The following is a 144,179-nucleotide window of genomic DNA, read 5'->3' as shown; positions in this document are numbered from 1 at the left end:
CCTTGCAAAAGCAGGAGCACTGGATGCCAGTGGGGACACCCTCTGAGTTCAATAATCTTAACTAGACTCACTAAATTGAACTCTGGAAAATAGATTGTGGAAATGTCGATCTTCTGTGGAGCAAAGATTGATTGAGATTCTTGTGCTGTCTCTGATCTTGGGCATCTCTTGACTTTGGTTCATGGATCTGAATTGTTCCTTAGCAGTATCATGGTGTTTTCAGAAGAGGGCCATTGCCTTGGGAATCTACTTGCTCTGATAATTACTAACACCCAGATAGGATCATAAGGTGTGGTTCTGCTCTGAAAAGTGACAGTAAAAATTGGCACTGCAGGGTACCACTTCATTGTCATTGAATTGTTTTATATTGAAACAATGATTTACATTAAAATTATATTTTCTTTAACTTCCAGTTTAGCAAACACAACCTAGGCTTAAAAATCAAACTGGATTCTTTCTTTTTCATGCATCAACATTAACAGTAATTTTTATAGGCTAAACTATTCCCTCATTTACAACAGGGAATCCTTGTTGTTCTCAAATAAGAGTGTCATTGCAAATTCTATGGAACATTATTGAATGTAAATCATATATACAACTTCATGTCCAGGGATTATAAACATGACTATTGAAAAAAACTGGAAAAGTATGAAAGGCCTTATCATACACTGAGGTAGTACTCTATGGTGATTACAGTGATCTAGCTAACTTGGGAAATATTCTTCCAAATCTATGACAAAGTCCATATATTTAGAAATACAGGGCCTAAATTACCCTGCTTTAGTGAAGGTATAATAAGGATACATTTCTATTATTTTGCTTGATTTTTAGAGAAGTTTGAATGTGTTGACTATAAATTATATAATTAGTACAGGTTGAAACTCTCTAAACCGGGACACTCTGGTCTGGCAACATCTAAGGTCCAGCATGGATGTTGCAGGACCAGAATCCCAGCAGAGAGCCAGCAGCAAGAAGCCCTCTGGGGCTAGCAGGACAATGGGTTGCCTGCAGAGAGATTCCAGCAGGGCCGCCCAGCGTACAGCAGCGGGGCTGTCTGTCAGGGCCTGAAGCCATGGTGCGCGGCTGTTTGGCAGGGCTGGGCCCCTGGCATGTGGCTGCCCAGCAGGGTTGGCAAGGCAGCGGGGACAGCAGCAGATGGGGAGCCAGCCAGAAGGCTGGCCAGTACTGAAGGGGGCCAGGGATAGGGGGAGCCAGAAATGTCCTTCCCTGGTCCAGCAAATTCCCTCATCCAGGACTGGTCAAGTCCCGAGGATGCCAGATCAGGGAGTTCCAACCTGTCCACTCTATGGCAAAATATGGCCTCTGTAGCAGATCGTTTATAGATAGTTGTATTTCCAGTAAATGTTCTCCTCTTTCCCCCACTTGTTTCCCTCTGTCTTCCCTTTAGGACAAAAGTATAAACTAAAAAAAGGAAAAATATCTTTAATGAATCAGGGCAATTTTCTGAGCCCAGTGCTATTCTTATCAAGGGCAGCCTCCTGAAGCAGTCCTTTTATCACATCCTGCCCTACCTGATAGAGAAAGGTGACACTGTCAATAATCACAAATGATGTGCAGTGCTGACATGACGGTCTACAAAGACCCAAAATGAGGCCAAGTAGTACATTCTTATCCAAACATCAGCTACCATGTTGTCAATGCTGGAATAGCAACCAGAACACTTAGGCTAATTTTCTTTTTCAAGGGCCAAAGCAAAATAAAGGACTATTTTTAATGAAGATGAGCCAAAACTGGAGTCATTTATCTAGAAATGAACCTTAATCTGAGCTCTTGAAGCATTTGGGGAAATGTTCATTTGGACCTGAACTTTTGTGGCTCAGGTATTTCTCTGCTTTTGCCAAACTCGCCCTCAGGGTTATTGTACTTTACAGAAGATCAGATTTTGATCTGAACTTTGTGGACTAGATTCCAGCCCCCTTGCCCCACGACAAGGTCCTCTGTGTCACTCTGGTGGTGTAAAAGGGGAGAGAATATGGCCATATTTGGTCACCTTCATAAAGCCAGCATATCCAGCTGCTGTGACCACTGCCTCTCACACCATGCTGTGGGCATGTCGGGAACAGAGAACAGTGCACTCCTCCTATTCTTGTCTGGCTGGTAGCTCTTTGGGAAACATGATCAGCTGGTAAAATACTGCAGTAACTTGCACAGAGGAGCTGCATCTGAAGCTAACAATGTCCCTCCCCCCACTTTGGATCTTGATGAAGCAGCAGTTCAGGGTGTTCTGGTTTTATCCGACCACCTCCTCTTCCCCACAGACTTTGGTTTGTTCAGGAGAAATTGAAATGGGATGAGAAGAGTCACTGTTGCTGGGTTTGTAAATCTATAACTTGGACCAAAGAAGTTTTGCATAAACTAAAACCCAGTTTTTTTCAGGCCATCACCAATGCTCAGCAATGGAAAGTTATAAATACTTCATAAAAATCAAACAAACACATGTCTATCTGGCATGTTGCAAGTCAATAGATACATTACATACTATTCCTAACTTATTTATCTAATATTATACAGATTTCTGATACAGATCATTTTCCTTTAAAATGACTGTTTTGTTTTCAGGAATGTTATACACAACAGATTTTGGAACTCTCTCTCTCTCAGACACACACACACACTTTATCCCTTCAGCCATACTTCAGTATCTTTTGTATGTCTGTGAATGATTTTTCCACCCGACCTGAACATGGTACAGAAGTGCTTATGCCTTCTGTGTTTGTCAGAAGCAGGCCATTAACACGAAACCATGAAATCTTTAGCTAGAGAGCTTTAGATGTAAAATCTGGTGAGTGGTGTTGTTTTTCCAAATACAGGAAATATTTGTGTCTGGCATATGGATTTTTTTCTTATATAACCCTTATTTTCCCCTTTGTGTCAGACGTCACTTGTTCATAAATAAAGCTGCTATTTTATTCTCTGAGGAATTTCATAAAATGTTCAATAATAGGTAAAACATGAGGAATAATTGTGAGAGGAAAATGTATTGTCCTATGGAAACAGTGAGTCTTGTAAGACATTGATTTTAAACATCTAAAGTACTAACTTAATGCTGAGGTTAGGACACTGTTATGGAATAAATTCGCAGCTCTTATTATAACAAATGACTAAGAATTAGCCAAACATGCAAGCAAAAAATGCAGAACAAAATCCTTGCAATTACATTTACTCTTAGTACAATAAGAAGACAGGTCAACTACTAGTTTCATAAGTATGAGGTAACGTTTCTTCCACTGGAAAATCCCCTATTATGATTTATGTGGGCTATGTAATGTTGTCCAGGATTTGGATGTTTTTCTCCTACTGGCTTGTGTCTGTGATGAATTCATTCTGTTCAAAAGGCAGCATCTCACCCCACTTTTAATACAGGGTTCAGTCCTGTAATGTGTTGCCTGCCCTAATAAATGCTCATTTTGTATTTTCCAGCAGCTTTGGACACACTGGCAATGAGGGTCTGTTGACTCATCTGTAAACTGTAGCATGAGCAAATTGATGTTTGCTTGAGTGGCTCCATTTTAATCATTCTAGAAGAACTCAAATGAAAGCTAGGATAGGATTGTCAATTTTGATTGGATACATTCCTAGAGGTTTCATCACATGACACAATCTTTAATTCCTGGACAATCTTGGAGGGTTGGCAACATCTATCTGTTCCATCTTTCCAAGAGTTCTCTTCTGCAAGGTGCCACAGGGGTATACACTCATGCCTTCTATTCAGTGTGTACATTATGTAGGGAGTCATTGTGCGGGCCAACTTGAGAAGTATTCAGTATCCCAATAACATTAATCTCTGCATCTCGCTCATGTTAGCATTGCTGGAGGAATGAGACAAATATCCCAATAGTAAGAGGTTGGCAGGGTTTATCTGAAATGCCCTGTTCTGTTACTAGGTGTTGATCCTGCTGGAAAGGGTGAAGTTGGTCTTATTGAGTGATTGAGGAAGATGGTCAGTTATCTCAGCTGGACATAGGAGAGGGGGTTGGCGTCGTAAGGACTCAGGATCTAACATGTAGACTGAGCTGTCTTGAAGTTAGGACTTTGAGGGTAGCCAAACCTGGATAGAAGGCTTGGGGTGAATGTCATGTTATTGCTAATTTCTTTGTTAATAAAACCAAACCTTCTGCATATGATGTTTTAGAGTAGTTTGAGGAAAAGCACCTGTTTAAACCACTTTCTATAATAGCACGTGGATCTTGTAGGTTGACGAGCTGGCTATGTCTCAATCTTGGCAAGAGAGGAATAACACTCTTGGACTGGAGGAACCAGCCAAAAGAGTTAGCAGAACATAAATGGGTGCCACGGTGACTGAAGAAGTGCAACCATCTCCTGTAACTTTGGTGTGTGATTACATCCTGGGTTGTCCCTTTGAGGCTAACTCTAGGCTGTGGTGGTGTGTTTTCTCTGGAACTATGCCAGAAACTGAATCTAGGATAGAATACCAGTCTGATAATTAAATGGAGTTGGGAGCCTATCAAGTCAGCCTTCCAGAATCCATGTTCCCTAACAATAGGTTTCCAGCTGGCATTTGAGGTCATAGAGTGAACCTGTTGTGGAATTGAAAACACACAGGCAACGTCTATACTACAAGCCTCTTCCGCAAGAGGAAATGCAAATGGAGCACTCATTTGCATATGCCATGCTCTCATTTGTATTTCCTCTTGGGATCCCTTTTGAGCAAGAGGTTTTTGCACAAAAAAGAGCTGTGTGATGGCTCCTTTTTGTGCAAAAACCCCCTTTTGCACAAGAGTCGTTCTTCCTCAAAAAATGATCCTTGAATCCTCTAGTTTCCAGAGAGGAGCAGCATATGCTATGGGAAGACTTAACTGAGGGGCTTATAGCTAAGAGGTTGCTTTTGAGAAGAGTGTTTTCCTCTTGCTCATGCCACATATATAAAGATCCAAAGGGTCTGAGGTCTGGTTACTTGAGAGTGCACCTCTCCGTCTGGCCCACATTGCTGCTGGTGTGATCAGAGGTGGCACCCACGCTGGCACTTCCTCTTTGGGAATGGAAGGTGGCTGCTGCCAGAGAAGTCTTCAGGAGTAATCCTTGCTTCTGCAACTCGCACATGGGCCTCCTTAGTTCACATCCCATCTTTTCCTCCCAGGCTTTTGGATGGGGGATGGCTAATAGTCGGTGGGATCAACGTTTATTTCATCATCTTCATAGTTTCTGGTGCACATCAGAAGGCGCAGTCCCTGTCCCAAATTGCTCACAGGTGAAGACGACCTCCCACATGCAAACCCTGTCCCTATACTAAATCAAACAACCCACCCCCAACACACACCAAGCCCAGGTGGATGAGTGTAGAGAGGCACATAACACAAAAGCAAAGTGACTAGGATGATGGGCACATTCTCCTGGCCTCATTTCCCTTCTTTTTCATTTATGTAAATTAGGGAGTTATTGTGGGTAAGGAAATGGGAAAGAAGGCAACTGACATTGAGAGAGGGAGGAAAAGAAGACAGGGAAGTGAAATATGGGGCCGAGTTGGGAGGACAGGCTGGAGAGAAGCAGTGAGGAGAAGGTGAACAAGGCTAGCAGTGGAGAGGCAATTTCCAATTTTTCTTGAAAAACCAAAAAACGGAAAATGTTTTGTTTTTTCATTAGTTTTCTAAAACATTCTCTTTTTTTGGCGGGTGGGGTTCCTACAAAAAGTGAAAATAGTCAGCTGGAAAGAACCCATTTTTTTGGAACAACTCTAGCTATTGCAAGGAGTAATGGAATGAAAGGACCCTGAAGGACTCCTCCCTCTTTTACTGAGATATGCCTTGCTTTGCTACATTTGGCAGGGCAGCCAAATCAACAGGGAGCCTTTTTCAAGACAGGCAGCATTTGGCTTAACTAGCAAGCAAAGACATTGATACCAGCATTAGGACTATAAGCACTGTGGCCACGGGAAGGTCAGAGAAGCAGTTTTAAGTCCCAAGAATCAGACTCAGAATAACTTTAAATCATTTTTATGGTGTGGGAGGAGAAGAAGATGGAGATTTTTCACTAGAGGTTTTGTGTCCCTCTCTAATCTACAAATAGCTTTTCTTTTGCCCAAGCAAAATACCCCTGTGCTATACTCCATTGCAGCAGTTGTGTTACTTTGTCCTAGTGATGGTCTGTTGAAAAAGAAATCAATAGAATGTCAGAACATACAGTACCTCTGTGCAGACATCCTTGGCATATTAGACAACAGGACGCATTGTTGCCAGGAACATTTTTTAAATTTAATTATTTTATTTATAAAATGCAATTATTCTACAGGCTTCAAGGACTCGTAAAAATGCACAGCTCATTGATAGTAATGAAATAGACTCTGCCCCCAGGATAGCCCCACGTCCTCACTGCGTGCACTGCAGCAAAGTTCCACTGCAAAACCCCAAGTGAATAGGAGCCTGAGCCAAAGCCCATTAAAGTCAGAGAATGTCTCAATTGATTTCACTGGGCTTTGGATAAAACCCTAGATAAGACTCTCGCAGGTGGAGATTGTGGGTGTATCCTAAGGCCTGGTGGAAAGGGCAGCACATAGGTGGACTGCTCTGGGAGCACATCAGGTACCAGAGTAGGACTCAGCCTTTAAGCAGGTACCAGGTCACTTATGCCCGGGCCAGGTCAGCTGCAGAGACCATCATGTAGGGGGAGGTTTAAAAGCTTGGCCTACTCCCTGTCCACCTATGCAGGAGAGGTGGCCAGATCGTGATTGCTCTCCCACCCATACCCTGACCTGCAAAATGGGTAGCCCACACAGGGGAGTAAGGAGGTGCCATATAGCCACATTTGGGTTGAGGAACAGGCCAGGACATCAATATATCCATAGCTAGGGATAATTTGTGGCTCTTGCACACACCCCTATAGTAAGTGAGATAAATGAGCACAGAATCTTCTTCCACACACACACCCCCCCCCCCACACCTTGGCCCATATCCTGCCAGGCAGGACTTGCACAGTATACTTCCTTAATGCTCTCTGAGCACAACAAAGGAGCAACTAGTGCAGCCATTGGCACTATATGGACGCAGTATGGCTTGTCCAACTGCGTCTGCATCCCACCCTGCTTCGTGCATTTTAGCAGCAAGCAGTAAGAAGTGTGCAAGCAAGTGCACCCTGGAGCTCTGTAAGTGAGCTGTGCTAAGCACTAAGGATTAATGTGCATCCCTGGCTGTTATTCCCAGCCTCCCATCTTCATGGCGCTCTGCTTGCGTTGCAGTTGTACCAAGTTCAGATAACCTCTGCTCATCGAGCACAGCTGCAGTCCTCAGGGCCAGAGAGGCCTCTGGGCACAGTTTGGCCCCTAACTTGCACTTTACCCTGATTGATATTTCACTTGATTGTGGTATTTGCAGATTGCCATTTAGGGTATGTCTACACTACAAAGTTAGTTCGAACTAACGGACGTTAGTTCGAACTAACTTTGATAGGCGCTACACTAGTGCTCCATTAGTTCGAATTAATTCGAACTAACGGAGCACTTAGTTCGAACTAGGAAAACCTCATTTTACGAGGATTAAGCCTAGTTCAAACTAGCTAGTTTGAATTAAGGGGTGTGTAGCCCCTTAATTCGAACTAGTGGGAGGCTAGCCCTCCCCAGCTTTCCCTGGTGGCTACTCTGGCCAACACCAGGGAAACTCTTCTGCCCCCCTCCCGGCCCCGGACCCCTTAAAGGGGCACGGGCTGGCTACGGTGCCCGTGCCAGGTGCAAGACTGCCAGCACCCAGCCAGCAGACCCTGCACCTGGCACGGATCGAGCCACCCACCCGATGCCCCCCAGCCCTCCCCCTCTTCCCAGGACCAGCCTGGCGGCTCCCGGGAGTTTGCCCGGGACTGCAAGAGGCAGGCACCCGCCTCGGCTAGTGCAGACATCGTGGACCTCGTCTACAATCTCTGCACTAGGCACAGGAAAGTGGCCGTCTAGGGCAGGAGAGCTGCCAGCCTGGCCACCCAGGAGCAGGTGTGCAAGAGAATCAAGGGGGTCCAGTGAGACCCCCGACCCTGAACCCTGAGCTTACAATGGCCGTCCTGGGTCAGACCAAAGGTCCATCTAGCCCAGTAGCCTGTCTGCCAACAGCGGCCAACGCTAGGGACCCTGGAGGGGATGGACCGAAGACAATGACCAAGCCATTTGTCTCGTGCCATCCCTCTCCAGCCTTCCACAAACCTTGGGCAGGGACACCACTCCTACCCCCTGGCTAATACCACTCCATGGACCCAGCCTCCATGACTTGATCTCACTTCCCTTTAAACTCTGTTCTAGTTCTAGCCTTCACAGCCTCCTGCAGCAAGGAGTTCCACAGGTTGACTCTTTGCTTTGTGAAGAACAACTTTCTGTTACTACTTTGAAGCCTGCTACCCATTCCTTTCCTTTGGTGTCCTCTAGTCCTTCTTTATGGGAACTAATGAAGAACTTTTCTGTATGCACCCTCTCCACCCAACTCCTGCTTTTAGAGACCTCTATCCTGTCCCCCCTCCGTATCCTCTTTTCTAAGCTGAAAAGTCCCAGTCTCTTTAGCCTCTCTTCATATGGGACCTGTTCCCAACCCCTGATCATTTTAGTTGCCCTCCCTTCTCCCAGCCTCTCTCTTCCCCTCTCCCACCTCCTTTTCCCAGTCTCCCCCAGTTTTGTTCGATAAAGACAGATTCCATTTTGGAAGACACGTTATCTTTATTTTGTACATCAAGAAGAGGGGCTAGGGAAGGGTAAGTGGAAGGAGGTGAGGGAGGAATGGGGCACGAGCCCCCGATGGGGAGGACTGGGCTGGCTCTGCGGGCTTCTAGGGGTGGAAGCTCTCCTGCAGCCTCCCAATTGCCCCCTCTCCCCAGATGGCAGCCTACGGCAAGTGCAGCCGGGCTGATGTCCGAGTGGTGTGATGTGCCCAGTGTGGGTAGTCCGGGCACTCCAAGCCAGGACTGCTTTGCAAGCGGGGAACCCCTGAGAACTGTCTGTCCAGGGTGTGGGTCAGGACCCTTTTAGCGCAGCCCTCGGCTAGCCTGAGAAAGCATCTCCATGCTCTAAGCTCTTCTCTGATGCCCTGCCGGCACTGCTTCCGGCCATCCTTAAGCCCGGTTCAGGGTCCACTTAATGTGGACATGCTAGTTCGAATTAGCAAAACGCTAATTCGAACTAGTTTTTTAGTCTGGATCCATTAGTTCGAATTAGCTTAGTTCGAATTAACTAATTCGAACTAAGTTAGTTCGAATTAACGTTGTAGTGTAGACATACCCCATCTTTATTAACAGTGGTAATTGCTATATCACATACCCATACTCAAAACTATGGAACATTTCTCCTGGGAACCAAGTGTGCCTCAGCCATACCATAAGAGGGATTTTCTTCCTTTTCTGTGTGAAACAGGAGGCTTTGGTCCCTGCCAAATGATATTTTTATTAATGCTTTTACTTTATCTGTATCCTAAGAGACAGCTCATAGGCTTGGTGATTTTTTTTTAGCTGGGCCTCAGTGGGAAGCTCTGGATCCTTTGTGAAATACATATCCGGGGAAACTGTGTTTTGTGCACCAATGATGCCTGCCACTTTCAGTGACATGGTCCTTGTGGTAAAACGAAGGCCATTGCACTGACTTCATGGGAGACTGTAGGAGAACCGAGAGTCAAGTGTGTAATGGGTTCTTTGAATCATTCTAGCCCCACCTCTTTTTGTTTAAAAAAATAAATTAGGCAGTACAAATACTTTGCAGATCACAAAATCTACTGGCAAAATTATTGTGTTCTTCATTTGGTACAAAAGGGAAAACAAACGCTGGCAAGAGTTGCGGTTGTGGATGTTTATGTCAAATCCAATAAAAGGAAAAACATGAGCACCAGTCAGCATCTGAACTGATATGAATATCAAAAACCACTTTTATTAAAGGCGGCTGACAGAATCTAGAATATTTCTCAGTCATTCCTTTCAAACATGGGAAACAAGTTCAGCTTATGGTGCAGAGGACTGGTTTATGTGGTTTATAACCTTGCTCTCTGATTTCTCTCTATCTCAGGATTGTAACATATATAAAAATAGAGCAAAGGAGAATGAACAAGAGTTATTTTAAAAGAAAAGGAGGAGGAGATGGGGGGGGGGTAGAATTCCAAAATAGAAAGGAGACGGGAAAGGGGAGGAGAAAAGAGAAAGGAGAATAAGGAAAGGGAAGGGGAGAAAAAAGAAGAGCAAATGGAAAGGAAAGGAAAGGAAAGGAAAGGAAAGGAAAGGAAAGGAAAGGAAACACAGAAAGGGGGAGGAAAGAAAACAGGAAGACACAATAGAACGGGAACTAGGAAAAGTCGGAAGGGAAGCAGTAAAGAGGTCAGAAGAAGGAGGTGAAGAGACACAATGGATCGTCACTTGAGGAAGGACCTCTTGCATGCAGTCCAGGGTTTCCCACTGTGAAAGCCATTACAACTGGTGCAGTGTGTGTGTCACATTAAATGACTGCCATCCTTCAGGCGTGATCCACTGCCACCATCAGTTTCTCCTATTTCAAGAGACGTTTCAGTTCATTCTGATATAAAATTACACTCTGGGAAATGAGGGAAACAAAGAGCTTTTAAATCTGGAGCCAGCCCCAGTAGAAGACTGAAAGCAGAATCATATTCTATCCCACCCAGAAGCCAAAGGAGAGAAAATACTGGGAGCCTGATACAAAGCTGAAAGACTCCCATATCTTCAGTGAACTTTAGCTCACATACTAGTAGTGAAGGACATCAGGTCCAACAAAATAATTTCACTGCTGACCTCCTCTAGCAGAAAACAACCTATGGGGGCAGACATTATGCAGCTCTTAAATTTATCAAATGTGTCTCACTGACATTAGGATTTTTAGTAGACACAACTACATAGATTACCACCTACGGCAGGGGATGCTAGTGAATATAAAGTAGTTTTGTTTTTAAAGAGCAAATGATGGAGTGAAAATCTACATAATTTCCCAGTATGCCAGCTGCTTCCAGCCTGCTTTAATTTCTGCAACTTCAGCAATGCCACCTGAAAAAAAAAAAAAGAGTGGAATATTCTTTGTTTGTTTTTTGGAGCAGAGGATAGCGCTGCTTCATATATTTTGACCCATTTTGAGGTTTGACTGCAGCCCCCAGGGAAGTTGTGAAGGGTTTACAGTATCATATATAGGTAGGCAAAAGGATCTTTTGTAAATAACAAAAAAAAAAAGTGGAATTTGCTCATGTGTGTGATACCTTTTTCTCCGAACTGCACTGGAAAAAGCTTCTTTCAAAAGTTTTGCCTTGAATGCTCAAGTCTAGACTTCTCAGTGGAATTACTGTTTTGATTTAGAATTCTACAGGCCGAATCCTGCCCTGTATTTAATGGATTCAGTAGATGCCTTCATACTAGTAAAAATGCAAGATTCACACATATATGATGTATGAAATATGTAACAGTGTCTATAGTGAGGCATGATGCTTTTGTGTGTCTTGCATTAAACTTGGATTAATTGTTCATTCCATGGATTGCCTCACCCAGACATAATCCATGTACTTAGGGGCAAAAAGAACACACAGCTCCTTCCCCATCCCATTGTACAAAAGGGATGCAGTAATGATAAATACATCTACTGCCTGCCAGAACAGCATGGCCATGAATCTGTCAGCTAAAGGACATGGCTGGCTCACCAGCTGGCACTACCAGGACACGTCTTCAGTAAACAGAAGATCTATACTGCCACGATCAATCTTCCAGAGTTTGATTTAGCAAATCTAGTTAAGACTCACTAAATCAAAGTCAGAGGGCACCCCTGCTGGTGGCCAGTATGCCCGCTTGTGTGAGTAGCAAGGGAAGCTGGCAGGAACATTTGCTCCTATTGGCCTTCCACTCTGGGGATGGTGGGGAAACTCAAATCAAGGTATGTCGACTCCAGCTATGTAATGAACGTGGCTGGAGTTATGTATCTTGTTTCGACGTTCCCTTTTAGTGTAGGCCTGGCCTTAGTTTGAAACACAAAATCACAGAATACTAGGACTGGAAGGGTCCTCAAGAGGTCATCGAGTTCAGTCCCCTGCCCTCATGGCAGGACCAAATACTGTCTAGACCATCCCTGATAGACATTTATCTAACCTACTCTTAAATATCTCCACAGATGGAGATTCCACAACCTCCCTGGGCAATTTATTCCACTGTTTGACTACCCTGACAGTTAAGAACTTTTTCCTAATGTCCAACCTAAACTGCCCTTGCTGCAGTTTAAGCCCATTGCTTCTTGTTCTATCCTCAGAGGCCAAGATGAACAAGTTTTCTCCCTCTTCCTTATGACACGCTTTTAGATACCTGAAAACTGTTATCATGTCCCCCCTCAGTCTTCTTTTTTCTAAACTAAACAAACCCAATTCTTTCAGCCTTCCTTCATAGGTCATGTTCTCTAGACCTTTAATCATTCTTGTTGCTCTTTTCTGGACCCTCTCTAATTTCTCCACATCTTTCTTGAAATGCGGTGCCCAGACCTGAAAACAATACTCCAACTGAGGCCTAACCAGCACAGAGTAGAACGGAAGAATGACTTCTCATGTCTTGCTCACAACACACCTGTTAATGCATCCCAGAATCATGTTTGCTTTTTTTGCCACAGCGTCACACTGCTGACTCATATTCAGCTTGTGGTCCACTATAACCCCTAGATCCCTTTCTGCCGTACTCCTTCCTAGACAGTCGCTTCCCATTCTGTATGTGTGAAACTGATTGTTCCTTCCTAAGTGGAGCACTTTACATTTGTCATCCTGTTTACCTCAGATCATTTCTCCAATTTGTCCAGATCATTTTGAATTATGACCCTATCCTCCAGAGCAGTTGCAACCCCTCCCAGCTTGGTATCATCTGCAAACTTAATAAGCATGCTTTCTATGCCAATATCTAAATCGTTGATGTAGATATTGAACAGAGCCGGTCCCAAAACAGACCCCTGCAGAACCCCACTTGTTATACCTTTCCAGCAGGACTGTGAACCATTAATAGCTACTCTCTGAGTACGGTTATCCAGCCAGTTATGCACCCACCTTATAGTAGCCCCATCTAAGTTGTATTTGCCTAGTTTATTGATAAGAATATCATGCGAGACCATATCAAACGCCTTACTAAAGTCTAGGTATACCACATCCACTGCTTCTCCCTTATCCACAAGACTTGTTATCCTATTGAAGAAAGCTATCAGATTGGTTTGACGTGATTTGTTCTTTACAAATCCATGCTGCCTGTTCCCTATCATCTTGCCACCTTCCAAGTGTTTACAGATGATTTCCTTAATTACTTGCTCCATTATCTTCCCTGGCACAGAAGTTTGACTGGTCTGTAGTTTCCTGGGTTGTTCTTATTTCCCTTTTTATAAATGGGCACTATATTTGCCCTTTTCCAGTCTTCTGGAATCTCTCCTGTCTCCCATGATTTTCCAAAGATGATAGCTAGAGGCTCAGATACCTCCTCTATCAGCTCCTTGAATATTCTAGGATGCATTTCATCAGGCCCTGGTGACTTGCAGGCATCTAACTTTTCTAGGTGATTTTTAACTTGTTCTTTTTTTATTTTATCTTCTAAACCTACCTCCTTCCCACTAGCATTTACTATGTTAGGCATTCCTTCAGACTTCTTGGTGAAGACCGAAACAAAGACGTCATTAAGCATCTCTGCCAATTCCGAGTTACATTAGTCAATGTTGAACACAGCTCCTTCATAGAGCATCAGCATGTTATTTCAGGCACACTTTGAGCAATTCTGCCCTGCACTAGGAATATGGTTTTTATGCTTGGCCAAATGTTCATTCCTTTTCCTCAAACCCAGGATCACATCTGTAAGGGCAGGATTTCATCTTCTGTTGAGAGGTGAGGATGGTTAAAAAATTCTCATCTAAATATTTTTTGGATGGTGCATTGTGGAAAATGTAACCCAACAAGGAAGCCCACTCTCTAAGGCTGTGTCCAGACTCAGGGGTTTTTTCGAAAAAAGTAGCCTTTTTTCGAAAAAACCTCACCTGCGTCTAGACTGCAGCCGCGTTCTTTCGAAATTCAACTGAAAGAACGCGGCTTTTCTTTCGATGGCGGTAAACCTCATTTCACGAGGAAGAACGCCTTCTTTCGAAAGTTCCTCTTTCGAAAGAAGGTGTTCTTCAATGTAAATAGGGCTTCTTCGAAAGAGAGCATCCAGACTCACTGGGTGCTTTCTTTCGAAAAAGCAAGCCGCTTTTTCGAAAGTTCAACGTGCAGTCTAGATGCTCTCTTTCGAAAGAGGCTTGCAGTCTAGACATAGCCTAAGAGAAAATAGCATCATGAGGCTCTAAATTACAGCTCCGAGGAAATATTACAGCAGCTCAGGTGAACACAGAGGGGGCATCTACATGCAGCATTTTTCCGGAAAAATGGCTGTTTTTCTGGAAAAACAATACTTGTCAATAGAAAAACAATACTTGTCAATAGAAAAACAATACAGAAAGTCAAAAGAAGAGAAGGTTTTTTTTCCCAATGGTGATAAACCTCATGCTACGAAGAAAAAGCCTTTTACTGAAAAAGCTTTTTTGGAAAAAGGTGTGTGTAGATGCAGAAGAGGGAGTTCTTTCAAAAGAAGAGACCTCCAGGAAATAACACAGGTGCCCTGGTGGCCACTCCATCCAGACTAATCACAACTTAAATGCAAGTTAGCATCCAATCAATATGGACGCTATCTTTCAAAAAAGCATATTGCTCTTTCATTGTACTTTTGCTATGTGGACGCTCTCTTTCTAAATAAGCTTTTCCGGAAGCTTGCAGTCTAGATGGAGCCAGATTGTCAGACTCACACCCTGGCCCCCTAAATATGGTGTTTAGATTTGGTTTGACAAACTGATATATTTTGATTTGGCTTGACAAGAAACAAAATCTTTCAGTTTGATTTTTTCAAATTGAAAATTTCAGTTTTGTGGAATGAGATTTTCTCGTGAAGTCTTGTTGATTTATAGAAGGCAGATAGTTACAGATGTATCATGAATTGGATATGCTTCTGCTAGACTCGCTGGTTTTGATAGGTGGGGCAGTTCTTCCATTCCTAATTCGTAGTGCCAGTCTCCTCTTTTTAAAGATAAAATGAATGGCTGTTGGGAGAAATACTGAAAAGTCTGTGGCAAAAATAGTTTGCGAATTCCATGCTGTAAAAGGAAGGTTATTAAACTGTTTATGGATTGTAAGGCTGGTTCAATATGGTGTGAACAGAAAGAATAAATAACCCATTAAATTTCTGTGGCACAAAGAATATGTAAGATGAACCTACTGAGACATGAGATTTTGCTTAAAACTGCTCTCAGTGTAAGTATTGACAATTAATTTATCAGTGCAGTCTTTAGCACCTGGTAATAACAAACCAATGTACTGTCCACAACTGATCAAGCATATTTTAAAATGATGAATAATGCAAATCCGTGGTTCTTGTTGGAAAATATGGAGGACCCCGTAAGTTATGTAACTCTGGCCCATATACTTAACATAATCGCTCTCCAATGAATGTTCTGACTCTTGAATCCAGGCTGAATTGACTTGGTTCCAGAGTCAATACAAATGTGTTCCTCACTGCCCTAGTGAGCAGCTCCCCTTTAAGAGCTGGGAAGGAAAGGCAGTTGTCTGCTGTGTTACCAGTCTTCATCACAGAGACCCCGGAGATCACTTCAAAACATGAATGTCCTGCAGTACATCGTCATAAATTGAGGGGATTCCCATTTGGGACCTGCCTCAGGACATTTTATTTGTTGATTCATGGCTACGTGACTCACTTTGCTCTTTTTTAAAACATTCCATTCATCAGTACACAGCCACATAAAATATAGACTCACATTTTTGTGAGAGTCCTAGAGGCTTGTAGGCCATTGACATGTGCCAAAATTTGCTTGGGTCAGAGCCAAGTGTTCCGTTTACATATACAATGAATGATAGAATGCAGTTTGTAAATTATAGTAAAATACTCATAAGCAGTAAAATGTCAATTTATACCTCATGGAATAATCTTAGATTTATTTTTCAATTATTGGGTAATCTCCTCTGCCTTTAAGATGTTGTCAGGTGAGGGCAAAGTCTGGTGCCAAAAGTTTGAATTCCATACAATACATAAGGCTTGCTTCATCTTAAAGTCATGGATAATTGTGTTTTGTGTAATGTCTATGGGTATGTCTACACTACCACCCTAGTTCGAACTAGGGTGGTTAATGTAGGCAACCGAAGTTGCAAATGAAGCCTGGGATTTGAATTTCCCGGACTTTATTTGCATCTTGCGCCGCCATTTTTAAATGTCCGCTAGTTCGGACTCCGTGCCTGCGGCTACACGCGGCACGGACTAGGTAGTTCGGATTAGGCTTCCTATTCCGAACTACCGTTACTCCTTGTGGAACGAGGTGTACCGGTAGTTCGGAATAGGAAGTGTAATCCGAACTACCTAGTCCGTGCCGCGTGTAGCCGCGGGCACGGAGTCCGAACTAGCGGACATTTAAAAATGGCGGTGCCCGGCAAGATGCAAATGAAGCCCAGGAAATTCAAATCCCGGGCTTCATTTGCAACTTCGGTTGCCTGCATTAACCACCCTAGTTCAAACTAGGGCGGTAGTATAGACATACCCTATTAGACTATGTCTACACAGCAAGCCCGTTATTTCTAAATAAATATTTGAAATAACGGGCTTCTTACTCCAACTCCTATAACCCCCATTATATGAGGAGTAAGGAAAGTCAGAGGAAGAGTGCTCTATTTCAAAATAAGTGCTGTGTAGACAGCGCCAATAGCCGAAATAAGCTATTTCAAATTCAGCTATGCAATTAGTGTTGCTCAAGTTGCATAGCTTATTTCGAGGTTAGCCCTGCTGTGTAGACATGCCCTTTATGTGTGGTTGCACTCTGAGGTTTTGCTCCATTCTGATATGGCCTGCATTTCAGGCTTCTTGGAAGTAGCACGCAAAATGTCCTGGCTTTGGGGGACTTCATTATCTTCAGCCTCAGTGTGAGTAATTACAGCTTGGTTAGGGAGTTCAGTTCAGTGATGTAGAGACTTCTCTGCTATTAGCCAAATCTCCCACCTTGCAACCCTCCTTTGAGTCTGAGACACAGCAGCAGTCTGATGACAGAGAGGGGCTTCCTGAACTGCTGCTTCACTTCCTGGGAAGATGTCCTTGCCTTCTACAAGCCACAAACCTACTAAACTTCACTTTTCCAGGTTGCACCTGATGAAAGTCTACCCTCATGCACTTCACCTCAGCCTACTGGCAGGGTTTTCAAAGAGAAAACGGTGATATTTGCTCAGTCTTTGTACTAAAGACTATCCTGACACTACAGTTACAAGCACCTTATATATTAGAAATAAGAGGCAGCATTTCTCTATACTTAAAGGATAGTTGTGGTACCTTAGATACCACTGTATTGTATCATCCCATCCATTTTTAATCAGATTTCTTTATTAACTCCACTGGAGAGTTCTACTTAGGAAAGAATGGGACACTCATGCCCACTCTAGGCATGTGAGAGAAGAAGACATATCTCTCTGGAGATATTTAGGAACAGGTTAGATAGACATCTGTCAGGGATGGTGTAGATGGAGCTTGGTCCTGCCTTGAGGGCGGGGGGCTGGACTCGATGACCTCTCAAGGTCCCTTCCAGTCCTATGATTCTATGATTCTATGATAGTAATTATGTCAAATTTTGTCTGACAGAAATATTTTAATTCACTCAGAAACGAAACGATGGTTCTCCTTAGACTTGTATTTATCAGACTGTGACAGTGTATTCCCCCAGCTCCCCTACCCTGCACTGTTCAGATGGGGGTTAACCCAACCTGGAGTGCAGGGGAGGCCACACCCCCTTTAGCTTACTGGCCATGCTCCAGCTACTCTAGGAAAAAAGAGAGCTACTCAGCTCAGTTGGGTGCGCGGCCGGGGGAGAAGGAGCTCAGGACCAAGCTTGTGAGCAGTCGCAGCCACAGCCGCCACAGCCTCCGCAGTAGCCCCAGTCAGTAAGGCCATCCACGGGACACTAACATGACGACCAAACCCATGAGGTCCGCACAGTCCACAGGGAACAGTAGGAAGTGGCCCAGGGCAGAGGATTGTCCTCCAGGAGCTCAGAGCACTGCAGCTGGAGGCCCCGCTGAGCCGGTCGTGGAATCTTTCCCTGCCAACAGGGCCCTGGGCTGGGACCCGGTGGAGAGGGAGGGCCTGGGTCCCCCGACCATCCCCTCAACTGCACAGTAACACCACTCACAGGCCCTTGGGAGGCTTACCAGCTGACTAGGCCTGAGTGGCTGTATTTACCCTAGAAGGGGTGTACTAGACTTTAGAACTAGGCCAGAATGGCTGTATTTACCATAGTGGGGGTGAACTGGACGTTGGGCCTAGGCCTGTGAGGCCGTACTTGCCCTAACAGTAGAAGCTGTACTTTTGGAGGACTGGCAAGGGGTGTCCCGGGCACGAGGATGCCCCCTCATGACACAGACGTATAACCATATAATTCAGTATTTCATTTATTGTGTCTTGCAATGGAACTATTAGCATTGTAAGGGCTGTTGGGATAGTCCCTGTTTTAACTTTTTCACTACCATGTCATGATAATCCTATTGGTGTCCCTGCACACGTATAAACTATTTTCTGTTGGAGTAATGATTTCATATCAATTGTCTATTGGATCTCACCCTTACGCCACAGGTTATGTCAATAGAAAATTCCAGAAAATAATGTCACTGAGAAATGAAATTAATTTTCTGTGTCTTACTAAGTTTACCAAAGCAACAGCCAGGATTTGTGAGTTTAGTGAGCATGCAACAACCTTCTGTGAATGGAAAGTTTAATTTTTCTCTCAGGACTCTCGCTTTTTATTATTCAGTCTGCTCAAACTAGCGCAGGATCTCAAACCAACATGTTTCTGTGGTATTTCATGTGCAGGTCAGTTACTCTGTCATCATGCAGAATCCTGCCACTTGTCTGCTTCTGCTTACTGCGTGAAATGACAATTTATTACTTTTTTTTTATGAGGGCAAGAGTAACAAAGCAAGGCGTTGGGATTAAGATTAAAGGAATATTTTTGGAGAAAACTTTTATGCACTTGAATGTAATTGGCCAGCTTCCCTCATCAGGGTTGGTTGATTTATTTGTTTATTTATTCACATGACATAAAGACACCTCAATCTATATACCGATTCCAAGCCCAGTGTTCCCTTGGTGTGGAGTAACTCTTTGCTGGGAATAACTGTGCCTAATATGGGTCTTTGCCTCTTCCTCTTCGCTCTGGCTCATGGGCACATCACTGGGATAGATATTTGGGGTTCGGAAAAGTGGTATGACATAGTTCTGTTTGCAACATCAGTTCTCCACGAGTGCAAGGTCCATGAAGGAGTCTATGTCACTCTTACAATTTAGAGTTGCCTCACAACAGCTCTGAGCGGTGTGGGATCAGCCCCAGAATCAGTGAGCTGTCACCAGTTGCCTGATGCCCACCCCAACTTGCAGGCAAAGTGATACACTGGTGTAGGACAGAATCTGCCCCCAAAGGTTTTAAGGGATTTCCTGGGGAGAGATGAGTCTAAGTTCTGTTTGGGTGCATCTACACGACACTGTTTTTCTGGAATAACAGCCATTATTCCAGAAAAACAATACCAGTGTCCACACTACAATTGCGTTATTTTGACAAAGTGTCCTAATAATGGAGGGCTTTTTCAGTCAGCGGTAAACCTCATTCTACGAGGAATAAGCCCTTTTCTGAAAAAGCTTTTTTGGAAAAGGGTGCATGTGGATGCTCCTCTGCTGCTATGTCTAAATAGAGCCCCAGGAGGCACTGGGGAGGAATAATTTTAGAATGGCCCTAGTGAGGAGCTAAGTCAAGATAGTGTGTCCACAGTATGGGAGCCTGCCTCGGACTAATTTTGAGGCTTCCCTGTAGTATGGATGCCGTACTTCGAAATAAGCTTTTCCAGAAGATACCTTCCGGAAAAACAACAAGAAGTCCTGTGGCACCTTAGACTAACAGATTTATTGGAGCATAAGCTTTCATGGGCAAAGACTCTCTTCGTCAGATGCATGTCAAACTTATTCCAAAAGAAGCTTGCAGTGTAGTCGTACCCTTAATGTCCTGGCCCTTGAGACATGGTGGGAGTGAGAAAGAGCAGCTAACGTTTGAGTGACAATAGTGCTAAGAACACCATGACATAGACAGCTGAGTACTGTTGAGAAGTAAAGCTAGCGCTATAAATATCGAGGGGCTGGTGGCTGAGGAAGGGATGGGAGGAGGAGTGGGAGGAAAGAAAGTCGCAAGGAATAGAGAAGACTACAAAGAGAAGGTGGAGCTTTGACAAGAAAAGGAGTCAGTAATTCTAGAAGGTAAGGACATGAACATGATCTAGAAATATAGAGGAATCATTTCATACAATGCAAGAAAGAGAAAGGAACTGGCCTGGCAGCAGATAAGGCAGGTCAGACTGCTCAGAGAGAATAATAGAACTTAGTATAGAAAGTCCTGCTAAGTCATCAAGCAAAGTTCATCCCGTACCAGTGCAAGGTTATTTCCTACAGCACATTTTCCAGTGAGTGAAAGACAGAAAGCAAAGAGTACAAGGCAGAGAGAGATTCCTACGGGCAGAGTGACAAGAAAAGAAAGAGTGAAAAAACAGAGACCCATGCCCCGTAATGTCTCCTATTCAGTCAGCTGCCAGGGCTTCTTTCTCTGCTCTCATTTTCTCCTGCTCTCCTTCCAGCTTTTCCTGAACCTCTCTCTGAACTTTAGAGCTAAACAAAAAACGTGTGGTGAATAATTTACATGATGCATCTAGCCATGCTCCAGGGATGTCCATGAACAGATGGCAATTTATCCACATGTATTTTTTTTAATTGCCGCTGAAAATGTTTTCTTCCCAAAAGTTTTTTACTTTACAAGTTGGTCAAAAGAAGTTAACTGGGAACATTAAGTGCTAGTTATTTGATATCTGAGCTGTGTTGAGTTCTGATGAGTCACATACACACGTTGCACTGGTACTTTTCCTGTTCACTGACTAGATGAGAGTCAGTCCTGTAATCAGCACAAACAGCAGCTAGGGTAACAATCTTCATAAAATCTTTGTATCTTTGTCACATGCAACACTGGAATTCATTGTGCAAGAGAGGTAAATAGATCACCTGAAAGTGCCTTGTAATCCTTTTATTATTACTGACCGCCTCTACCCACTGTGGTCCTTTCGTTTAAAAGAAAGAATGCCTGGTTTTAACCTGTGCTGACTGCCTGCCAGTCTGATGGACCAGTGACCAGACCCTCACAGAATAAAGCCCAAATTATCAGGATATAGGTTGAAACCAATGAAAGTTTCCAGTTAATATAAGCAAACTGGTTTTCCTGTTACTGTTTTCCTTGTCATCTTATTCGCCAATGCAAATCTCAAACTCAGTTATCAAATCATGTCCTATTAGAGTTGGGTGGAAAACATGTCAGAATACCTGTGACGATATTGTCCTGTTTTCCTTATTGTAATTTCAAATTTTTTCAACCAGTTCTCTGTGTTCATATAAAGCAGGGGTCTCAAGCTCCTGGTCTTCAGGCCAGTCCCAGAGCATTCCACTTCCCCATGGCTCCTGCTACTTAGGGGAGTTGGGGGGCAACCACTACCATCATTTGACACCAGGCCCCCAGGTGATCTGCAAAGCCACATGCCCAGGGGGATGGGGTGTCATGCGGGGGAGGGTGGGGCAATAGCAGGACGGGACTGGAAATGGACAGGGTGTCCGCCTCACCCCACCCAGCCCACTGGGAGTCTCAGAATAGATTGCACAATTGCTCTGGCAGAGACTGGCCTGCGGGCCAGGAGTTTGAGATCCCTGATACAGTGGATAGTGTATGATTTGAAATGGTATCACAAGAAATGTTCTCCAAGTGCCAGGTAGATCACACAATTATGGATATCGTGGGAATCTGCACCTTTTTTCTGAAGTGTTTGGTATTGGCTGCTATGGAGATTGGAGTATGTGGGCCAATTGCCAGACATGGTACAACAATCCTTGCATTTGGATTTATAAGGCAGTTCTCTTGACTTTTGTTTTATAGGTTGCACCATATTTAACAAGATTTATTTGATGAAACACTTTCATTGTTGCAGCTTTATATTAGTATTAAGCATATTACAATATTCGTCATGAGCCAAAAGTTGAGTGGTGTAATTTTTTCTTTATATGGAAACTTTCTAAAAAAACAAAAAAACAAAAACCCCGACAGCCACTACTGTAAAGATCAAGTATGTCTCTCTGAGAGATCACTACTTTCCTTGTTCAGGAGCCAGGATTTAACAGTGCTGTAGGAAAAAAAATCTATATGACAAATCTTGTAGTACAAGTTTATGTGGTTAACCGAGAAACATGCTATGAGTCAGGCTTTTGGAAAGAGTTTAATAATTAAAGACAAATGCTGTGACATAATCATTTACACGCAGCAGAAAGATTTTTAGATTAAATCTAGCCTGACCCATTGCTCAGCAAATGCTATCTGGGATTCTTAGAGAGTCATTCATTTATTTACGTTCTAATTTGGCCCACATGTTTTATTAAAACCACAACCCTACATTTCTCATAGGAACTAGTTACCGTCCAATTCTGGTTAATGAGTTGGTTGAGTTCCGGAATGGGTCAGCTCCAATAGGTGTCGTTTGGAGATACCCATAAAACAGAGAACTTTTCAGCTCTGAAATGACTCTGTTGGAAAATTAGGGACTTTAAAAAAAGGGAGAAATTGTATTTGAAAGTGAATTTAGTTCTTGTGAAAAGCTCCTGACGGAAAGCACTGGTGCCTGAGCTCTTGTGCTTAATATAGCAGAAACCGTGCAAACTTCAGTTGCACTAGTAAAGGATGAAATTCACCCTGTGCCAGGCTCCATTGGATGCACTGGAAGGAAGGTGGTATAGGAGCCAGCTCTGCAGAATTTATGGCAGCTGGGGAATTCCCCACACCAGATGAAATCCAGCTGCTTTCCGGTCCCTGAGAGTTTAGGAAATGGTCTCTTATTCCATACTTCTACGAGCACAGAGGTTTACTGAGGGTGTACCCGGAGGAGCTGCTAGATGCTCCTACACTGCTGGACAAAACTCCTTCCCGACTAAGAGGGTGTTGCATTCATCTGTAATCTTCCATCTGAAGTGGATTGATCAGGGCTCCACTTACTCTCTCTCTTCTACTCTCAGAAAAAGCCCAAACCAAGTCCAAATTTGCTATCTATTCAGCAAAGTTTTTGCTGGGAATGATGTGAGAAGGGTAAAGATCCCCATCTGGAAGGGGCTAGGAGTTGAGGCTAGGCAGTAGCTGCTGAAGGGGGCAGTAATGCAATGAGGAGAGGAGAAGTTAACAGAATGTATTAGGACTGAGGGAAAGCAGAAGGAGCGAACCGCGGCCAAGAGTGGATTCCTTGCACACAGCTTGGTAATAATGCAGCAGGGCTAGGTTGCTTCTCTTTCCACCCGCTTTCATTTTGTCAGTAAAAAAGGAACCAGGTGGGGGAAAATAAATGAGCAAAATTACAGGCCTAATCACTGAATGGAAATTTTGATCTTCCTGTTTTCCAGGGAGAAACAGGAAAGTTTAAGAAAAAAAAATATTTGGGAAAATAGATTTCAGTCAGGAATTCCCATGCTTCAAATTGCTGGGCCAGCGTCTACTAAAGTAGCATATGTTATCTCCTTGGTGAAATAGCTCAACTGGTAGAATGCTGTAGGCAGCTTTTGGGAAGGGAAAGGGAGGGACACAGAGTGCAGCGGCAGTCAAAAAGGCAAATAGGATGCTAGGAATTATTAGGAAAGGTATAGAAAATAAGACCCAGAATATCTTACTGCCCCTGTATAAAACTATGGTACACCCACATCTTGAATACTGTGTACAGATGTGGTCTCCTCACCTCAAAAAAGATATTTTGGCCTTGGAAAGGGTTCAGAAAAGGGCAACTAAAATGATTAGGGGTTTGGAACGGGTCCCATATGAGGAGAGGTCAAAGCGACTGGGACTTTTCAGTTTAGAAAAGAGGAGACCGAGGGGGGATATGATAGAGGTCTATAAAATCATGAGTGGTGTGGAGAGAGCTGATAAAGAAAAGTTATTTATTAGTTCCCATAATAGAAGAACTAGAGGACACCAAATGAAATTAATGGGTAGCAGGTTTAAAACTAATAAAAGAAAGTTCTTCACACAGCGTGTAGTCAACCTGTGGAACTCCTTGCCAGAGGAGGCTGTGAAGGCTAGGACTATAATAGAGTTTAAAGAGAAGCTGGATAAATTCATGGAGGTTAGGTCCATAAAAGGCTATTAGCCAGGGGATAAAATGGTGTCCTTGGCCTCTGTTTGTCAGAGGCTGGAGAGGGATGGCAGGAGACAATCGCTTGATCATTGTCTTCGGTCCACCCTCTCTGGGGCACCTGGTGTTGGCCACTGTCGGTAGACAGGATACTGGGCTAGATGGACCTTTGGTTTGACCCAGTATGGCCGTTCTTATGTTCTTATGTTCTAAAAATGTTCCCTTTGAAAAAGATCACTTTGGGCCCCAAAAGATTTTATATGAAACATTTCAATCTGTACTGCTGGTGGGAAGCCTCACGCTGGGGCTAGGAATTTGAGGACACACAACTTCTTGTTCTAACTGCATCACTTTCGGATCACTGACCCAAGGTGCTATGGGTCTTGTATCACAGAAGATTTCAGTCAGGAATTCCCATGCTTCAAATTGCTGGGCCAGCCTCTACTAAAGTAACATATGTTATCTCCTTGGTGAAATAGCTCAACTGGTAGAATGCTGTAGGAAGCTTTTGGGAAGGGAAAGGGAGGGACTTTATTTTAAATAAATATTTACCCATAAGAGAAACAATTAAGTTCTGATTGACCTACAGGGTCCCCAATGAGGCCATAATCCTGCAAAGTGAAGTACATAGACTTCAATGGATCTCTGAATGAGCAGAGGGATGCATCTGCATGCATCTCTTGGGAGGACATGTCCCTGATGACTAGGATGTGAGGGAAAGGGGGGGTCAGAATATTACTGGGGATTCTAGAGTGTGTAGAACAGAGCAGGTTTTCCCCAGAATATATGAAGATGGAAATAACATGGGGGAAAAAAAAGAATAAATATACCTGAAGGTGATGGGATTTTCAGGGGCCTAAGAAAACCTAGCACTCAGCCCTACTGAAAGTCAATTGGAATTGAGGTCTGCATGCACACAGGTATTTAGGAGCCTAATGCCCATTGGATATAATGGGAGTTAGACGTTTAATTACACTTGTGAATATGGGCCTGGGTACCTAATTTCCTTGGTCACTTTTAAAAATCCCAGCCATTTTAGAAAGGGATAAATCAGTAATCCTATTTGGGTCAAAACAAGAATGCGGCTCCTTGCAAGATCTGCCTGCATAAGGCACTTGCAGAACCAGAACCCATCCGTGCAATTCTTGCTGAAGCCTACGGAAGCTTTGCCTGCAAAGGATCATATGCTCAAGGCCAAACTATTTAAATCTATTAACAATGATTAAAATATAAACATCTTCCAGCCTTTGTTTCTCACTTTGTCATGTGTCTGCCGAACAAATAGTGCTGCTTTCTTGGTATGCATTTATTTATTTATTTGCTTAGGAGAGCTAAAGTAGGATTCTAAGTTGTATTTGCCATTAGTCACTGCTTGGCACAGGTTTTTCAAACAACTTCATTCTATCTATGGCAGCTTGGACCTTTCCCTAAGCCTCACAAAACCAAGATTTATAAGCTAATGAATGCTAACTGACACAATGAAGATGATACCCTGGGCTCTGACTTTATGGTGGTAGATAGCTAACACTCGTGAGTTTACTCTCAAACTGACTGTATAAGACTGGTTATCTGCTGAGATACTTTATCCTTTTATGAGGGTGAATCCAAAGTGCATTAAGTAATGCATAATAAAATTAGCTTGAGGAAAAAAAAGTTAAGCACAGTAAAATAAGCTCAAATGACTTCACTGTTTAGTAATGACTCCTACCAAATAACTGCATTGTAGTTTTATCTTTCCAACCAAGATTGTGTTAATGCTCTAAAATTAAATCGCTTGTGAAAGTTATCTGGAATTTCTCAACAAGTTTTAAAGGGGTTTATTTTTTCATCAGAGGTCATGCCTCAAGAATTTGTAGGAATTCCGCCTGGAAAGTAATAATCAGTGGAAACTGGCAGTCAAAGCTAATTTATATTACTCTTCCAGATAAAAATTCCTTCCGTCTTAGACCTGCATTTCAAAAAAGATTATTATCACTCTTGAGAGAATACATCAGTGAAAAAAAGAGAAAGAATGACTTAAGAGGAGTCTCTCCTGCATCTGTAGCTTTGGGTTTATGGTGGGTTTTGTGTTTTATAATTCTAAAGGAAGGATGAAGGCATAATGAGAAGGGGGGAAGGAGAGGTGGGTATGAGGAGGAACCAAAGGAAACTTTAAAAATTCAGCTAGCACAGAATTTTCCAGGGATTTTAGAGGTAAGTGGAGCAGGATGACGCATTTCCTAAATACAGTAGTTATAGCCCTTTCTCCTGTTTCTAGTCAATTCACAGCATGCCCATCACTGGGGTATCAGTCTTCCTGTCAGGATTTATTTTAATAGGCTGATGGTTGCAAACAAAAAATGCAGGCAGAACTTTCTCAAGTTCAGTTCGTATTTAAACAAATTTCCTCATCTGCCTCCTCAGGGCCAGCTGGAGCTAAGTAATAAGCCACTGTAGGCAGGTTTCCCCTGAAAACTGGGGCTGACGCTGGAATGGCTGAGTTGAAGCTGCATTTGGGCAGTGGCCCCCCAGCCCTAGCTGCTATTGTGTGGGGGATTGGACAGAAGACAGGATGCTTTTTACAAAGGAAGACACTACATAAGCTCTGCGGGGTAGAAGAGTACGCTGGCTATGCCCTTGAAAAATCAACACTGTATATTGGGGTCATCAATTATTTTTCATCAAGGTCCAAATTTCTTGGTGAAGATATAGTCAAAGGTCACGACTACACACCATAATAACAATAAGTAAATCAAAAGATGTGGTCTAGTCTGATAGTTGGGATTTGGCCCATGGTCTGTCTACCTACTGACTACTCCTGCCCTAGGTGGTTGTCAGAGAGGTTGATACCTAATGCCATCCCTGCTGGAGTAAAATCTTTCATGCAAATCCCCTGTGGTAGACTGACAAAAGTGAGGCAAGCGAGATTTGGCCTTGGTGATATAGCCCTTTAGGATGGGTCCTCGGACTCTATGTGTGGATGTGGTGGAGAGCTGAGCTAGGTAGGCAAAAACAGTGCTTTGGTTCATGTCATCAACATCATAACTGCAATCAATAGCCCAAAGTACTCACTTGCAGAAAACCATATTACAACAACCACACGCAAAGCCAGAGTAAAGTTTGTTTATTAATTGGATCTCAGTTTGAAATGCTGCCAAACAATAGGAACGTTATACACACATTACAAAAAAGCATGTTTTGCTGTCTTGTATAGTTATGCTAGATGAAATAGTCTCACTTTCAAGCACAAAGCAGAGCATTTGTAAATACGGGAAACTCTTTATTTGCTAGGAATTCAATAACTTTCACTGTAATGCTTGAAAAGTTTTGGTTTTTTTTTAACTTAAATCAGTCCATGTTATACATACACACACACACACGTGTGTGTGTGCATGCATTTGTTTTCCATCAGATTCCAAATCGTATTTTTGGTGCAAATCCCGTGAGCTTTCAGAGAGTAGGTAATTCTTTAGGAGTGGAAACCGAAGACAGATTTGCTTCCAATGGTGAGCTCATTCCTAGGTCACCAGGAAAGCAGAAAGAGAAATGGACTCCAAAGTAAACAACAGTTTGACTTTGAAAGCATTTTTCTCTTATGGTGCCCAACTTTGCATGCAGGAATTCCTGCATATTCACCTCAACCATTCTATGGGCTGTTTTACTTTCCCAGGTCATTAGTGGGCATTTTTAGTGAGTGCTTTTTGACAACATACTGACTTCACAGGACTTTCCATAGAGGAAGGTTCAAGAAATACATAAGACAAAAGGGTCATAGCTTTAGCTACTCTGGAGGAAAAACAAGAATTATGAATGATGTGTAGTAAGAAATTTATTAACTTAGTGGGCCAGACTCTCATTATTGCCAGAGAGTTTAATTTTGTTGTAACATATGATTTTGCAGCAAATAATTAACTAATGGATAAACTATGCACAGAATTCCCTTCTTCGGATATTTGAATTTCTTCTTTCTTCTTTCTTTTTTTCTTGCTTGTGTCATTGGTTAGTGTATGAAAGTGATAAATGAAAGCTATTCGCAGGTGCTTTGGTTTTACTCTGTTTTATTAGTTGTTCAGAATGTGTTTTTCCTCCCCATTTTTTTGAACTTCTACGGTATGTGTGTATCTGACTTACTGTATACTTCTTTTGTAGACATAATATAGAGTATTTTAAAAAAGGGGGTACATGTACTCAATGCATTATCCTGTATCCGACATCGGCCAGCAACCTATACATATCAGTCATTAGCTGCCAAAACAGTTCTTTATATCTTCTTAGTACTGATGTGACTGCCTATACACTGGAGTGGATGTAGCTCCTTAGGGTACATCTACATAGCAGTGCTTAATTCTAAATAAGCTACGCAAATTGAGCTACATCAATTGTGTAGCTTATTTTGAAATAGCTTATTTCAAAATTGGGAGCGTATACACAGCACTTATTTTGAAATAGAGCACTCTTCCTCCGCCTTCCCTTATTCCTCGTACAATGAAGGTTACAGGAGTCAGACTAAGAAGTTCTCCAGCTTGGCAGTATTTTGACACTATTTTGAAATAACTGTCTGCTGTGTAGATGTGGACTAAATTATTTCAAAATAGCGCTAGTTATTTCAAAATAGTGTTGCAGTGTAGATGTACCCTTAGTGGAAACCTTTCTGTGGAGGATGAACTGACTCAGGGTATGTGTACACTACAGCATTATTTCAAAATATCTAATTTCAATAATAATTCAATAATAATTATTTTGAAATAGCTTATTATGAAATAATGCGTCTACACACAAAATGCATTTTGAAATAGTGTTTTGCTATTTCGAAATAGCGCACCTACACTGAGTGGACGATGAATCACACTTATGGCCGGCCGGAACCAGGTCCGGCAGGGCATCAGGTCAGGAGTTACTTTGTGTGGCTGCTTCCTGAGGCTATCTGAGGCCTGTGCTTAAAGGGATCCCCCCTGAACAGCCGGTTCTCAGCTTTCCCTCCTTGCTTGCCTATCTCGATGAGGGACACCAAAGGATTTTGTCTCTGCGTGCTCTGATTGCCCTCACTCGGGACACCACAGCACTCTGCAACATAGAGCCAGAGCTGCCTCTAGGCGCTCTGGTGCTTCTCTTGGATGCGTTGCTGTGAGCCTGGCTGCACTTTCTGCAGACTGCCATCCGGGAGGTCCATCGGGGGGGCTATCAGTATCCAGGAAGCTCTGTGGGAGAGCTTCCACCCTGAGGAGCACTAAGAGCCTCCCTGGTCTCTCACTGGGGGCTTTTGCCTCATTCCTCCCTCATGTCCTTCCACTTACCCCTCCCTAACCCCACTTCCTGATGTAAAATAAAATACATGTATTTTCATGAACACAAATGCTCTTTATTTAACAAAAACTTGGGGGGGGGATGAAACTCTGGTGAGACTGGGGAAAGGAGGCGGGAGAGGGAAAGAGAGAGGGTGAGAGAGGGAAGGGAGAAGCCTGGGGGGAGGGAACTGGAAGGGGGAAGCAAGGGGAAAAAGAGGGAGGGGAAGCTCAGGACTCAGGGTTGGGGTCTCACCGGACCAACTTTATTTTCATGTAGACATGCTCCTGGGTTCACATGTGGCCTTTGGTGGTCAGGCTGGCAGCTATCCTGCCATAGACGGCCTCGTTCCTCCATCTAGTGCGGAGATCATGGATGTTGGGGGCATCCCTCCCAAACCTGAATAAGGTCCATGATCTCCACCCTGGACCAGGAAGGCACCTGCCTTCTCTGGGCCCTGGCAGGTTCCTGGGAGCTGGCAGACTGCTCCTGGGGAACGGTTGAGGGCTGGCTGACAGTGGCTTGCTGGCTCATGTTTTGGGGCCACTGGGTCAGTGGCTGTGACTGCTGGTTCTGGGCCATCAGGCTTGGAGCTGGTACAGGCACTGTGGCTAGAGTCAACCCCTTTAAGGGCTCCGGGGATGGGGGGAGGGAGAGAAGTATTCTTGATTGAGGCCAAAATGGCCACCAGGGCAACCTGGGAAGGCAGGAGGCCCCCTATTTTAAAATAAGTGTCTACACAGCAATTTCAAAATTGGCATTATTCCTCGTGGAATGAGGTTTACCAATTTTGAAAAAAGCACTCTGCTATTTTGATTTAATTTCAAAATAATGGAATGGCTGTGTAGACGCTAGGATAGTTATTTCAAAATAACGGCTGTTATTTCAAAATATCTTTGCTGTGTAGACATACCCTCAGTTTGTATGCTGCACCTTATCATGACAGACTTGATTAGCGACTCTTGTGGTCCTTTTATGTATTTTATTATTTGGACTTTCACAAACCTCCAAAAAAAGAGTACCCATCCAATAAACCACGTGCACTTGATAGCTTTTAAAAATACACTGTTGAATCAACAGATCCTTCCATTTCTTTTAATCAAATTAGATTACAAAATCCAGCAGCAACGTGAATGTAGCAAGAAATAATTAGTATTCCCGTAGACCCTCCTCCTGATTTTATGCCATTGCAACTGGGCCCTACTCAACACCCATTTGCTTATACACAAGGAGCAAAAGCAGACTTTACAACTCTCAAAAGGTGAGCAAACTCAAGCTATTAAAAATCTGGAGAGGGAGAAAGTTCTAAACATCCACAGGTACTAGATTTATTGAGCCAAAAAGCCATAGGAGCTAAGCTTCTCTCAGCTGGAAGTTTGCATATCTGGCAACATTAGGTATTATAATGGAAGCAGAGGCATTAAAGAGAGAAGTCTGTAAAATCATCCATTCTGCATTCTTAAAAATGCAGATTTTTTAACGTAATTGTTTGGCTTGAGATTTGTCTGTCAGATGGTTCCTTAATTTAAGGTATCCAAAATATGGTGGCTCATCTTTTCATCCATTCACTGGGAGCAGAAACATATCATTTTGATCCTTGGAATTCTTCTTTGACCTCGTGCCCATTTCTGGAACCACATACTATCGTCATCTTCAAAATTCTCATTGGGGCGTGCCCTTTTCCCATTTTTGTTACTTTATGCTACCTTGTTCTTCTTCATCCCTTCCTCCCATTCTGTGAAGGGCATCTTTCTATCCCCTTTTGCTGTCTTTCTCCAATTGTCCATCAATGTTCATTGCCATTCTTCTCTCCCATGATCCCACCCTCCTCCTCAATGTCATTATTTGGAACAAATTTACTGTGTTAAATTAATACCATGACTTTCTTCAAATCATACACTGAGATACATTGCTTCTTTTGGCCTGTAACTATTATATGGGACTAATGTGAGATGGCTCCTGAAAAGAGGGCAGTGTTAGAACCCATTGATCAATAATTCCTATTGTTGGAATTTCTAGAGCTGCTTGAAAAATTTTGCTTCTAAACTGTTTTCCAACAAAGAGTTGGAGATGGGAAGCTGTGCAACATGGAGTCCCTGGCAAAGGTGCACTATAGGAAATTCAGTTCCGCTGGAGATCCTGGCCCATAGAGGAGAATGGGGGAAAGGAAAAGCAAACTACAACTCCCATGAGGTGGTACAGCTCCAGTTTTCTGCTGAGCTGCTTTCGTTGAAAACTCAAACATTTGCATGGAAAATTTTGAGACAAACAAAAATGTTTTTATTTTCATTGAGAATTTTTGTAGGGGTGGAAGGAAGAGGGGAAAAATCAACCCAGCTCCACTAGTTTCCCTCTGGTTAATCCTCATGCTTGTGCCAACTTATCCCTTTCATTCTACTCCACTACTGTCAGGCACTGGCCTGTTCCTGGACTGCCACCAACAGCAATGGAAAAGGAATCAGGCTGTCTGTGAAAATTCTGCCCTTCTGATATATGCCACCTATATATGTTACACTAGTTCTTGTTTGAATAGTGGCCCTGAGGTTGCTCCACATCAGCATGGGGGCATGCCTGTGCACTCTTGATCACAGATTTTTATCAGTATTGTCTGTGAGTCTATGTTTACTCTGTAGATAGCCCTGTGTTCTGGTAAAACAAGTATGGGAGGGAATGAATCCAACACCACTCTAGTTCCTTTTTAACTGCCTGCAGCTTGAGAGTGTACTGCGATATCTGTTAGCTAGCCATGTGGCTCGTGACCTCTCTTGTTTCATTTTGTTTCTTTTCTTTTGGAATGTTCTTCTATTTTGTCTGTAAGTATAGATTGTGCATGGAATGGTGTCCCCACAATCACCCTTTTTGTTTGCCTGATCTGAGCCTTTGGATTTTTTCCCTAGTCTCAGTCTATGACCTTGACAATGGGTTATGACCAAGACTATGGGCTTCAAATTCAGCCTCCACTGCCTGGGAGAGGGACTTACATCACCTCCATGCCAGATCTGCTTGGCATTGAAAAGTTGATATAAGCAATTGAGGGAGGATAAACAAAAACTCCTGCTGATGGAGTGCTGCAGTCTGATTCACTGCCCTGTACCTTGGATCCACCTGCTCAGAGTGCCCTAGCATCTGTCCCCACTGAGATGATAAAAATCATCCAGTTTTTCAAAGAAAAAAAAGACCCCGTTCTACCAAACAGGATAAGAGAAGAAGAAAAATGGACAGCACCAAAAGCCGAAATAATCTCTTTCGACTTAAGCAAGGCAATTAACGTAGCTCAAGTTGTGTAGTTTATTTTGGCTTTAGCCATGCTGTATAGACGTGCCCTAAGAGAAGCAACCTAGAGTAGCACTAGTATCAGCATTGGCCTCAGTGAGTTTTGAAACACAAGAACTCCAGAGCCTAGCTGAACTAATCATTGATACTTCTTCTGTAGCCAGCCAAAAGGGGCGCACTGATCACACTTCAATATCTCCTCCAGTACCACCTGACATACTGTCTCCTGAGGGCTCCTGACGGCCCCTGTCCAGAGTCCCTGGAATCAGCCAAGTCCATAAAGGACTTCTGAATCCTGGAAGAGCCTGAATCACCACTAGTGAGGGATACTGAGAGAGACTCTGCCAGTACCAACTTACCTCCTGGACTCCACTTACCCTCCGATCCTACCATCTCCAATAGCAATTTCTCCTCCAGCAGCAGTATGGGCACCAGCCCCACACAAACTCTTTGAACTTACCAAGAGACATTTCTAGCTGATATCAAAATGTCCTCTGGTACCATTTCACCAGCCAACCAAGTATTGACCTCTGGGTCCGACTGTCACAGGACCATTTGGTGCCCTAGGCACTATCTCAACCATCAGTACAGGTGCCACTTGTCCCTCTGGCATGACATGTCATCCAATTCTGAGATGCCTATAGAAGATTCCTACAACTTCCAAGTTCAGCCTCTCCTCCTTGAGGAACAGCCAAGTAGGAAACTCCCAGCAGGAGATACACCTGCCTACCCTAGCAAGTTAAACTATGGGTCCCAGCCCCCTTTATTTATGCCCCACCACTGTGGCTTATTGAAACTCGTGGACACATTATGGAGTTCAGTTCTACGGGGTCCACCAGAGCTGAATACATCTACTGAATACTGTATACATATTTATCTTAGGCATCTGCAGGACAGCCACCTGCTCTACAGTGCACATATTTTCCCAGGTGATGTGCTTTCAGTGGCATTGTTCTATTATCTGTACTGAACTCCCCTTCTCAGCAACTCCATGCATAATTGAGGTACCACTCCTGACATGGAGCACCCACAGGAACACTACTCGAAGGGGAGGTGATTTACCTTGTACAGTAACTAGAATTCTTTGAGATGCATCTCCCTTTCGTTGTACCACTACCTGTCCTTCTTTCCTCTCTGCCTCTGAGTCCCTTCCTGGACTTCCTTCCTTGACAAGGAACTGGAGTAGCAACAGGTTCACCTCTCCTATGCCCCATTTGACTTACTAGAATTTGAGACAATATAGGACACATATGAGGACACTGGGGATGAAAATTTCCAATCTAGAGGCACCTATCAGGACTGAGGCCTCGTCCCTCTGTGTGTTATGTACTGTACAAAGAGGGCACTGTTCCTGGAGAGTTTATAATGTAGTTAAATATATCAATATTGCACTGATGGACAAAGAGAACTTGGGCCTAGGAATCTGGGCATATAGTCTGCCTCGCAAACCAGACTGATAAACAGCAAATGACTAAATGCACATGAACATGTTAACAGAAACTGACAACAGAAAGAGTGAGACCTCAATGGACACATTTTTTGGATGACTGACTGCACTGTTTTGACGTTCCTTTCCATTGCATTCACCAGTTACTTTAAAAATATCCCGCAGCAAAGAGGGATTAGGAGTTAGGCTTTCAGAGGCAATAAATTCCAGTCCCCAATCCAATCCTGCTCCTGCCTATGGTAATTCATTCACATACTTACATACGTGCCAAATCCTACACTCTGCCTCTGTAACTGTCTGGAGACAGCATGTGCAAGTCTCAGATTTCCACATCAAGAATTCATTTTGATAATTCACTAACTCCATTCTTGTTAAACCTTGACCTACCAATAAGAGGATTCCTCTTGGTCACTGCCCTTAGGAAGCGCAACTTCAGAAGAGAGAGAGCAGGGTAAGCCAAAGAAAATAAAAGGCCAAATGTTGCCAACAGAAGATTGCGCTTAAAAAAATAATGGTTTAATATTGTGATCAGTCTCAGCCTTTACATTTTGAGATGTTCCACGGGCTGCATACTGTACAATATGCAATACTGAATACTGAAAATTCCATTTCTCATTTAAATAGAATATTTAAGAAGAATCCATCACCAGGAAGACTTTGGAATTAAAAGCTTTCTCAGCAGCATGAAAAAAGGGATGTGGATTTTTAAAAAGCCTTTGAGGCAACTGCAGCGTCAGCACATGCATTTCCAGTAGTAGGAACATTTCGGCAGCAGAAAGGGTGGGGTCTGCCAAAGGCATTTGGGTGAAGTCTCCATTATGGAAGCTGACATGGTGGCAGGCCTCATGATTTTCTGGTGAGATGGAAAAATTATTATTTCTTCAATGAATTTAGTGTTGCTGATGGGAGCCAAATTTATTTCCTGATCTATACACAGATGCCTCTAATTGCAGCAACAGGTGGTCAGAGTAAAATGAATTTAAGTATCAAAAGATGCCAATGGGCACCTAGTGAAATTTTCAGAAGCTCCTAGGTGTTGAATACTAAGGAGTTAGGTTTCTACCTGCTTTTCAAAATCCCACTGGGTGCCTATTTTGTATGTTTTTCTTTAAATCTTTTAAAATCTGACCTTGAGAAACCTAAAAGTGGACCTGCTCAGAAATTTTTTCCATCAAATGCCTAAAAACTTTATTTTCTGGGACAAAAGTTTAAATTTTCTACAGAAACCAGTTTTGATAGAAGAATTTTGCCCAGCCCTACCCTAAAAATCCCTTTGACTTTCACTGACTGAAGGCACATCTATACTGCAAGCTGGAAGGTGTAAATTCCAGCTTGAAACCTAGTCATATTAGCTTTGATTGAGCAACCAGGCTAAATACAGAATATAGCAATATGACTTTATACCACATATTATTGGAAAAATGTGACTGGTCCTATGGAATTTTGGTATAATAAACTGTTGACGCTCTTAAATGGAAGTTTCCACTCCAAGTACATACATATGAGTCATGCCAAAAGAGGATAAGTATTTAGAAATCTGGTCATCATTTTTAGCATCCGTAGAGAAAGAGGACTTCCCAGTTAGCAAGCCACAAAGTTTAGCCAGATTCTTTGACAATTATCGATCATTCCTAAGTAATAATGTATACAGGCAGTCCCCGGGTTACGTACAAGATAGGGACTGTAGGTTTGTTCTTAAGTTGAATCTGTATGTAAGTCAGAACTGGCGTCAGCCACTGCTGAAACTGATCAGTTTCAACCGCGGCTGAATCTGGATGCCAGTTCTGACTTACATACAGATTCAGCTTAAGAAACCCAGGCGTCCCCAAGTCAGCTGCTGCTGAAACTGATCAGCGGCTGATTCCAGGAAGCCTGGGGCAGAGCAACTCTGCCTCGGGCTTCCTGTAGTCAGCCGCTGGTCAGTTTCAGCAGCGGCTGACTTGGAGATGCCTGGGGCAAAGCAGCTGGGGTGCTGCTGGGTTGCTCCAGTAGTGCGGCTCCTCGGCGCTACTGGAGCAACCCAGCAGCACCCCAGCTGCTCTGCCCCAGGCGTCCTGATTCAGCCGCTGCTGAAACTGACCAGGAGTGGCTGAATCAGGACGCCTGGGGCAGAGCAGCTGGGGTGCTGCCGGGTTGGTCCCGAGCGGCGCTGCGGGACCAACCCGGCAGCCCCCAGATGCTCTACCACAGGGGTAGGCAAGAAAATCCTGGTCTGCTGGGCGGGGCACTAGCTGCACCCCCCCCCAGTAGACCAGGGAGACGGGGGTGGCGGGACCGCCCAAGTTCTCCACGGCTTTGCTCCGTCTCCCTGGTCTGCTGACCTGGGAGACGCGGAGCAAAGCCGCAGAGCACGCGGGCAGCGGGACAGTCCAGGTGCGCCGCGGCTGTCCCACTGCTGGCATGCTCTGAGGCTTTGCTCCCCATCATGGGCTTTGCTCCCCATGGACTGTCCCGCTGCGGGCATGCTCCGTGGCTTTGCTCCCCGTCTCCCTGGTCTGCTAGTCGGGAGGTGGGGAGCAAAGCCGCGGAGCACGCCCGCAGGGGGACAGCTCAAGCGCGCCCGGGCTGTCCCGCTGCGGACGTGCTCCAAGGCTTTGCTCCCCGTCTCCCTGCAGACCAGGGAGACGGGGAGCAGCTTTTCTTGCCCCGGAGGACGGGGACGGCGGACCGCGGCGCATCTGGGCGTCCCGCCGCTCCCGTCCTCCAGGGCGAGAAAAGTCCCATTCGTAACTGCGGATCCGACATAAGTCGGATCCGCGTAACTTGGGGACTGCCTGTACTCTAGTTTAAAAAATAATGTAGCTGCTGAAATTTGGGAATCTAGCATCTTTAAGGATCTAGACCTAAGTCAGTTTGGAAAATGGGACTTAGATGCTAACATTTTTACCAGAGATCAGTTAATAAAACATAGTTACTCAGTTCAGAGACCCAATAGACTTTTACATCTGTGAAAGTCCTCATACTGTATCGTTTCAACATGAATTATTTATTAATTAGAGGAAGTGACAAGAAAAAATGAGAGAACACAAAAGTAACATCTCTGTGACAGAGAATACAGTGTGCTTGTTCCCTCTATAACAAGCTGTTGTAATTCTGATTCTCAAATGGCTTTTTGTGTCTCCCAACAGAGATTAAATGATGTGGTATACAGGAAAAGTCAGTAGCAACTACATTACTAAATACATCACAGGACTTCCAACACTCTCTGTACCCTAGCAATTAGGCTTGGACCATGGAAGGTGGGGGTTTGAGTCTACCTTGCTCTGTAAAGCTATATCTAGCCCCCGTCTTAACAGCAAGCCCGTTATTTTGGGCTTGCTATTCCTATGTCCCTGTAAACCTCATTCCACAAGGAGTAGGGAAAGTTTTGGAATAGCTCTTTATTTCAAAATAAGATTGAAACAAGATACGCAATTTGCATAGAACTCTGGTCTTGCTGCTCTCTGGTCTGTTGAAGCTCTCCCACTTGAGTTAAATGTCTTTGGACCAGGCTCCCAGCTACCATTACTCTCTAATCTGGTTGTTTAAGCAAGGCAGCAGGAGATTGGAGGCATTTCACAGTTTGATTTTTGTAAGTAATAGGGATGTATTTATTGAGAACTGGCCTCAAGAGAACTGATGTCTGCATTGGTCACTGCCAGCTGGAAATTTTTGGTCACATAGCCTGCCTCAGCGTTAAAGTCCATGCACACTCAGCCCTGAAGATTGGAAGTAAGGTCAGGACAAAACATTGCCCAGTAGGGTTGCCAGATGGTTTAACCAAAAATACCAAACACCACTCCCCCCCCCCAAAAAAAAACCACCAGGGAAAAAATTCTGTTGAGGGGGGGAAAGGGAGGGAAGACCAAAGTAAAAAATAAAATAAAATAAAATAAAATCAAATAAAATCAAATAAAAAAGCATGGTCCCTTTAAGTGTGAGAGTGGAGCGGTTGAGCACTAAGACCCAGGGAAGGCATTGCTTCCCCTTGCTTCAGGTTTTTTTGCTGGTGGCCATCTTGTTTTCTTGATCGAGCCCCCCAGGTAAGCAGGGGGCCTGGGGCCAGAGGCTGGTTCCAGTTGCTGAGTGTGTCTTAGGGTTGCCAGGTGTCTGGTGTTTTTGCCTCCTGGCAGGGGAAAAAAACAGAAAATACCGGACGTTTCAGGTAACCAGTGTTTTCTGAATTTTTTTACTGGATCAGTACCGGACTGTCCAGGTCAGTACCGGACTCCTGGCAACCCTATTGCCCAGCAACGGACAGGTGGCAGCCTCATGGTCAGCCATGATTAATTTGGATGTACCAGATCAGTAATAACTTTGTGGAGCTTTTAAACTCCTGAAATAAAGCCACACAGTGTGGCCATGGACAGTCAATGCTATGGACCCACATTGCCAAGCATATTGCTGTTGTTATAAACTAGCCCTTGGGTACAATGACAGATTTGTAGAGCTTTCAAGTGAGCCTGAGGTGTTTTAAGGCTTTCCATGCATACTTTAGACAATGATTTGCCTTATTTATGTAAGCTGAAAATCTCCCCTTAAGTAGATGTTGTGATGCCAGTTGCCAGCTCATGCCAAGGTCTCTGTGTCTCAGCAGGACACTGACAGACACATCACTGGAATCTGCCTGGCTCATTTATGGGTTAATACAGTATTGCTAGAGCAACTTGTGTTCCCGGTATTGTAAGCAGCGGGAGGCTGGGCATCCCCAAACAGCTTAGTATGGCCCCTATCCCAGGCCAGTGCACTTCCAGGAGTTGTGGTTGGACGCATTGTCTGCCTGGCACTCTGGGGGATGGAGCCCTGTGGCTGTGGGTGCAGTGGCGGCACTGCCTAGGAGTTGTGGGTGCTGAAGCTGCAACACACCAGGGCTGGGGCCTTTCCTCCCTACCCCCAGCCCAGCAGTGCTAGAGTCATGGGCTGCAGTGAGCATGCTCTGGGCTCCTCTGGGTGTGAGGGAGATAGAAGAGGAGAGCATAAGGGGAGCGGTGGGGACACATCTCCCTTGGTGGTTGGGTCATTGGCTGCCCATGCAAGGTACTGAAGAAACTGTACAGCAGTGAAGGATCAATGTAGAGGAATTCTGAAAAGAGAATTATTTGCTAGACATTTACAAACAGAGCTTGTCATCTTTATACTGCCTCAGTGATACAAAGAATTGTATCTGGATCACTGAATTAAGACGTTGCTATCTTCTTAAAGGCTATAGGTCTTAGACTCCTAGATTATTGGGCTCAAAGGGACCATATAGTGATCATCTAGTCTGATCTCTTAGTTAACCTGAACAAATTTTGCCTCTGCTCCCAAAAAGCTGATGGGTCATTTCCCCTCAATATTTGGTTGGTGCTCTGGCCTTGAAATGAATCATATACTATTTGCTATGGAATCAACGGCTTACAAATTAACTGGAACATTTTCAGGGAAGATTATTTGTTACAGGACGTGTGTTAGAATTAACCAATGTGCTCTCACTAGACTAAATAAGTATCTTCGTGTGTTGTAATAAATGACTTGTTAACATGGGCTTTCGATAACTGTGAAAGAAATAAGAGCAGCTTGTTCAAAACAGTGATTTTTCTGTCTGGTTTCTTGACACATAGGAATCTAGGTTTTACAAAACTCTGGAGTCAGCCTATGGATCAGCCTTGAAGAGGCACTGAGAGAAATTGATACAGAAAGCAATGCTCCTTCTGCCCAATGATTATTATTAAATCATTCTATGAGTCCTGGTCTGCTATACTTTCTTGCTCTTCCTGCAAGTACCCTCAAAGTTGAGTTACAAAAGGGTGGGAAATATGTGCTTGTGCCCTGTTAGTGTACTGATTTCTAATCTATAAAGGAGAAATGAAAGGTTTTCTTTAAATCTCCCTTCCCCTTTACCCCATTTGATAATTGCATTAGAAATTTGGGACTTTTCTACACTGGAAAACTCCTCAATAGTTAGAAAACAAATGTAATTAGTTTTAGACCGGGGAAAAGCTTTTGAGTCTGGACATCTAAAATGAATTTATTTTCAACAGCTAATAAATATTTTTGATAAAGGAGCTTTTGTAAAGATTCAACATTTTTACCTTTTCAACTGCGGTGTTAAATACCTGCAGTAAACTCTCCTGCTACTTCCATGGGTCTCTCGAGAATGCCAGGGAAGTGTAGACTTTGCTTTCTTTACAATTTTGCAGATTCTTAAAAAGAAAATGTCACACACCACAACAGTCTCCTTCATGTCTACATTATAAAGAAGGAACAAAGGACACATTCCCAATTTAAAAAAATGTTTAGTAGGTTACCTTTAAAATGTACCATTTCCTATAGGGGGACACAGCCTACCTGGCCCTTCCACAGGTCTAATGCATAAAGGGCAAATCCAGAAACTAACAAGATGCACATTCAATCACATCAGTTCTACCATCCCATTCGCCCATCTTTTGACTTTACAAGATCTGTTTAGATGGCAACATCTTAAACATCATCTCTCTATGCTAACACTATGCTAATGAATAAAATAAAGAATATTACTATTATTATTATTTATTATTTATTATTTATTATTTATTATTATTATTATTATTATTATTATGAAGAAGAAGAAGAAGAAGAAGAAGAAGAAGAAGAGGGAAGAACAAGTTGTTTTTGTTTCATTTATGGGTGAACTTCACTTCTGACTCCTTCTAGTCTCTGAGTACATCCCACTGGGTCTGTCATGCTTTGGACTGTCAACTCTTTCATGATGGATTCATGTGATTCTTCCTGACTCTCATACCAAGGGCTGGGATCCTGTTCCCCCTGTTTCACTTAGAATCACCACAGCAGGTCTGACTTATGTTTGCACCCTGCATTTTGTCCTGCATCCCAGGCAATGACAGTGGTAATCAAACAATCCCCTGAAAGTATTATTTGATTAGAACAAAAGTACATCGGAGTAAAATATATTTTAAAATCAATAAAGCAGACTATTGCTATAACTGTATCAACTTTTCCATAAGACTTACCATTCTCTGGGTTCAGAAAGGCCCAGCTATTTTACACTCCCTCACAGAATCTCTCTTTTCTGTCACTACGTGTCTCTGCAGACAGCTTCTGATACATTTGTCCCCTTCAGAATGACTTTTAAACATTTACATTCTTTAGCCTTCTTTTAGACGCTGGCCTCTAGCCTGGCGAAACAAGGTTTGAAACTCAATGGAGACAAGATCCTCATAGCTAACTGCCTGACCCATCTTCTTGAAGTGATTTTATCTGGAAAGCTATTGTGCAGCTTCTCTGCTCATTCTCCACACTGGAGTCAATCATTCTGTCATATAATAAACATTTCACTACTCCAATGTAGTTATACAATCTCACTTCTCAGTATTCTTACACAGCAACTCCTATAGAATTCATAAATTTATTATAGTACAGCTCCATTTCTAGCAGAGAACCTTCTTAGGATTATTGGTGTGAGAAGAAAATATGTTTAGTATGTAAAATGGGCTCCTGCAACTTAAAAATCTATTAGTATGGCACGTCATTGACAGGTGCGAGAGCTTAGGTCCATTGGCGCTTTCAGCACATAGTTCATTAGAGTATCAGCGGCTGTAGAATTTGAAAGATCACTTGCTCAGCTATAGCTGTAGAAGCTAGATAGCTGTAGGGAGTCTGTGTGAATTCAAGTTGTAGTTCTGGTAGAAGCTGAGATAATTAGACTGACCTCCAATTGTGGTAGCTGAAAGCAAGATTAAACACCTGAAACAATTTTTGTAATACTTATTTAATCCCCTTCCTCACACACCCACATTCTGGGTTCTTTTTTTCCAGTGGGGCTAACTTAGATCATGATCTATGATGACTTTTCCCTAGACATTAATATATTCTTAACTAAATACATCACAATGTAAATCATAGCTATGATGATTCAGACAGACGACAGTCTGAATCATGTGCTTATAAGGGATGAATTCTGCTCTAGTGATCTTATTTAAAAAGGGTTATTATAAAGCACAAGTGTGCTTTCATTTAAAAATATTCATAATGGGGCCATAGTATAATATATTTATTACAACAGTGCCTGAGTCAATCAGCAAGGGACCCCATTGTGCTAGGCACTGTACAAGCAAAGTAGTAGATGGTACCAGCTCCACAGAGCTTACAATTTAAACAGAAAGGTCAGCCACAGAGTATGAGGAGGACCCTGGAGAAAGCCCAAGAAAGCTGCTTCTGGGAACAGTGCAGAGGTTCCTGACCTGAGGTTTCTACAGGCGCAGACTGCATATATACTCTTTGTTATGACCCGTGTTCAAAGGAACAGAAGTTGTGTACATTTAAACATAAATTACAGTAAGAAAATAGCTAATTCTGCATCACTGATTTTTGTTCCAAATGGGGCACTCACCTGCAAAGCCCCAAATTCTGCTTTTGCTCAGCAAAAGAGAAACAATATATTGATTTTCTTTTGAAAAATCAACTTGATTAGGCTACTTCTGGTCAGGAATTTTCTGTTAGGTCATTGTTGCAACCACCTTTTCAAGGTTTGAATTTCAGCAAGTAGATGCTATGAAGGTAGGACCCCCAGTATTACAGGGCTTCCCAATCAGCAGGGCTCAACAATCTATTGAATCTACTCGCCCGTGGTGAGTAGATTTCAGCCCGGTGCCCCGTTTACCGGTGGCGCGCACATGCACAATGTGGCTCTTGCGCATGCGCAGTGCGGGGCTGGCGAGTGGCTTTCACCATGGTTCATCAAGCCCTGCCAATCAGTATGAATTTTTTGCAGAAATGTGAAATTTCCCACAGGACAAAAATTTCAGTTCTCAATCAGCTGTTATGAGGACAGAAAAATGATTCCTTGCAATGTTAAAGGAAAAACTATGTAGCACTTTAAAGACTAACAAGATGGTTTAATAGGTGATGAGCTTTTGTGGGCCAGACCTACTTCCTCAGATTGTATTCTGGAAGAAAATTGGCATGACCATATATACCAAAGGAACAAAATTAAAAAAGTGAACACGTTAAACTGACAAATCAGATTTAGTACAGAAGGTGGGGTGAGGAAGAGGGAGGGAGAGAATAGCTATTTATGAGTCAATGAATGGCTAATCAGGAGTGATAAGTGGGGAAGCTATCTTTGTAATGGTTACGGTAATTAGCATCTTTGTTAAGGCCCATTCGTAAAGCATCACATTTAAGCATGAAAGAAAGTTCTGAAGTTTCTCTCTGTAATCTGGTGTTAAAGTCTCTTTGAAGTAAGATGCATGTAGTAAGGTCATTAAGATTATGTTCAGGTAGGTTGAAATGAAAAGCAACTGGTTTTTCCTTGTGAAGATGTCTGATGTCTGATTTGTAGGCATTAATTCCTTGGCAAATTAATTAATTAACATCTCGCAATGTTGTAACTGTTGTTCCTCAAGATGTGTTGCTTGTGTCCGTTCCATTCTAGGTGTGCTCATGCCGATGCGCATGTGCACAGTCAGAGATTTTTGCCTTAGCAGCATCCCTAGAGTCTGTTGTGGTGCCCCAGAGTGCCACACTCATGCACTGGTACATCAGGTGCTGGCAATCCTATGCCCTCTAGTTTCTTCTTGCCAGAAACTCTGACAGATTAATGGAATGGACACAAGTAACATATCTCAAAGAACCGTTATGAAAAGGTAGGCACGTCTTCTACACAGCAGTGCTATTTCGGGATATGTCCGTTATCCCGAAGTAGCATTCTGTATGTCTTAACACCAAGCTCATTATTTCAAAATACATTTGAAATAACAGGCTTGTTATTCTAATGTCCCATAAATCTCGTTGCACAAGGATTAAGTCACTCATCAGAATAGCGCTCTATTTCGAAATTAGTGCTGTATAGACGGTGCCAAATTTCAAAATGGGCTATCCCAAAATAAGCTACGCAATTTACGTAGCTCAAATTGCATCATTTATTTCAAGCTATGTGCTACTGTGTAGATATACCCGTAGAAAACCATTTTTCTTCTATGAGTGCTTGCTCATGTCAGAAAGCTTCTTGGCAAAGGGCTAACAACCTGGCTCCACCCTGCCTGTGGTGGTACTGTTCACCAGGATCTGTATTACCTTGCCCTTCAGGCTTGAGAAAAAAACCAGACAAACCCCTCTGAGCTTCCTGATATTGATATGGGGGGCCATATATCCCACCACAAGTACCCTGGTTGCTTAGGTTACCCCGGTGGGCTCCCCAGCCCAGCTCTGGAACATCAGAGACCAGGCTATGGGGGAACACCCTCTAACACTGTCCTAGGGTCAACCACCAAACAAGGGATGACCAGATGTGATCTGGCCCCATGACTACCCTGTCTAGGTCATGCTTTTTGAGGAGGTAGACTGACACCAGCCACACTTTCTGAGGCCAGAGATGGAGCCAGGCAAGACTGACCATGTGGCTCAACAACCATAGGCAGATGGTGGCCATGGTGAGCAGATGGTCCTTCACATGGGAGATCAGGTCCAGCAGAACTGCAAATGAACTTCTGGAAGAAAGACTCTGGCTCATGTGGAGTTGAGATCTGCCCCAATAAATAGATCTGCCTCTATTCATTGGATCCCTGTCAAGGTGGACTTTTTTCTCATTTATTAACAGGCCCAGTTTACAGCAGGTAAAATGCACCAAATCAACGCTCCTCTGCACTTGTTCCCAAAATCTACAATTGATTAACTATTCATCGAGACATGGGAAGATTCCTTGACATCTCAGGAAAGTATCTGCTGGCACCATGCTGCACCAAGAATTGAAAATGGAGCCCACCCATCATGGAAAGGAGGGAACGTCTGAGACCTTGAAATATGAAAATAAATATCCTTCTAGTCAAGGGATCCAGGGAGGTAATAATAGAGGCCAAGTGAAATTTTAACTTTCTCAGAGATTCGTTGAGGTGATACAGGCCCAGAATGGGTAGAAAACTCTCTTTTGTTTTTGGAATGAGGAAGTAGCAGTAATAGAACGCTCTTTCTTTTCATGTCCCGAAGGAATCTATTTCACTGTGTTCAGGTGCAGAAAATTCTCAGCCTCTTAAATGAAGAGTCCCTGAGAAGAGCTCATGAGAAGGGTCCCTGAAGAGGGATGGAGATGAGGGGAGATGGGAGGGCATTGCCCTGGATACTACATTCAGTACCCAGCAGTCCAAGGTGACCCATGACCAGGATGAACAGTAGGGATGAATATAGTTGAGAAAAAAACAGGGTGGATACAGGGAGTTGATTGGGGCATCGCTCTTCAGCGCACCTTCAAAATGAGTGCTTCTGGTTCCCAGGATGATTAACAGGCCAGGCTGCATGGGTAAGCAGGAGGAGGAAAGGTGGTGATCACTAAAGCTTGTGTATCTCTTCCTTCTCCTCGCAAACTCTGGGCAGTGGGGGCAGCCAGAATTGCTTCTCTGCAGTCTGTGATGTATGCATACCCAGTGAGCAAAGGACAACCTGAATGTCCTTCAACTCATGTAGTCTCCTGTTTCTTTTGCTCTGTTTCTTGGGACACACCAACAATCTAAGCCAGGAGCTGTGCCTCATTGCCACTGCCTAAGTGACCTCTGTAGCTACCAAGGCCGACATGTCCATGGCATTTGGAGAGGTCCTATCTTTTGGCCTCTTTATTTTTGGGAGATGTACTAGTGTGCTCCTGTGTGTTCTTCTCATTGGCCACAGAGATAACCGGTGAGCCTAGAGATGGGCGGGATGAAGTATTTCTTTTGGGCCCTTTTGGAGGAGGGATGGATAGACAACAGGGTTTACGAGAGGTCCTTGGCAATTTTTAAAGCCCCATCATGCACTGGTAGTGCAAAGCGGGTAGAGGTAGCTGCTAAGAGCACACTGAACAAAGTGTCTGCTTGCTCACGCATTTCCTCCACCTCTAGGCTCAAGGTCTCAGCCATCTGTCTAAGCAGGGCTTGGTGTTCTTTAAAATAGTCCTTTAAAGTGGGCTGGCCCATAAGAGTCACACGGCCACCTCGTCTGGGGCTGAGGAGGATGACTGTACTGCCGGAGGAGGCCCGTGGGTGAAGGCACTTTGGAGGTGGGATCTGTCTCCTTCATCCTGATCTCTGAGCATATTTCATGCACCAAGTCTGGTGCTGCCAAGCGTGGCATTGAGATGGCAGCACATGAGCAGTGCCAATGGGCCAATGGGCATAGTCATCATGAGCATGCCCCACATACTCCAATAAGGCCACTGCATTGGTCACTGGCTGCACTGCTAAGGCAGAGCAGTAGATGTCAGTGCAGCCTGGGTGCCCAATGACACAGATGGAATCTTGGCAAGGTGCAAAACTGCTCTTCCATGCCAGAGGAATCACCCGCCAGTGCCAAAAGTGAGGCTGTTGATGGCCATGTCTGCCTACCAGAGTAGGGAAATTGGTGTGGGAAGACTGGTGTTGGGGTCAGGAGGATTGTTATCACGATTTGGAGTGCTCCACAAGGCAGACAACAGAGATCTGCACTGAGAGGGCAACTGGCAGGAAGGTGAACGATGCTGTTGGTACACAGACTGGTGTCTCTCCCTAGGTGACCATGATGGTGGGGACCATGAACTCAGTACCAGTGACTGAAGACATGCCCCAGAGGATCCGGCTGTAATGCCGGAAATCTGTAGCTTAGAAACAGAGAGTGTTGGCTTGGAGGGCCCCAAGAGGGTCTTAGCGGCTGGCTTGCCCTCATAACTATCTTTGCTGCTTCCTGCAGCACCAGTGGCACGAAGGGAGGTGTCTCATCTCTCAGTGCTGGGGCACTTGGAAAAGTGTTGATGCTGTGACAGGTTTGGGTCTCCTTCCACTCCTGGGAGACAGTGACAGATCTTTTAAGGGTCTAAGGGCCAGGACCAAGGAGACATGTCCACATGGCTCTGGAGTGTGTAGACAGCTCAAATTGGATCCTTTGCCCAGTGTCACATAACCTTTTTTGCCCAATACTGGGGAGCTGTGCTTTTTAGATTTCTTTCTGTGCCAGAGGTGTGCTATGTGCTAAGGCCAATATACTAGGAATTGAGTCTTGGCAGTTCAGTTCAGAAGCCAGATGGTGGGCAGCCTCCATGCAAGAGCCCTCAAATGAATACCTTGCTCTTTCTAAGTCCTGGGTCAGAAATGTTTTACAAATACGATAGTTGTCCTTCACATATGATTCACCCAAGCATTTGAGGCAGCTGCTGTGGGAGTCATGGGAACAGGCCTCTTACAATCCACGCAGGGCTGGGGTGGGCAAAAATTTTTTGCCAGGAGTCACTTCAGAAATGTTTGAAGTGGCCCCGGGCTACACCGGAAGGGGTGAGGCCTCGAGCAGAAGAGGCGGGGTCAGGATACTTCCCTGCTTCCCCACCCACAGACCATAACTGGTGTGGGGGTGGGTGAGTGCCTTTGCCTCACCCAGAGGGTCCCCCTAGGCACCTATGCCCCTGGCGATGGGAGGAGACTTTGCAAGTTTCCACTTCTTCCCCCAGGCCAATCAGGGCTTGGGGTGGGGGGAGCGCATGAAGTCTCCTTCCACCCTGTCAGGAGCGTGTGGCACTTGCAGGGTGGGGGTAAGGTGGAGGAAACTTTGCATACTCTCCCCGCCCCCAGGCCAATCAGGGCTTGGGGGTGGCAGAGTGCGCAAAGTCTCTTCGTACCCTGCTGTGCGCTCCTGGCAGGGCAGAGGAAACTTCATGCACTTCCCCCCGCCACACCTATACCCTAATTGGCCTGGGGGTGAGAAAGCGGCATAGCCTCTGCAGGCCGGATCAACCCGCTTTTCGGGCTGGATCTGGCCCACAGAGGAGCCTTTTGTCCACCCCTGCTCTAGAGACTGGAACATTCCCCATCTGGGGCAAACTCCCCACTGGAACTCTTAACTGCTAATTACACTTAACTACTTAACACTAACTACACACAACTATTTTGAAGTCCCTACGGCTCGATGTAAGAGACAAAGATCACTAGCCCCTGCCCGGAGGAGGGTGGATGGCGCCTGGCTGCGGCTGCGCAGGGTGGGCCTGGGTGCGAGCGCAGCTTCCCTCCCACAGGCCGGCTGGCTCACTGGCAGCAGGATGGCCGTTGCCCTGTGTCTGCTCTCTATGCTGGGTGGTACCTCCTCACCTCGGTGCTGCTGAGCAAGTGCCCGGGGCTGCTGCACCGGCCCAAGCAGCAGCACTTCTGCTGCCGCCACATCTCCCACTGCGGCATCAAAGACCACCTTTTATGAAGGCAGCAGAAGTCTCTGTGGGTTATATATGTCTGCGGGTAATCTAATTTTTTTTACACGTGATAGAAAAACCGCAGGTAATACACAAGTGTTATAAATGGACGCAGGTTATATTCACTAATTTACGGTATTTTATTGTGCAAACTTTAAAATGCCTTCAGTTCAGCTGATCAGCCTTCTTAGGCTACAAAGCATACAAATCCTGAAGACATGGCCTTTGTCCTGAAGTGTTCATAATCCAATCTGAAACAAGACAAGTGAGATAACTGTAACATGATAACACATTTACCTCATTGTCACTCATTACCATAACCACGATTGGGTGGCTGATTTCTTTTGGAATCACAGAAGTGGGTCTTGATGAAGGATTTGAAAGAGAAGCAGATGTTAAGGAAAAGAGGACTGGAAGAGCTAAAAATCAAAATGGGATTTACAAAAGTACTCCACACTGGTTTACATCTGCTTCAAGTCCTATATTCTGTTTTTCTCAGTTGTACCATTGATGATAGTAAACATACTATGGGTGTGTCTAGACTACAGGGGTTTTTTGAAAAAAAATGGCCTTTTTTTGAAAAAACTTCCCCTGTGTCTAGACTGCTGCCGTGTTCTTTCAAAATGAAATCGAAAGAATGTGGCAGTTTTTTCGACTGCAGTAAACCTTATTTTACGAGGAAAAATGCCTTTTTCAAAAGTGCTCTTTTGAAAAAAGGCATTAATGAATGCAAACAGGGCTTTTTCAAAAACAGCACCCTCCGCCCTCTCTCACAGGATGGTGTTGAGCTCCTGCACGGCCTCCACATGCTGCCTCAGGATGTCCGCATACACACGCCTGTGTCTGCGGCTCCCATGTCCCCGAGATGGAGGTGGGGCTGGGGTGCTGCGGCCCTCTTGCACGGCTGGTCCGGCTGTGGAGGAAAAGAGGAAGACACAACCAGTCCTAAAAAACTGGACTCTGTAGCACTTAAAATACTAACGGGATGGTTTATTAGGGGATGAGCTTTTGTGGGCCAGACCCACTTCCTCAGATCAGAGTAACACGGCTACATTCTATCACAATCAGTCATGTGTGCAACAGCTGTCCAAAAGGGCATGCCCTCTCCTTGAGACAGGGGAATCAGACATTCTGAAGGTAACAGTGTGTGTGACCTGGGCATCAGCCTGAGCATGACAGGTTTCCCTTGTGCATCACCCACTGTGCACCCACCTACCTCCTCCCCCCCCCCCCCCCCGGGTGTTACACAACCTCACTGCACTCATCTGCTGCTTCATCTCCTGCGTCAGATGACACCTGGGAGGCCTCTGGGGTCTGTGTGACTGGCTCCAGGGTGAGGGTCGCCGTCTCCTCACTGTCCTCCTCTGGCACCATGTCCCCGTCTCCTGACTGCTCTGGGTCCTGCTCTGGCGCGTCCACCACAGGGTCCACCAAGCCTGACTGCACGAGACGCCGTGGTGTGCGTGCTTCACCACCAACACCCAGGATCTGGTCCAGTTCACTATAGTAAGGGCAGGAGTGGAGGGTTGCCCCAGAACGGGAGCTATCCTCCCTGGCCTTCACATATCCTTGGCGCAGCTCCTTCACTTTGGAGTGTACCTGGTCCTGGGTGCGGGGGTAGTGTCCTTTCTGGGCCAGGGCCTCTGCCATGTGGCCATAAATGTCTGCATTTCACCGCCTGCTTTTTAGGGCTTGTAAGGCCTCCTCCTCTCCCCAGAGCTCGAGAAGGGTCTTGATCTCTGGCCCAGACCATGACGGTGCCCGGCATTTGGAGCCCCTGGTTGGGTCCCCAGAAGGCTCTCTAGAAGGGCCAGGAGGGTCTTGGGCCTGGGACATGCTGCACTTAACCAGCCGTGTGCTCCGGCTGCTTTGCTGCCACAAGTGGCTGTGAGGGTGCCTGTCCCTTTAAGAAATGGCTGCAGACCTGAACCAGAGACATGCAAGCCGTGCCCCAGATTGTCCACTAGGGCTTCTTCCTGGAGGCCATTAGTTTCGAAAAAATGGCCTCCCCACATCCACACTCACTTATTTTCGACGGATCTCCGTCGAAAAAGGCGTTCTTCCTCGTGCAATGAGGTTTACCGCTGTCGAAAGAAAAGCCGCGTTCTTTCGATTTAATTTCGAAAGAATGCGGCTGCAGTCTAGACGCAGGTGAAGTTTTTTCGAAAAAAGGCTACTTTTTTCGAAAAAACCCCTGAGTCTGGGTGTCAGCGCTGCCAGTAAAAATTCAGAGGCACACTATCATGTTACAAGGATAATAGCCAGGGCTGGGCAGCCTGTCGTTTTTTGCAGCTGAAGTCGCCATTTATCTAAATGTAGGTCAGCATGAACATGGTATTTTTTAAACAGAGAAATCTAGCTGCCATATGCAAGTGAAATAGTGCTAGATTCCCTGTCTGCCATGCAACTCGACCCCAGCTGAATATAAAAATCAATCTTATTTGTCATTCTTTGTTTATTTACCCTACAGGCCTAAGAGATCATATAGTTACATATTTAGCAAATCTGGACATGTATACTTTTTGGTCTCCCAGGATGCAATGCTAGAACATATGCATTAGCTCTATGGTGACCCTTCCTCATTCTCTCTCGTAGAGTTGTTTTTTGGTTAATTTATCCTTAGCTTTATGAGAACCCACACAACAGAAGCTATTGTGTAATCTGCACTACTTACTTGTCCGTCTGGTTTTAAAAACAGGAGTCATTAGCGAATGCACAATCTGATTTCCATTGCTGTTCTATTTGTCAGAATAATGCTGAGAGTGCTACTGACCTTCAGAACAAGCAGACCTCAATTTAACAGATGTGAAATCATTACACATTCATTTCCTGCAGTAGAGTGTTAGATTTTTTTTCCTTGTCCCACCAAGTAGCCACTGATACAGGGCAAGTTTTATTAAGGTTTTTAAAAAGTGTGTATGGAACTGATAAAAGCCTGGAGGGGTAGGAAAATGGTGTGTGCAATCAACTATTTCTAAGGGCAACACAAGTTCATTTTGTCTACAGCATATTGCTGATACTTCAGGAAAATATACATGAGGATTCTGCTACCTATCCAGCCAAGGCGTTCACACACGTTTTACTGACTGCACAGGTTCAGCTCTTCCAAAAGAATGTTCCTCAATCTCATTCTTGACGTTTCATTAAAATATGTAAATTCACAACTTTTCAGACACAACTGGGAAACCAAATAACAAGAAACCAGTCAGCACCGACTATTTAGACATTTATGTGCCACAGCAGGATAAGAGGTAAGGGAGCAAAGTCCTACGAAATATCACAAGAGCATTCCAACCAACAATCAGATAGCTGCTTCATCAGTCTTCCCTCAGCTCCTCTTGCTCTGTGGGTCTCAATCAGAGATCTATCTCTGATCCTCCCCTGTTGTCTCCTGGTTCTCTATTCATGGGTGACACATACACTCATGACTTCAGCTGCTGTGGCAGCCAAATGAAATTTCCTGCCCAATCATCCCTGTCTTTGCAACATCTCATCTTGGATTTCTTTGCTCCAGTTCATACTCAACATAGTGAAAAAACCAGCTCCTTTCCTTTCCTCTTAAATTCCCTCCATTACCTCTCTGGTGTGGCTAATAATTCTGCTATCTTCTCCATCATGCAGGGCTTAGTCTTTGTGTCATAATCAACTTTTATATCTCCTTTCCCACCCCCCACATTCAAGTTTTTACTAAATGCTGGAAAAAGACGTTTTTCCTCTTTATACTTGCCACCATTAATTTTATTGGGGTCATGGTGATCTCACACTTAGCATATGTCTACACTGCGTTCCTCTTTGGAGAGAGGAACGCAAATGCAGCCGAGCAAAATTGCAAATGAAATGCGGATTTGAAATTCCCGGGCTTCATTTGCATAATTGCGTCCGGACGCTATTTCGAAATACCCTATTTCGAGATAAAAAACGCCGTGTAGATGCGATTATTTTGAAAGAAACCCCTTTTGAAATAACCATTAAACCTCATTTTTAAGGAGTAAGGGTTATTTCGAAAGAAGGGGTTTCTTTCAAAATAACCGCGTCTAAGGAAATCCATACGGAGAAGTATTGGAGAAAGTGTGAAGATGATTTGGGGACATCTGGACTGGTATCATTGGCAGAGCTTAGGTGGGGCACAGTGACACTGTGACGGGGCACCATCGCCCCACACAGCGACCCCCGCCGAGCAGGCTTTGCTCAGCACCAGGGTGGAGGAAGCCCGGTGGTGCACGGCGTGCTCCCGTGCCTCACAACGGCTAGCCGAGCCGGCCAACCCACAGGCGGCGGGCTGGGAGCACGGAGACAGGAGCGGGGACGGCTCAGAGGCATTCCCCCACCCCGTGAGCTCAGCACAGTGGGGCGCCGGCAAGCGCGAGGAAGCCGGAGCGCCTTGGCAACCCGCAAGGGGGAGGGGAGCTGGCGTGGAGATGCGACAGCTCCACCCCCGTGACGTCAGGTAGGACGGAAGCGGCGCGGCGTTTAAAAGCTGGGGAGCACCAGGAGGTCTGCTGGGGGGTAGAGAGGGCGCTAAGAGGCCGGTGATTCCGGCCCGCCGCCCCCTTTTTGTGCGTCGGCAGTCTGTCCGCCAAAGGAAAGGTGAACCTGACAGCGGCGAGAAGCCGTGGGCGGGGAAAGGAAGCAGCCCAGGGCAGAACCCATTAGGGTTGGTGTGCTGACGAGTTACGGCAGGATGTCCAGTCAGCCAGACCAGATCCAGACCAATCCGTGTCCTTAGGGCTCTGGGCTGGGGCCCGTGAGTGAGGGTGGGTCCGGGCCCGCCTTTCCCCCACCCCCGCGGCCTTGGTGGAGGTGCTGCAGCCGAGGCGGGAGGATCGTCCAAGCGGCTGCCAAAGAAGGCGTCCGAACGACAATACCGCCAGAGAGGGCAGGTACAGACACTATCACATGTAAGAAGATAAATAGCTGATTTAGAAAGAAAAGAAGTACAGTAAACTTCCAATAATCCGGCACCTTTAGGACCCAGGGGGTGCCGGATTATCAGATATGCCGGAAAATTGGAAGGGGGGTCTTTGAGGGGTCTGGGATGGGGTGGAGGGGGGGATGCCACCCCAGACCCCTCATAGCCCCCCCTTCCGATAGTCTGGCTCTGCCCCAGGCTTCCCCGATTCAGCCGCTGCAGCAGAGCAGCTGGGGTGCTGCTGGGTTGGTCCGGTAGCGCCACCCCTTGGCGCTAAGAGACCAACCCGGCAGCACCCCAGCTGCTCTGCTCCAGGCGTCCTCCAGTCAGCCGCCGCTGAAACTGATCAGCGGCTGACTCCAGGAAGCCCGGGGCAGAGCTGCTCTGCCCCGGGCTTCCTGGAATCAGCCGCTGGTCAGTTTCAGGAGCGGCTGAATTGGGGAAGCCGGGCACAGAGCAGCTCCAATTGTCTGGCTGCTTTCAGGTTCCCGATGGTGCCGGACCATCAGGAGTGTCGGAGCATTGGATGCCGGACCAATGGAGTTTTACTGTAGTTTGTGTTTGAGGAGGGATCACTGAATTTAAGCAGGATTAAAAATGGATTATGCACTTATGGATAATAACAGCAACCACATTTATATAAAAAGGATGTAAACTCATACTTTACAGCAGATACCAAACCCTAATGTCACAGGGATTGGAAGAAATGTCCCTATGGGCAATTATTTTATACTGGTCTGTTAAAGAGAATCTTGCAACTTATTTCTTTGCATTACCATAAAGCCAGGAGCTTCAGCCACGGACCAGGACACCATTTTGCTAGGCACTGTGAAAACACAGAACAAATTATCCAGAAAAATGACCTAATTGTAAAGGAGTAAATGTGCTTTGGGTGATCTACCTGGAGCTATATTTACAAAAAACTACTATATTTACAAAAATAGTTTTTTAAAAATAGAAATGGGACAGGATTGAAGTACCTGACCTGGTAGTCATGAACAAAATGTGGTATTATTAATTTGACCTTCAAAAGTGTATTGCATCCAAATCGCTCAAGGCACATCACAACACTCTTGAGTAATAAGTATACTACTAACCAGTGGCAATGAGCAACTAAAGGACTTGACTGAGGTTCCTGAGTGAGTGAGAAAGGGAGCCCTGCGGGAGTGAGCCTCCTAGACTGAATGTCATGGGCCTCTCACTAGCATTCTAAAATAGCTGCACAGACAGAGCTTTATAAGCACCCCACCACCCATGCTTGAGCCACAACTTCAAAGCACTGTCTACAAAGCTATTTTTAGAGCACTAATGCAAACCCTGCTACTCCAATCTGTAGTCCTAGGCTGGGAGGCTCACTCCCATGGGCTCCAAAATATTGACATTCAGTCCTGATGCCCAGTCTCTTGCTGCAATCCTCAGACAACACTTGCTTTAGTGCTACCAGGTACCCAAAGGAACATTTGGGGGTTGGCTGTATGCTGGTGCCATCTCATCCCACGTTGTCTCCCCAACATTTCCAATCACTTCATATGGATGTTATATAAAGGGGAGAGGCTTGTGGGTTTGATAGTTGAGGGTGATCTACAGAACCCCAGTCCAGCAAGTTGACTGTGGGTGTAATTACTTTGTCGCTGGCCAAAATCAGAGCAATAAGTGTTATCCCAAAGGCTAGGTGAATCTTCTGGATTTGTAGGCTGCAATAGTTTACTTAAGGAGTGTCTCCCCTGGCCAGTGGAGGGAGTTAAATGTTATTTCTAGGGTTATAGGCATGCCTTTTCTGAGTCATGAAGTGAAATCCAGATGAGAGATCAGAACGAGGACCTAGTCATGGGGTTTGGAAGTTGGGCAATAGGTTTACCCTGATAGTAATCTGGTTTCTGCTTGCTCCCCTTTACCTTCCAACCTGCTATGCCTCTAGAAACTTGAATTTCTGCAACTGGGAAACAAAATGCAAACAGTTGTAGATAAATTGAGGCTGAGAAGATGCCTGAATGAATGAAACACGCACATGGACTCTCTCTTGTGTTTCCCTTCCCCTCCTGCTAGAATTACAATCTATAACACATCTCCTTAAAATATTAAAAGGACAAGAAAAAATGGCTCCAAAAGAACGTTAAGTTGGGCTTTTAGAGGAAATTGATGAATATGCTCAATTGCCCTAATATATTGTTAACTATATTTATAGTGAATTCATAAATCAATGTGTGTAAGGCGCTGAAATCATAACTGGCACTACTGTTTTGGCTCAGTTACCAGTTTTACATCAGGGACTTATTTTCCAGTTTTTTCCTCTAAGTTGCTGTAATCATGTGCTACAGTAGAATCTAAACTGAATGACATGCACAATAAATGTGCTCCCTCACTGAGATCATACAAGCACTATAAAATGTAAAACCAAAACAGTAGAAAGCATTGAAGTTGTTCACACTAACTTTTTATAAACCAAGAAGAGAAAAACAACAGAACTAAACTAGTCTGATTTATCTGCTCCTGACTGACTTAATAACAAAATATGTATTACTGTCTTAGGAAGAAGCCTGTGAAAAATTGTCTGACACACAAAAATTAGCCTATCCCTTTCCCCGCTCACCAACCCTGCAAACCCTAAAGTAACATGAACCTAATACATCAGAGAGAGGCCACGAGTGTGAGTGGCTACTGCATCCTGACCCATGTGCCACAGTCCAGGAAATAAAAGTTCAGTCTTTTACCAGCACTCATGTGTTTTACACCTTTATCACAGCTTGGGCCTTCTGTAATATAAACCTAGAAATCTTCAAAAACAAAAAGCTCAGCGGGCAGCTATTGCCAGAAGAGAGCTTGTAGAAACAGCATAGTGGGGTTCCATATTATTTATTGTCTCTCATATTTCATATCAAATACACATAGTTTAAAGTCAAAAGTTGATCTTTCAGAGTATCACCACTGAGACCTGAATATGTTCATGAGAATTAACTGGATTTTAATGGCAAGCAACCGGATGCAAGGGAATCCAAAACTGAAGCCGGATTGGTGCTAACAGTAAACATTTAAAAAAAATCATTCAGGTAACAACATGCCAAAAAGGACAATGTTTAAGGCATCAGTCTGTCATTATACTTCCTGTGTGGCCTTTGGCAAGTCACTGAATCTTTGTGTCTGTTTCACATCTCTGGGGATAACAGGAACTCCTTCATTATTTAGATTATAATTTCTCAGTGCAGGAACACACTCTTTCTTGTGTGTTTGTAGTTTCCAGTACAACAGGACCTGATCGTGGTTGGGTACTTTGGCATTACCAGAATATAATTAATACATAATATTAATAATCCAGTTTTGCATATTCCCTTTTATCTACAATTGCACATTAGCTGAAGTAGAGGGATCTTCAAAATTAAAAAGCAGTTTAAACTATTATTTTATTCTCTCCTCCATACTTCAGAACACATTTAAGCACTAGTATTTATCTGATATACTCAACTGACACTGAATTCAGAGCATTTGATTTTATAATCCAATGATATATACAATGAGTGACTGAAAACTAGGGAAACATGAAGTAATGCATCATTCTAATTTGGAAAATTTGACTAACTTTGAAACTTTAGATGAACATTAAGAAATAAACGCTTTTGAGTAGTGTTCTTTTTGCTTTGCTATGAAAATAAAGCTTTCTCTATTAATATCTTATGCTCCTGAAAATAATATTACCATGCTAGACTTCTGTTTTTAACTATTGAGTTTTGGGTTTTTTAAGAGTTGTTGTTAAACATTTCTCAAAGGGTTTCTCTGTAAATAAAATAGAAGTCTCAACAGAAGTGTCTTACTTGCATTTTCCATATTTTAGAGGAAAATAAACTATTACGAAATGGATAACTGGGACCCTGTTTGGTCACTTGAGACGTGCTTTTCTGCTTTTAGGATTCTAAATATTTCAACTAATTTTAAAATTTTCCATGTTTACAGTAATTCTAGTAAAATAAAACATTTTCATGGTAGTGTGGTGAAGGTGCTAACCCTGGACTCAGGAGACCAGGTACAGTTTCTCTTTGTCAATGCTCCTGTCGACTTCCCTCACTCCCCGTCTGGAGCAGGACTACTGGCTCCAACGAGAGCTCCTTTTCAGTTCAAATTAGTGGGTCTTCACTAGACCCACTAATTTGAATGCTGGAAGATTGACCGTGGCAATGTCAATTTTCCACGTAGAACAGACATGCTCTTAGTCTCTCTGTACCTCAGTTTCCCCTATGGAAATTGGGGATAAATACAGTAACACATTTTAAAATACTCAGATGCTGTTGTAAAGGGGAGCCATATAAATACCTCAAATAGATAAATATTAATTTCCACTATTTACAAAGAAATCCATAAAGCACACAATTTGAAGGAATACGTTTCCAGTAGAGCAGGGGTGGGCAAAAGGACCTCCACGGACTGGAACCAGCCTAACAAGATAATTAATCCAGCCCACGGAGGCCCTGCCGCTCCACCACCACTCAGCCAATCAGGGCCTGGGGGGACGGAGCAAGTGCATGAAGTTTTCTCCGCCCTGTCCCCGCCTTTCAAGGAGTGTGTGGTGCTTAAAAGTGCCACCCGCTCCTGGGAGGGTGGGAGGAGACGGTGGGTACGTCTACACTACAGCGCTAGTTCGAACTAACTTAGTTCGAATTAGTTAATTCGAACTAAGCTAATTCGAACTAACGCGTCTAGAACTAAAAACTAGTTCGAATTAGCGTTTTGCTAATTCGAACTAGCAAGTCCACATTGAGTGGACTCTGAACAGGGCTTAAGGATGGCCGGAAGCAGTGCCGGCAGGGCATCAGAGGAGGACTTAGAGCGTGGAGCTGCTGTCTCAGGCTAGCCGAGGGCTGCGCTTAAAGGGTCCCGAACCCCACCCCGGACAGACAATTCTAAGGGGTGCCCCACTTGCAAAGCAGTCCTGGCTTGGAGTGCCCGGAGTACCCACACTGGGCACATCACACCACTCGGCCATCAGCCCGGCTGCACTTGCCGCAGGCTGCCATCTGGGGAGAGGGGGCAATTGGGGGGCTGCAGGAGAGCTTCCACCCCCAGAAGCCCGCAGAGCCAGCCCAGTCCTCTCCATCGGGGGCGCGTACCCCATTCCTCCCTCACCTCCTTCCACTTACCCTTCCCTAGCCCCTTTTCTTGATGTACAAAATAAAGATTACGTGTCTTCCAAAATGGAATCTGTCTTTATTGAACAAAACTGGGGGAGACTGGGAAAAGGAGGTGGGAGAGGGGAAGAGAGAGGCTGGCAGAGGGGAGGGCAACTAACATGATCAGGGGTTGGGAACAGGTCCCAGATGAAGAGAGGCTACAGAGACTGGAACTGTTCAGCTTAGAAAAGAGGAGATGGAGGGGGGACAGAATAGAGGTCTCTAAAAGCAGGGGTTGGGTGGAGAGGGTGCATTCAGAAAAATTCTTCATGAGTTCCCATAAAGAAGGACTAGAGGACACCAAAGGAAAGGAATGGGTAGCAGGCTTCAAACTAGTAAGAGAAAGTTGTTCTTCACAAAGCAAATAGTTAACCTGCGGAACTCCTTGCTGCAGGAGGCTGTGAAGGCTACAACTAGAACAGAGTTTAAAGTGAAGTGAGATCAAGTCATGGAGGTTGGGTCCATGGAGTAGTCATAGCCAGGGGGTAGGAGTGGTGTCCCAGCCCAAAGTTTGTGGAAGGCTGGAGAAGGATGGCACGAGACAAATGGCTTGGTCACTGTCTTCGGTCCATCCCCTCCAGGGACCCTAGGGTTGGCCGCTGTCGGCAGACAGGCTACTGGGCTAGATGGACCTTAGGTCTGACCCAGGACGGCCATTGTAAGCTCAGGGCTCAGGGTCGGGGGTCTCAGTGGACCCCCTTGATTTTCATGCACACCTGCTCTTGGGTGGCCAGGCTGGCAGCTCTCCTGCCCTAGACGGCCACTTTCCTGTGCCTAGTGTGGAGATCGTGGACGAGCCCAGGATCGCACTAGCCCAGGAAGGTGCCCGCCTCTTGCGGTCCAGGGCAAGCTCCCGGGAGCCGCCAGCCTGGTCCCGGGAAGAGGGGGTGGGCTGGGGGACATCGGGTGGGTGGCTCTGTGCCGTGCCAGGTGCAGGGTCTGCTGGCTGGGTGCTGGCAGGCTTGCACCTGGCACGGGCACCATAGCCAGCCCGTGCCCCTTTAAGGGCTCCGGGGCCGGGAGGGGGGCATAGAGTTTCCCTGGTGTTGGCCAGAGTGGCCACCAGGGAAACCTGGGGAGGGCTAGCCTCCCACTAGTTCGAATTAAGGGGCTACACACCCCTTAATTCGAACTAGCTAGTTCGAACTAGGCTTAATCCTCGTAAAATGAGGTTTACCTAGTTCGAACTAAGCGCTCCGCTAGTTCGATTCAAATTCGAACTAGCGGAGCGCTAGTGTAGCGCCTAGGAAAGTTAGTTCGAACTAACGTCCATTACTTCGAACTAACTTTTCAGTGTAGACATACCCTTAGTGCGCTCACCTGCCTCCAAACCCTGATTGGCCTGGGAAAAGAAGGGGAAGTGAGCGAAGTCTCCTCCCACCGCCAGGAGCATGAGCTTCTAAAGGGAACCTCTGCAAGGGGCAAAGGCGCTCCCCCAACCCCAGACCAATCATGGTCTGTGGGAGTAGTAGCAGGGAAGTATCCCGGTCTTACCCTTCTGGTGCAGCCCAGGGCCACTTCAAAAGTTTCTGAAGTGGCCCCCAGCAAAAAATTATTTTCCACCCCTGCAGTAGAGATTTCTTAACTGTGCCTGAAAGAAGTGCACCTATTTGCAAGCATGAAGGATAAAATTCACCAGTATGCCAAGGACCAGCACAAGCTCTGGACCTTCTTAAATCCCAAAGAAGTCATTTTTTGAGGTCTGGAGTGAAAGTTAATGGATGCATATGTCTTGTACTTGTCCTCTGCATAAGGATGAAATTCCAACCAGAACTACATAAAATAGCACATTCTATGTTGTGGTCCCTACATGCAGGTGAGTACGCTCCTGATTACTGTGTGCACAGCCAAAGATTCTGAAATTCTGGCTTCAAATATCTTTATATACGTGTCTTATCTGTATTAACTATGAATACTAAATGTCTAGGTGAATAATCGTTTTGGCAGGTGAACTAATATTTTTCTTATCACAATAAGAATTAGATTATTAGCTTTGGTGCCTGAGCCGGACAACTGTCATGTAATAAAAACTTCCAAAACTCTTAAAAAAAGTTTGAAGTTTTTTAACAATAGCCCAAAGGAAGGACATGTTGGGTTTGTCATTTATTGAAGATTTCAATACAATTAGCTATCTCTTTGAAAGCCAGGTTCTGCTACTCTTAATCACAAGGAATAGCAACTTTTTCTGAAACTATCTGCCATAGATTTCAGTAGGACTGCTATTCAAGAGAGAAAGCTGTTACTCAATAAAGATAAAGGTGGCAGAATCTTCTCCCAATAACAGAATTTTAACAGCTAAGAAAACACAAAACCACAGAGCTCTTTTATCCAAGCCAGAAAACATCTTAGATGTGAAAATGGTTGTGAAAATAATAAAACTTTTCAACTTTAGAGGACTTTCCAAATGGGAAAACAAGGCAGAGAAGTGATTTAAAACAAGACGGTAGCTGTGTCAGATCTGGAATGAGGAAATGAGTTGATACTGCCTCCCAAGCTAGAGTTCAAACCACTGCAACATTCTCTCTTTCTGGCTTCTGTCACCTCGGTGAGGAACACAATAGATCAACTGAATGGCATTGCAACTCTTGCCCTAAGGAGTGTAGCAGCTAAACAAATCATTTGCAATGCTATCACTTACAAAATGGCTATAAACAACCCACATGTTGAGCTTTGGCTTCCTCAACCTACCCCAGTATGAAAAATGACTCCAGGAAGACTTCTAGAACAAACTTTTCGGACTTCTTTGCTTTTACATCCACTTCACAACAAAATTACTCCTGGTTGGAATCCTGTAGCATAAAACAAGATGAGCCCATTTAATCATATTGCTGCTCTATTTCTTCTGACTTGGGAAAGGAAGATCTGCATTACCAAGACACACTCTCTCTTAAAGCTACCAGTATGGTCTCTGGGGAAAGTGCCATTGTATTCTCTAATAAACTTAAAAAACAACAAATAGTATGATAGCACTTTAAAGACTAACAAAACATGCAGATGGTATTCTCTGTTAGCTGGTATGTAAGTGGGTAAGAAGTGTGGTATGGAGTTTGCAAGAATGCTTAAATTCTCAAGCACAAAGCAATCACAGCCTTCGTCATTGTATGGGTTTCACCAGTCACATAATGCAGTGAGCTCTAGACTTATTTGGTGTAGACTTCTCCCATGTTTAGTAACATCTCCCTGATTAGTATGGTTGCCTTTCTCTCAGACGAAGAATGCTTTGCATGAGCTCTTTCAGGAGAGCTATTAACGGAACACGACTAACTGCCTTGTCTATAGAAAAGGTCCAATGGCAATGTAAGTCAGAAAACACTAGACACATCCAGCAAAATTTACTGGGCGGGGGGGATTAAATGCCTGCAGGGACAGTATTATAATTTAGTTTTATTCTGAAGTCTAAAAAATGGAAAAACTTAAAGCTTCATACTGCATTACAGCGGAGCTGTTCAGGGGCTGCCAACATTTCCATTATAAGCTGCAATTTTCTGGAGTTTATAACTGCCATAAAAAATTGCTTTTGAGATGAAACTCAAAGCTAATTTCTCCCAGTAAAAATGTTTGTTTGTTTGTTTTCCTGGGGGGCAGGGGAAAGTGAGGGCAAATTAAATTTACTTATTTTTAAGCCAAGTAAGTGAAAAATAATAAGTGAAGATGTAGCGCGCCTGATACTGGTTTTAACTAAGTTTTTTAAAGCAACCCATGTCTGTTTGCTATGTCCTTTTAATCACATTTAATGGTTTCACTGAGAGACTGCCTTTCCCTCTCCCTCTTCTACCTCCCAATCCCCAAATAATGTTGCAGGCAGGCTTGGACAGCAGTAATGCCGCCCCTTAATATAAGAGAGGGGTTAGTGGCAGGGAATTCTCTCCATAACGGGAACAGTTTTATTTCTCAGCACAAGCTGCATGGCTGATTTGTTTCACTGGAGCATGTCTACATTATAGTGTGCACTAGCAGCCTTAGTCTTAGAAAAGACATGGATGAACTGAAGTATAGGACTTTAACAGGGGTCAAAAAAGAGCTAGATAAATTCATGGAGGTTAGGTCCATCGACGGCTATTAGAAAACAGAAATAATATTGGTCCGCATGGTAGACAGGAAGTGAGTGACTGCATACTTTTTATTATTCTAAATCAAAGGAAAAAATATATAAGTAGAACCAAGAGCCAGATTTACTGCGAAACAGCACCTGCTTTGTGCCTCTGACAACATAAAGGTGTAAAACCATCTTAACAGGCTGTTTACGCAGTTTGTATCACTAAAGAAGCACAAAGTAGCAGTTTACCTAATAAATCTGGTCCCAAGTTTTTTCCTGTTAGACTTCTAAAATGTATCCTTCCCTCTCCATTCCTATTACTGAAACTCTTGTCCATGCCTCTGGCCATCTCTCATTTTGACTACTTCAACCTCTTTCTGACCTCATTGTCAAGACCTTCCAAAAAGCTGAAAAAAAATCATCTGCTGCTTGGATCATGTTACTCTTCTAATCAAATTCCTTTACTGGCTTCCTCTCTTTATGCATTACGTTCAAGACAGTTGGCCCAAACTGTTTCCAAATGCATGAATAAGAGATTCTCTTGTCCAAAAAACATCATAAGCTCACTTAGCCTGACCTTTTGATTTCATCTGGTTACAATACCTGGTGCACAGTTCTCTTGAAATTGGGTAGTCATTTGCTGTAAACATCAACATATTACTGTGAAAAAAAACCTGCTGCATTTAAATTACAAGCAATGAAATAAATTTTGACACTCTTATTCAGACTGAACAGTACCCAAGTTCTCAAGCAGTCCCACCAAAGTCAATGGATCCACTGTGGAATAAAGTGCTACTCTACATGCATTAGCATATCAGAATCTCATCCATTTATGGATGGTTAAAAATGAAAGAATTTTTGCAATCTATTGTTTAAAAATGTAAGTCAGCCCCCTTAAATTATGAGATTGGCTTTAAAGTCATGGAGATTTTTTGTTTTAAAAGACTACATTTTGGCTTCCTATTTGTCTCCTGGTTTTGAGCCTGTAAGTCTGGACTCAGGTCATTTTTTTCAAGCTTTTCTCTACAAGCATCACAGATAGTTTTTTTTAAAATAAAGGAAAGCTGTGATTCTTATATATTCATGTGATGTTAGGAGTATGGGCTTAAAGAAACACATTAAATATTTCAACCATTGCATGGAAACTATGAGAGCTGTTCACAAGGCTCTCAAAGTTCAGGGCAACCACTCTTCTCGCTCCCCAGTGATGGCCTCACTTGGGTAGAGATGCACCATTCAGTCTTCTGACCCAGGTTGTGTCCAGGCTTCACAGTTCCTTGATTGGACTGTAATATCCCCAGCAAAAGAAAAGATGCCTAAACAAGCTTCTTTGGCCTGCTCTTCAGAGATGTTAGACAGTGTAATTGACACACTTACAAATCACCGCACAGCTTTTTGGAAACCAAGCCCATTTTATTCTTTGGTAACGTGACAGAAAACACATACTAAAACCAACACATGAACACGCACACATGCTAATAATCTGACCAAAGATTACATCCTATCTACATGGGTTCTGGCCAGGAAGCAGGCCTTCAAAATCCTCTACAGGGGTTTTTATATGGCTTTAAGTTCATAATACACTTTGCCCAAAACAAAAACCATTATGACTCTGAGTCATTCATTTATCCAGTTTGGGCCTCTGAAGAGACCACAAATAGATAACCAGATAGACAATGGTTTTCTGCTCATGGCTCAGCTTTTTTTTAATGGATTCAGAGGTGGATTATTTGCATTCCCTAAGTATTTCCTAGAAAACCCCTTTCACATGTACTATCCCCCAAAAAATCCAGGTCTGAAGTTCCTAATACTTTTTAGATTGCATTAATCCTGTCTTCCTCCTAAATACATTCTATACAATTTCACAACAGTACATAATTTTTTCATTTAATACAATGGATGCCTAAAGAGCTTTAGTTAGTAATTTTTAAGTTAATTTAATAAGGGTTGTCCATGATATTGTCATATTTGTCACAACTACATTGCACCAATTATGAGGTCTACTTTCTTCTTTTCCTATTTCACGCAGCATGGGCTGTGCAAAGACTGCCCATCTTTCATTCTCCCTCTACTAGGAGTAGTTCTATTCATTTCAATAAGACTATTAACAATAAACAAGATTAATTGCCAGTATATGTGTTTGCAGGATCAGGGACTATGTTACTATTACTTCTGTTTCATGTGTAATGATGTCTATGTGATCCTATTTGTTAGTCTCTAAAGTTATGTCTACACTGCAGTGCTATTTCGGAACAACTGACATTATTTCGAAACAACATATCCGCATCCACACAGCAAGAAGTTATTTCGACATAATGTCAACATAATGTTGAGTTGGAGGATTACTTACTCCATCTCCTGTAACCCTCATTTTACAAGGAGTAAGGGAAGTCAGAGGAATAGTGTGCTCTCTTGGACTTCCTGCTGTGTAGACCACACCAAAAGCCAAAATAAGTTATTTTGACTTAAGCTACACAATTGATGTAGCTCAGTACCTTATTTACGCTTTAACCCTTCTGTGTAGACGTGTCCTAAGGGACCACGGGACTAACTCACCATATTTAAAGTTACAGACTAACATGGCTACCCCTCTGAGAACATTTTCCCTGAATTCCTTCTGGCCAAGGGAAAAGAGCAGCCTTTCAGAGTTGACTGAAAAATTTGAAGCATTTTCTGTAAACATTTTTGTAAAAAACTAATTGCATGTGTATTTTATTTAAGAAAAACAATTACGCCCTTCGTTCACTGCCAGTGGTAAAAGGGAAAAAAAGAAAGTGGAAAGAAGGAAAAAGGATAGGGAGAGGATGAAGGTAGAGACAGAGAGAAGAAAAAAAATCTGGTTTTGATTTTCAAAAGGACAAAAAAGTATTTGAAAATTGTGATAAAACTAAATATTTTCTGGCAAAATTTCCATGTTATCTAGAGAGTTATTTTTTCATTGAAAATTATTTTGATTAAAAAATATTTCAACCAACTCTACTTGTTACCTTTCAACACCTCATGCAATAAGGACAGCCAGCCTGAAGGGCTAGAAAGGAATTCAGCAAATCTTAGGGGTGGACTTTGATGAAGCCACAGGGGGAAAACATTTAAGGATATGTATGGTTTTTTTTAAAGAAACCAAGTTACATTAATGCTGTTATTCAGCAACACAAATTTGTTCATATTGTGTTTATGTGAGGACTAATTTCTTTGCTAGGAATATTACAATGTCTACATAAGTTTACTCTAATGAAAACAATATTTTCCAAAATATGAACAAATGCATACTGATAGCTTTACAGTGTCTTAATACTGATAGGCTGCGTCTAGACTGGCATGATTTTGCGGAAATACATTTAATGGAAAGGTTTTTCCATTAAAAGTATTTCCGCAAAAGCGCGTCTCGATTGGCACGGATGCTTTTGCGCAAAAAGTGCTTTTGCGCAAAAGCATACATGGCCAGTCTAGATGTGATTTTGCACAAGAAAGCCCCGATCGCCATTTTAGCCATCGGGGATTTTTTGTGCAAAACAGTTCTTCCCTGTCTACACTAGCCTCTTGAGCAAGTATTCTTGCGCAAGAGGGCCTTTTCCCAAGCGGGAGCATGAAAGTATTTGCGCAAGAAGCACTGATTTTGTACATTACAAAGTCAGTGCTCTTGGGCAAATCCAAGTGGCCAGTGTAGACAGCTGGCAAGTTTTTGCGCAAAAGCACCTGCTTTACTCAAAATCTTGCCAGTCTAGACGCACCCATAGTCTTCAGAACTAGGGATGTAAGCGAGTAGTCAACTATTGGAGTTGACTACTCGCATTCCCCCCCCAACCTTGCTGCCTCTTTATCAGAGGCAGCAAGTGTGTGTGGGGAGGGGAGCAGGAGCTGGTGCTTAAAAGCCAGTTCTATCCGGCACCATCTCTGTGGTACCACCTATCAGAGGCAGCGGGGGAGAGGGAGGCCGAAGGGTCAAAGGGTAGGCAGGGGCGGCTGCCGCAAAACAGCCTCTGCACACAGTGGGCCCAGGCTCACCATGGAACAGCCCCTGTCCACAACATCCTGAGTTGGCCACGGGCAGAGTTTGCTCCAGCAGCAGCTCCTACCCGCGGGGAGTCCCAGCTCATTGCTGGGTCTCCATGGACAGGGGCTGCTCCAGCTGACAGGCAGCCTGGCTCAGGAGCTACTTTTGCTGCAGGTCTGCAGTTTAAAAGCAGTAGGAGCCAGGTGGGCAGGCAGCCCAGTTCCTAATACATTTAAACTGCAGAGTTGCAGCAGGGGTAGGTCCTGGAACTGGCCCGAGCTGAAAATGAGCACTTCTTCCCTTATCAACTAATCGTGTAGTTAATAAAAATTCTATTGACTACACGATTAGTGAATTACCCACCTCTTAAAATCCTTATTCAGAACAAAAATTTATACAATCTGCACATGCTAAACGCAGCAAGATGAGCCACTACATTTCTTTATAATACATGTAGATTTTACCTAATCTCTCTATTGGCAAAGAAAGATTCTTGGGGTCAAGGGCACTACAAACAATTATAGCCTTGGGAGCCTGCTGGCTCTGAGAATACTTTTAAAGAAAATCTAATGTGTGTGTCCAGTTCTCTTTTGCTCTCGGCCATGTCTCTTCTATCATGACACTCTGTCTACATGATTTCTGGAGTCACTGCTGGTATGGACTGAACATCAACACACCAATTTTGAGATGTGAAAATGAGGGGCATTTATATAATCCAGAAATCCACATGCCATACCCTATCTTGCCAAGAAGACTGCCAAGTACTTACATATATACAAATAAATTAGTAAGTGAATTGTGCTGTAAAAATAATAGCACATCTTTTGGATTTCACTCACTAATTCCATGTGGTCTGGTATTAATCAGATGCCTTCAGAAACTGTATTTCCTCAGTGAGGAAAGTGCTGTTCTTCCAAGAAAGTCACCTTCAGTGTTTTTAGATGTGCACATTTTTCCTTACAGAAGCATCTTTTTCAAAAACACATTTGAGTAAGAGCCAAAGATGATTTAATGATGAACTTACTCATACCCCTGCAAATTGTGTTTTTTGGGGTTAGACTTCTGCATACAAATGTGTTTTGGCATTTGTAACCGTGGTATTATCAGTCTTTTCTTTTCATCAAGATGGTTCTGACTTCTGGCACTAAATTATAAGGACAAATGGAATCAGAGAACGCATTGTTTCCAAAGAAATGTGTCAGTACAGTATTAAAAGAAACTGACAGCCTCTTCCTTTTCTCTCAATCAGGTCAACTCCCACTGAATTATTTGAAATAAGTGAGCAGTGGAGCTACCTGCATTGTCACTGGATGTATCTGACAGGTTTATCTTCATTGGCATTATAAGGCATGTCTACACTGCAATAAAACATCCAGTGCTGGCCCATGTCAGCTAACTCAGGCTCACACAGCTCAGGCTGCAGAGCTATAAAGTTGCAGTGTTACAAGTGTTTAGGCTTGGGTTAGAACCTACTATTCAATATTATAGCCCCACAGCCCAAGCCATGTGAACCCAAGTCATCTGACATGGGCCAGCCAGATGTTCTACTGCAGTGTACATGAAAGGTCTGAAGGATACCTACAGTGTCTCACAGCAAAGGAAAACCACCGCAGTTGCAAAAAAAAAAAAAAAAAAAAAAAGCACAGATGGAAAGGGGCTGATGCCAGGAACCTATGCAGAGCAGTGGTCCATGGCTACCTAGGGTCACCAAGTGTGGCTGGGCACAGCAGCATTTTCAAGGTTTGGCTGGCATGGAGGGCCTGCTTCTAAATGAGGCCTCCAATCCTTTCCTTTCTCCCTTAACATGCAGAGAAATATAAGGGCCAGAGAGGCACATCCAGCTCCCTGAGCAACAGTTGTGTCTATGCATGCTCCGGTCCAACTGCGCAGCCTAGAAGAAAACAATTCTGGTTCTCTTCAGTCCCAATACTCAACTGAGTGAGGATTTATCCTGGTTCCATATAAGTCAATAGAATCATAGGATACTAGTACTGGAAGGGACCTCGAGAGGTCATCAAGTCCAGTCCCCTGCCCCCATGGCAGGACCAAATACTGTCTAGACCAGTGGTCCCCAACGTTTTGGGGCTGCCGGGCACCTGGGGGCGGGGCCGCTCACGCGCTGCACGTACGGGGAGCGGGGCTGCTCACAGGCCACGTTACTGGGGCTGGGGCCAAGCATGTGCCGCACGCCCGAGGTCGGCACCGGCATGTGCCGTGATCACGGGCAGGGGATGCCCAGGTTCTGCGTGGCCGGGGCTGGTGCGGGCACACACGGTGTCCCCGGGGCTGGGACCAGGGCCGGGGCCAAGGCCAGCGCCAGGGCCGGCAAGAGCACGCGCAGCGCCGCCGGGGCCGGCAAGGGCATGCGCGGCGGGGCCAGAGGTCAGGGTCGGCACCTGCACGCACGGTGCATCCGGGGCCGGGGCCGGGGCCGGCAAGGGCATGCGCGGCGGGGCCAGAGGTCGGGGTCGGCACCTGCATGCACGGCGCATCCGGGGCCGGGGCCGACAAGGGCACGCGCGGCGGGGCCAGAGGTCAGGGTCGGCACCTGCACGCACGGCGCATCCAGGGCCGGGGCGGCCATGTTCCCGGGGCTGGCACCTGCCGCATGCCCGGGGATGGGGCCAGCCCAGATTGCTCCGCGGGCACACGGAAAGGGCCCGGCGGGCGCCATGGTGCCTGTGGGCACCGGGTTGGGGACCACGGGTCTAGACCATCACAGATGGGGATTCCACAACCTCCCTGGGCAATTTATTCCAGTGTTTAACTACCCTGACAGTTAGGAACTTTTCTCTGATATCCAACCTAAACCTCCCTTGCTGCAGTTTAAGCCCATTGCTTCTTGTTCTATCCTCAGAGACCAAGATAAACAAGTTTTCTCCCTCCTCCTTATGACACCCTTTTAGATACCTGAAAACGGCTATCATGTCCCCCCTCAGTCTTCTCTTTTCTAAACTAAACAAACCCAATTCTTTCAGCCTTCCTTCATAGGTCATGTTCTCTAGATCTTTAATCATTCTCGTTGCTCTTCTATGGATCCTCTCCTATTAACTTTAACGGGGGAAGGATCAAGTCTTAACTGATTCTGGGTACTGTGGGCAGGATTTAGAGCAGTAGGGGCTTCAACGGAGCAGCAGGTTTAAGTATCATGGAAGTAAAACCTAGCGTGGCTTATCTAGACTGTGGCTCCCTCTGCTTCCAGGCATCAAAACCAGTGGGAATCTGTTATACAATTCTCTGGCATAGACATGGTCTACACTAGAGAAGGAATGTGCACGGTTCACGAGGCTTCTAAAACTTTGTGACAATTACATCTTGTCACTGCTTGTCAATTCACACTGCCATCAGATTGTCTAAAGCTCCAGGATTAAGATAGCGATAAACAGCACAACTCCTCTGGCACAATGAGTAAAGCTCGACTGTTCAGGAGACACTTTCTCAGGAGCTAGTCTGACATTGTAGAATATACTCCAAGGACTAAGAGTCATTATACAAAGCTCATACCTTGTGTGGCGAGTTCCTTTGATCTTTACTTCTCTAACAAAGTTATAGCAACAAGTATATTTATACTGTATTAAAAAACCTTCAAAATATACACAACTACCAAATAAGTCACACCACTGCATATGCTTTTTCCCTGGGGGAGAGGATGAGAGAGCAAACACCATGGCTACGTCTACACTGCCAATTTTGCTGGCAGTGAGTATGCAAATGAGATGGGGATTAGCATATCACTGTGCCTCATTTGCATAATGTATGCACATCATTTTTTGCAGAAAAAAAGTAGTGTGGACTCTTTTTTTCCGCAAAAACCCTTTGTACAAAAACGGTGTACATAAATTATGCAAATGGAGTACAGCAATATGCAAATCTGCACCTCATTTGCATACTCGCTGCCGGCAAAACTGGCAGTGTAGACGAAGCCCAGGTGATAGAAGTGTAGTGGCTTAATGCACTAATGGAAGGCACTCGGATACTATGGTGACAAGTGTATAAAAACCTACACAGAATAAGCAGTACAGGCATCGTCTTACACTTTGCCAAGTGCCTTCAACCACATTAACAAGTATACCAATAGGTACTTAATTGTCCTTATATTAGGTTATTTCTTCATATCTTTGCATCATTTAAAATAAAAAGGAGCTTATGCAATACAGCCTACAAAATAGAGCACCATCCCGCTCCTTGTTCAAATCAGTGAAAAGGTCAAATATATTCACCTATTTTAATTCTAGTCCGTGCATTTTACAATTTATTATTATTTTTAATCCCAGGTTATCTGGCCTCTTAAGAGGTTATCTGCTCTTCCAATGTTTGTTCCAGGACTGACTGCCTTTATAGAAGCTACTTGTGACCCAACAGAGATGCTTAATTTTCACTGTCTTGCTTTCTCACAATCAATAATAAAAGACAGCAGCCAGTGTAGGCTGGGATTTCAAAGGAGCCTATACCAGATAAGTTTTCAAATCCTATCCCATTTCAGTGGGATTCGGGCACATAATTCACTTTGGCACCTTTGAAATTCCCTGCTATAGGTTTCCCAAGTTTATGTTTTATTCATCTTCTCTCACCTCACTCTGCCCCACACCTTTAAAATGCTGCATGAGAGAAGCTCAGAGTTGTGTTTCAAAAGGGAAGCAGACACTTCCTATTCCATTCCAGCCAACGTTAGCCACCCTTGAGGAGTAGGTAGGGCAGAAGATAAGGGAGTCACATCTAAAACACACAGCCTTTTAAAAAAAGTTGTATCTATTTTCCTTCACCTAGAAAATAACCAGAAAGGGAATTTTTTATTGTGTTTTTTTTAACCTAGGTGCTAGTTATGCATCATTGGGCCTTGGTGTCTGGCTTGGACATCACCAAAGAAACTTAACTGCCCAATTAGTGCATTGATTAGAACCACCAGCATACCCTGAGCCAGACTGTAATCCTTTAAAATGCAAGCATCCTGCATGGTAGTGCTTCTTTTGTGGGAGCTTTTTCAAACATCTACATTGGGCAGTTGGTTGGGCTACTCCAGGTGCTCATCCCTTCAATGTCAGGGAAAGCGTACCTTATTAGCACTGGCCCTGCTCTTTCCTTCTGTTCTGCACTGAAGGGGAACCACTGGATGCATAGCTCCTGCAGGATTTGTGCTCTGTGTGGACAGACATGCGGGAGTGGGACGGGCAGTAGCACATACAAGGGGCATTTGTGAAGATATTAGGGAATCCGCAAATTGACAACAGTTGGGGCAAACTGTCCAGAAACTGCATGAATGGCACTTCTGGGGTTTCCTTTCCAGTCCGAATGTGAAGCCCTATGTAGCCATCTCATGAATGTCGGGTAACCTGAGTTCATTTTAGACACTGAGGCTATGTCTACACTGCTGGCTTTTTGCGCAAGAACAGCTGTTCTTGTGCAAAAACTTACAGAGAGTCTACACTGCACGCCCACTCTTGCTCAAGTAAATTTAAAGTAAAGCATCAGAAAACAAGGCTTCTTGCTCAAGAGTTATTCCTCGCCCCACAAGGAATAAGCCCTCTTGTGCAAGAGTTCTTCCAAAAGAAGGCAGTGTAGACAGGCAACAGGGGTTTCTTGCACAAGAAAGCCCTATGGCTAAAATGGCCAACAGGGGTTTCTTGCGCAAGAGAGCGTCCACAGGGCCATGCATGCTCTCGCGCAAAAGCACATCTCTTCCACAAAAGCACATGGCAGTGTGGATGCACTCTTGTGGAAGACCTTTTGCACAAGAACTCTTTTGTAAAACAGTTCTTGCGGAAGAAGCCTGCAGTGTAGACATAGCCAGAGAGAACTATTTCAGAAAAGGGGAAGTACAATTTCTCTTCATGCAGGACATTTTCTCCCAGCTGTCCTAGGGAATGATTTTTTTAAACCAGAAAACAGATACCCACTACCTTCCTCCATCCCACGTCTTAACAGTTTTCTGGCTAACAAAATTCCAACAAGCCCCATTTATACTCTTTGCCATCTGGATCTCAGCTTGGTGCATGGAAGTTCTGTTCATCTACTTGGCTCCCTTTAACTGCACAGACTTGTTAGCTGGTTTTAAAGATGATTTACTCCCAAACCTTGAGCTTTACAGTTTAACAGGAGGCAAGATTAATGTAAGTGCAGAACATTTCATTTTAATATTGAAATTATATTAGTCATGTTTTGCTTCCCAGGCTGATCAGCTGATATCAGGTTTATTTGCAACTGTTCTCTGGCTTTAAGCATCTGCAGTAGCATGTCAGGAAGGACTGCACTTTGTAGCACCGGTCTACTGTATTTGCAATTTTATAATCTTCTATATACAAATTTATAAGATTAAAAATAAAAACCCCGAAACACACTTGCACTTTATTTCCAAATAGCACAGAAAACTAAGCTCAAGAGACTAAGCCTAGTTTGAACTCATTTTCTTTTGCTCACTGAATGGTGAACCTCACCAAAATAGTAGCAAGCTCCAGCAGGTATCAGGAACCTGAACAGTTAGTCATTTCTCATATTTGACAAATGGCCTTCAAGCCTAAAAGAGCAATAGCTGATTAGCTAACTTTGAAAAAAGTTATAGTGGTATTTGGAAGGGTTGCTGATAGCTTATGTTACAAGCTGTCTAATTGTGTCGTACTCTTCAGTGACTAATCCACATAAAAGGGTAAGATCCTACTATTGTTATAAACTAATGGTGTTACTCTTGTCCTTGCAAGCTGAAGGTTCTGCATTTTATTCCTTCTTACAACCTATGCTAGTGTATCATTAAATATATTTTCTATCCCTCTCTCTCAGGAGAATGGACCTGAAAAAACAGTAATGAGCATGCAAAATAATAAAAAATCTAGTTTCCCAAATATTTCCCTGCCACGTCTCTATTGCCCTCAAAGTGCACTTGGCCCAACAACATCTGAAAATCTTCAAATGAAAGGCAGTCGTGCATGGATATTTGGAAGTAAAGGACTGTGAACTGGAACTGCTGGATTCCATTCTTACTATGAATAATTGTTTTATTTATTTTGATTTAAAATGAGCCTCCTGTGCAAAGCTCTATCTACCCTGATGCACAACCATCTGCATGGCATTAATTATTCAACGAAGAACTCTGGTGCCTTAGGGAAGCACATCTTTAAACTCCACCCAGAGACCAATAGGTGGCCAGAAGAGATCCCAGACTCTGGTTTCATATAAGATGTCCCTCATATGAAACAAGCAAGTGAACAGTTTTATAGAGTAGCCCTACTTAGGGTATGTCTACACAGCAGCGTTATTTTGGAATAACTAACGTTATTCCAAAATAACACAGTGCGCATCTACTCTACAAGCCTTTATTTTGAAATAATGGTGAAGTGGAAGACTTCTTACTCCGACTCATGGTAACCCTCATTTCACGAGCAGTAAGGGGAGTCAAAGGAAGAGTGTTTTTCCTTCAACTTCCTGCTGTGTAGATAGTACCAAAAGCCGAATTAAGCCATTTCGACTTAAGCTTCGCAATTGTCACTCCTGAAGTTGCATAGCTTAATTCACCATTAGCCCTGTTGTGTAGACATACCCAAAGAGTGCGCTGCAGCAGTCTAAGCAGGAAGTTACAAAAGCAGGGCAAAGTCTGCAGTTGAAAGGTGAGATCACTACCAGGGCAGCTAGCAAAAAGCTAATGTGATTACCACAATAATATGGTCATCAAATAGCAGAAAATCATTCCATGGTGTCTAATAATACCTCTGCCATTTCCTCTGGCTGCAACCCACGATCACTATGGCAGTCTTGCTCATTCTCATTTCATTCCTAAACTCAACTAGATAGTGGCAGGGGGACTAACCACATCGTAAGTCAAAATCTTCAAACATGATACTCATATCCCAGTTTAATGATCTGCAAACTTTTCTTGGAGCACCTGTTCCATATAGATTTTCTGAAGATTCATATCATTCAGAATATTAAGATCACTGGATGATTCATGATCTTTTTGTACAATGAAGACTGATTTAAAAAACCATTTCCAGGTTGTGTATAAATCAGAACATATCTATTCAGGAATGAAATAATATTTATCTACTTCATAGGTGTGATGCTAATTAAGGAGTTGAAATGGGCAAAAAAAAATCTATATCCACGCATCTTCCAAAATCCAGATCGTGATCTAACCTTCACAGCTGGTCTCTAATCTATATAATAGGATTAAAAAAAACTCCAGATCCAATATGGTGTTTAATAAAGGGAACCGAAGTAGTCCATTGATATTACAAAGAAAGGATGGTCTCACATACCAGGACTTGTAATTCAGTAGTGGGGAATCTTATTCTATCACTATCACATGCCAATTAGCCCATCATAAGACGGGATTTTCAGGTCTCTCCTCCATGTCGGTCTTCTCTCCTGAGCCTCTGGTCTCTCACACCGTCTCTCTCCTCCTCCTACTGCCTCCCCCGCACTCTCTCTCTCTCAGCTCTCCTCTCCCTCCTTTCTCTCTCTCTGTCTCTCTCTTTCTCTTCTCCTCCCCCTCCTGCCTCTCACTCGGGGGACCGCGGCGCCCAAACGGCCGCTTGCGCCACTTGCTCCCCTGCGGCAGCCTGGCTGAGAGGCGCAGAAGTCAGCCGAGCGCCATGGCAGGAGGCGAAGGGGGGCGGGGTAGTGACATTCAAGGCCAGGGGGTGGGGCCTGGAGCTGCTTTCATGCCGTACGTCACTGCCCCGCCCCCCTTCGCGGAGCTCGGCTGACTTCTGCGCTGCTCAGCCGGGTTGCTGCGGGGGAGCAAGTGGCGAACGTGGCCGTTTGGGCTCCCCCGCGGCAGCCCGGCTGAGAGACGCAGAAGTCAGCCGAGTGTCACAGTGGGAGGCGAAGGGGGACGGGGTGGTGACGTACACAGCTGGGCCCCGCCCCCTGACCATATACATCACCACCCTGGCCCCCTTCGTCTCCCACCGTGGCACTCAGCTGACTTCTGCACCGCTCAGCCAGGCTGCTGCAAGGGAGCAAGTGGCGCAGGTGGCCATTTGGGCTCCGCGCTCCCCATGTAGCACCCCCGTGCTGGATGGGGACTGCAGCACCCAAACGGCCACTTGTGCCGCCTGCTCCCCCACGGTGGCCCAGCTGAGTGGCACAGAAGTCAACCTAGCGCCCCGGGCAGGAGGCGAAGGACATGACTCAGGCAACAGCGCCGCCCAGAGGGAACAGCCAGCATTTCAGCGTTACAGAGTCACAGACATTGGGCTACTAAATATATGATGAAACACTGACCTGCACAAAAAGTAAATTGCAGGCCACAAACAAGTAAAAAAAGCAACTTAATTTAGGTTTTCTTTTTCTTTGAGAAAGAGAGAGAGAAAGAGAGATAAAAACATTCAACTCATCCACCTGGGTGGGGGGGCATGGAGACTTGGGGCTTCCCCGCTGAGTGGGGCAAGCTGGCGCTTGCTGTTCCAACCTCCCGGGGAGTGCCAACATTTGCCATGGGCCAGATGAATTTAAGCAATGGCCCAAATCCAGCCCATAGGCTTCCCATTCCAGTTGTAACTATTCCTATTCTCACCATAATATTTGTTACGATTTGAGTTGCTCTCAGATGTCATCAAAAAGCCATAATGCCAGAATGAAAAGAGCCTGTCATCTCTCTTTGTCTCATTGCACCTGTCACCAGAATGAGTTACCACCCAATGTTAGTGCTTAACAAATTCCCATGACAGCAACTGTAGTAAGAGCAGAAAACGGTAGAAAAATAAAACTGATGCATCGTCATATTACACTTTAAAGAGACTACTTATCACAGATTGCAATTATGATTCTGCTAACGCAATGTTAGCTCAGCTGCTTCAACACACACCTGTTTCAACTTAATCTGCGACAATTAGGAAACATGGGGCAGCAAAGAGAAAAACTTTTCAGTTACTATTTCAAATAGCAAAATTTGTGTGCCATTTATAAGTTCTGTTTTTCAGAACAGACTGCTGACTTGCTAATGCCAATGAAATGAAATAACACAAAATATTTTTAGCAGCAGGAAGTTGTTACTTGCTACTGCCAATTACATGCCTTGTACTTCAATACTGACACTTTTTTCCTTTACTTACTCTTCAAGATAGGTAAAAGCTGGCTTACGGCTCAACACACATGGGTAGAAAGAAACTTCTCAGCCCCATGGAGTTGGCTGACCCCACTGAAGTCATAGCCAATACTGGCAGTGATTACTGTGACAGAGTATACAACAGTGTCTTAAATCTGCTCTTCAACAAAGGGAGAAGGAGGAGATTAAGCAAGAGACTTGGATGTATTGACTTTGGCAACACAAATAACTTGTCATGCCAATAAAGTTTAAAATTTGAGAAGAATTGGGGCAAAGGGAAAAAATACAAAGGAAAAAAATGAAATGAGAATAGATTTATCAAACACTGAAACAGGATTGAATCATTCAACATAAAATAATGGGGACATGAGGTTTGTTTATTATCACAATCATTGTTATTTACAGCTCTTTTTTAATGTACAGTCAGACTCAAGTGTCCTCGTTTTTTAGTTCAGACCCTGCAGGATTGTGCCTTAAAATATAATTGTTAACAAAAATATAAATCTCTACATACAGTCATCCTACAGAACAATTTCCCCCCCAGAAACAGGGTCAGAACCATCGTGGCATCTTTCACTTTATTAGGTCCTATTCCTATACACCCCCAAACAAACAAAAAAAGCAAACATGGCTTTAACAGATATTCAAAATAGATCCCAAATATCACCAAAATTACAGCACATAACAAGCATCAGTGCTGAGCCAAAAACAGCCAGTTATAACTTCTTTAAATATAATTAACACAAATATCAATACTGTTTGTAAAATGAAATACAACCTTGTACATAGTGTGTTTAACTTTAAATACTGTAAATTCATTTGAAGACAATGGGACTACTCAGTACACAAAGTTAAGTGCACACTTAGGGTATGTTTACACTACTCCCCTAGTTCGAACTAGGGGGGTAATGTAGTCATACGGAGTTGCAAATGAAGCCCGGGATTTGAATTTCCCGGGCTTCATTTGCATAAAGCCAGCCACCGCCATTTTTAAATGCTGGCTAGGTCGGACCCCGTGCCGCACAGCTACACGCGGCACGGACTAGCTAGTTTGGATTAGGCTTCCTAATCCGAACTAGCTGTACACCTCGTTCCACGAGGCGCACAGCTAGTTCGGATAGGAATACTTGCAATAGTTCGGATAAGAATACTTGCACAAGAGGGCCAGTGTAGACAGGGAAGAACTGTTTTGCGCAAAAAAGCCCCGATGGCTAAAATGGCGATCGGGGCTTTCTTGTGCAAAATCGCGTCTAGACTGGCCACGGATGCTTTTGCGCAAAAGCACTTTTTGCACAAAAGCATCCATGCCAATCTAGACGCACTTTTACGGAAATACTTTTAACGGAAACAATTTTCTGTTAAAAGTATTTCTGCAAAATAATGCCAGTCTAGACGCAGCCTAGAAGTAAAAACAGATTTACCAGTAGTTTAACATCATCCTGACTAGGTTGTAAGCAAGTTGTATGCAACAAGGGTCTATATGAAGTTGTATTTATACTTGTGAAATAGATGATGCACACTCTTAGGACTCATTTATATGAACAGCTAGCGTAATGTAGATCAGTGTGCAGTAGACATTCACCCCAGTTTTCTGTGCACTAACTGTCCATATGGATCATGCCACCATGCACTAATCATTCCCTATGGCCTTTGATCTATGCTGTTTCAAAGCAGGGTAGACCAAAGTGCCCTGGGGAACTAGTGAGGCAGCAGGATCCACATGGACATTTGGTGCATGGCAAGCTGGGTTGTATATTTACTGCACACTAGTCTGCTGTGCATTAACTGTTAATGTAGACAAGTCCTTGCTGTAAATAAACAGTCATTTCATTTATCCATTTGACACTGCTATCTCCTCTGGCAACATCTTTACAATCCAGGACCTCAATTTTTCAAGTTCTGTTTTGTGTAACTCATGATTAAGATTTGAAAAACTATGAAAAGATGTTGCTACGCCCAATGATTTTAACATCTTGTTGGTCTCTTCACCCCAGGAGTGCAGAACTAACTCATCAGCTGTTCCATGACACTGAAATAATTCAGGAAGGACATTTTCATTTTTCTGTAAAGCCTATATGGGGGAGGAGGAGAGGAGAAAAAAGTTCAAATAAGGATTTTAGAAGATGCTAATGTTGAACAAATATATGAAAAGTCTGTACCTAAAATTCCAATATGCTAAACAAGACCCATTTACAGCTGAACAAAAATCTATATGTAGCATTTGATCCTACAGAACATGAACAGAAATACTCATGTTGACCTGAATACTGCAGAATGGAGCCTGTGACCTTTATGCTCTGTCAGGCATTCTCGAAGACCAATACAGTAATGAAAGATCTTATGTAAGCAATATAAATGGAATGACACGAAGTGGGCTGTGCCCACGAAAGCTCATGATACTATCTACATGTTTTATTAGTCTTTAAAGTGCTACCAGTCTATTTGGGTTTTTTTTAAGTTTTTACTAAATAATTTGTCTAATGTGCTATACACCTTGGCATACTTTGCACAGTGCTATAGCAGTGAGACTGAAAAAGTACGCAAATAAACAATATGTAAAGAAAAAAGTTTCCAAATGTGTATTCCTTGATATGTTACTTAATGTTGTCAGTGCAGGATATTTCCTGGGGATTAATGATTACCTAGAGTTAATCAATTCCACCGCCTGTGAAGTATTGTGTTTCAGTTGTCTTTGCCTAATTATGTTTATCTTTTTAGATGGAAACTGTATGTACTCCACGGGCATTCACTCACCTGGTAAACAGCAGATGTCTTATTGAGAAAGCTAGAAAGAGCAAATACTCCAGCCACTTCTTGATGATACCTGTATGCTAAATGCATTGCCATGCCACCTCCCATTGAAAAACCTCCTAAAACATGATAAAAAAAAAAGACTGGAATTTAGTTATGTTTTGGTAATCTAACATCTAGCATATATAGCTATACCTACACAGACACACTAAAGCAGAATGGTACTATTTAATAATCCGCTTGTTTAATGGTTTCCACACTTGTTTGGGCATTGTAGGTCACAGAATCATAGAACACGAACTGGAAGGGACCTGGAGAGACCATCAAATCCAGTCCCCTGCCTTCACAGCAGGACCCAGTACCATCTAGACCATCCCTGATAGATGTCTATCTAACCTGCTCTTAAATATCTCCAGAGATGGAGATTCCACAACCTCCCTAGGCAATTTATTCCAGTATTTAACCGCTTTGACAGTTAGGAAGTTTTTTCCTAATGTCCAACCCAAAGGTATGTGTTTTATAGACAATGCAAAGCAGAATTCCAGTCTGTGGACAGGGCTGTCAATCCAGTGCATAAGGTGACTTATTTCATACACGGTCAGTCTAGCATTCATGAAGGATGCCAGCATATTACCATCACTGTACAAAATCACTCACCCCCATACGTGCCCCCCTCCAGTTCTACATGGATCACTTGGTAGGGTAAGAGAATTGATTACTCTCTTTACCCATTCAAACACCGATCTACCTTTTGAAAAAAATAAACGAGGCTGCCAATTTTTTTTTTAAATAATGCTAGACACTTGCTTGTTTGGAAACAGGCTCTCTGACCATCACACTCCTTTTCATGTACACAGCGTAGAAGGAGTTTTATTAGTGTATGTAGCTTAAAGATGACATTAAAAGTGAAGCAGCAACAGCTCCAGGGCCAGGAGCTGGCCTGCCTGTAATGGCAGCAGAACCAGCCCCAGGATCCCACTTAGTCGGCTAATCAGTTAACTGATTCATTGGGATTTTACATCCCTACTTAGTAAACCCAATTCTTTCAGTCTCCCTCTCAGCTCATGTTTTCTAGACCTTTAATCATTTTTGTTGCTCTTCTCAGGACTTTCTCCAATTTCTCCACATCTTTCCTGACATGTGATGCCCAGAACTGGACACAATACTTCAGTTGAGGCCTCATGAGTGCAGAGCAGAGCGGAAGAATGACTTCTCGTGTCTTGCTCACAACACACCTGTAAATGCATCCCAGAATCATGTTTGCTTTTTTTTTTTGCAACAGTGTCACACTGTTGATTCATATTTAGCTTGTGGTCCACTATGATCCTGATCCTTAGATCCCTTTCTACAGTACACCTTTCTAGAAAGTCACTTCCCATTATGTACATGTAAAACTGATAGTTCCTTCCTAACTGTACTATTTTGCATTTGTCCTATTTATCTAAAATCATTTATCCAGTTTGTCCAGATCATTTTGAATTATGACCCTACCCTCCAAAGCATTTGCATCCCCTCCCAGCTTGGTATAATTTGCAAATGTTATAAGCATACTCTCTATGTCATTATCTAAATAGTTGATGAAGATATTGAACAGAATCAATCACAAAAAATTATCACTTGTTATGCCCTTCCAGCATGACTCTAATCTATTGATAACTACTTTCTAAAACAGTTATCCAACCAATTACGCATCCACCCCCTATCTACATTGTATTTCTCTAGTTTATTGATAAGAAGGCTATGGGAGACTGTATCAAATGCTTTACTAAAGTCTAGATATACCACGACTACCACTTCCCCTTGTCCAGGCAGTTTGTTAACCTATGAAAGAAAGTTTTCAGGTTGATTTGACATGATTTGTTCTTTACAAATCCTTGCTGGCTATTACCTATCACCTTATTATCTTCTAGATAGTTGCAGATGAATTCCTTAATTATTTTCTTCATTATCTCTGCTGGCACAGAAGTTGAGATAAATAGTCTATAGTTTCCTGAGCTGACCTTCTTTCCTTTTTTATAGATGGGCACTATATTTGCCCTTTTCCAGTCTTCTGGAATCTCTCCCATCTCCCATGGCTTTTCAAAGATGATGGCTGATGCCTCAGATACCTCCTCACTTAGCACCTTGAGTATTCTAGGATGCATTTCATCAGGTGCTGGTGACTTGAAGATCTCTAACTTCTCTAAACAATTTTAAACGTCTTTTCCTATTTTAACTTCTGAACCTACCCTATTTTCACTGGCATTCACTATGTTAGATGTCTAATTGCCAACAACCTTCTTAGTGAAAAAGCAACAAAGAAGTTGTTAAGCACCTTTCCCATTTCCATATTTCCTGATATTGTTTTTCCTTCTTCATTGAGCAATGGGCCTACCATGTCCTTGGTCTTCCTCTTACTTCTAATGTATTTATAGAATGTTTGCTTGTTACACTTTATGTCTCTAGCTATACTGAGCTCATTTTATACCTCTGCCTTTCTAATTTTGCCCCTTCCTACTTTTGTCATTTATTTATATTCATCCTTTGTACTTTGACCTAGTTTCCACTTTTCATACTACTACTTTTTGATTTTTAGGTCATTCAACATCCCCTGGTTAAGACAGAATGGTCTCTTGCCATACTTCCTATATTTCCTATGAAGCGGAATAGTTTGCTCTTGCACCCTTAGTAATGTCCCTATGAAAAATGATCAACTGTCTTCAATTGTTTTCCCTCTTAGTCCTGCTTCCTATGGGACCTTACATACCAGCTCCCTGAGTTTACTAAAGCCTTCTTGAAATCCATTGTCCTTATTTTGCTGTTCTCCCTTCTACCATTCCATGGAATCATGAACTCTATCATTTTATTATCACTTTCACCCAAGCTTCCTTCAATTTTCAAATTCTCAACCAGCCCTTCTTGATTTGTTAAAATCAAATCTAGAACAGCCTCCCCCCAGTAGCTTTCTCCACCTTCTGAAATAAACTGTCTCCAATACATTCTAAGAACTTGTTGATGTCCCCCATCACCACCAGGTCCTGTGCTTTGGATGATTTTTTTAATTGTTTAAAAGAAAACTCATTCACTTCTTCCTGGTTAGATGGTCTGTAATAGACTGTTACCATGATATCACTCTTGTGTTTTTATCCCTTTTAACCTTACCAACAGACTCTTAAATCTGTTTTCTATGTCCATCTCAACCTCCAGTCCAAGTATATACATTTTAATACATAAGGCAATGCATCCTCCATTTTTTCCTGCCTATCCTCCCTGAGCAAGCTGTACCCTTCTATTCCAATCATGTATATTACCTGTGATACCAACTATGTCATTAACTAGTAACCAACTATGTTATTTACTAGTTTTTCAAGTTCTCCCTGCTCATTTCCCATACTCCTTGCATTTGTATACAACTAAGATACTACCACCTCGTTCTGCATTGTCTCCCCTTTAATCCTTGCTTTTAAAAGCCCATGCTTTTAATTTCCAACTTGAGACCCATCTCTCAGGTCTCCATGTTGTTCACTTGGATTATCACACACAACACTGAAGTTCAAAGGCAGCACAGAAAACTCAAAAGACAAAACAGAAAATCCCTCAACTGGAAATGCAGGTGTGTATGGATAGAGGGAGAGAAAGATGCCCTCTGAACATATAGATGTTACAGCTATTCAAAACTCACTTCTGTGAAACAACAATCTGTCTTTGCTGAAGTATGCATTATTAAGGGCCCAAAAAGAAGCTATTCCGCTGCATCAGAAAGATAGAGAATATAGCAAAAGACCGCCTTGGCTTAACCATGAGATCTTGCATGATCTAAAAATAAAAAGGGAGTCATATAAAAAATGGAAAGTAGGACAAATTACAAAGGATGAATATAGGCAAACAACGCAGGAATGCAGGGGCAAGATTAGAAAGGCAAAGGCACAAAATGAGCTCAAACTAGCTATGGGAATAAAGAGAAACAAGAAGAATTTTTATAAATACATTAGAAGCAAGAAGACGACCAAGGACAGGGTAGGCCCACTGGTCAGTGAGGAGGGAGAAATAGTAACAGGAAACTTGGAAATGGCAGAGATGCTTAATGACTTCTTTGTTTCGGTCTTCACCGAGAAGTCTGAAGGAATGCCTAACATAGGGTACGTCTAGACTACATGCCTCTGTCGCCAGAGGCATGTAGATTAGGCTACCAGACATAGGAAAATGAAGCGGCGATTTAAATAATCGCCGCTTCATTTAAATTTACATGGCTGCTGCGCTGAGCCAACAAACAGCTGATCAGCCTCTGAGGATAGAAAAAGAAGCAATGGGCTTAAACTGCAGCAAGGGAGGTTTAGGTTGGACATTAGGAAAAAGTTCCTAACTGTTAGGGTAGTCAAACAGTAGAATAAATTGCCCAGGGAGGTTGTGGAATCTCCATCTGTGGAGATACTTAAGAGTAGGTTAGATAAATGTCTATCAGGGATGGTCTAGACAGTATTTGGTCCTGCCATGAGGACAGGGGACTGAACTCGATGACCTCTCGAGGTCCCTTCCAGTCCTAGTATTTTATGATTCTATGATTCTCTCTACTGAGATCTAATCGCTTTCTCACCCACTTCCTCATGCCACTAAGGCATGCTCTCTTCCCAACTTATAAAAAAATATAGTGTATTACACCCCCAAAGGGTTATATGTTTACATCCATATGTATGGATAAACACATACACTGAACAGACAGGTGTGCATTGACCTTGTGTAAATGCAAGCACATTTTTATGTTTTAGAATCTAGACAAACGTGAACATTGAAAACTCATTACTAGTTTGTAAGTGATTTAATCTAAAATTTTGTACCCAGTTAGTCACACTCTGGCAAGATGATCTGCAATTACTCAGCTGCAGTCTTTGACAATGCAATCACCTTCTGTGTAGAAGAGTATTAGGTAATGGTGCTTTCATGTGGCATGTACTACTATGACAAAATGTAATACAAAGGACTACTTCTTTGAATTAAGTTTTCCATGGGAAAATCTGCACTTTATCACTCAATACCACAGTAGCGTCTGGGTAAATACTATATAGTAAATGCTTTGCAGACAGTGATTTCAATGAATATTTATATACAAGGGCAAAATGTTATGATTCTAAAAGGATAATATTTCAATGTAGGTCTAAGTTTGACATAATGCATAAAACATATGTTCACTGAAGGAATTATTTTTTAAACGATCTGAAATATGAAAATGAAAAAATAAGATATACACATAGTTGTTACATAAAATAAGATCTTGTAACCTACAACTTACAGGATACAAGCAAATGTAGCTGATAATTATATGGAGATTTAAGTACCAATTATCTCCGTGTAAGGAAAGCGAGAGTTACATCATTACTAACCAGATTATGTTGTGAGTATCCATCAAGATCAATGATGCAAGTTCAGCTGTTTTAATCTTAGACATGCAGACAGCTGATATATTCAAGACCATTCCATTCCCTAGTAGTAAAGGGATGCAATTGAAATATCTGAATAAGTCAATAGGTTCTACAGCAAAAGAGCTGCAGATATCACAGATTTTCTGTTATAATTATAATTTGAGAGATCTGTGGTTAGTACTTTGTAACTGTTAGTAAATATTGGTTTTATAATGGACTCCGCTTCATGTCAAAGACCATGATAAAAAAAAATATTCCCATGTGATCCTGATTCATCAAAGTATTTAACTGTGTGCCCTAGCTTTCAGTTTGTCAGTAATTTGATTGCTGTGAAAGAGATAACTCATATGGTTAAAATTACACTAACACCTATTAGGCCCCAATTCATCAAGACGTCTCCAAGCACCTGAAACTGAAATTTTTATTCAAGCTCATGTTTGAAATAAAGATTGCCATGATACACAGGTTAAGAAAACAGTATCTGTACATCTAGGAGTCATGCTTGAATTTTCTAAAATTGAAAGTTTTGCTTAAAAAGTCACATAAGGATACATACAATACATAATCAGCATTGGTCCAGATTTAGGTGTGCAAATTTAACAGTGCATTTTAGGTATTAGTGAACAAGTATTTGGGTACATCACACATGGAAAGTTTTACAGAGAGTTAGCATGAGAGGCAGCAGAGTGGGGTACCAAGAGGAAGCTGGTCCGTGAGGGGAGCCAGTTTAAAAACCAGCTCCCCTCACAGTCTGGCTATCTGTTGCCCCCACTCCTGCCTCTGCTACAGAGGCAGCAGCACGGGATAGCAGCAGCCCGTCCAGAGTGTGTGGGAGGGGAGCTCCCGGATCCGGTGTGAGCTGGAATTGAGCCGGGCTGCCTGCCCGCTTGGTTCCTAATACAATTTAAATGCATAGCAGAAGTGTGTCAACTTCAGGCACATTATTCATGTAGCTGAAGTTAAGTAACTTAGATTGATGGCCTGTGCTAGTGTAGACTAGGCTTGCATTTCTCATAAACATTTTATTCCCTCTTAAGGAAGATTAAAATTCCAATAACTGCTGCCATGTTTCAGTGGCAAGTAAATACATTCTTCCATATAAAGTTTATAAAAGGGCTTTAGGATTTTGCATAATGAGATGTTCTATATAAATGTAAAGCTTGATTATCCTTAAATATTTACATTTCACTGAGGCTGCTCCAAATTGATATTTTTGAATGAAAATCAGAACCTATTGTGCCTATTGAAATCTGGGAGGTGGGCGGGCGTTAGCCTGTCCACATCTAAAGGACCTCCCCCCAGCCTATGGGGAGGGACCACTGAGCCCAGGATACCAAGTAAATACTTGGAACAAATAAAAGGAAAACAGGGACATGTGTGAGGGTCAAAGGGCTAAAACAAGGGAACTGGAGGAGGACACCAAGCAGAGAACCCCGAACAGCTCCCACTCCCCGCCAAGGTCTTGAGAGAGCCAGCGGACGCCGCCCAGTGGAACTCTGCCCGGACACGTGAGCGGATACAGGAACAAAAATAGGCCCCATAGTCACAGGACCCTCCCTCAGCCAGCCTCTGCTCCCTTGTCTAATAAATTACCATCTTGGCGATAGCCAGGAAGAGATTGACCAGCAGGTCCCGCGACTTTGTGGGGCCTTGGATGGGGTGTGCATAAATTAACAAGTGAGGGGAGAAGTGCAGCCAGAACCTTAACAAAAGGTTCTAGAGGAGCCGAAAGAAGGGCTGTAATCTGGCGCACTCGAGGTACACATGCGCCAGGTTCTCCCTCTCGCCACAGAAGGGGCAAGTGTTTGGAATGGGGGTGAACCGCGCCAAATACACACCTGTGCTTACAGCTCCATGCAGGATTCTCCAGATGATATCCCCGGTGGGCCGCAGAACTAAGGTGGAATAGAGACTGTCCCACCAGGGCTCTCCACCCTCTATTGGTGGTAGGAGGTCCTGCCACTTGGTGTCTGGGCGGGACACAATGGTGGTGAAGTGGAAAGTGTGAAGCACGAGCGTGGACAGGTGACTCTTTGGCGTGCTTCAGAAGGAGACTGGCTGCAACGTGTGCAGCCGGCTTGGGTGACGAGGGGGAGGCGGTCGGGGAGGTACGTGGGGCTTAGGGCCGATGGATAGATCGGGCAGGCCGGAGGTGAGCGGGGTGCACCCTCTTGCAGGACCTTGTCGAGATAACCCCGACCGGTGGGCGGCAAAGAGTCCTTCATATCCTGAAGAAAGCGCCGGGGAGTACGTAGGGTGGAGAGCCCCATGCACATGCACACGTAGATGGGGATTGTGTAGCAGGGGCTCCGTGAGGAGGTCTGCCCCCATGGTGGTTCCCAAGGATCTGGTCGCCTCGAGCAGCTTCCAGGTCCAGAGGAGGTCCTGGTAGAAGTCCAGCAACTCAGAGAGGTCTCCTGGAAGACCTCTCAAATAAAGGAGCTGCCGGTCATATCAGAGCTCTCAGAAGTGGTGAAGGAAAGCGTGCACCAGCATGCTCCACGCCGGACTACCTGCATCAAATAGGAGCCTCTGCAGGGCCTGGAGGCGGAGGACACGAACCCGCGTGCGCAAACACGTCAGGCCCTGCCCTCCCTCCTCCAGGGGGAGACGGAGAACCCTGCAGAGACCCAATGCAGTCCTGGCCAGAAGAACTGCAGCAGCAGCTGCTGGATCTGATCCTGGAAACCTGGAGGCGGGACCAGGGTGCTGAGACGGTGCCAGAGTATGGACAGGACTAGTTGGTTAAGCACCAGTACCCTCCCGTGCAGAGAGAGGCACTGGAGCAGTCCTGTCCATCTCCGCAATTGCTCAGCCACCCTGGACTCTAAACCTTGCCAGTTCTCTGGCGAAGAGGGATGCGTGGCAGAGAGAAAAATGCCGAGATAGAGCAGCGGACCCGCGCTCCACCTGATGGCCTGAAGTGTGGGTTGGAGGGAGCTCGCCTGCCACCCAGCCCCTACCATGAGGCCAGAGCTCTTAACCCAGTTGACCTGGGCAGAGGAGGCCACCGAGTAGACGGCTTGGCAGGTCTTCACCCGTACCAGGTCTCCCGGGTCCTGGACCACAAGGAGCACGTAGTCGGCGTATGCCGACAGGACCAGCCGCATGTCTGGCTCACGAAGCACCAACCCCATCAACCTCCTGCGAAGACGACGTAGGAAGGGCTCGATGGCCAGAGTATACAGCTGGCCTGACAGCGGACAGCCTTGACGTACTCCCCGCCCAAAGCTGACAGGTGCGGACAGGGTCCAGTTGAGCTTGCCCAAACACTCTGCGGAAGCGTACAGCGCCTGGAGAAAGCCCACAAAGCGGGACCCGAAGCCGAAGGCCCGCAGAGTGTCCAGGAGATACCCGTGGGTCTATCCGAACGCCTTTTCCTGATCCAAGGACAGAAGAGCGAACAACAAACCATCCCTACACCCTAGCTCTAGGAGATCCCGGACCAAATAAAGGTTTTGGAAGATGGTACGTCCCAGGACGGTGTGGGTCTGGTCTGGATGGACCATGTCCGCCAGCACAGACTTGAGTCTCAGGGAGATGGCTTTGGTGGCAATTTTATAGACCATGCTGAGGAGCGAGATGGGTCATCAGTTCCTCAGATCACGGAGGTCCGCCTTCTTGGGCAGCAAGGCGAGCACTGCTCGCCTGCACAATAAAGGGAGGACCCCACTCTCCAAAGACTTGGCCCAGACCGTGGCAAGGTCCGGGCCGAGGACGTCCCAGAACACACGGTAGAACTCCACGGTCAGCCCGTCCATGCCTGGGGATTTATTGGTGGGCATGAGATGGAGGGCTTTCGAGAATTCGGCCAGAGAGAGAGGCAGCTCTAGCCGGTCTCGGTCGCCTGCGCTGACCGTCAGGAATTCGTTCCAGAGGACTCTGCGTCGGTCAGATCCAGCTAGAAAAGGGAGGTGTAGAAGGCGCGAGCCCTCTCACGCATCTCCACCGGATCCGAGAGGGGGGCGCCATCATCCGCCAGAAGGCAAACTATGTGCTTTTTCGCCCCCCTCTTTTTCTCCAGCGCGTAGAAGAAGCGGGAGCCGCAATCCATCTCCCTAAAGAGGTGGATGCGGGAATGAACAAAGGCACCCCGGGCCCGAAAGTCGTCGAGGGCCCGAAGTTCCTCCCGCTTCTCCCGGTACGTTCTGTAGAGGGGTGGATCTCTGGGGCTGGTGGCCAGCCGCCTCTCTAGCTCTAAAACCTCCCATTCCAACTTCTCTATCACCGCATCCCTCCGCTGGCTGGCCCCCTGGGTGTAGTTGCGACAGAGGAGCCGTGTGAGCACCTTCCCCACATCCCACCACAGCCACGCCGAGGGAAAGGCACACCGCCACCCGCACCAGGCCAGCCAGAACTCCTGAAAGGATGCTACAAAGCCCACATCCTCCAGCAGGCTGTTGTTAAAATGCCAGTAGGTCGGCTCTGGCCTCTCCGAGGAGAGAGAGGCCGTCACGGCCACCAAGTGGTGGTCCGAGAACGGGGCCGGCCGAATGCTGGAAGAGTGGGCTCGAAAGAGATGATGACGTCAGAGATAAATGCGGTCCAACCGGGAGTGAAACAACTGTTGACCCTCCACCCGGACGAAGGTAAACGCTGCATCCTCGCCCGGGTGGAGGTCACGCCAGACGTCCACCAGGGAATGTTGGTCTACAATCTCCCTGAGGACGTCTGTGGCAGCCGGAGACCACTCGGTCCCCGTGTGGTCCCATTCCTCGAGGGTGCAGTTGAAATCCCCGCCCAGGACCAGGCACTCGTGAGGATCCAAAGAGCCGAGGAAGGCAGCTGCTCGCTGGTAGAAGCAAAGCCTCTCCGGGCCGGATGTCGGGGCGTAGATGTTAATGAGATTTAATGTTTGCCCCTCTACCCGGACCCGGAGGAGCAGCAGGTGGCCTTGCACAACCTCGGCAGCCCCCAGCACCTCAGGCCGCAGCTTCGGGGAGAACAGGGTCGCCACCCCAGCTTGATTGGCCAACAGGTGGCTGAAGTACACCCTGTCTCCCCACTCCGGCCGCCAGCTTGCTTCGGCAGCCAACGCGGTATGGGTCTCCTGCAGGAAGATGACACAGTACTCCCCCTCCTGAAGGAAGGAGAGTACCCGACACCTGTGGAAACCCAGCCTGCAGCCCCCAGTGTTCAGAGTGGCAATGACGAACGGCAGCATCGAGAGGGCTGGGGAAGATCCTCACTGGCAGGAGTGCTGACAGTCCCCATTGGGCCCCGCAGCAAACGGTGACCATACCCAAATGTAAACAGGGCATCACGGAAGCCGCGGGTCCGTTGGTAGGCCGCAGCCTCCCGCCACCCAGTCCCTTTACCCTCCCACAAAATATGCCCTTATATTCTGGAGGATGAGATGGAAATCCCCCCAGCGCTGAACGGCGAGAGCCACTTTGTTCTTGGAGCCACGAATGTCCTCCAAGAAGCTGCGCATCTCGCCCCTCAGCACGTCGGGTGTCGGGGCCTCGGGCCAGACCCCTCCGCGTGCCCCGCGACCGACTGATGCGGGAAAGCAGGTAGTCTGAAGTCCCTGCTGGGATGACGACAGTAGTAGTGGCGGATGGAGAACAGCCCCAGATGTGCTGGGAGCAGGAGAAACAAAAACTGCCTCCCGGGGGCCAACGTCTGAGCTGAACGTGGCAGTCCCAGGGGTGGCAGTAACAGTGTAAGGGGAGGAAAAGAGGTCAGGGAAGGGATCAGGGAAAGGAGGAAGAGGAGTAGGGGGAGGAAGAGGTGGGAAATTAGAAAAAAGACAAGGAGGAGGGGGAGCAGGAAGAGGAGTGGGAAATTCGGTTGGGAGAGGGGCTGAATAGGGAGCAGGAGTAGGGTTTGAAGCCTCAGCGGCAGAGGCACCGAGTTGCAGTATCTCCTTGCAGGGTGAAGGATCGGTGGCAGTGGTGGGGGAAGTTAGTGTCTCCCCAGCACCAAGCTCTAGCACCACTAAGAGTGCAGCGCTGGAGGCTCCAGCGCCAGGAGTAATGGGGAATGACGGGAACTTCCGCCCGCTAGGATCCCCCAGGGGTTCGGTGGCCGAAGTGCTGCCGATGGCTGGGCAGTTGGTTACACCCTGGGACAACCCGGAGTTCAGGGAAAAGGAAGAGCGGCGGGCTAGAAGGGGAAGGAGAGGCCAACTGTTGTCGCTCCAAAGCATGTTGATCCCCCTCTGAGGCAGCCGTGGTTAATCGTAAGGCCCCTACCTCTTGGGAGAGGAAGGCGAGCCCGTTGCCTGCCACCACGTGGTCACTCTTGTTGGCAGTAGGGTCAGCGGTCACCCTCACAGTGGAGGTGGGGATGGTGGGAGCATCCCCTGTGGACACTCCTTCTTGCAGGGACTCTGGGAGGGAGGCATTTACCCCTTCCACAACCGCCGCAGCCACCTCAGCTGCCTCATGGCACTGTGAAGTGTCTGGGGGCTCAGAGGGAGGGATGGCTCCGACGCCCACCCCTAAAGGCACGAGGAGGGTATCTTCCCCTTCAGTAGGTGGGGTGGAACATCGGGCTTGTTTGCGGCGCCTCCCCATGGCAACCTCCCAGCCCTCAGAAGAGACTTGGGCTCGATTAGGGGAAAAGCCAGGGGACAAGGACAGCGGTGGGGGGGGGGGCGAAGGAAGACGGGGGCTGGGCAGCTGGGGAAGGGGAAACCTCCCCGACGTAGGCCCCGTCCGAGTCCCGTCTCTGACCCCACCATCCTCTCCTCCGCAGGCCCGGCCTTGCCGTTTTTGGTGGTGGCAGTGGCACCCGCACGCTCGTCTGGGCCTTGCAGAGCCCGAGCGGGATTGACAACGGTCATGGCTAGAGGAGAGGTGACCCCAGGGTCTAGACCGTTAGGGCCACCGGCGATGGTAGGGCCGGTACCCTCCCAGGCATCGGGGGTCCCGAGTGCATCTCCAAGCCAGGCCAGAGGGCAGTCCCTTCGGACGTGTCCAGTCGCCCGACAGAGAAAACACCGGGCCTCCCCCATGGTGTAATATACCCGGTACTGGGCCCCTTGATAAGGCACCAGAAATGACACCTCTAGTGCTCCTCCACCACGTCCCGCCAGCACGAGTTGGATTTGCACCTGTCGGCAGAAGGAAAGAACGTGGCGGAGGGTAGAGTCCTTGCAGCCCAAAGGAAGGGGACTAAGGACTGACAAGGGCCTCCCCAGGGTGGAGAGGAAAGGGAATAGGACGGCACTGGGGAGGAAGGGTGTAACGGAGGAAAAAAACCACTCGTACACCCAGGTTCTCCAAAGGCTCGAGTGGGACATGGACTCCCCCCACCGCCAAACCCTTCTCCACCGCTTCCTGGGCAGCGGCCTCCGACGCCAGGAAGAATACCACCTTCCTGAACATCCTGGAGGCCACCACCACAGCCGAGGGCCCCACCACGCGTGCCACACGGGGTGAGACCGACACCAGGAGGCAACGAACCCCGTGCCTCCTGATCAGGGTAGGGAAGGGGTTGTGGCCACCGGGGATGGAATTCCAGTACACGGCTTCTATGGATCGGGAGGCAGCAGGCGGGGGGTGGCAGCTACCTGGGCATATGCCGTGGAGGCCAGGACACTGTAGCCCCCAGAGCTGGTGGAAGGAACAGGGGGACAGGAAAGAGGGGAAGCCGCGGCCGAGGGAGGTTAGCCTTCGTCACTGGAGGTTTTGCCTTCCGGGTGGGGCTCTTTCCCTTCTTGGTCCCCTGGCCCTTCCTGCCTTTCAGGGAGGCTTTCTTGGTGGTGACACCAGTGGCAGAAGGTGCCGTGGCAGGAGCAGTTGGGGTTCCGGAATCCCCACCCATGTCCACCACCTCCGCTGCATGAATGGGTGGCCCAGCAGCCTCAGAGGGTTCAGGGTTCATAGAGGCAGTGAGGGAGGGTGGGCAAGGGTTGGCAGGGACATCACACGACTTCCCCTCCATTATGTTCATGGATGGAGGGGCGGGGGAGACAGGAACAGACAATTAGGGGAGACCAATAGTGCCGGGGGTGGAGCAAGGAGCAGGAGAGAGGGGGAAGAGGGAGGGAGAAAAAAGCTCACCACTCTCCCCGCTAGGCTGGAAGCGGGGTGAGAGGCCAGCAACACACATAGGAGGAGAGGAGAGGGGGTAAAGGAACAAGGGGTACAGCTCCCAGCACAGGACGGTAAGAGCGGCTCCTCTGGCTGCACTGGGAATGTGAGAGGGTCAATTCTTGAAAGGCATGTGGGAAGTGAAATGTTGTGTGGGGGGAAGGTAACTAAGGGTATGTCTACATTACAGCACTAATTCGAACTAAGCTAATTTGAACTAACGGATCTAGACTAAAAAACTAGTTCGAATTAGCATTTTGCTAATTCGAACTAGCATGTCCACAATAAGTGGACCCTGAACCGGGCTTAAGGATGGCCGGAAGCAGTGCCGGCAGGGCACCAGAGGAGGACTTAGAGCGTGGAGATGCTGTCTCAGGCTAGCTGAGGGCTGCGCTTAAAGGGTCCCGAACCCCACCCCGGACAGACAGTTCTCAGGGGTGCCCCGCTTGCAAAGCAGTCCTGGCTTGGAGTGCCCGGACTACGCACACTGGGCACATCACACCACTCGGCCATCAGCCCAGCTGTACTTGCCGCAGGCTGCCATCTGGGGAAAGGGGGCAATTGGGGGGCTGCAGGAGAGCTTCCACCCCCAGAAGCCCGCAGAGCCAGCCCAGTCCTCCCCATCGGGGGCTCGTACCCCATTCCTCCCTCACCTCCTTCCACTTACCCTTCCCTAGCCCCTTTTCTTGATGTACAAAATAGAGGACAATTGTGTTCAAAAACGGAATCTGTCTTTATTGAACAAAACTGGGGGAGACTGGGAAAAGGAGGTGGGAGAGGGGAAGAGAGAAGCTGGGAGAGGGGAGGGCAACTAAAATGATCAGGGGTTGGGAACACGTCCCATATGAAGAGAGGCTAAAGAGACTGGGACTTTTCAGCTTAGAAAAGAGGAGACGGATGGGGTCAGGATAGAGGTCTCTAAAAGCAGGAGTTGGGTGGAGAGGGTGCATACAGAAAAGTTCTTCATTAGTTGCCATAAAGGAAGACTAGAGGACACCACAGGAAAGGAATGGGTAGCAGGCTTCAAACTAGTAACAGAAAGTTGTTCTTCACAAAGCAAAGAGTCAACCTGTGGAACTCCTTGCTGCAGGAGGCTGTGAAGGCTAGAACTAGAACAGAGTTTAAAAGGAAGTGAGATCAAGTCATGGAGGCTGGGTCCATCGAGTGGTATTAGCCAGGGGGTAGGAGTGATGTCCCTGCCCAAGGTTTGTGGAAGGCTGGAGAGGGATCGCACGAGACAAATGGCTTGGTCACTGTCTTCGGTCCATCCCCTCCAGGGTCCCTAGGGTTGGCCGCTGTCGGCAGACAGGCTACTGGGCTAGATGGACCTTTGGTCTGACCCAGGACGGCCATTGTAAGCTCAGGGCTCAGGGTCGGGGGTCTCAGTGGACCCCCTTGATTCTCTTGCACACCTGCTCCTGGGTGGCCAGGCTGGCAGCTCTCCTGCCCTAGACGGCCACTTTCCTGTGCCTAGTGCGGAGATCATGGGCGAGGTCCACGATGTCCGCACTAGCCCAGGCGGGTGCCCGCCTCTTGCGGTCCCGGGCAAGGTCCCGGGAGCCGCCAGCCTGGTCCCGGGAAGAGGCGGAAGGCTGGGTGGCATCGGGTGGGTGGCTCGGTCCGTGCCAGGTGCAGGGTCTGCTGGCTGGGTGCTGGCAGGCTTGCACCTGGCACAGGCACCGTAGCCAGCCCGTGCCCCTTTAAGGGGTCCGGGGAGGGGAGCAGACGAGTTTCCCTGGTGTTGGCCAGAGTGGCCACCAGGGAAAGCTGGGGAGGGCTAGCCTCCCACTAGTTCGAATTAAGGGTCTACACAGCCCTTAATTCGAACTAGCTAGTTTGAACTAGGCTTAATCCTCATGGAATCCTCATGGAATGAGGATTACCTAGTTCGAACTAAGCGCTCCGTTAGTTCGAATTAAATTCGAACTAACGGAGCGCTAGTGTAGCGCCTATGAAAGTTAGTTCGAACTAATGTCCGTTAGTTCGAACTAACTTTGTAGTGTAGACATACCCTAAAGGAGAGTGGGAGGCTCAGGCGCCAAACGAGATGACAAAGGGGGTTATGGGCACACGAAAAGAGGAGAGGGGAATGCAGGCTGTGAGGAGGGGTCTGCTCAAGAAACCAGGGGGACAGCAAGACACTGCTGGGGGGGGGGGGGAAACTAGTGTGCCCACGGGCACCTAAGCGGCAGGCTCGCAGCACCAGCTGCAGTACCCACCAGAGCAAGAGAGGGGCGGGGAGGCAAGCAGTGGGGCCAAGGATGGAGATGGCCCCTGCAGCGGCTGGGGAGGGAACAGCAGCAGCAGAGATGCAGGGGAGACAGTGGTGGGCAGAGAGAGCCACCCCGCAACCCCAGAACCCCACAAAAGTTGTACCAGCTGCCACCTAGAAGTCCAGATGGCAGGATGCCCCTCACAAACACTCCCCTCTCTCCCCCCACAGACTTGTGGAGGGGAAGGAAAAACCCCAGGAGCTGCTGTAAAGCAACTCCCTTACCTCCTCTACTCCAGAGGGAGTAGCAGTTGCAGGAAGGGTGAAGTCCAGGCCTGTAGCAGTGAAGAAAGGGGCCAGGCAGTCCCCAAAAAGATGGAAAATGGAGGTCCCACTCCCCTATCAGGGTGAGGGCAGCAAAGGCCCCCCGCACCCCCAGCAGTTCCTGCAGCCAGCTGAGGGGTGGGGAAAGGCTGCCTGCAAACAGAGCAGGCAGAGAGAAAAGGGGACTAGGCCCAGAATGCAGCCAGGGCCTGCCTGCCACAACCCCAGCAGCCTCCTCCCCCCGCCCCACACACACACCCCTCCCAAAAAGGAGAGGGGAGGAGTACAGGGGAGGAAAAAGCACAACAAGCCCAGACCAGCAGCCTGCTGTGCTCAGTGGAAGAGTGGTTCCTCTCTCCACCTCAAGGTCATGAGCCTATTGAAATCCGGGAGGTGGGCGGGCGTTAGCCCATCCACATCTAAAGGACCTCCCCACAGCCTGTGGAGTGTGAGGGTCAAAGGGTTAAAATGAGGGAACCGGATGGGGATACCAAGCAGAGAACCCTGGACAGCGCCCAGTGCCCCCTGACGGTCGAGAGAGAGCCAGTGGACGCTGCCCATTGGAACTCTGCCCGGATACGTGAGCGGATGCAGGAACGGAAATAGGCCCCACAGTCGCAGGCCCCTCTCCCGGCCAACCTCTTCTCCCTGGTTTTATAGATTGCCCATTTGGCCATAGCTAGGAGGAGGTTGACCAGGAGGTCCCGCGACTTTGTGGGGCCACAGATGGGATGTGCGTAAATTAACAAGTGGGGGGAGAAATGCAGCCAGAACCTCAACAGGAGGTTCTGGAGGAGCCGAAAGAGGGGCTGTAACCTGGTGCACTCGAGGTACACGTGCGCCAGGTTCTCCCTCTCGCCCCTTGATACTATTTGGTATCCAGGAGGTGGGCGGGCGTTAGCCCGCCCACATCTAAAAGACCACCCCCCATCCTGTGGGGAGGGTCCACAGAAACTGGAAAAGCCAACTAATTACGGGGGACAAATAATGAAAAAACAGGTATAGGTGTGAGGGTCAAAGGGTTAAAACGAGGGAACCGGATGGGGATACCGAGCAGAGAACCCCGGACAGCGCCCACTGCCCCCCGACGGTCGAGAGAGAGCCAGTGGACGCTGCCCATTGGAACTCTGCCCGGATACGTGAGCGGATGCAGGAACGGAAATAGGCCCCACAGTCGCAGGCCCCTCCCCCGGCCAACCTCTTCTCCCTGGTTTTATAGATTGCCCATTTGGCCATAGCTAGGAGGAGGTTGACCAGGAGGTCCCGCGACTTTGTGGGGCCACTGATGGGATGTGCGTAAATTAACAAGTGGGGGGAGAAATGCAGCCAGAACCTCAACAGGAGGTTCTGGAGGAGCCGAAAGAGGGGCTGTAACCTGGCGCACTCGAGGTACACGTGCGCCAGGTTCTCCCTCTCGCCCCTTGATGGAAGGGGAAAGAGGCAGAGAGAATCAGCAATCCTGGCTAATTAGGGATAGCAGAGACAGGGCGGCTGCTAAATCAATTAAGGCCCAGGTGAAACTAATTGGGGCTGCTTGGAGGCCTATTTAAGAACTCTTCCTGTGGGTGAGGCAAGCATAAGTTTGGAGAGCTGTGAAAGAGTTTTGGAGAGTGGAGGAGGAGTTTGGAGCAAGAAAGACACCGGAGAAGCCAAGAACCGGAGAACAGCGTCAACCTTGTTAAAGACTACAGGGAGACAACAAATCTCAAACCAGGGTGAGTGAGCTATTTACTGTGACTCCTAGACTGTGGGACAGTGGGCTGAACATGGGTCAGGGGCCCAGGAGTGGGACTGACTCTGCCACACCATGTGAAGCAAAATCTGTTGTTTCAACCATAATACTTAAACCCAGGAATTGACAAATTTTCTATCATAATTCAATTATTTTAATTTCTCTGCATTACTCACAACCCACTATTTTTCACTCAAACAATGGCTTGGGTTTTATGTGTACATGAATGTGAAATTTCTTTACCCAGAATGGAGGATGCTTTATCTAGGGCAGCGGTCCCCAACCTTTTGGCAGGGCCACCCATGCACCGTGCGGCCAGGGGGCGGGGCCGCCCATGCACCAGGGGTGGGGCTGGCCCCGATCACTCGGCAGGCGCACAGAAATGGCCCGGCGGGCGCCATAGCGCCTGCGGGTACCATAGTGCCCGCGGGCACCACGTTGGGGACCACTGATCTAAGGTCTCTTAGAAGTGCTCTGAATACCAGCCAGCATATTGGATCTTCCAATTTCCCTTGTAACAATCAGTTTGATTTCCTATCCCTGACTCCTAAATGTCTAGTTCTGTGTGTCTTAGACTTGCAGCATGGTTTTCTGAAATCATTTACTAGTAAATCTGCTATAGAGAATAATCTTAGACCCGTGGTCCCCAACGTGGTGCCCGCGGGCGCCATGGTGCCCGCTGGGGGATTTCTGGGCACCCGCTGAAACATCTGGGCTGGCCCCGTCCCCGGGCGCGCGGCTCATGCATGGCCCCGCCCCCGGGCGCGAGGCAGCCACGCAACATTGGGGACCACTGTCTTAGATTTATGGTAGAATGAACTAGATGGGAAGTTAGGCTTTTCCATCTAGATTTGAAGTGTTCAAGGAAACAATTCTACAGACCCACAGCTTACCCCATAACGAAGAGTTCCCTATTATCCAACTTAAACATGCCCTTTCTTAATTTCACAAGGTAGCTCCATAAATAATTCCACCTTTCCTCCTTAGTGTTTAGTGCTCTGCAGCACAAAGGCTTAGATTTATCTCTGACAATGATGTGAATCATGAGTTGCTTCACTGAGTCATAATCATGGTGGTATAGCTCATTTGACTGAAGCAAGAGGAGACCCAAGCCCTTAATCATCAATTAGCCAAATGATATAGTGTCAGCTTTTTATAATCTTTCCTCATTTGTCCATTCCTTCTTCGATAATTTTTTCTACTCTTTCTTGAATTTTTCAAGTTTATCAATACATTTCTGATTATGAAGTAGGCAGAAATGAAAATAATATACCCTATGTAGTCCACCAGTATGGCATGAAGACAGAAAATTACCTTCTTGCCCGTTTTACAGCCATGATGCCATATATGTTCAGGTCTAATTTTCTGTCTATTCTTTCAGCATTACTGATTCCCAAACTAAATCTTTCTATAGAATACCTGACTATAGGATAACTATTACTCAAAGTATTCTCATGTGTTTCCAAGACGACACTCTTTGTTGTTTTCTGCTCATCTTTCTGCCCTCTCTAGGGACGATTTGTCCAATTTCTCTTTCCCCGATGGTGAATACAACAAAATATCCCAACAAGAGACCTGCAAAGAGAGCCAAGTGCTCTTTACTTACTACTTTCAGATCAGTATTTTTATAAGCATGAACACACTACAGTATCCCAACTTGACACCACCCCCCAACCTGTTAAGGGTTTGCATTGAGCTGAAGAGAAATATCAAACAAGAACAAAATACAAAAGCATGTATTTAGCTGAACTGCAAAAGTAGGTGAGGCAGGAGAGAGAGTGTTTTTATAAGACACAATAAAAGGCTATTGTTATGTTATGTGTGAACAGTTACTGTGTTCCAGAACTAATAGGACACACAAATGAATATTACAACAAAGAACATTTTCTTTATCTAGTCCATACAAAGAACTACATGACCATTATGGTCCTTTGTAATTTCCTCTGAGCAAAAACCTTGTCTCTTCATTTATCTTGAAAGCACTGCTACCGTACTCCCATCCTTATCCCCAGCAATACTGAAATGCATCATTTAGTTTTTTCCTCTGTTCAGTGATATCTTCAAGCCTTTATAAGGATAAAGGCAACTTCCTTTTAGTAGTCAATTACTTTTCTCTTTTTAAAAACTAGGAGCATGAATGAATTTGCTGTCCAGGTTTCTCTCCTGACTAAACACTCAGGCAACGTGACATGTTTTCAACAAACAACTAAGTGGCACACATTCAACATTTTTATTGGAAATGTGATACTTTTCAGCTGTATGTATTGTTTCATGTTGGAACTCCAATTTTGCCACATCTCATTTGATATAAAAATGCATTTTCAAAAAACCTGCAATTTTTAATGTTCACTGGCAGGAAAGTAAAGACCAGCAAGAAAATATTAATTAATCTTTCATCTGGACATCTTATTACAACTATGATTTAAGCCCTATTTCTGTATACCTTTTTGAAGATGAAAGCACAGTGCTGAGAAGATATGTCAAACATATCAAGATTACCAGCCAGGTGAGAGAGGCATGCACGGATTGTAAGCACTTTCCTCTCACTCACTTAGTGTCCGGAGAATGGAATGAAAAGCAAGCCATGTCCCTGAGCACATGGCTGCTGCCCCTCCCCAACTCTCCTGAAATGGCACCCTTGTAGATCTGCTCTCACTGACTGGCTGGCAGTATTGAGGTTTAGTTTTGTAACAGTTAATTAAATGTGCTTTTGCTGGTACAGTTTATCCCAGCTTCCCAAATGAAATAATCTATACTGGAAAAAAATGACTTTTTCCCCTAGTATAATTGCATGTATACTTGAACTTGTACTGGTATAAAAGCATTATTTTAAAAAAAATCCCCAAACACACTACTGCCTACCTAATGCCTCCACTGCACATTATTCTGGCAAAAGTTTCTCACGTGGACTTGGCCTTGCAATGCTCTATAAAAAGAACAAATTCTTTGGCTAACAGGAATTTTAAACAATGGAACAATATTGCTAAGTGAGGTTTTTGAGGTCCTAACAGTGTTTCCCAGACAGGGTTCCGCAGACCATCGTCAGGGGTTCTGCGAGAAATCGTGAAATAATTTTTTTTGAAATACTGCAAACAATTCCAAATATCCCTTGAAATATCATGGGAATTTTTGTCCGGCAATTGGCAATACTGTACTGGAGTAATCTTCATACTCTACCAACTGCCTCTTTGTTTTGGTCAGTTCGTATCTAAGGTTATATTTAGTTGTATTGTACCTGCCCTTCTGCTTCCCAGAATTCTCCGTGTTTCTATTCTTTTCTAGTGCACGTTACGGTCGTTCGATATTTTGTAGATTTGTAGTCTTTGTGCAGTTTTGTAATTAATATTTTTACTGAGACTGTGGTTGTTTTCGAGTATCTAATTTCATCTATGTAACAGTATTTTCATACGGCCGTCAATTAAAAAGAATGTGGAAATATATGAAAAGAAGGTGCGTCAGTGAAGGAGAAGATAGTGAAAATGAATCTCAATTATCAGAGCCAAGTACGAGTGAAACAGGAAGAGAAGTGACTGATAAAAAAAAAATTGCCTTTACAATGACAGTTACTTAGCCATAGGTTTTACATAGACTGGAGATGAAAATTGCCCCGTTCCATTGTGCACAGCTATGGCCCTGGCCAAGTTAAATCAACACTTCACTACTAATCACAGCTGCTTGTCAAATAAAACAGTTATTACTTTCAATGACTTGGATTCACAGAAAAGCTTGACCAGTACTTTCCTTCTCTGTCATCAGAAATGTACGACTGGGTTAGAAACCCTTTTGTTGAGTTCTCACAAAATTTACTCAGTCTGCAAGAAGAAGAACTGACTGAACTATGGTGCGATCGAACTTTGAAGATAAAATTCAACGAAGTGCCACGATGTGTTTTGGATTTCAATAAGAAGAGAGTATCCTGTGATCTCAGCAAAAGCAGTGAACATCTTACTCCAGTTTTCAACATCTTCCCGCTCTGAACAAGCTTTCTCTTGTCTTACAAACATTAAAAGCAAAGAAAGAAATTGTCTGCTGGTCTGTCGAGGAAGAACTGCAAGCGTGTTTGTCTCAAATTCAGCCAAGAATTCAACATTTGTGCAAAAAGAAACAAGCCCAAGAGTCGCACTGAAAGTAAACTTTATATTGACTTTGGAGGTGAATTTTATTTTGATTTGATATTTGAAAAAAAATTAGATAATACGAAGACAGGAAAAAGCTCCAATTTTTTTTCTTACAATGCAAGCTGATTATTTTTATATATATTATAAATAAATAAATAAAAAACCAACTCTTTACAAATACATTTTCTTGACAATAATTTAGCAGTAATTGAATTGCACTCCCTGCTGTCAACTTTTTCTGGCCAAGCAAACATTTTCATAGGTACGGGTTCCTCGGGATATGAAAAATTATTTTAGGGGTTCCTCCATGGGAAAAAGGTTGGGAAGCACTGTCCTAACAGATTTGATTACCTCCATTTATGTCTACCTTTCCACCATACTGCGTCTCCAAACTATGGATGTTAGATATTGTGTAATTTAATAATAGTGTAATTACACCAAATCTTAGCAGTTACATGATTATTCGATAGCCCCCATGGGCAGAGCTGGCAGCTAATTTGCTCCTGGCCCCACTCCTGGGAAGGTTGGGGTAGGGGATTGAGGTACAGGACAGGGTGTGGCATCTGGGAGGAAGTTTGGGTTACGCATGTAAAATCCCATTTAGTTAGTTAACTGGTTACAGTTAAGTTTGACTGGTTAACTGATTAAAGCAGGGGGCCATACCCTCACCATGGTAGGGCCCGAGAGGCTGTAGCAGTTCCAGCCTGCAGTTGGCTGTTCTAGCCCCCTCTGCTTAACTACATTAAGGGTGAGGCTTACCAGTAAACCATTAAAATCCCTAATTTGAGTGTAGGAGGGACCTTCTGGTTTCTAGCCAATGGGAGGTAAGAGATTGTGCTGGGGGTGGCGTCAGTGCACAAAGCCTCTCTCAGTGGTGGGTGGCGCACAAACACACGACACCCTCATCCAATGTATGGGGTTGTGACAGGCAGTGCTCCCTCGAAGCTGCAGGGCAGCACAGCTTCACAGGTGATTAATCAGCTCTGGCCCAATCAGAGGCTCAGGGCTCCATGCATGGAGCTGACTGACTGGGCAGGGGTGATTAATCACCTGTGAAGCTGTGCTGCCCAGCAGCTTAGAAGGAACACTGGCAGCAGGTAGGGAATCTGGCTGAGGCTCCCATTGGGCTGCGGGATGATGGGAGACCAGATCTGGCCTGTGGGATGTATTTTGCCTGTCCCTGACCTAGTATGTCTTTGTCATAGTGTGGGTCTCATTCTGGCCCTAATCTCAAAGACACTTATCAGCATGAAAAATTCCATTTTAAGTGGGCTACATTTGAAGGCTTGGGGTTTATATGCAGCAGAGACGGTCTTCATGGAAATGTTTATAAAGTTGAGCACACAGTTGGCATTAAAATAAAATAAATGCTAAAAGCTAGCTGTAATATTTTGAAAATTGAAGACCGATCAAAAAGTTGACATGTGTCACTTCCTCTTCCCCCCCCCCTCCTTTTTTTTTTAAATAAAAAAACCCAGCACTAATACTACAAGATTGGTATATAGAATCACATTTATACCAACTGGAAGATGACCCAGAAAGTCTTTTCCAAACCTAGGATCAATGATTGCATTAATTTATGAAAATATTCTAACAGACATTTATAGGAATATGGCAAGTTAGAGATCAAGTGCCAGTTCTGATTCAGGATTGCTTATTACCATCTGGTTGGTAATGCCCAAGTATTATGAAATCCATATACTACTTGCTCAAAACAATATCGACAAATTTGAATATTGGTGTGAATTCAATGAGATTAAATTCTATGAAGAGAAATGCAAAGAAGTGCATTTAAAGGGGGGAAAACATGAATGCCTAACTACAACATGAGAAATAACTGGTTCACAGGACCTGAGAGCCATAATGGATCTCAAAATTGAACATGGCTCAACAATTTGTTGCAGTTGTGAAAAAAGACTAACAATGTCCTGGTATGTACTAACTGGAGTGTTATAAGTAAAACATGGGAAGTAATTATTCTGCTTTACTCAGCCCTGGGGAGACCTTGGTTGCAGTACTGTCTAATTGTGGGCACCATACTACAGGAAAGTGTGGAGAAACTGCATAGTCCAGAGGAGAGCAACCAAAATGATCCAAGGTTTAGAAAACCGATGGGGAAATGTTAAAAAAATGGACATGTTTAGGCTTGAGAAAAATAGGTTAGGACCTTGTAACAGTCTTCAAACACTTTAAGGGCTGTTCAAAAGAGAACTGTCCTCACTTGTCCTGTTTTCAGTGGATGTGGGAAACAAGTAGTAATGGACTTAATCTGTGATTGAGATTTTGGTTAGATATTAGGAAAAACTTTCTAACTAAGGATAGTTAAGCTCTGAAATAGACTTCCAAGCCAGGTAGTGGAACCCCATTTTTAAAAGTTTTAACGAACACCTGTCATGGATGGTCTATGATGTCCATTATATGTGATCAATAATAAATACATATATTTAAAAATTATCTGCATTATAAAGACATGAACATACCTAAACTGAGTTACTGCTGATGTTATTGCTATAATCCTTGTTTTTCTCCAACCCTTCCCTACTGTTTTTTTAAAGCCTCGTTCCTGTATCATTAATAGCTAATTATAATCCAACTCTTTCAAGACTTAAGTCTTTCTGTGTGTGCTGCAAGACAACTAGAAGAGTTTTGGGTGCTGTAAAAATAAAACCATCAGCAAAGAAGCTGAAGAATATGATCTCGTGGCAGACATTATTAGCGATATCGACCCACTGCTGACACATCCATTTGACATTTCTCCTGTTCACACAGATATGAAGAGGAAAGAAGACTAGGAAGGGGTGGGAGTATGACCAGTGGCCAATATAAAAGCTGGATCACAAAAACCTTCACCCCAAAATATAAGTGAAAGTGTAATTCTTACCAAATTTGACATATATATTACAGCATCAAAATAAGTTCACTTATTGGGAAGAATGACCGATAGTTCTGGTTTGAGTCATTTGTTTTTTAAGTAAGGATGTTAAAAGGCGGGCAACTGGGTAATCATGTAGTTGATACAATTTGTATCGATTACATGATTACCTGATAAGAGAAGGCACTACCCCAGCTGCAGCTCTGCAGTTTAAATGTAGTTAAGAGCCAGGAGCGCAGGTAGTCTGGCTCCTACTACATTTAAATTGCAGAGCCACAGTGGCGTAGCTTCTGAACTTAGCACAAGCTGGGACTGAGCCAGGCTTGCTGAGTCCTAATCCAGCAGCCCCTGTCTGTGGCACATCCCAACAGGGAGCTGCTGTGGAAAAGCTGCTCCTGTCTGTGGAGGGTCCCAACTCCCCACTGGGATCTTCCATGGAAAGGAGCTGCTGCAGGAGCACACTCCCCTTAGCATTCTGCACTGCTGTCCCTATTTGTGGGGGTGGGCAGCCATAGGGGGTGGGCATAAGTGGCAATGCGGAGATGGTGCTGCAGGGAACTAGCTTTGAAGCTAGCTCCCACCAGCACTGGCTCTTGCTCTCCCCCCACCCCCACCCACACCTTGCTGCCTCTGATATAGGGACTGCAGGATGCAGCAATGTGAGTACCCGATAAGCCTAGGCTTAGGGATTTAGATAATCTACACTGCCACATCCTGGGTGCTGCACACATACCCACGCACACACAAAATCCTACTTCATCCTCTCAACTGTCAGACACAAAAGGAATGGGTTGTAGCATAATCCCTAAATTTACCTTTAGAGAGCTCTGTAATCAGTTCCCTTACATGAAAGACAACGTACTTCATCCTCCAATAATTACAAAAGATGCAAGATGAGGACTTTGAGGTTAGAGACATAAAAAAAGCCATGGCTGTAGATGAAGTTGTTTGCCCAGCCTGCTTTAATGATTTATTGTTGATTTTTCATCTCTCAGTACTTACAATGCCTTCTTTCTTTGGGATATCAAGTGCCAAGATATTTCCTCCCCCATCCCATTTTCACACATACTGAGAGGGATGACTAGGCCAATATTTACAAGACTCAGCCCTTTCATGTTACTTCCACCATGGTCCAGTAGCTATGTAAGAAGTCTAGCAATAAACAAAAAAGTGGTAGTGTGTCATGTTATTGTTATAGTACAAGGGGTCAGGAATCATGCATGTGTTTTTTGGCACATCATCAAGTCTACAGGACTGCTATTGAAAGTTTATTTTCACTGGCTGCTTATACAAGTAACTACAGGTGGCAATGACCAACATGCTTGGATCAGCATTTCTGTGGTATACAAAAGTGACCTGTAAAACTAGGAAAGCAGTAGTAAATCAAGGGGGGAAAATGAGGGGGAAAAAGTCAGCTTTTGCTTAGGTATTCAAATATCATAACCGAACATTACTGCAGGCTTCAATAGTAACTGACACCTTATTTTTAAATCCAAGCTTCTTATTTGGAATTCACACAACCAGAATGCTTATACTATAATGGTCAGTGCAGTATAAAAACCTACATATGAACAGAATAAAAATTCTCAAATGTTCTAAAATTTCAGCATCATTTGGGTATTTTAGGATCTGCCTAATTTGGCATTAAACATGGAAATTTAAGTCAAATCTGAGCAGTGTTAACATTCCTTTAATATTCATATAATACTACTACTACTTGTAAGGCTATTCTTAGCCAGTTATAACAAGGCCCAAAACCAACATGCACACAACTGAAAGGTGGAGGGAGAAGAAGGTAGGGAACATTTAGCAAGAAAAAGGCTTTCCTTTTTGAGTTCAGGATTGCGTTATTACTCCACAACAATTAAATAAATCCTTTTTTAAAACATGAGAAAATTCCTTCGTGGTGCTCTTTAAGTTCTTGTACCTTTGTAAGACTTTCTATGATGCCTTGAGAATCACTTCTAAAAGCTTTTCTTAAGAATTGTGGACTGTATACCACCTTCATTCAATGCACAGAACTGTCACCAAACTTATAGCACAATTAACACCTTACATCAAGTGTATTAAAAGACTATTAAATTTAGACGTGTATTTGAAAACAAAGATGTGATAATATTGAGGAAGGTCTTCTTCTGGTCTATAGGAATTAGTTTGATATGAAAGGGGAGGAGCGGCAGGTTCCACCTTGAAGCTGGGAGCAGTTGGATGAATCCTTTAAAACAGGGGAGGGGAAATTCTGGCCCACAGATGTGAGAAAAGACATGCCTCAATTTAAAGATAGAGAATTTAAACACAGAGGCTGAGACTTTCAAAAGAGACTAAGGGATGGAGACAAGGAAGATGTATTACTCCCTTAAGGGTTTCCCAGTTTTAAAGTTTGTCTCAGGCCCTGCAATCTCACTACTTTTATTTTTCTGAGGTCAGATGAAAAATCTAGCAGCAGAACGAGTCTGTGTGTGGAACATCTCTTCCCCAATCCCAGAAAAAAGCACTTGTTCTTCAGCTGCGTCCATGCCTGCAGGAATAACATGGGAAAGCCAGATCAAAGACTGTGCTGACTACCCACTTAAAACAATGAATTCTGCAGCCAGGACAATGAACAATCCAAAAAAAAAAAAAAAAAAAAAAAACTGTGTCCTTTAAAGAGCCACACAGGACTGGGGTAAGCAAAAACAAAGGCTGAATTGTCCAGGCTCCACCATTCAGGATTTCAATGGCAAGAGTCAATTGGCCATGATGGCAGAAGTTCCCACATTAAAAGGTTATTTTTTCCCCCAACCTGAAATATTTAGTACTGTAAACATAGACACTAAAGAGTCAGGCACTCCTATCATTCACCTCTGACTTATGCTATTTCTGTGCCCTCCACCAGGGATGTCAAATCCCAATAATTGGTTAACCAGTTAAATATGTTGAAAGTGGGGTAGACAAGTAGGCCACAGCCTGGCTGGCGCAGCCCTCTCATCCCAGATAAGGGCTGCTCTGGCCAGTTGAAGCAGCTCCTGCCTGTGGCACACTGCCCAGGTTGGGCCTGCCAGAGCAGCCCCTGCCTGTGGTGGGCCATCATGGTGGGTTAACCAGCTGAGTATTCGCATTCTTGCCTTCAAACCTTCTGCTTCCATTTCCTCACTTATAAAATAGGTGTTATACCCCATGTGCCTTGAGAGTGCTTAAAGACTAGCCGATATTCGTACAGTATTCTAAAGATGTACTGAGCTAAGCACTAAGTAGGATGAGTAAATGCATTTGTTACCAAGATCTAACACTACTGAATATTCCACAGGATTTTTGTTTTTTTCATGACAGAACTTCTCTGAAGCAACTATAGCATTAGAGGGGATACGTGTAACAATTTGTGTTGTCCAGATGCCTACTGAAATAAGAAACTACAATGCCTTTGAGAGAACTCAAGATTTACATTCTTCAGAAGCCCTCTAAATAGGAAGACGCCAGATACAAATAGCAAAGTAAAAACAGGCTAGACACTGTTGATTGGTATTTAAATTCCAACGATAAAGAAGCAGTTCAAAAAGCAAACAAACCAAAAGCTTATGTTTGATTTGATGGGACAGTGTACTAGGTGAGGCAAATTCTGTATATGTTTGCACTCACAGCACTTCATTTTAAGGGTGCATAGAATCATAGAATAATAGGACTGGAAGGAACCTCGAGAGGTCATCGAGTCCAGCCCCCCGCCCTCAAAGCAGGACCAAGCTCCGTCTACACCATCCCTGACAGATGTCTATCTAACCTGTTCTTAAATATCTCCAGAGGGAGATTCCACCACCTCACTTGGCAATTTATTCCAATATTTGACCACCCTGACAGTTAGGAATTTTTTCCTACTGTCCAATCTAAACCTCCCCTGCTGCACTTTAAGCCCATTACTCCTTGTCCTGTCCTCAGTAACCAAGAGGAACAAATTTTCTCCTTCCTCCTTGTGACACCCTTTTAGATATTTGAAAACCACTATCATGTCCCCCCTTAATCTTCTTTTTTCCAAACTAAACAAGCCCAGTTCATGAAGCCTGGCTTCATAGGTCATGTTCTCTAAACCTTTAATCATTCTTGTCGCTCTTCTCTGTACCCTTTTAACAGCCAAATTTGACCTCACTAATAGCTAGATCCTGAAAGGTACCAAATGCTCTCAACTCTGAAGAATGTCAATGAGACCTGGGGCTGCTCAGCACGTGTCAACCGACTCCAATGGGAACCCACAGTAAGATGCTCTCTCATTTTCTTACTACAGGCAGTCCCCGGGTTACGTACAAGATAGGGACTATAGGTTTGTTCTTAAGTTGAATTTGTATGTAAGTCGGAACTGGCTCCCGATTCAGCTGCTGCCACTGAAACTGACCAGGGGCTGACTACAGGAAGCCGGAGGCAGAGTTGCTCTGCCCCCAGCTTCCTGGAATCAGCCTGATCAGTTTCAACAGCTGCTGAATCTGGAGCCTGGGACAGAACAGCTGGGGCGCTGCTGGGTAGGTTCCCACAGGACCAACCCGGCAGCACCCCAGCTGCTCTACCCGAGGCGTCCCGCAACAAAAGCCTGGTCTGCTGGGGGTGGGGGGGTGCACTAGCTGCGCTCCCTCCCCCCCCAGCAGACCAGAGAGACCCGAGCAAAGCCGCACAGGCGGAGGGACCCCGCTGCCCGTGCGGCTTTGCTCCTTTGCCCCCGAGCAAAGCCGCACAGGCAGCGGGATGCCACCTGTGCGGCTTTGCTCCTGTCTCCCTGGTCTGCTGGGGGGGTCCAGCAAAGCCACTGGACCCCCCCAGCAGACCAGGGACACCCGAGCAAAGCCGCCGCCTGGGCGGCTTTGCTCGTTTGCCCGGGAGCAAAGCCGCCCAGGCGGCGGGAGCCCCGCTGCCTGGGCGGCTTTGTTCCCGGGCAAACGAGCAAAGCCACCCAGGCGGCGGCTTTGCTCGGGTGTCCCTGGTCTGCTGGGGGGGGGGGGGGGGGGGGAGTCCAGCGGCTTTGCTGGACCCCCCCAGCAGACCAGGGAGACCGGGAGAAGCTTTTCTTGCCCCGGAGGACACGGGTGGCGACTTGCCACCCGTGAGCTCCGGGGTGAGAAAAGCCCCGTTCATAAGTGTGGATCCGACTTAAGTCGGATCCGTGTAAGTCGGGGACTGCCTGTATATATTTTAGAAATATGCGACCATCTGCTGTTCAAGAACTCCCCCTAAACAATAAGAGCTAGGACCACCAAATTTGGTAGGCAGCTTCCTCTTATAACTTAAAGCAAGGCCTGGGTTTGGTTTTATCATGAGAATGGGCTATGCCTGGAATTCAATTGTCTCGTACAATGGGAAAAGGAAGGGTCTGGGAGGAGGGATAGTTACTGTAGAATGACTGCAGGGATGATAGGAAGGGGCCAGAGATGGGGACTGGGACAGCTATAGCTCCATTGGGCCAGCAGGGGCTAGGTGTGGAGAAAGGGACAGCTATTTCAGAGAGTTTGTGTCCGTCTGTTTCCCAGACAGGGGACACGCACTCCTCTGGCTCTGCCTGCTGCCACAGTCATGGGCTTCTCACCTGACCCCACGCTGCTGCAGTGACAGAGGGCTGGGGTTGTCCTCTCTCTCTCTCTGGGGCAATCTATCTACTGAACCCCTCATCCCAAGCCCCACCCCAGAACAAAGATTTAAATGAAGAAGAAAAACAAAACCTATTTGAGGTAAGGACCCAAGCAACACCGGGTAAATCTTCCAATAAAGGTATAACCTTAAAAAAAAAAACCACTTACCTAAGATTATCCTATTCTTGCTAATGCCGTATTTAACCTCATCATCAATCAAGTCTGTAAGTACATGACACATTGAATCAATGGTTTCAATGTGTTCTGGACCCTCATTAGAGATCTTCCATCTGTCAAACCACACAGTGGAGAGGGCCCCTCTCATGGGTGTATACGGTCTGAGGGAAAAGAAAAGAAAGATTGATTTAAAAATGTATGAAAACAAAAGTAGTCAGTACAATCATGGCAAATAGAATTTGGTGACTGACTGAAAAAGGAGATAAGGAATCAATTCACTGTCTCTGAATTCTAAAGGGGACTACTTTAAACATTATTCTCCACTGGTTTATACAAAGTCTTGTACATCAACAGGCATCCTTAAAGGGTGAGGACATTTACAAAACTGTTTAAAATACAAATGCAAATTTAAATCAGCAGAAGATCATGGATTCATTTCATACAGAAAGTCTTTTAGAGCCCAGCCTTGCCAAAAAATCTCTGCAGGTGTGACTGATTCCTGAGCATATGTCCTGTTGAAATAAATATACTGATCTATTTTCTATGGGTTACAACATCATCAAGTATCAGAGGGGTAGCCGTGTTAGTCTGAATATTACAAAAGCGGCGAGGAGTCCTGTGGCACCTTATAGACTAACGGAAGTGTTGGAGCATAAGCTTTCGTGGGCAAAGACCCAATTCGTCAGATGCATGTAGTGGAAATGTAACAACATCAAGTTACATAGTGTGTGTATCTTGAGGAGGAGGGCAAAGGAGTCCTGAATTTATATCTGGAATTAAGTGTGATGTTTTCTCAAAGCCAGTCTGGGGATTCAAAGACACAATTCCCATTGAAATTGATGGGAGAGGGGTGGGGTTTTTAAAAAGCATTCTAGGCACCTATGGACATTTCAGTCTGTGTGAGTGTGCTTATGAGACAAAGTGATTGAATGGTGAGAGAGTGTTTATCTTAATCTAAGTTACTTTCATAATAAGATTAAAAAACAAATTCACTTAATTTGGTCAGTGTGCAAGCTGAAATTAGAAATATAATTCTGCTTTTCTTTGTAAGACTGTAGTATCAGATTAATATTATAAATACCCTACATAGCATCCAAAACTCAAAGAAAAGTTGCGGTTCAAAGGAGAAAAGACTTTTTTTTTTATGATGATGATGAATTGGTCCCCTAAAATCTCCAGAAAGATGATCTAATTGTCTTACAATGGTAACATAACTCAATACTGAATCTACTGCACTGAGGTCAGTGCTTCATCTAAAATGGGTCAAAACCAAGACCCCTAAAATCCTTAATTGCTGTGTTTAATCAAGGGGCACATTTTTCACTCTAAACTTAAACTCAGAAAAGCTTGGATCAGATTACAATAGTTGCCTACAAACAGACAGCCTTTGATAAATTTGTCTGGCTTGGGAACCCTCTGAAAATAAAAATGAAGCCTTCACAGTCTTCTAATCTGTGTTTTCTCACTACTAAGGTTTAAACAAAATACTACTAAACCAGAACAAGAAAGCCACTAACAATCCCAAATATACTTATTAAAAGGGACAAATTCTGACCTCATTTATATAATTGGGCTTGCACATGTGTGAAACACAAGGGTCTAGTTCTAAACCAGAAAGATCGCTGCATCTCAGAACATACAGGGCAGCAGTTAATATTATTTGTATGACTGTGGCCGCAGTTATGATCAAGACCCCGTTGTGCTAGCCATTATATAAACACAGAAGAAAAAGACTTAGATGATAGGAGGGTGATAATAGCTAACCTGGATTTCTCAAGAACAAATCATGCCAAACCAGCTTACTTTCTTCCTTTAAGAAGGTTACTTGCTTAGTGTGGGGGCAGGGGAGGAGAAGGAGGCAAGCAAACATGATTTATCTTGATTACAGTAAAGCTTTTGACACAGTTCCACCCCCCCCCCCCCCCACTTACAAAACGTGATACAGATGAAATTACTATAACGTGGTGCATAGAACTGGTTAAAAACCACACACAGAGAGTAATAATCAATGGTTTGTTGTTTAACTGGGAGCACATATTTAATGGGGCCCCAGAGGGGTCTGTTCATCATCCTATAAAAGTCAAGATTTTTTGTGGACAATGGAGTGGAAAATATATTTAAAAAAATCTGTGCTGATACCAAATTCGGAGGAATTATAAGCACTTCAGGGGACAGCCAAGGGCCATAACGGTGGCAAAGTAGAGCAAGGCCTCGTTTCCTTTGACACCTTTCCAACCCATTCCAGGTGCAGGGTTCTGTAGTCCAAGGGTCCTCCATCTTCTCCAGGCACAAGGCTGATGGCAGTCCTGGAAACTCCTGTTCAGGGTTAGTCTCCTTTGGGGGGGAAGGGTGGTGCATAGCAAAGTTTCAATTGCTGCAGCAGGCTGGAGACATCTGCCTCCTTTTATTGCTTCCCCTCAACTTTATACTTCCTGCCCCCATACCTGTAAGAGAGGCAGGGCAGGAATAACTTGGCTCCTCCCACCAGGCAATCTAGTGATCCCTCATTCTCAAGTCTGGAGGCAGGCCACTAATCACACTTAATAATCAGGAATGACAGCCTCGTGGCTAGAGAGTGGTGGTTATGAATTAGGGAAGTGGGTTTATAGTCTAGATTCTGCCACAGATTATCTGGGTGACCATGGGCAACACGCTGAAGCTCTATGCTGTTATCACCCAATCTCTGGAGTTAAGATATTGTGACTTAACAGGCTAAATTAGCTGATCTTTGAGGAAATTAACACTGAGATCCTGAAATGGAAGGTACTATAGATGCAAAGCATTCATTATTTCTCTATGCTGCCTCAAAAGTCCCTAATTTTGATTGTCATTTACTGAAATGTGAATAACTGTGAGAAATCTGTCACACCTTTATAAGCCACTCCATTTTAAACTTTTTACAATTACTGTGCTAATGTGTAAATATTTCATGTGTAAGTACAAAACCATAGTCTGAAGACATTGGCAGAATGGTAAAAACAAATGCAATATTACTAATTTTCTTATCATAGTGCCTAAGGGTCACAATCCAGTGCCCCACTGAGCTACGTTCTTTGTATGCACAGCACGAAGAGCATTTACAATCTAAGAATAGGACTTGAGACAAGAGATGGAGATAGGCAGACTGACGTGGAAGTATTAACAATGAAATATTTTTAGTATGTGTATATATTTGTTACAACTAAAGATAGATTTAAAATTAAAGTCATGGTAAAATCCATTTTGTAATATGATCTTGCAGTAATCAAACCTGGGATAAAGGGTCTTAAACTGCAATCTTTATAAATCCCTAATGAAGGAGATGGGAGATTGATCCATTTAAAGAGCATAGGATCAGACCTCAAACAGGTTGCCAGGATACTTTCAGTTGTCACAAAGATGTTCTCACAACTAAATTTAATTTCTCAGAAATACAATACAAAAACTCCAAAAATAATCTTACTTTTCAGCTTTAGCTGCACATCTTCCTGTCCCATCTGTTTTAGTCATTTACCTTGTTCCTAAAACAAATCCCTTTATTAACCAGTTTAATACAACTCAGACATTACCACGGTAAACAAATATGTTTGGCACGGAATTATCTGCACAGCTCCAAGAACAGAGCACAATTTCTTTTTCTTCGTGGTTTAAGTGTATGAAAAAAGACCGCTATGTTACAGTGACATGAGGAGGTTGGTCTGAAACATCCCAAAAAAGCAATGCAATTTAAAGTACACTCAAAATTCAGTTTAATGCTGATCCTCATCTGACATCACCGCAACAAGGCTCTGAAGCAAAGCAGCTCTATGCCCACAAGTTCAGGGTGGACAGTTAAGGACAGCAGCAGATCACATTGTCTGACCAAGTCTACACTGACAAGTTACTGGGCAGACCTGTAACTTTCACGGTGTCCACACTGGCAAGGCATTTAGTGTGCACTAGGCTCCCCAATTAGAGCGTTCTAAGTACACCACCTCGGCGAGAAGTGTTGAGCTTCAGAGCCCTGCAAAGCCCCAGATATTCACAGGTACCCACCTCTAGGGTTGTGGATGCGGATATCTGAAGTTCATTTTTGCAGCTACAGATGTAGAAACAAATTTTTGTATCTGCGCAGGGCTCTACAGAGCTTTCTGTGCCAGCGCGGACACTGTGGTGTAGCACTGCGTCTTGGCTGACCTCTGGTACCCTTCCTACAATGCCTGGTCTGGCCTCTCTTGTCATCTCTTTGAAATCTACTGCCCTGCTCAGGTGACCAACACCGACCCAAGCATTCATTTTGAAATTTGAAAGCCCCCTTCCTGTTTGATCGGTGGCACGTGGTGTGCTCTCAGCACATTTCTCCAGCTGGCCATGCCTACTCCACACACCAGGAAATCCCCTGTTGGGGCAATGCTGAGGTTCTAGACTTCATCAATGTTTGGGGGAGAGGAGGCAGTCTAATCTCAGCTGCACTCCAATCTGGCCAGGACACACTGCAGAGTAGGGCCAAAATGAAGGTGGTGTGAAATGCCTACTACAAGATGCAGAAAACAAACTGCCGCTCTGGTACTGTACCCATGAACTGCAGAAAAGACAAGGAGCTGGATGATATACTTGGAGCCGACCACATCTCCACTCCAAAGACCCCTGTGGATGCCCTGAAGGCTCGGGGGCACCTAGCAGTGGACTGAGACAAGAGGGGGAAGTCGTGGCTGAGTGTGCTGAGGAGTAAGAGGGACCCAGAGCCAGAGAAGGTCTCTGCATCTGTAGAGGCTTGCAGACAGGAGCTGTTTTGTACTCCTGAAGAAGAGAGCCACTCGCAGCCCTCGGAGGCTGCAGATGTTGCGACTGGTAAATGGGTTGGGAAGTACTCAGTAACTTGTTGGAAGCGGGAGGGTTTCAGAAAGGAGGCTGGATTCGATGTGATGCTGCAAACAGCAGCGGGTAGGTCAGATGGCGGACTATTGATGCAATCTCTTATGTCTCGGTAATCCGCCTCTCAGACCTCATCGAAAGCTTCATGCAGTTGTTGTGCCACCCTTCTCCTCAGATTAGCTGGCAAAGCAAATGTGGCATTTGACCCCCTGCCCAACTGTTGGCTGACAGTTCCTTGCTACTGTGCCAGCACCTGGGGAGAGGAGAGCATGGCTGCACAAAGACGAGCCATGTACGGCACCAAATGGAATGCACAGTCGAGTAAAAGACCCTACTTCGCTTCCCTGCTCACTCTAACAGCGAAATGTTTTCCAGGGTGAACACAGCCTGTGGAAATGAGTGGCCCTTCCTAAAATTTTTGCTCCCTCCACCCCATTCATACCTACCCAAAACACAGCATGGCCATGCGCGAAGGGTAACCCCTACTCTCCAGCACGCTGTCTGGCTGCACCAAGGGATTCTGTGGCAAACGGCTCCCCTGCCCTTTCTCCTGCCCAGCTGTACGAAGCCGAAGCCATCCACATTTAATGCATGTTGCCCAGTGTCACGATCTTTCGGAAAAGGTTGTAATTATGGTCCTGCAGACTTCCATCAGCATGAGTTGACTTTCCCGCTCTGAAATAATTTGCAACTAAGCAAAAATTGTCTGGAGTAGCCAGCTTCCACAGTGCGATAGCCACACACTTTCCATCAACACTTTTCCTCATCCAAAAGTTCTGCCACTACTGCTCATCATCCCTGGCTTGCATGACGATGTGATCCCACCATTCAGTGCTTGTTTCCCAAGCCCAAAAGTGATGTTCGACTGCGGTCAGCACCTCTGTGAAGGCCACAAGGAATCTCATATTGTTTGAGCACTGTTAAGACTCATCATCATGCTTTGCAGGAATAACTCAACTGCCATGCACGATGTGTTAGCGAGACCTGTCTGTATTTTTGTCAACAACTGGGAGTCCATTCCCATACATCAAGTGGCAGAGCGCACAACATAGAAGCAGTTAAAAGAGATGGTGCCAAATGTGGACAGAAGCCCACCCAGATTGCCCTGAGCCTCTCCTCAAACCAGGGGGATAGCTGCCCAGAATTCACTGATCTGAAAGGTGCTGCCCCCTTTCAGTGCCACAAGTGTGGCCAAGCTAACACAAGCGGCATATGGACACCCCACAGTTGTTTTCACTACACAAAGTTGTTTTCCATGAACTGCACTGTAATTGCCAGTGATTTACATCGGCCAGCGCAGACATGGCCTCTGTCTTAAATTTAGAGCATCTTGCTCTTTGTGAGTTTAAATCAAACCTTTACTATTATTCCAATAGATTTTTGTGGTTCAGTTTTTTTTAACGGTTTTAAAAGAAAAAGCCCCACGTCCCTATAATTGCTATTTTCGAAACACTGAATACAAATTTATGGTCCACTAGGAAAATGTGTTTTAAAATGTGGATTAACATTCTGCGCTGATATTTTTAAAAAACAGAAGTTATATGAACTAGTTTGGAAACCATGAAAGACTCAGCCTTTTAAAAGGAAAAAAAAAGCCTTCCACCTGATCAATCCAACCTCAAAACTCATAGTCTGTTTTTTTTCCCTCTCTGTCTCTTCTACCTCCTTTCTCCCCCCAAATAAACATTAGAAATGCAACATTATAAAAGCCAAACTTATTCTAAATACTAAAAAAATTGGGAGACAGATCAAAATGCAAAAGAACACCAGGCACCCTGTAAACGGACTTTTTAAAAATACTTCCAAAGGACTTCACATCTAGTCTTCATTGTTTTGTCTGACTGAATTAAGGGATTTTTTTTAAACTATGCATTTTTATTATAATCGCTTGCTCAAGGGAATGTGTTAGGGATTCAATCTATAATTTCAAGATAAAAATTCACAATAGAACTTATGGATCCAGGAATCTGAACATGTGTATAAAAAAAAAAATCCAGCATGTATTATGAAAATCAGTGACTGATTGTACAACAGCTACTCATTTCAATTATTTACATTTTTAATTAAATACAAAGATAGCTGTCATGATAGATTAAGGGCCAGATTCAGAGGTAATGCATGAAGAAGTGTAAATTAGAGATACTTTAGGTAATTTAGAAGAACTTTAACAACATGTAAATCTAAGATGGCATAATTTATACACTAATGTGGAAAACAAATCAAAACAGAGAGGTAATTTACACCTTTTCCAGCTCTCTAGAGAGTAAGTTATACCATTTTAGACTCTTACACCTAGGCTGCATCTAGATTGGCATGATTTTCCGCAAATGCTTTTAACGGAAAAGTTTTCCGTTAAAAGCATTTTCGGAAAAGAGCGTCTAGATTGGCACGGACGCTTTTCCGCAAAAGCACTTTTTGCGGAAAAGTGTCTGTGCCAATCTAGACGCGCTTTTCCGCAAAAAAGCCCCGATAGCCATTTTCGCGATCGGGGCTTTTTTGCGAAAACAAATCTGAGCTGTCTACACTGGGACTTTTGCCTGAACGGGAGCAGAATAGTATTTCCGCAAGAAGCACTGATTTCTTACAGTAGGAAGTCAGTGCTTTTGCAGAAATTCAAGTGGCCAACGTAGACAGCTGGCAAGTTTTTCCGGAAAAGCAGCTGATTTTCCGGAAAAAATGGCCAGTCTAGACACAGCCCTAGGCTAACTCAATTTAAATAGGTCTAAATGAGTTTAAATCAATGGCAGGGAAGTCTAACTTATGCCAATTTAGGCATCACCTTTAAATAGGTCCTGCAAAATGTCATTTTGGAAATATTTTAACATAAAAACTGAGTATTATTGGTACTGTATTGATTATTTAATAAAAAGTTGTACTTGCATGCCTACAATATAACTTGAAAATGTTAATCAGCAAAAGCCTGGTAATAGCAAAAAGTTGACTGCCTCATATAAGCAAAGTTAACGGAATGAACTGCATCTTACTAATTTTAAATGTTTTTTCTTTCTGCTACTACAGAAGTGTAGTCCAACCATGGATTGTCAGCTACACTCTTTGTGTGACTAGCCCTCTGCTGCTGAAAACACACATGCTGAAAAACCCAGCTAGAAAACTGATGCTGGCCTGGAAAGAGGTTTTTAAGATGTTAAACTGCTTGCTGAGGTGCCACATGGCATGACAGCTGGGAATCTGTGGTGGAGCTAGCAGACCCGTACAAAGAAAGAAAAACGGAAAGTTCATATGTTACTTTCCTAGCCCCCCTCCCCCCCCCCGCCATATTCTAACTGGAGTTCTGTACATGATATTCTAATGGTGGATTTTTATTGGATTTATATTCAGGAGAGATCATTTGTGTCCAGCAACAGAGCAAGGTGCCAGATGAAAATGTCTGAAGTTCTAGGGTGACAATCGGGATGTGCTGAAGTCAATGGATGTTCCCCTATTGATTTCCCTGGAGCCAGAGTTTCAACCCTAGTGCCAATTTTTTGACCCATTGAAGTAATTTCCAGCAGCAGAGAATTAAGTTTAAGTTTCTGAGAGAAGCCCTCTCTAAGACAGGGAAAGTTGTCCTGCTCTGTCATCTCCCCCACCCGCGCTCTGCAGAGGTGGGGTATGAGGGCAGAGGGAGTGTGTGAATGTGTGTGAGAGCATGAACACTCAACTCTTAGAAAAAGTGCACTGCTTTTTAAGACAGGCACTCCTCTGAGTCATTTATCACCCATGCTTCAGCTGGAGCGGCTCCACTGTGTGTCCCCCTCTCCCTGACCCCTGCTCTGCAGAGATGTGGGAAACCCAGACTTCAGGACTCCCTCTCCCATCCCCTCTGCACAGCTAGCAGTAGACTCCTGGGAGCAACACAGCTGCAGGATGGAGCAACGGGAGGGGCAACTGAACAGATGCTGCCAGCTACAAGTATGCACTCAGCTAATCACCTGGGTAGATCGGGAGAGCTGTAAACAGGGGAGTTTGAGTGGGAGTTTGTAAGGGGAGTTTGGATTGTGGGACTTGTTTAGGGTTTGTTTTTGCTGTAGGGGGGTGTTTTGGTTTGTTTTTGCCGGACTAACAGGATTTAGGTGAGAAGGCTGATTAACATAGAGATAGCAGTGGCCATAACCCAAGCAGTGGAGGACACAATGAGACTGAGTGGATGTGGCAGCTGTGGTATGTATATGATTCTGGAGGGATACCTGAAAGGAGTGTTGTTTGTATGAAATGCCGCCTAATAGAACGGATGGAAGAAAAGATCCGAGGATTGGAGATGCAGGTGGAAACTCTGGTCGAGTTTAGAAGGGGGTTTGAGCAGATGATGGAGCAAAGGCATGAGGTGGCTGAAGGGGAAAGCTTAGACATGCAGACTGAAGCAGGATCAAAGGCCTCTGAGGGGGGACTCCTGGGCAAAGAAAATGGACAGTGGAAGCATATGACTATGAGAACCATGCAGAGGAAAAGATGGGCCAGTGAAGGAGAAATAGAGCTCAAGAACAGGTATGCGGAGTTGGAGAATGGAGAAGGATATAGCAGGTGGCCACTGAAGGTGGAAAGGCAAGGAATAAGAGAAGACTGGCTAGTCCCATACATAAAGGGGAAGAGTCAATGGAGACAACACCAATAATGAGCACCAGGAGGATACAGGATGGGTTGAAGAAGATTACAAGGGAAGATAGGAATGGAAAGGACTTGCAGCCAGAAGAAACAAAGGATAGACCAGAGAATCACACTGTCACCAGGAAAAGGCAGGTCCATGTGATTAGGGACTCCTTATTGAGAAGAATAGACAGGCCTGTAACCAGAGCTGATCCAGAGAACAGAAGGGTGTGCTGTCTGCCAGGTGCTAAGATACGGGATGTGGAACTAAGGTTGAAGAGGATCCTAAAGGCAGCGGGAAAGAATCCATTGATCATCCTTCATGTAGGAACAAATGATACGGCTAGATCCTCGCTGGAACGAATCAAGGGAGACTATGCCAGGTTCGGAAGGATGCTTTAGGAAATCAAGGCTCAGGTGATTTTCAGTGGGATTCTGCCTGTTCCTAGAGAAGGGCAACAAAGGTGTGATGCACAATAAGTGGCTCAAGCAGTGGTGCTATAAGGAGGGCTTTGGGATGTATGGCCACTGGGAGGCATTCACGGACAGAGGACTGTTCTCTTGGGATGGACTTCACCTAAGTAGGGAAGAAAACACACTTCTAGGATGGAGGCTGGCACAACTGATTAAGAGAGCTTTAAACTAGGAATTTGGGGGAGACGGTTGGAGATGTCCAGGTAATCTCTACATCGGATTTTAGCATTGAGAGGGAGGAAAACTAAGTAAGAAAAGACATAGCCGGGGGGGGGGGGAGAGGAGGTAGGAGAATGTACATAAGGAGGAAGGGCAAAGTGGATACTAGTCTAATAGGTCATATTGGAGGTACAATGTCCATGCCAAATGGTTAAAGAATGTGAGCGAGGTGAAACAGCAAAAATTAAGATGTTTGTATACCAATGCAAGGAGCCTAGGTAACAAAAAGGAGGAACTAGAGCTACTGGTCCAGGAAGTGAAACCAGATATTATAGGAATAACCGAAACATGGTGGAATACTAGGCATGACTGGAGTACAGGTATTGAAGGTGTGTGCTGTTTAGGAAAGACAGAAATAAAGGTAAAGGTGGTGGAATAGCATTGTATATCAATGATGAGGTAGACTGCAAAGAATTAAAAAGTGAAGGAGTGGAGAAGACAGAGTGTCTGGGCAAAAATCACATTGGGGAAGAAAACTATTAGATCCTCCCCTGGGATAGTGTTTGGGGTGAGCTATAGACCACCAGGATCTAATTTGGATATGGATAGAGACCTCTTTAATGTGTTTAAAGAAGTAAATACTAATGGAAATCATGGGAGACTTCAACTTTCCAGATATAGATTGGAGAACAAATACTCGTAATAATAATAGGACTCAGATTTTCCTAGATGTGATAGCTGATGAATTCCTTCATCAAGTAGTTGTTGAACCAACAAGGGGGGAAGCCATTTTAGATTTGGTTTTGGTGAGTAGCAAGGACCTCATAGAAGAAATGGTTGTAGGGGACAATCTTGGCTCGAGCAATCATGAGATAATTCAGTTCAAACTAAATGGAAGGATAAACAAAAATAAATCTGAGACTAGGGGTTTTTTATTTCAAAAGGGCTAATTTTAATAAATTAAGGAAATTGGTTAGGGAAGTGGATTGGACTAAAGAATTTATGGATCTAAAAGTGGAGGAGGCCTGGGATTATTTTAAGTTAAAGTTGCAGAAGCTATCAGAAGCCTGTATCCCAAGAAAGATGAAAAAAATATATAGGTAGGTGTTTTAGACCAAGCTGAATGAGCAAGAAACTCAGGGAGGTGATTAAGAAAAAGCAGAAAGCATATAAGGAGTGGAAGATAGGAGGGATCAGCAAAGAAAGCTACCTTATTGAGGTCCAAGCACGTAGGGACAAAGTGAGAGAGGCTAAAAGTCATGTTGAGTTGGACCTTGCAAAGGGAATTAAAACCAATAGTAAAAGGTTTTATAGCCATATAAATAGGAAAAAAACAAAAAAAGAGGAAGTGGGACCGCTAATCACTGAGGATGGAGTGTAGGTTAAGGATAATCTAGGCATGGTCCAATATCTAAACAAATACGGTAAAACTCCAATAGTCCAGCACTCCTGATAGTCCAGCATCAAAATGGCAAGACCCTAGTGAGTGAGCTTTGGCAAAAAATGAGTCACAAGGTAACAGCGGCAACAAAACTTGAACTGAGCAAAAAGGGTAAAAAAGGCTTAAAAAAAGTAAAACATTACAGTATACTGTATACAGTATGTACAATAAAAAGGGTTAAGAACACTTTATATAATGTATACAGTGTGTGTGTGTGTGTGTGTATATATATATATATATATATATATATATATATATATATATATATATATATATATATATATATATATATATAAAAAAAAAACCAGTTTATAGTACCTCCTGATAGTCTGGCATATCTGATAATCCGGCACCACCTAGGTCCCATAGGTTTCTGTACTTTGCTTCAGTCTTTAATGAGGCTAATGAAGAGTTTAGGGATAATGGCAACATAACAAATGGGAATAAGGATATGGAGGTAGATATTACCAAATCCGAGGTAGAAGCCAAACTCGAACATCTTAATGGGAGTAAATCAGGGGGCCCCGATAATCTTCATCCAAGAATAGTAAAGGAACTGGCACATGCAATTACAAGTCCATTAGCAAAAATGTTAAATGAATCTCTAAACTCAGGGGTTGTACCATTTGACTGGAGAACTGCTAATATAGTTCCTATTTTTAAGAAAGGGGGAAAAAAGTGACCCGGGTAACTACAGGCTTGTTAGTTTGACATCTGTAGTATGCAAGGTCTTGGAAAAATTTTTGAAGGAGAAAGTAGTTAGGGACATTGAGGTTAATGGCAATTGGGACAAATTACAACATGGTTTTACAAAAGGTAGATCGTGCCAAACCAACCTGATCTCCTTCTTTGAGAAAGTAACATATTTTTTAGATAAAGGAAATGCAGTGAATCTAATCTACCTCGATTTCAGTAAGGCATTTGATACAGTACCACATGGGGAATTATTGGTTAAATTGGAAAAGATGGGGATCAATATGAAAATTGAGAGGTGGATAAGGAACTGGTTAAAGGGGAGACTACAGTGAGTCATACTGAAAGGTGAACTGTCAGGCTGGAGAGAGGTTACTAGCAGAGTTCCTCAGGGATCAGTTCTGGGACCATTATTATTTAATTTTTTTATTATTGACCTCGGCACTAAAAGCGGGAGTGTGCTAATAAAGTTTGCAGATGACACAAAGTTGGGAGGTATTGCCAATTCAGAAAAAGATTGGGAAATCATACAGGAAGATCTGGATGATCTTGTAAATTGGAGTAATAGTAATAGGATGAAATTTAATAGTGAGAAGTGTAAGGTTATGCATTTAGGGATTAATAACAAGAATTTTAGTTATAAGCTGGGGACACATCAGTTGGAAGTAATGGAAGAGGAGAAGGACCTCGAAGTCCTGGCTGATCACAGGATGACTATGAGCCACCATTATGACATGGCTGTGAAAAAGGCTAATACAGTCTTGGGATGCATTAGGCGAGGTATTTCCAGTAGGGATAAGGAGGTCTTAGAGCCGTTATACAAGGCATTGGTGAGACCTCATTTGGAATACTGTGTGCAGTTCTGGTCTCCCATGTTTAAGAAGGATGAATTCAAACTGGAACAGGTACAAAGAAGGGCCTCTAGGATGATCCGAGGAATGGAAAACCTGTCTTATGAAAGGAGACTCAAGGAACTTGGCTTGTTTACCTGAACCAAAAGAAGGCTGAGGGGAGATATGATTGCTCTCTTTAAATATATTAGAGGGATAAATGCCAGGGAGGGAGAGGAATTATTTAAGCTCAATACCAATGTGGACTCAAGAACAAATGGATATAAGCTGGCTAGTAGGAAGTTTAGACTCGAAATTAGGTGAAGGTTTCTAACCATCAGAGGAGTGAAGTTCTGGAACAGCCTTCCAAGGGAAGTAGTGGGGCCAAAAGACCTATCTGGCTTCAAGATAAAGCTAGATGGGTTTATGAAGGGGATGGTTTGATGAGGTAACATGATCTTGGCAATTAATTGACCTTTCACTATCAGTGGTAAATAGGCCAATGGTGGGAAGATAGAAGTTGCTAGAGAGAACTTTTTTCTGGGTGTCTGGCTCGTGAGTCTTGCCCATATGCTCAGGGTTCAGCTGATCCCCATATTTGGGGTCGGGAAGGAATTTTCCTCCAGGGTAGATTGGCAGAGGTCCTGGAGGTTTTTTGCCTTCCTCTGTAGCATGGGGCACAGGTCACTAGCAGGAGGATTCTCTCCATCTTGTGGTCTTTGAACCATTATTACAAGGACTTCAATATCTGAGATATAAGTGAAAGATTATTCTAGCAGTTGGTGGATGAGATTCTGTGGCCTGCATTGTGCAGGGGGTCAGACTAGATGATCAAAATGGTCCCTTCTGACCTTAAAGTCTATGGGTACGTCTACACTACAGCGCTAGTTCGAACTAACTTAGTTCGAATTAGTTAATTCGAACTAAGCTAGTTCGAACTAACGCATCTAGAACTAAAAACTAGTTCGAACTAGCGTTTTGCTAGTTCGAACTAGTAAGTCCACATTGAGTGGACTCTGAACAGGGCTTAATGATGGCCGGAAGCAGTGCCGGCAGGGCATAAAAGGAGGACTTAGAGCATGGAGATACTGTCTCAGGCTAGCCGAGGGCTGCGCTTAAAGGGTCCCGACCCCCACCCCGGACACACAGTTCTAAGGGGTGCCCCGCTTGCAAAGAAGTTCTGGCTTGGAGTGCCCTGAGTGCCCACACTGGGCACATCACACCACTCGGCCATCAGCCCGGCTGCACTTGCCGCAGGCTGCCATCTGGGGAGAGGGAGTAATTGGGGGGCTGCAGGAGAGCTTCCACCCCCAGAAGCCCGCAGAGCCAGCCCAGTCCTCCCCATCGGGGGCTCGTACCCCATTCCTCCCTCACCTCCTTCCACTTGCCCTTCCCTAGCCCCCCTTCTTCTTGATGTACAAAATAAAGATAACGTTTCTTCCAACATTGACTCTGTCTTTATTGAAAAAAACTGGGGGAGACTGGGAAAAGGAGGTGGGAGAGGGGAAGAGAAAGGCTGGGAGAGGGGAGGGCAACTAACATGATCAGGGGTTGGGAACAGGTCCCAGATGAAGAGAGGCTACAGAGACTGGGACTGTTCAGCTTAGAAAAGAGGAGACGGAGGGGGGACAGGATAGAGGTCTGTAAAAGCAGGGGTTGGGTGGAGAGGGTGCATTCAGAAAAGTTCTTCCTGAGTTCCCATAAAGAAGGACTAGAGGACACCAAAGGAAAGGAATGGGTAGCAGGCTTGAAACTAGTAAGAGAAAGTTGTTCTTGACAAAGCAAATAGTTAACCTGTGGAACTCCTTGCTGCAGGAGGCTGTGAAGGCTACAACTAGAACAGAGTTTAAAGGGAAGTGAGATCAAGTCATGGAGGTTGGGTCCATGGAGTCCTATTAGCCAGAGGGTAGGAGTGGTGTCCCTGCCCAAAGTTTGTGGAAGGCTGGAGAGGGATGGCACGAGACAAATGGCTTGGTCATTGTCTTCGGTCCATCCCCTCCAGGGTCCCTAGGGTTGGCCGCTGTGGGCAGACAGGCTACTGGGCTAGATGGACCTTTGGTCTGACCCAGGACGGCCATTGTAAGCTCAGGGCTCAGTGTCGGGGGTCTCAGTGGACCCCCTTGATTTTCATTCACACCTGGTCCTGGGTGGCCAGGCTGGCAGCTCTCCTGCCCTAGACGGCCACTTTCCTGTGCCTAGTGCGGAGATCGTGGACGAGGTCCACGATGTCCGCACTAGCCCAGGAAGGTGCCCGCCTCTTGCGGTCCAGGGCAAGCTCCCGGGAGCCGCCAGCCTGGTCCCGGCAAGAGGGGGTGGGCTGGGGGGCATCGGGTGGGTGGCTCTGTGCCGTGCCAGGTGCAGGGTCTGCTAGCTGGGTGCTGGCAGGCTTGCACCTGGCACGGGCACCGTAGCCAGCCCGTGCCCCTTTAAGGGGTCCGGGGCCGGGAGGGGGGCATAGAGTTTCCCTGGTGTTGGCCAGAGTGGCCACCAGGGAAACCTGGGGAGGGCTAGCCTCCCACTAGTTCGAACTAAAGGGCTACACAGCCCTTAGTTCGAACTAGCTAGTTCGAACTAGGCGTTAGTCCTCGTAAAATGAGGTTTACCTAGTTCGAACTAAGCGCTCCGCTAGTTCGATTCAAATTCGAACTAGCGGAGCGCTAGTGTAGCGCATAGGAAAGTTAGTTCGAACTAACGTCCGTTAGTTCGAACTAACTTTCTAGTGTAGACATACCCTATGAGTCTATGAGAAATGCTTACAGGCCCAATTTTGCCCACCCCAGAGATGGTCTGGTGTACTTGATCTTTCTCAGCACAAGGTAAAGGACTATATCAGTGGTTCTCAATCAGCAGTCTGGGGCTCCCTTTGGGCTCACTAACAGATTTCATGGGGTCCTCCAACCATGACTAGAATTAGACTTGTGGGGGCCTGTGAAGGGGTCCCTGCTGGCGCTGCGGGGGAGCCCTTACCGGCCATGTGCCCCGGGGCCGCAGCACGGCTGAAGACCGCTGGCCCCGCCGTAAGGATGGGGAGGGAACATAGAAGGGCCCAACGACCAGAACTGGGGGACAAGGGACTCGGGGCACCAGACCGACCCCCACGTGCGCAGTCACAGGACCCGTGAAGAAAGCTGAAATCCCACAGCATGGGGCTGAAGTTTGGGGTGCTGAGCCCAGCCACCTGGGGCTGAAGTCAAAGTATGAGACAACATAGCTTTGCAGGGAACCCGGGACATGGGGCCCCAATTTTCCTGCTTGCTGTCCCCTAACCTCAACTCTGGCTTTAATATGCAGAAAACCAGTTTTTGTGGTACAGCTGGGCCATGAAGTTTAAGGAAAGTTTTGAGAGGCCCTGGCCTAGATGACATCTCAATGTCCTTTTTAGCCCTACAATTCTATAACACAGACCGATATACCATACAAGTGTCACTCAAACCTCAAGATAAAGTGTAAGTGGGACATTAAGTGGTGCTACACAGACCTCATACAAGCAAAGTTGTGAATTAACCTTTAAATATTTACTGGTAAGTGAGGTGAGACCATTAGAATTTTTGGCAAGAGTTATGTGGTTTAGTGGGAATTAGTGGGCCAATATCTGTTTTTAGTTAGACAAGTTTAAAATTCAAATAACTCCACTGTAGCTTCTCTTAGAGATGGTGGAAAAAAGGATTAAAACTACAGGATGCTACACTGTCATTACTAGGGATTTCACTGCAACAGAACAGTATTCAGCCCAGTGAATTTTATACCATCACATTACAGGCAGTCCCCAAGTTACGCGGATCCGACTTATGTCGGATCCGCACTTACGAATGGGGCTCTCTCGCCCCGGAGCTCGCAGGCAGCGGGACCGCCCAGAGCGCAGCGGTCCCGCCACCTCGACCTCCGGGGCGAGAAAAGCTGCTCCGGGTGCCCCTGGTCTGCTGGGGACCGTCTCCAGCAGACCAGGGACACCTGGAGCAAAGCCGGGGAGGCGGAGGGGTCCTGCGCCTCTGAGGGTTTGCTCTGGCAAAGCCTCAGAGGTGCGGGACTCCGCCGCCGCTGCGGCTTTGCTCCGGGTGTCCCTGGTCTGCTGGAGACAGCCCCCAGCAGACCAGAGGCACTGGGAGCAAAGTGTCAGCGGCAGCGGGGTGCCGCGCCTCCCCGGCTTTGCCAGAGCAAAGCCTCAGAAGCGCGGGACCCCGCAGCCGCTGCGGCTTTGCTCCCGGTGCCTCTGGTCTGCAGGGACCTACCTGGCAGCCCAGCTGTTCTGTCCCAGGCTCGAGATTCAGCCGCTGTTGAAACTGATCAGTGGCTGATTCCAGGAAGCTGGGGGCAGAGCAATTCTGCCTCCAGCTTCCTGTAGTCAGCCCCTGGTCAGTTTCAGCAGCAGCGGCTGAAATCTGGAGCCAGTTCCGACTTGCATACAAATTCAACTTAAGAACAAACCTATAGTCCCTATCTTGTACGTAACCCGGGGACTGCCTGTATTTTACTGTTATGAATATTTCTGTCTCCAAAGCACATCATTTTTTAAAAACTTCTACAAAACTGTAGAATTTAATATTTGAGTTCAAAATGCCTTACAAACTATCTCCTCCCAAGTGTCCTGCTATTAGTGACTGCAGACCCACTATCGCTTTGCTGAATAAAAACGGCCAGGGGCATACCAGAAACTCTATTTAGAATCAGTAGCACGTTATAGGCAGGGGCTGCTACAGACTAGCAGGCCCAGGCACATCACAGGCAGGGGCTACTCTTGACAATTGGTGCAGCCCCTGTCAGCAGTGGGGCCCCCATGGGGCTGGAGCAGCCACTTGCCCCCACCAGGCAACTGCTCCAGCCCCCACCAGTTAATTGGAACTGGTTAATCATCACCAGTCAAGGGTGATGCTTATTGGTTAAACTTTCACATCCCTAAAGAAAAGACATTAAATTTATACAAACATACTTTCTCCATGCTGCAGAATATTGGGATGGTGTAAATTCCAAGATAACTTTCCACATCTATGTGATCAGAACAAAGAGAAATAGCTTGACAATATCGGAAATCCACTTAGGTGTCCAGTAAAATCCAACTTGTACACATCTACTTTGTTTTAAAAGTTATGAATGAGGTTAGGGGACATAAAACTGAGAGATTAACAACATTTGCTTGAGCCCAACATAGTACGGATAGGCACAGTGCAGGATCCCTCACACAGCTCTGCCAATCCATCTCAGTCTTGACCTACAATATTCCTGCTGCTTTTCCAATCCTAGGCCTCTCATGATTAGAGACTACAGCCAATGTAGTTGAATGTGCCAAACTCTGGCGTTTTTGTGATGTGGCGAAATGGAGATTAGTATGAAATGAAACTCACCTCCACTCAAGAACTAAATGAAGATTTGAACTCAGGTGAAAGGCTGGAATATCAGTCCAACCTATTCAACAGCCTCTAGCAGGCATATGTTTACAACTGAGAAAGGACAGGATATTTTGCAAAATATGTAACACAAAACTATGGAAACAGTCTTTTGGCCATAAGATGATATACTAGTAGAGGTCAAAAATATCCACATAATGGTCCAAATTGTGTATTTATAGTTTACTTTCTGACTTACAATAGGAAAGGCTGTCAGAAGGGATTGCTAGATAGTATAACAAATCTTTGACCTAGATTTTTCAAGAGAATTATAAAGGTAAAGTATATATTTATTAAAAATAATTGGAGACGCAGTGGTTTAAACTTTTCCACATTAGCTGCTCCAATGCCAATTTAAACTATGGGTTTTTGGGGTTTTTTTGTAGAAACTCTAAATTGGGTAGTATTCAGTTTCCTGATTTAGCCATTCAATAGAAACGGAATGTTTAAGAAACAGTGGTAGCAGGAGAAACAGTATTTAAAGAAGCAGCAGTTCTGACACAAATAAAAGGAAAAAAGGTGTTCATCAACATTATTGGGCCAGAAAGCCTAATTCCATTAAACAATTTAAATCTGGCTACAGCGACATTAGAAAGTAGGTTTAGCTCTACATATGTACAAATGTTTTCATCTTTTGAATAGGAATAATGCCAAGAACAGACTGAAGTTGTAGACTGACCATGAAGTACATAGCTCGCTCTGAGTCCTAGCAGTTATTGCACTGCCTTTGTAACATTTGGTGCAATTTAATGTCAAGAATAAAAAGTGAAGAGGTACACCACTGAAGACCTTGTCACTGGAAGGGCTTTTTTTGTTTTAAAAAAACCCAATCATTAAGGCACTGGTGATAAACCAAAATCTAATGCCACATCAAGTAATGACTGAAGATACAAGTACCAGCTTGGTGGCCAATGAGTTCGGTAGTACATTCCCATTTCACAAAGGACAAATGACCTAAAAAAAAAATCAAACAGGGCACTAACTGGTAGTCATAACAGACACATCAGGAAATGGGGGCCAAATCCTGCAAGGTGCTCAGTGCTTTCAACTGGTGTCTTCAGTCAGCATCATTCAAATTACTTCATTTAATCATCTTCTGAGATCAACATATCAACATCAGAAGCCAAAACGCAGTTCAGCCTCTCAAAGTGAAATACCCAACAGAGACATCGTAAGGATGTACAAGGTTTTCCATGTCTAGAGGGATAGCCAGGTTAGTCTGTAACTTACAAAAAGTGTATCTGTTCTGGGGACAGAAGGTCTTCAATCTCCAGGGTGATTAACCTAGTCAAAAGTACACTTTTGTTTTTAGCAACTGAGTGCCAACCATATTTTGCAGATTATTTTTTAAAAGCAACCAGCTTCCATTACAGAAAAGTGTAATAAAAAATATAATCCCTTCTCCAGGCTTTTTAAACCTCCTACAACTCTATTCCAAAGTTTAAAATTAGCATGCCCCTTTCGAAAAAGGGGCCAGTGTAGACGTAGCCACACTGTGCCACACAGAAAGCTTGAGGGAAATATGCACCCCATATTTTTTTTAAAAATCTTAAAATTCTGCAAAGTTCTGCATATTTTGTCAAATACCACAATGTAATCACAGCATTTTCAATTATTTGGTAATTTATTTGAAAATACTTGTCAGCAAATAACTGAAAATTGTGTGATTATATTGTGTTATTTTGACAAAATGTGCAGGGTTTTGCAGAATTTTAAATATTGGGCACAGAGTTTTTAATTGGGCTGCGGAGCTGAATTCCCTAAGGAATAGAATTTGACTTATATCATTCCTCAATCAACACCAAATCATGTTATATTTTAAAAGCTAATCAAGCAGGATGAATATATATTTTTAGGGATTTTATTCTGGAGTTTGTTCTCTGGTTGATCCAAAAAGCTCTATCTAGGATAGTTGGTGAGTTAAACTCCAGTATGTCTTATAGGAAATAAAAATTATTATTTTAGTGCTGGAATAAAACAATTTAAAACATTTTTCTAACACAGTATGATAAAATGACACAAGTTCTATTACTTGTCAGATCCATTAAAAATTGAAACATTCATACACATGCCTAATTTCTGAAGCTTCTCTTTGCTTTTATTCATTAGAGTCAAAACTGCCTTGTAATCAGGCTGTGATGAACAACTGCAGATTTCTAACCTGCACAGGCTCTACTCAAACACACAGCAAGCCCTTGATATTTTATCAACCACAGGGTCAGGGGCTTAATATACCTGGACACCTACTTTGGGGTAATTTAAGGCCTGATTTTCAGAGGTACTGAAAACTTTAACTGGTGCTCTATACCATGGGGTGGGGGAAGAGAAGGAGAGGATATCAAGCAATACAATATTTAGGATCCTAACATTTGTCACTCCATTTTTGGTTTTTCTTTTCTATGGAAAAAGGAAAGAGAAATCATTACAGATTTTACAAAGTGTATAACATCCATTAGATTTAAATACCAAAACGACAAAAACCTATACTGGCCAAGCAAAAGTTATTTACAATACAACCAGTAAAACATCTCTTTACAAACTTCCTTTGTTTGTGAATAGTTCCAAATGGTGGCAAGCATTACAGTGCTTAAGTGCATTTGTTTTATTTCACTATGTCAGTTAATGGTGCTTATCCTCAGGAACAAGGAGGCTGTAAAGCAATATTCCATAATGTTCTTCTCAGCTGCCAGTCAAAAACAAATGCACTACAGGTATTTTTCTTTGGATATACCCCTTTCACACTAGGGGAACAGGATGGAAAAATCCTGCTAAAAGCTGCCAAGAATCAAATCATGCTTAATCTTGCTTTGCTTTGGAAAAGAATTAAGAGAATAAACTCAACAAACAAGGCAACTGTTTAGTCACATGTTTTACATTACAATGTAGTATTTTTCTTTACCTGCAATCTTTACTGATATCTTACAGTCTGTGTAAGAATCAAAAAAGCTGCTTGATAAATCATAAATACTGATTTCATCATTTATATTTACGGTCCTACCAAATTCACAGCCATGAAAAATGTATCATGAGCCATGAAATCTAGTCTCCTTCCATGAAATCTGGTCTTTTATATGCTTTTACCTTACACTACACAAATTTCACAGAGAAGACCAGCATTTCTCAAATTGGTGTTCCTGTCCCAAAAGGGAATTGCAAGGGAATTGGAAGGTTACTGGAGGGAGTGTCACAATATTGCCACTCTTATTTCTGCACTGGCTTCAGATAGATGGCTGGAGAATAGCAGCTGCTGAATGACAGCCAATCTCTGATGGCAGCACAGCAGAAATAAAGGTGGCAATGACATACCATCCTTGCTTCTGTGCTGCTGTTGACTTGGTCTTCAGAGCTAGGACCACGGCCATAGTCACCTCTCTCCAGCTGCCAAACTCTGAAGCAAGTGCTGTCGCCAGCAACAGCACAGAAGCAGGAGTAGTAGTACTATAACTCCCTCCCTACAATAATCTGGTGACTCTCCTCTCCATTTTGGTGAGGACCCCTATAATTACAATACCATGAAATTTTAGATTTAAATTGCTGAAATCATATATTTCTTATTCTTAAAATTCTATGACTGAGAAATTGACTAAAATAAACCTTGAATTTGGTAGAGCCTCATTTATAACGTTGCCCTTAGCTACTACAGATATTTACAAATAATAAAATCAAAGGACAAGATTGTGGATCTGGACACAATGGAATGGGAAAGTGGAGCTCTAGTGGCTGAAGAGATGTGGCCTGAGGCATTTTACCGGCATCGGACACACACTGGAAAGTTGAAGTTTACAAACGTTATGGCAAACCCTCATCTACTGTCAGTATAAATGGAGAGGATGGAGCTTTTTGGGCCCCAATGAATGCCATGAATCATGCTAGCTGCACACTTAACCTAGTGGTCAACAGAGCAGTATGTTGTTTGAATAAAATCATTCCCATGGTGCAGTAGATCAACTCCACTATTTCCCTTCAATCCCTCCATAAAACACACTTCTCAAAAGATTTTCAAAGTTTTCCTCACAACCCTGAATTGCTCTCATCTATGTACAATGAGTTAGTTATGTTGCAAGCAAAACTCAAATAAGCAGCCTGTTTTTTCAGAGGCGCTTGGCTTGTGGCTGAAAACCAGGCCATTTATTTGGATAGTTAAATATGGATTTAAGCACCTAGCTTTAGGCATCCAGTCTGAAAATATTGGCCATACTTGTAAATTCCTTGAGGCAAGTACCACAAGCTCCCTCTATTCACATGGTCTCCAACATGCTAGCCACTAGCGGCTATCTGGCCAGTTGAGTGTGGCTAGTTGGCTTGAATAATATGGCTATTTGGCCAGCTGAGTGTGATTAGTTCAGAACTTTAGTCAGCTTCGGAACTGATTGGACACCTTGGGTCTATTTCCTATATACCATAAAGCACACTGTGGCACTTTATTATGACTAAAGAAGTAATAATGGGGCTTCAAATGCTAGCATCTGTGATGAGGAAGCAGGACTCGATTTTTATTATGTGCTCAGTTGTTTGAAATGAAAAACCAAAGCAACCTTGTAATTCAAATGTTTTAACATCCAGGGATGCCACAAATAGTTGAAGATGATCCTTGCATTGTCCCTAGCTATATATTTACTAGGGATGTGAAAGATTAATCAGTAACCGGTGAAGGCTGGAGCCGCTCTCCATGTGCAATGCACGGGGGGCTGCCCCAGGCCCACAAGGGGTCTACCGCGTCTGAAGCAGCCCCAGTCCGTGTTGGTCCTGGGCACCCTGCAAAGAGGGACTGCTCCAGCTGGGGTTGGGAGCTGGGAGCCAGCCCCAGCATGGAGCTGGAAGTGGGAGCCCCGGCAGGCTGGGGGCTACTCCAGCACCTGGATCCTGCTTAATCAGTTAAACATTAGGCCAGCCTAATATTTAACCAGTTAACTGATTAATCAGGATTTTACATCCCTAATATTTACTACAAGGCAAATATTCCTACCAGTCACACCAGACTATAGTTAGAAGCAGTCAGAAGCAAAAATTGATATGTATAGTAAAGTGTTTGGTTAATTCTGATCATAGATTTATGGGAACAATTAGAGGTAGGGAGGTGGCTTAAAAAATCATTTAATAACATGGTCACAGTACATGTCACAGAAAAATCCCTATCTATATTAGCCTTGTGAAAAATTCAACAGTAATGCAGACTGGCTTTTACTGTGAATTAGAAGAAAGTATCCTACATAAAATCTCATGCATTTAAAAATAAGATCTTGTGGTTGCAAAGCGTTATAGAGCTCCGAACATCACCACTAAATAAACAGAGAGAATTGCAAAACACAAAGCACTACCTCTACCCAGAGGCATAAGAATATTTTCACAACGATTTTGTCAGAAGAGTAGAGGAATTTAGTCTTAGTAGTAAAAGGCATTGAACGATACCTGGCAGGAGCTGTTGGATAAATTACTTTTATATGCTGGAAAGCTAAATCCTGATTCAGAACTTGTTTGATCCATGCTCTTATTCCTGGACCAGTGTCACCTGCATAACACAAATACACAGGAAATTTAATTCCACATATGTACAGATAGAACCATACAATGCCAAAACTATTTATACTTGAAACTCACTTCATTTACAAGCTTGATTCTGCAAACTTCCCAGCAATTTCTAGAAGTACTAAGCACCCCCAGGCCTCTCTGAAATCAGCATATACTTGAAACCCCTTTGATCACACTCTTAAAGGGGCTATCGATTTCCCAATTAATCACAAAAATCTTGTGTCCTTTTTATAACCTCGATTATTAGCCATTGATAGCAAAGTGATAAAAATGCAAAAAAATACAAAGTAAAACAGAAACCAAAAAGATTTTCAGCTTGAGTCCTCATTTTTATAAAAATTCATTTTATTGTTTTCAATTTTTAAAGGTACAAATGCTTAAATTAGAAGTCCCAAAAATTTTGTTGAAAATACAAATTTAATTAAATGCAATATTTTTATTAGAAATAGACCTTAACCAAAATCTCAGATCCAAACTCCCTGAGTTTTTGGTAAAAAAAAAAAAAGTTCAAAACTCAGACCCAAACTTTGGCTTCTAGAATTAGGGCAGGTTGTTTAAAATACTAAATTCAAACAGGCCCTTTCTTGAGAGTTGGCAGAGATCAAGCCTGATTTTTGTGACTATGGTCCTCATCCAACAGCAGTTTAGTTCATGATCCTACAAGCAGGTTCACATGCGTAGATCCTTGCAGATCCAATATTTCCAAAGTGCCTTACAAAATACACATTAATTCTCTTCCCTTTTAAAGATCTTATCTTCAGTGAACACATGCAGTGTTCTCAATGTATAAATCATGTTTTTCCCCTACCTCATCTAATTTCATCCACACACACAAAAATGTATAACTCAGTTAAGTGTTTCTTTAAATTGGAGCTAGCTAACCCAACAGAGAAATGGGTTGAAGCTCTAGTGGAACTGAGACTCCAGCAGTTAAAGCAGTGGTGAAACAGAATACTGAGTTACAGCAACTAATCAGCAGCTAATCCAATCACTGTGTGCTACTGATACAAATCACTATATAGCTGAAATAACAACAAATGGTCCGGTATCACTTTATAGACCAGTGTTTCCCAATTTTATTTGGCCACGGAACCCTTTTCAGCTTAAAAGTATTTCAAGGAACCGATAGGGTTGCCAGGGTAAAATGTGTTAAGCAAAAAAAATTTTTAAAAATTAAAAAAGACCCACCAGAATTGGTCGAACAAAAAAAAAAAAAAAAAAAAAGCTGAAAAATAGAATCTGTCTCTTTAAGAGGGGGTGGGAGAGTGCCGAGTTCTCGCAGAACCCTTTCTTTCGCTTCATGGAACCGTGGGGTTCCGCGGAGCACCAATTGGGAAACACTGTTATAGACTAATAAAACATATGTACAGCTGAAGAATTGTTCCTCAGTATAGTCACACTAACTGTTAGAGCCAGACTAACCTGAGTGGGGTAACTCAAGTGTATTGAATCAAGGTAACTACTGCAGTGAAGACAAGCCCTTAGGTGGAAAAGACTTTTTATTGCTTTAGATTTCAACAAAGAAAGCCCCAAGATATCATTTACAAATAAAATGTAAATAAATACTACTGGAATTATGCTTCAGTTAATGAATGGAAGGTAAAAGGACTCTGTCCTACCAGTGCTTACTGCCAAGCACAAAATGTACTACATCATGAATGGCCTTATTTATGTTGAATCACAAATAACTCACAGTAGCAGTACTAGTCTACACAGTAAGTCTTTCCAGGATTGGGCCCAAAATTTGTACACTGTTTATTTTGACTTTACCATTTAAAAAAAAATCTATATACAAATTAAAGGCATAACTAGGATTCCATTGTGAATTTATTCCTGCAAACATAAGGAGTAACTTTGCTCGTCTGACTACTTTAGGCTGGTATCGAAGCAGATCTTGTTCTCATCAGTCAAATTTGGAAAACATAGGTTTTCTAAGAGAAACTATTAACAAAATACTTTTAAACGTTTACAAAATAAAATTATTTTCTCTACACATATCTTTCTTTAGTTAGGGAGCATAAGCCTTGATTCTGCAAATCAAAGTTAAGTGTGCGTGCTTATAAGTATTTGCAGGCAGGATTGGGGCCATACATGTTTTCTTTATGACATCACATCTTCTCTTTCTTTGCTGACATTTCATGAGCTCTGAGAGTCAACAGGAGCATGCATAAAGTTAGGAACCAGGGCTCATACACACTACCACTTACGTCAGTATAACTGAAGTGACTCAGGCTACGTCAACACGAAAGGGGAAGGTTGAATAAATATACTCAACTCCAGCTACGTTAATTACGTAGCTGGAGTTGACGTGCCTTGACTCACGTTTCCCCACAGTCTCCACAGTGGGAGGCCGACAAGATCCAACGCTCCCGTAAGCTTCCTTTACCCCCTCACAGGAGTGCCACCACCAACAGGGACACCCTCTGAATTCAATTTAGCGCGTCTTAGTTAGACCGACTAAATCAAACTCCAGAAGTGGAGGAATGAAGACACGATCTCTGAGGTGTGAATAATCCACTCTCTAAGGACATAAGTCACATTGACCTACGCTCCAGTGTGGACAGTGCTATGTCAGCAGGAGCGCTTCTCCCACCAACACAGCTTCTGACTCTCACAGATAGTTTAAATATGCCAATGGATGAGCTCTCTCGCAGCAGCAGAGACCATATTCTAGTGTAGACAAGCAGCTGGAGAGCTTCTAATGTAGCTTATTCTGTCTGAACAGCTTGCAGAAAGAAGACTCATTAGTTAAGAGACTTTGACCCTCATGTACCAACTCTCAGCACCCTAAGTGTGATTACCAGGGCTTCTATTTAGATGCAATTAATTTCAGTTCAATAAAAATAACATCAAAAGGTAACGCAGTTACGAACAGGGTTTGCTGCCCGTCTCCCTGGTCTGCTGAGACGGGGAGCAAAGTCTCTGAGGACGCCGGCAGCAGGACAGCCGCAGCGCGTCTGGGCTGTCCGCTGCCCGCGTGCTCCGTGGCTTTGCTCCCCGTCTCCCTGGTCTGCTGGGGTGCGTCTTGGTCCGCCGCCCGTGTCTCCCTGGTCTGCTGGGGGGGGGGGCGCAGCTAGTACCCCCCCCCCCCCAGCAGACCAGGCTTTTCTCCGGACGCCTGTGGTAGAGCAGCTGGGGCGCTGCCGGTTGGTCCCGCAGCGCCGCTCTGGGCGCTACTGTACCAACCCGGCAGCACCCCAGCTGCTCTGCCCCAAGCATCCTGATTCAGCCGCTGCTGGTCAGTTTCAGCAGCGGCTGAATCAGGACGCCTGGGGCAGAGCAGCTGGGGTGCTGGTGGGCGCTGGTGGAGCAACCCAGCAGCACCCCAGCTGCTCTGCCCCAGGCGTCCCCAAGTCAGCCGCTGCTGAAACTGACCAGCGCTGACTACAGGAAGCCCGAGGCAGAGTTGCTCTGCCCCGGGCTTCCTGGAATCAGCCGCTGATCAGTTTCAGCAGCAGCTGACTTGGGGACGCCTGGGGTTCTTAAATTGAATCTGTATGTAAGTCGGAACTGGTGTCCAGATTCAGCCTGTTGAAACTGATCAGAGGCTGATTCCAGGAAGCCCGGGGCAGAGCAACTCTGCCTCAGGCTTCCTGTAGTCAGCCACTGGTCAGTTTCAGCAGTGGCTGAATCTGGACGCCAGTTCTGACTTACATACAGATTCAACTTAAGAACAAATCTACAGTCCCTATCTTGTACGTAACCCGGGGACTGCCTGTATATTGTTTCACACTAATACTGGATGTAGTGCATGAGGAGTACCCCATTACTCTCCCATTCAATCTGGGTTCAACTAATTGTTTTGTTACAATTAAGTGGTAGCAAATGTTAAGGGGAAAAAATTGATTCATGGGATTGCCACTCAGTTTTGCTCTGCCTTACAACTGCTGTCTAGAGGGCATCAAAAGATGTAACATGCCAGCCTGCACTAACTTGCTACCCCATGCTTTGGAAATACCCTCCTCCCTACACACACCAAACTATTAAACAAAACCAGATAGAAGAGGACTCTTACTTTTCCTGACAGCTCCGTTGTAAATATTATGAATAGAGTTATAACAAAAAAGAAAAATTGTGACATACTTAAACCACTTTTGGAATTATCCTCTAACCATAATCTTCCCCCATCTCTACAAAATAATAAGAAATTATTTACTTCAATTAGAGTTAACAGGAGAAGCTGACTATATTGTACTAACTCCCCTTCAGTTGTGTGCTTTGTGAATTCAAACAGCTTTGAGTGTCCAGGTTTAATAAACTAAATTCAAACTGGATTATAAAAACACACATAAATTATGAGAACTAATTCCAGCACTGACAGTTGCTTGCAGGCAGCACAACAGAAAGGAATCATAAAGCCTCAATCTAGCAAACCCTTATATATATCCTTAATTAAGGAGACAGTGTTAATTTAAAGATTACACTTCCACTTGTTGCTTGTAACAACGTTGTTAAAAATATCATCATCTACGATGACCCTAGTTTATAATGGAAGAAATTTTATTCTGATTTGTTCGTTTTATGAAAAAAATGCTGTTAATTACACATAATTTCACTGTTTCATTTGTATGGTCAGGTCAGACTTGGATTAAGAATTTCAAAAGTATTTACACATACAGGAGCAATACTCCCATCATTTTAGGCACTTCTTAAAAATATCTCACCCCAATCCTGTAAATGTGTATGCCCTCAATTATTTTTTACTTAAGAAGGTAATCCACTGCATGAATTCAGTTATCCATGTACTTTAAGCCTTTTCTAGACTAGGATACATATGTTAATTAACACGCCTTAAACATATGTTGAACTGGTGAAACTAAAGCTGAGAAGACTAAATTTCATGCATGTATGTTAAAGTACATCCTCCCTTGTCTACACTAGGCTTAAAATGCATCAGTTAGGATGTGTTAGCTACCACATCTTTTATCTTACTCTAAATATGGCCTAAGTGTTTGTATGATTTCTAGCATAATTTTGCCTGTTATTTGCACGCAGACTCCAAGCAGGAAGTGTCTTTTGATAGGGAAGGAACATTGTGGATATAAACTCACAAAAACTAGCAGTGGAATTTGGGAGCTGATAAAGAACCTCAAACTAAATTTCATATCGTTTTTGAAATGATCTAGATTTCAAACAAACCGTGTCCCCCTGTTGCTCACAAGTGGACTTGGTTAAGATGAGAGTCTGATTTTGAGCCCTTACTCTCAGGAATCATCCCATTAAAGGTAAAGGTGCTACTCACATCAGTACAGACCTGAGCTTTCAGCCTAAGTTCAGGCTGGTCCATACCTGTGCAATAACCACTACCACGCCCCCCTAGGGCCCCAAATCAGTGACCCGGCAGAGTGGAGCAGGGTCCCGGGCTGACGCCAGCCCAGCGCCCCGCTGCAGAATGCGGCGGCGTCCCGGCCCCCTGCACGCGCCGCGGGCGCAAGGCTTGGAGGCCGCACCTGAGCCGTGCAGCAGGACGACCGAGGCGCTGTGCCTGCCCGCCGGGGACACCACGCTCCGCTGCAGCGCGGCCGAGACCGCCATGACCTCAGCTCCCCCCGCCAAGCGCAGGACCGGTCCAGCAGCTTCCCTGTCAGCCCCCTCCTCGCGCCGGCGCGGCTCGCTCCTGGGGCCGTAGGTGGCTGGGAGCCTGCGCGGCGGGGCGGGGCGGGGCGGCAGTGCGCCGGGCTATCCGCGGGGCGGGTCTGGGGAGAAATGGGGTGAGTCATTTCCGCACGCGGCCTGCTGGCGTCCCCTTCCCAACTGCTCTCCTCACAGGCCTCCCTCCGTGCAGCCGTGTTTATCGCCCTGCTTGGAACTGAGTTACAGCCGCACTAAGCGACAAGGGGACCCCTGTACGCTTGCTGAGTTGCAACACAAACACCTCAGCCAGCTAGGGTTGCCGGGTGGTCTCAACAAAAATACCGGACACACTTGACATTACATCACAATCTACATTACATCTTATTTGGAAAATACCAGACGTTTATATTTTCTCATTTATATTTTCTCAATTTGTTTCCCAAGCAGAAAGCTGAAATACTGGACTGTCCCGTTCAAAACTGGACACCTGACAATCCTACGCCAGCAGGGTCGAGTCTGTCCCTTACAACTGGCGAGCTGATGTACTGGGTATCCTTACTGTTGCTATGCCAGGAGAACTCCTTCGCATGAGGCAGCAATCTCAGCTTCTGCTAAGTAAAGTTTTATGTTGCAAAACAAGTCCCCAAGATCAGCTCAGACACATTATATAGAACAAGGATGAGCAGGAAAATACTCCAAACTGGGGTGCTTAAAGTGCTAGCTATTATTTTTAGGTAGTAATAACCTATTAATACTATAGTCACAAGTCAGGGCATCTTTGATCCCTCTCTCTGTTTTAAGTGCACTACCTCCAGTTAATAGACATCATGCTGTCCCTTCAGTACTTCCATGATTTTCCCACTCATAGTTTAGGTCATCCACTAGAAACTGCAGCAGTCCTGCTGTAGTGCTTCAGGGGAGACACTCCTTACTGTGATGGGTGTGGTTCTCACAGTGCTATAGTTTATCCATCTTCAGAGCTCTTTGCTAGTTAACAGAAGAATTCTTCTATCAGCCTAGCGCTGTCCATGCTGGGTCAGCCTAACTATGTTGCTAGGCTGTGGATTTTTCACACCTTTGAGGAACATAGCTGAGCCAACCAAAATTTTTAGTGTTTATCTGGCCTTAAAATGGGTGTTGGAGTACAGCCTCCCTGGTACCAATCAGAAGTGCACAGAGGGCCTGACTAGGTTCAGTAATAACACATATTATTACTGTTACCAAATTCAGTTCTTCCCTTGAGAAGCTGATCAATACAGTGACCCAAACCATAGTCACCTTAAAACAAAGTATTGTTTAATCTAAATTGAAACAAAGCATCATCAAAAAATAAAAATATTTTTAATTCAATAAATATTTTAAATTTTTATCTATCTTACCTTATGCTTAGGTAAGGCTGGTTTATCCTAGGTAACCCACTTCTTGGTCTGGAGGTATCTTCTTCTGCAGTCTGTCATTCCCTGTGCCTCTTGAACGTGGTTACATTTCTTTATGTAGCCCCCTTGGGAGAGATAAGCGTATACTACAAAACAATTGTTGCTCTGTAATAAACCTCTGTATATCAGCCAATGGACCTACCTGTGAGTGCTGTCTGCTGTCTAGCTCAAATTCTTTCCACTCCTGTTGGAATTCACCCCTTGTAACGATATAGTAAACCACACAATAACAATCAAATGTGAATATATAAAATAATTCATCCCCCACTTCCCTCACAATTATGTTCTAGGTATGTTGGTCTGAATATTGTAAAAATGTTTGCTTTGTGGTGGGCCACCTGCGGTCTGAGGGGCACATACGACCCATTGAGGCACCACTTATGGCTCACGGAGCCCCTGTCTGCCCCTCTCCCCCATACACCTCACCTGCACTGGAGCCCCATACTTAGTACTTCTCCCCCTCCCTCCCAGCACTTTCAGAGTACCATTATCCACTGGTTTATTCTCTGTCCCCAACTCCTCCTTCTCCCTCCCAGGGCTTGAATGATATGAATCAGCTGTTCATGGCTGTTCAAGCTCTGGGAGAGGGGGGGGGGGGGACAGAGAGTGAATCAGGGGATTCATGGTGCTCCAAAAGCACTGGGAGGGAGGAAGAGAAGAAAGAAGTGTGGGGCTCCAGTGCCCCAGTGTGCGAGATGTGCATAGGGGAGGGGACAGACAGGGAGTCCATGGGCCACTGGTGGAGCCCCGGTGAGCTGCAGGCTGCTGCAACCCACTGAGATGAAGGCCACTCAAGCGGCCATTGGATGCCCATTGCTGCTGTATTCACTACCAGTCAATGGAAAGAACTAGAGATGCTGAACTCAGTCTGGCTTGCTGAACCGTTGTGGTTGGTCCAGAGGGGGCTGAGCTCCATGTCCTTGTCTGTGAATGGGAGAATTCCAGGATTCCTTTGTGAGAGATGTGAAGGCAGGAGGCCTGTCACCTGAGGGTGCACTCAGAGAAACCAGAAGAGGTCAAAGGTGCAGCTAGTGACAAACTACGGCAGTTGATATGAACCCGCCCTTGCTACCAGCGCAACCTGTCACTTCCTTCTATTTGAGACTGGCTCAGATGCTTTCACTGTTGTACCCTTTCCTCTGTCTTCATCACCTATTTATAGAATAAACTTGTATTTTCTATATTTAGAAATACCATATGGTAGGCAAACTATGGAGCAAACAGTAAAGGAGGATTGTTCCTTTCATGTAGCCATACACGTCTGGAAATGTAATTAATTTTCAGTGTGACCAGGTGTAGATTTTTCAGATAAAGGTCCAGTTGGCAAATGAACTGAAGGAGTCCAGGTGGCAGAGACTTTGATTAGGAAATCTTCTTGGCATCTCACAAAGTAAGGGGCCTACACAGCTCCAACACAGCTAAAGGCCTAAGAGATGTTAGGGTCATTAAATCCATCCCTGTACATAACTACTTGGATGCTTTTAATAGCTCTCACTTTTGAGATGGCACAGGCATTTTCATGTATTACATTATGTCCCTTGCACATTTTTATGTACCATGTATGCTTTCATCAAAGCCATACGGATATTTTTGTGTTGTGTAATGAATCACTGCCCGGGTGATTTGAGGTCCATAGTGTTCAAGTAAGGGCAACTCGATAAATCCCAATACTGCCATTTCACTGGCCAGGTGCAGTGTGATCCAGGGGGTGAATAATACATTTACAGTTTAGTTGTGCATTTCATCATGAAGTATTTGGCAAGCTATCGGGGTGCACCTGTTAGTCCTCAAAAATGTAATGAAACCTTAACCCCTTGAGGTAGTGTGTTATTACTTTAACAATGGCTGAGAGTTATGTAGGTGAAATATCAGTGTATGTGTAATATGAAGAACATGTTGTGCTCATATTTCTCTTTGACTTACTTTTTCTTTTACCATCTTGCAGTACCATTTCCTCATGTGCCTACGTCCTCAAATCCTTGGGGGTCATTGTCATTTGAAGTAGCATATGTACATGTGACTTGCAGTGGACCATGTATCTGTATTTAAGATATATGCAAATACCTTCACAGTAGATCCAGAAGTATTATGTTCTAAGAGGTACTGCTCCAATGAATTTTATATTTTAAGAAAATCAGGCTTAGCTCTGGACACGTGTTTCCCCTAGTTCAAGAAGTAAATATTTTTTTAAATACCACCTTTCTGAATTTAGTGAAAATAGAGTGAATTTACTTTAATGGGCAGAAAAGAGAATTCAGCTTTTTGTTAAGTTTTATAAGGTCACAATTGCACAGCACAAGAATGCAAAATTCCAGCAAAGCAGTGATCACCAAGAAGCAAATTAGGTGATCAGTATGCAAAGTAAACATTTGCTAGCAGTTATTATCTCAGGTAATAGTTTTTTTCTATTCAGAGAACAAAGAAATAACTCCGATATCTCTCCTATTCATAATGTTGATAAATGTTGACTTTTTAAATGAGTTAACAAGGAAACAAATCATTATCATAAAACATAGTCACACTTCTAAATTCTACTTATTTATTAATAGCTTTACTCCACAATTTATTATTCTGTTTGTGGGTAAGTAATAGTGTTCATAAAAGTGAGGGAATACCGTTGGCAAAAATAGGATATTGAGGTCTGACAATTTTGTTTTCTGTACAAATATATCAAAGCACCATAATCCAGGCCTTATAAAAGCCTGCATTGCCAGTCTCTGCCTCTTATTTTGATTTTGTCTGAATTTCAGAGAATAGTGGCAAGTTCAGTTACCTTTAAAGGTAGAGAGTTACTTGATGTCAATCAGTACGTCTAGATGCCAGAGCCAAATTGAAAATAAAAACAATCACATAACTTGTGGCTTTGTTTGGCAATGTATTATTTTTCATGTTTTTAAGTTATTAAAAAAGTGAGGGGAGAAGGAGGAAGAGGTGTGGCACATGGTTTAATGGTTTATTTGTATTAAAAACCAATTAAAGGCTGTCATTACCTTTCCTTGAAGTCATTGGAAGGATATCTATGACATCAATGGGGAGGCTTTAATACCTTTCAGACATTAAAAATGGACAACACAGGACATGGAGGTGGATGTTAGTGTAACTAGTTCCCTATGACATGCTTTCACTCCTCCCCTCCTCCACTCAACTGCATTCAAGCAGACCTAAGGTGATCCAGCATGCACAGCACTAGGTACATGGAAGAATTCTATAGCCCATGGTTTTATCATTGAAATTATGGCCATTGTAAGCATACAGCTTTACTATCAGGAGAAGGTTAAATTTGAACAGACCATTTTAACAGTAAAATAATAATTCTAGACAATTATAGCCACTGAGGTAGTAGTTTGAAAATTCTGTAAGACTGAGCAATTTATACGACATGTTCTGATAGTTATGGGTTTTTTTACAAGTCACTCATCACAGATGTGTAATATATCTCCAGAGGATTTATTGTACCCTTCAGTGTCAATAAAAATAATTCTTCCCTAAACCACTGAAAACCATATCTTTTCTGGGGGTTTTAATTTCACTGAATGTACACAAAATAGGTGTTACAATT

The 144,179-nt window shown here is 44.5% G+C and overlaps 1 protein-coding gene across 7 annotated transcripts; it reads right to left on the bottom strand.

The window, feature by feature from the left end:
* Positions 1–48,453: 48,453 nt before the first annotated feature.
* Positions 48,454–139,313, bottom strand: LYPLAL1 (lysophospholipase like 1). 7 transcript variants are annotated; one of them, XM_089777454.1, is made up of 6 exons: positions 139,061–139,311; positions 133,491–133,590; positions 109,678–109,847; positions 84,589–84,688; positions 79,235–79,350; positions 60,262–61,203 (listed from the first exon to the last, which is right to left on the bottom strand). In XM_089777454.1, exons 1-5 carry the CDS (start codon positions 139,143–139,145, stop codon positions 79,266–79,268), a joined length of 540 nt encoding a protein of 179 aa, XP_089633580.1. In that variant the 5' UTR covers positions 139,146–139,311; the 3' UTR covers positions 60,262–61,203; positions 79,235–79,265. The 7 variants fall into 7 exon arrangements, with proteins under 7 accessions (XP_089633581.1, XP_089633578.1, XP_089633580.1 ...); XM_089777453.1 differs by lacking the exon at positions 60,262–61,203 and adding an exon at positions 78,413–78,551 and having other exon boundaries at positions 139,061–139,298; XM_089777455.1 differs by lacking the exons at positions 60,262–61,203; positions 79,235–79,350; positions 84,589–84,688 and adding exons at positions 48,454–48,600; positions 49,107–49,262 and having other exon boundaries at positions 139,061–139,304.
* Between the last annotated feature and the right edge of the window lie 4,866 nt (positions 139,314–144,179).

This window comes from Pelodiscus sinensis, chromosome 3 (genome assembly GCF_052426305.1).
Source record: "Pelodiscus sinensis isolate ZL-2025 chromosome 3, ASM5242630v1, whole genome shotgun sequence".
Lineage (NCBI taxonomy): Eukaryota > Metazoa > Chordata > Testudines > Trionychidae > Pelodiscus > Pelodiscus sinensis.
Note: the sequence above shows the minus strand (reverse complement) of the source record. Positions and strands in the feature narration are given on the sequence as shown.

Bases quoted from the DNA above. Each gene is read 5' to 3' on its own strand.
- LYPLAL1 (XM_075925212.2), bottom strand. From the start codon at position 139,145: ATGGCGGTCTCGGCCGCGCTGCAGCGGAGCGTGGTGTCCCCGGCGGGC. The intron at 109,848-133,490 runs GTATCGTTCAAT...CTTTTCCCTCAG, and splicing joins TATCCAACAGCTCCTGCCAG to ACCGTATACACCCATGAGAG. The intron at 79,351-109,677 runs GTAAGTGGTTTT...ATCATGTTTTAG, and splicing joins CAAGAATAGGATAATCTTAG to GAGGTTTTTCAATGGGAGGT.